Source organism: Aulonocara sp. 'chitande type north' Nkhata Bay, linkage group LG11 (assembly GCF_057382095.1).
Source record: "Aulonocara sp. 'chitande type north' Nkhata Bay isolate Kocher_YH1m ecotype deep benthic linkage group LG11, A_spYH_male_GT1.1, whole genome shotgun sequence".
In the NCBI taxonomy this organism is placed as follows: Eukaryota; Metazoa; Chordata; class Actinopteri; order Cichliformes; family Cichlidae; genus Aulonocara; species Aulonocara sp. 'chitande type north' Nkhata Bay.
In genome coordinates, this window is record NC_141354.1 from 36,245,303 (window position 1) to 36,363,701 (window position 118,399).

Sequence of the window (118,399 nt, forward strand, 5' to 3'; positions counted from 1 at the left end):
ACATGCCTGGAAAGTAACTGTAATATCAGCAGTTGTGAAGGATACAATACTTATATTTTGTTAAAGCTACACAATCATCCACCAGCACCTGTTTCCTCAATTAACTTCCTTTACTGATGGTGGTTTAAAAAACACTTTGATTAACTGTTTTGTTTTAAAGAGAAGCCAAATTGTCTCTAGGAAAATGACTTTTTATTCAATTTATGAGCACTCTGATAGGTCAACAGTTTGTCACCAGTTTCAAACCTTATTTAACACCATATTATGTTAATTTTTATAAATTATGCCCCCTTTTTTTTTTAATTGAATTATAAAGCAGAATGATTTAAAGTATGGCTTCAGAGTGGCTACCCTACGAGGTGTGGTGTCCTCCTTTTTTCAGTCAGATTCACCCGTTGCTCGTGATGTCTGGGGCAGGTTCAAACCTGAAGCTGGTATGCAAGTTTTGCTGTTGTTGACACTTTGATTTGCACCAAAGCAGGTGATGTGGAATCACTGCTATCCTTGAAGTGTAACTGACTTTGTATTGTGCTGTGATGTTCCCATGATTTGTTGAGCAGTGTAGATAAAACTCCAGCTGCAACATAAAAGTGTGATATACAGTGAATCAATAGTTAAGATCTTTAGGTACTTTGACAATATTTTGATGCTAAAGCTTTTGCACTTGAGTAGGAGTCTGACTTTAACAAAAACACAAAGACTCAAATTCCAGATCTAAAATCCCTGCAGCGAACCTGAGTGACCCAAACCTTCTCAACTCTGCAAATCTATCCAAGGCCTCTCTCAAACTAGGTCTCCATGTGCCATTCGTTCTCTTTCTTCCATCTCTTGTGTTCTTCTCTGTCCCAGGCCCAGTGCCCACCACTGACCGAGCACACAGAATAACCAATCCCCTGGCAGCAGAGCCAGTGCCACCCCAGCAGCAGGCGGCTGGCATCGGTGTTGGCCCATTTATTTTGCTGGGTAAGGGGGTTGGGAAACTTCGCTGACCCGAATCAATCCTCTTTCTGAGAGCTCATGAAGCTGTGAAGCTGCAGGGACTTTGGAGTGGAAGGACCGGGCTGCAGGGACAGGATGAACGGTTTAAACATACGCAAAACTTGTTAGATTTACCCCCCTTAGTTAAAAGCATCTGTAATCTGTGTGAGAAATGTCCATGCAGGGGTCTGTGCTCGCTTTGGGGAAATGTCTCGCCTGCTTGGAGTTTATGCGTAAGTAACTTCTCTGTGGTTGAAATCTACATGTGCGCCTATCGCCGCTTTCGTGCATTTGTTTCTGTTTGTTTATAGTTTAGCAGTATGCCTCATTGTTTCATACTGTCACTGTAAATGTTTCCCTCTCTGTCGGTGTTTCCGGAGCTCGTGTCCTCTGTTGTTGTCTCCCGACCGTGAAAACAAGGTTTCTTTTCTTCTCCACATCCAGCCCGAGGAGTGGGATTCCAACACTAGGGGATCCGGCAGTGTTTTTATTTTGTTAGTGCAGGAATGTGCAGAGGGAAAGGGAGACGAGTAGAGGAGGGGTCGTGTTTGATACAACAGGAACGAAACCGAATGGGGCATTTTGATGGAAATGGAAGTTTTTCTTTCCTGCCCCCAAAATGTTTCTTCTCTTGTTTTCACCGGAATCACCCAGGAGCGGACACACGAAGCTGGAGGGTTAGACCAGAGTGCTGCTCATAAGCTCGGCGACGATCTCTCCTCATAGCAGGGACTCCCGCCCGACTCGGTGCATCTCTTTCTAGGAACTGTGTAATGATTCTGTGCACCCACTCCCCTTCCTCCCGTAAAGTGAAACTGGAGGGTTTTCCTCGTAAGTCGCAACTCCTTTTTGCGGGGAGGAATCGTACAAATGTGCTGTGTAGCAATGTTCAGGCCATACACGTGTTTGCGCTGCGCATCCTGCATCAGGCTTTGTTTACGCGCGTTCGCGCCTGCGTGCTCTTGCTTAGCGTTTTTTATGTACTTACAATAATAACAGGAGAGTCTGTAAAGCTGCTTCTGATTAACAGTTTGCACAGTAACGCGATGCGTTTCTCATATGCACTCAAATGTGGTTTTAAGGTACTTTTACTTTTAGTATTTGTAATTTCAGGCAGTGAAAAAAGAAGCTATCACTACACCCGAGTTAAAATTACTTCACATTTTACATGTAAAACATGATCGTAAACCTTTAAGCAAAGATGCAACACATCATTAACATATTCATGAAAGTAAACTGTCCGGTTTTTGTGCTTATCAGCACTTTTTCCGTTACTTTTTATGCATTTGGCTGATAATCCTCTTATCTTGAATGGAGCACTTGTGTCATTTTTTTCATTGAATTCAAGTATCAGCAACTCATTAGTGATGTGCTTGATATCATTTGAATGATTACTGACAAAGTAAAACTAAACTAAATATTCTTAATGTTTTTCATTTTTAATGAATTATTTAATGCTAATGTTTGAGCCCTAAAATGTTCAAACTTGAACTTGAGACAATACCAAAGAGACAAACTTGATGATCTCATTCTGGGAGGAGGAACATGTGCAGCTGGGGGTCACTGCACATGTGCTGGAGAGTTTTATAACTAATGTTGCGTTAAAGGGGGCGGGGCCAACCCTTCAGTTTTTTGTCTTTCTTTCTTTCTTTCTGGTGAATATGCAAGGCTATTTTAAGAATGTATGGTAATGTGCTTTACAGATGGATTTGATGTGGGTGTTTTTCATTTGTTGGATATATTTTGACAAAACGTTACAGCAAAGGCAGTGTTTTTTTCAGCAGCCTTAAAATATCAATGACATATTTTGGCAAGTATGTCATTCATATGTAGTACTGAGCCCAGTTTCCAATTTGGAATTTAAAATTTTTAGCCAGTAATGATGCAGCAAAGAAATGTCTCAATGCTTCCTAATCTTTCAAACAGCTGCTTTGAATAGTGCAGTGAAATGAAGCGGTGCTGTCAGGAAGGCATGCGTGAAACTAAAATGTCCTTTGTGTTTAAAGTCACACAGTTCTGAGTTTGGATGAACTCAAACAGGGTGTACGATGGCAGTGAAACTGAATGTTTGTCTGGCGCTGAATAAAAGTGAGTCATGATCAGATGCTTTTTGTTATTTCATTTACCGAGGTAATGTGATGCTTAATTTCACGATAAAGGGGTTTTTTAACAAAAGAGAAAAAAAAGCAAATTGGCAGCTACAGTGTTGCTGAAATCTGTCAGATGTTTCTGCAGTCTTCTTGTGGAAACTCACTGAATACTAACCTGAACAGTAAACATGGGGCTAGTCCTGCAAGTCATATCTATAAGGGTAGTGAATAAGCCACAAGGGCAACAGAGATCTGAGCAGAGAGAGATCATGTATGTTTTAACAAGCTTTATTTAGGCTGCAAACATTTCACTACAATTCCATATTTTACTGTTAACAGCAAGACACCCATAGCTAATTGATATTTACTACCTGTTATCATCAAACTTCTTATCAATTCAGTTTTAGTGTTTCATGAAATGAGAGCTTAGAAGGAAAGTTATAGACCAATTATTACTCAGTAATTAGGTCAGTATCGCAGTGACTTATATGAAGTAGTTTTAAAATGATTTGCATTTTTTAATAACATCCCTAAGGAATTTTACAGTTGTAATAATCATTTATTAATCTATCTGTTTACAGGTTTTAGATGACCAGCTTTTCAACTTTGACCCCTTTCTGCTTGTGTTTTGTTCTATACTTACCACGCTATCTTTGGAGGCTAGTTAGGTGTAGAAGTTTCAGTCTGGACCATAGTGGTGGAGCACTGGCCTACTGACTGGTCTTGCACTTGATCCAAATTGTACATCTCCTTAAGAGCTGAGTCATAGTGTTACACTGCTGTGTAGGTCCAAAGGGTTGGGCAGCCCTGGAGCCAAAAACATCTCCAACATAAAGGAGGGAGAGTTAATACCAGGTATGTCAGTAATTATTGTTTGTGCCTGAGGCAACAGCCACTTCTGTGGCTTCATAACGCAGCACATACTGAGCTTAATATAAGCTTACACGAGTTTTAACGAAGTGGAAGTTGTTTTTTTTAAGCATTTATGGAAATGGCCAAAATTTAGATAATATTAGTCTTACTTAATATGATAAGCCCTCACAAAGCACTATATTTTGGACACAAAGTTTGAGAGAAAAGCCGTGCAGAGGACATGCAAGCTCCCCACAGAAACACTCAAACCCTCGCCCTGCGCCAACTGTGCTAAGTATAGCACCACCGTGCTGCTGGTTGTGTTTCATAGTATATATCCACAAATATAATCACTTATTAACTTTCATGTTAAAATACTGCACAATCATAAACATCAACAAATGCTTAAAAAGTACTACTTAACAAAAACCCCCAAAACTGCACTTATAAGTCAGTGGTTGAATAAATGTACTGTTTCTTTCCACCACTAGACCCACGTTACTGATTCACAGGACTTTACTCTTTCCCACGGTTACTATTTCCTCTTTACCGTCCTGCCTCCATTAGTTTCTACTTGACTTGACTGGTTTTCATTGAAAGCCATGCCCTAAAGGGTATTCTGCTTAATAGTCTCTTTTTACTGTAGATCATGTTGTATCAAATAATACTAAGAGAAGTGAATGAGGACATAAAATTATCAGTAAAGTTTTTATTGAGCTCATAAATAAAAGCCAACAGTTATTTATCTATGTCATAAACACATTTTTTTTCCACAGTTCCATTTATAAAACATATAAAACATATCAAATGTTTGCTAAAATGGTAAATTTTCAAAGTATTTACAATTTCAGGGGGGTGGCAACTAAAGGCTGAAAAATGAAGAGAAGTAAAAACAAGCAGGCTGAGGAACATTTTTCTCCTCATTAAATGGGAGTAGGTCGGTAACATGACTGCGTGTATAAAAAGAGCATCTTCGAAGGACAGAGTAGTAAAGATGGGCAGAATCTTCAAATTGTGGAACAATTTCAGACTGAGTAAAATTGTAAGGACTGATTATCTCATCGTCTGCAGTACAAAATGTCATTAAAAGACTAAGAATCTGGAGCCTGTCCCAGCTACCAGGGGTGAGAGGCAGGGTTCACACTGGACAGGTTGCTGTTCTGTCACAGAGACAGACAACCATTCACACTCACATTCACACCTGTGGGCAATTTACACTAACAAGTTAACCTAACCCCACTAACTGCATGTCTTTGGACTGTGGGAGGAAGCTGGAATACCCAGAGAGAAGTTTCAGTCCCCATGCATGTAAATACATTTAATATGGAAATTTTTGCTCCTACCTCTCTGGGTAAATATGAGTATATAGCCTCCCTATGTGTACATATACAAATATGTGCAGTAGGGAAACTACCAAATTTGCCATTTTGGGCGCGGTTTACACCAAACCATTGTCACTGTCCATTCAGCAGTAGCGCGCGCTCACAGGGTGGACACACATGGCTCGTGTTGTTGTTACTCCTGCGATCCACGTGAGCACGAAGCGGCGCTTCCTACTGGCTCGCGTGGGAGAAGAGAAAAGGAGGCTGTGTGGAGACCTTGCACAGTGAAGCCGAGGTACGGGAAAGTGAAGACACCCAGCCCTGGTTGTCGCCCACAGGAAGACTTCAGCGTTTTTACGCGGATTGAAGGAGAGGAATCCCTCCCCATGCCCGAGGGTCGCGGTACGTCTGCGCATTTAGAATATTTGTGTTACACACACACTAAGATTTCATTCTCTGCTTTTGGTCTCGCTGTCCGTCGCTGAAAGGTTGAAGTTTTGCAGCTGAGACTCTTTACAGCAGAGACTGTTGTTTGTCTGCAGCTGGAAGTCCAGCATCTAGACCGTTTTTCTTTTTCATCCAGCTTGTGTTAGGGTAGGAATTCTTGGAATGTCGCGTTTAGGAAATTGGGAAGAAAAAGAGGAGAAAACAGAGAACACACGTTGCTGAAGAACGGAGACAGTTATTATGAGAATTAGCTGCATGTGACCAACATGTTTTCCCGAACCGTTTCCCTGGAGATGTGTTCAGGCGAATACTCCTGCAGTGTTTTTCCAGCATGGATTTTTCCACATTGTAAGAACTTGCCAGAAGAGCGAAACTTTTTCCCCCCACGACGATTCAAAGAACTTATGTTTCTCGCCAAAAACAACTTAAAAAAAAGAAAAATAACATAATAGAAAAAGAATTAAATAAAGGTTTAAGTTTAAGCTTCACGAATGTTAGGAGTTGTGGCCTTCTGTGTTTTAATAAAAGAAAACCAGATTAAGCAAATGAATAAATAAATTTGATCAGAAAATATAAATGTTTCTAGAATAATTGTTGCCTATGTTTAAAAACAAACAAGTTATTTAGTTTTGGTTTTGGCATTGCTAGTCTTCCCTACAGTGGAAGATCAAAACATAAGTGTCTTTGACAAAATGATTGTTGCTTTTTTACTTTGTCTTGGAATTCTGCTGTCTTTTGGATTTAACAATAGTTTTTGTGCAGCAAAAGATGTGTGTGTTGCACAAAATGAGAAGTCTGACACCTGAGCAGGTATTTGCAGGCTTTTTCCCAGGTTAGTTGTTTAGTTTAGACATATTCATTGTTTTTGGCAGTTGCTGCCTTATCTCAGTTTGGAGTCAAGCCGGTTCTGTTTTCTTTTGTATCATGTCAGCTGGTTTCCATTTGATACTGCATTCCCTGGCTGACTCTTCTATTAGATTGTGCCAAGTATTCAGAACTGGGTAGTTCAATGGTCCACTTGAATCAATAATGCAATAGAAATGAAAGAACTGATAGTGATTTAGTGTTTTGATCTGGCACAGGAAGTCAAATCAACATGTTTCATAACAGTGCGCAGTCCTTATGTGGCATGTAATCTGTTACCAGAAAAGGCGTGATGAAGTAGGAACACCTAGGAGAAGCATTGCAGCGTGACTTCAACCAGAGGGAAGTTACAAAACATATCACATGATCGAGTGAGTGGACGTTCTGTCTGCAGGGTTATCCCATTATGTTTCAAAGTAACCTCAAATACTGAGTCAGGGTTGCGTAGTTCATATGTAACCGATAAACACAATCATTTTTTTATGTTTCAGTTTCTTGTTTTTTTCCACTTAAAGCATTTTTGGATTATTAACAAGAAGCCTGCTTACCTTGTATCTAAAAAGCATTTAAATCTGTCATAATCTTGAGTCACAGAGCAGACGCCCTCTGCCTTGGATGCTGATGGGGACATTAATGTTCTCCAGTCGTCTTGCAGGTGAGCATGAAGCTTTCAGGCATCAAGCATGATTGAAGCCACATATTTGGGCTCACTTTTCCACGTAATGTGCAGTACAGACTATAGTCAAGCTTCCAGGAATTAGTGCATTTTTTCTTTCCTCCATCGTGTCTTCAGCATTACATCATTATATGCTGGATGCTCGGAATCAAAAGCCAGTTCCAGTTCTGTTTTAGAGTCACATTCCTGAGAAATTATCACTTCCTTTTATGTTTTTTGGACAATTTCTTTTGCAAAGAATGATGTCAGAATTATTGCAGTAGAGCATCTCCCCACCTGTATAAATTTTATATTATCTTAGAAGACTACTTGTAAGCAGAATCAATAATGGCACTAAATAAGAGTACAGTCTTGTCAGCATCCATACTTATCACTGACACTCATGAGACACAGCTTGGTAGTGTTTGGTGCTATAAAAGCATCCACATTTAGTGTGTGGGTACTTAGTTTTGCTTGTGGTCATTCATTTTTCTATGAAAGTGGTGAAAGATGTCCAAGATAACGTCTTCAGATTGTTTCTTTTAATCCGATAGAAAGCCAAAAACCCTGACAGAGTGGAGAGACGACTTCCTCTGAACAGAATACCTCTGACAAATAAACTGAATAAGTTAGCTTAGGCTTTAAGAAATGTCACATATTCCAAAATAATATTTTATTGTGTTTTCTGGGGTGAATGCTTTTCTAATATATTATTTTCAAATCGTGGGTTCTATATGAACCAAAGCTGAAAACATTTAGCTCCTATACAAACCAAAGCTGAGGCTTTAGTTTGCTCTAAATCGTCCGTTTGAGGCAGTTTATGCCATGGCGAGGTGTCCGTCCACAATAGAGAAGAATTGTTCCCAGAGTATTGGCCAGATTTTTAGAGAAACATGCACCCAGACATCATTTATGGGTGTTCACGAAATTGCAGTCAAGGTCATATTTGCCAGTTTGCAGGCAGAAAGCCTGTGAATAGAGATGGATTGTGAGCTGAATGAGCTATTGTGTCATTGACATTCTGGTTTCTGCTCCCCAGTATGATCATCTCTGGCATACTGCTGTGGCTGTAAGCACAGAAGCCCCGCCCACCTGGTATTCGAACTTTAATTTTGAAGGTCCGCCAATGAGAAGAAAAGTTGGCTTAACAATAGCTTTTATCTGAGTGGGTGAGAGAATGATATGGAAACAAAAACTTTATGAATTGAACATGTTAAATATACTGTACAAAATGATGTATTTAAAATAAATGACATAGGTACAGATGTGGCACTAAATAAGAGCACTCTGACATAAAAGTGTGCTCTTATGACCAGTTAAATGTTTCAAGTGTTACAAAAGAACACAAGAAAATGCTAAACTGAATTCTTTGGTCTTTTCCAAATAAATAAGCTAGTCATTAATACAAAATCAGTTCTAAATAAAAAAGCCGTCTTCGCACTATATCGTTTATTTTGCGCAGATTCAAGCTGTCTTAATTCAAGTGGGCAGTCAGCCTCATATGGATCAGATGTGTGACTTGACCAACAATCAGATATGGTAGTGAAGCGTGACCCAGCTGTTCAGCTGTCTCTCTCCACTCCATGTATAGCTAGGAAAGTGCCGTCTGTGGAGTTGATAATGAGGGTCAATTACTTTAATGAGCCACTTAAAGTCGACATTTTCGACTCTGCTTTACTGGCATCGTGTCTTGCCACAGTATATCCTGCCTTTGTGGAAACTTCGATGCAGTGTGGAGTGCGGGCTGCTCAGCTTCTTTGCCAGGCTTCAAACAGCCAAAATATCTCCACACTGCTGAATTCCTCTGACCCTTCTTTTCAACACCTCAACTTTTGATCCTCGGGCTGTGTGAGTCAGAGCATCGTGTTTGGTGACACTGTCACTCCAGTTTTTATTTACACTTCCTGCTGTCATTTTGTCTTTTGTCTCGTTCGCACTCCTAACCTGCTGGTGTCTGCGGCTGCAGCAGCTCAAATATTAGCACAGGCGCTCCTCCTACGCTGTATGTGTCGGCCTAACCCGATGCGGCTTTACCGCTATCCCAACAACATGATCGTTCTGGCACAGCACAATTCTCAATGAGTTCAGTGAACTTCATAATGACAACATTGTCTCATATATCTATAAAATTATTTTAGGTTAAATATTTAGTTTTATCCAGCTCTAGTATACGGTAGATTAAGTGTTCTAGTGAAATTGAACCACTGATCTGTGAGCATGTAGCTTGATAAAAGACTTAAAACACTAAATCGATGTTTAAAATAGTTTTTGCGCATAATAAGCTTAGCGTGAAATTTGCTGTACACCAGTTTTTCTGCTGGGACCTAATGTGACACAATCAGACTTTGCATGTGCTGAGGAACAGTTGAGTTTTCCTAACTTGAAAAACTGGTTCCCTGCTCATTGTTAATTTTCTCAAGGGTCGAACGCAAACAGGCGGTTGTAGCCTGTGCGGGCCTGTCCTCTTGGGTGGATGCTTGGAGGATGAAAATCATCACAGCAGACTGCATTACTCATAAAATATGTAATTGTTAATATAAATGGGAATGGTTGATGGTGCAATAACCGACGGCAAGCCCTCTGAAATGTTTACTGCATGTGTTCTGTTGGGTTGTCGTCTTCTGTCCTGGACGTGTTTGAGCAGAGCCTGAAGATGCTGACAAACACTGTCACACGTGCAGCGCAGAGTGCACGTGCATAACTTTGTGGGAAATGTGCAGTCTGACACCTCAGGCCAATGAAAATGCCCGAGCAAGGTTTATCACAATTCACAGTTCTGGAAAGAAAGTGTGGGTGCCTTTAGCGCTCACAGACAAGCACATGTAAACACCTCGCGTGTCGTGGACAGGGTGACAGTTTGGGAGATATTCTTACTGATATTTTCACAGGATTTAAACCTTTTCTTTGTTCCCATCTGTGTTAATGAGGCTCAATGTTGTGTGTCCAACAAACAAATTTCTGTGTGCGTTTTGCCATCTGAACACATCCTTGCAGAGGGCTTCCCGAAAGGCTCAGTTAATCTGTCAAGGGAGCACGGCCTCAGGAAGAAGGGTGGGGTGAAGATGAGGCTCGAGTTTTGAGCCTGTCATGGAGCTGTAGTGTCTTTGGCACATTCATTACTAGATTACTTTTCCTCTTGTTTGGTTACATCCTCTAATCCAGGGGTGTCAAACTCAAATACACAGTGGGCCAAAATTCAAAACTGGAACAAGGTCGCGGGCTGACGTTAATATTTACTGGAAAAAAAAATCTAGATATAAAAATGAATCTTTTCTTATGGACTCAAACAAGTTTTGCTGAAAAACTGAATATGGAACAAGCAAATCTTAATACTAAACAATATATATAATAGCAGTAGGCCAGCTCTAATAGTAATTTGGTTTGGCTTCGCGGGCCAAATGTAATTAGGCTGTGGGCCAAATTTGGCCCGCGGGCCAGAGTTTGACACCTATGCTCTAATCCAAAGCTGTGTAGAAAAAAAGAAAAAGGTGGCACTCCCTCATTTGACTACTTATCAGCTTTTTCAGGCGCTGTTTGTTTATTGAATGCTCAACATGTTGTGCTGATTTGGCTCTGGTCCTGAGCTTCAGGCTACAGGTGGATGTTGCCTCTTGTGTTTGATGTTTGATGCTTTTCTTTGAGCCTGCACTGAATGTGAACTGGGAACCCATTCAAGCTTTCTGTTTCCTAAAATGGTTATCTCAGAAATGTTCTTTTAAATGCATTAAGTCAGTGTCTAACATGGAGGTGACTGAGCCTGTGTCCCACTGACAAAAGTATTGCAGTATTTGTACATTTGCATTATTGTGGACCTGATGTCTTTGGCGACATTCCAGAGAAAAAAGTGGATTTCTGTTCAAATATTTCTTTCTGTTGGAACTTCACATTAAAAGCATTTACCTGGCAAATGTTTAGTTCACTTTTATTATAAACTAGTAATAGTAAAGAGCTCAGGTCTTGGAGACACAAGACCTTTTGTCAGTTTTCAATATTCGATCAGCTTGTAGTATTGCTTGGAATAATTTAGCAGACATAGCAGGCAAAGGCGAGAGACAGACAGACGCAGTCTGGATTCAAACCCAGGACCTTCTAGCTGGTGCTAACCATCGCACCACCGTACCGCCCAGCCCCAAGTAACAGATGAACAGGAGAGTGAAACTCGAGTACTTTAAACTAAAGCGCAATCTTCTTTTAAGGTCTCTACCATGGAGCAGGATAATTTACGGTAGATATCCTGTCACATAACTCCATGAGAAATGCTTCCAAAAGGCACAAATGCAGGCTGGAAGCCTTATACTCTGCTGTGGATAAAGACACAGACACCTGGAGATGTGACGGCCAAGTTCTGTTGTTCTATTCTTGTTCTATTTCTCTGAAGTCTTCTTCCCTCTGCATAAGTGCCGCTGATGTGTTGTAGTGCAAAGTCTATGCAGACGAGTCCATACACTCACAAAAAAATCGCCATCCATGCGAACAACAGCACGGACCTTTGGACTCACACTCTATGATGAAATTTGCATCAATCGGACCGTAGTGGACTTCTGGATGCAGAACGTATAATCAGTGTGAAAAAATCCCAACCCATAAATTTGTTGGGAAGGAGGAAATTATCCACAGAGGCCAAAACTGTTTTGTGTACCAAGCTGTAAATATGCTTTTTAACTTTGTTAAACTTTAACATGAGAGTCCCAAGAAGAAGGCTGGGACTCTTCATATTTCATTTCACATTTAAACATTGACTGATCTGTCTAGAATTCAATATAAAAACATATATCTTTCACTTGTTTTGGTCCCCGAGGCTGAGTACAAAGAATTAACATTCGCAGCATTCACACACCTTCCAACAAAAACACACCTACATCTCACACTAAATGATTGGTGGCACACTGCCAATGATCTGAATCTAAATGAGCTTTTTTTCTAGGTGTGAACCTTGTGGCTGTCAGTAGCTTTTATTAACTCAAGCTCTGTGGTATTATAAGTTGTTTGTGTGCAGCTATGCTTTCCAGCCATAGTGAATGCAGGATTTGTGCCAGCGTGCTTGCATGCTAGTGCACCGAGCACTTGAGCAATGGTGGGACTCTGTTGTATGTGTGTGTGGGTGTGTTTGTGAGATGCCTCATTTCCATCCAGTGCAGCGTGTAACAGTCATCCTTTGGTCCCTGTACTCTCAAGGCTTTAGCCTCCACAAAGCGCACTTTGTCACTGTTAATAGGCCGGGGCCTGCAGCTGGGGTGCAGTAAGCAGTGGCCCCTTCTTGTTGCTCTCACCCTGCCAGAGGGGATGATGCTCAACTGGACTGAGATCTGGGGAATTTGGACACCTTGAACTCTTTTTCATGTTCTCCAAACTACTTAAAAAATTTGGAGTATGGTAACTGAGGCCAGAAATGCCCTAAACTAATTCAAGATTGAGCCTAATACTATTTCATATTTGCTGGGAGATATTTTAGTATTCTTAGAGTATATGCATAGTGGGATAGACTTGTAAGGTGCTAGCTTTACCGTTTGTCAGAACTTCTGTTTCAGTCACAATAGTCTTTGCTGTGCACGTTTAACCTGTTTGAACAGTAGCATCAAACCTCACCAGGCTACACAGGTTTTATCACTCCTGTGTTTGGCAGTTAAACGTGTTCTTCTTTCAGGTGCATTACTTCAACTTTCAGAAGGTGTTAGTGCAATACATATTACCAGACACGGGTAAAAACAAGGCAAAAGATACATTTTTGGAGAAGGAAATGGTTAGATGTTGTTAGATACAATGCAGTCATGAGCATCGGTAGGCTCCAGCTGACCGTCCTGGCCTTCCTATCTTGCTGCCATTACTTCCAAAGGTAAATAATGCTGCTATCTGTCCACAAATTGTTAAAGAAAATCAGTCTAATTCAGACTAGGCTGCCCTCTTCCACTGCCACATGATCCAGTTGCAATGCTCACACTCCTATTGTGAGCCAGTGGGCAGTGGTCAGCAAGGCTGTGGCTCACACAAACATGTTCTTATTACATTTTTGCATTTGGTCACAGGCCTCTGTAGCATGACAATGCCGGGCATTCTTTAAATCAGTGTCTGGGTAGGTCTCAAGAGCGACGACAATACGCGATTGTTCTCAGCGTCTGCTCCAGTCCACAGAGATGTCACACTCGAGGACTCTGTAATATAAACTTTAACGGTGGGGGCCATCAGATGAACCAGTTATCCGGTGTGGTGCATTTGTGCGAGTGGATTTCAGTGGATCAAAGTGATGACCAAAACAAAGCAGGTGGTCAGATTTAATGATGAGCACATCATCATTTCCTTCAGTGCCCTAAATTACAATTCACAATAGCTGTTAGCCACTTTCTGTCTTCAACCTTTTACTGGAATTTATTTTCTGAAAATAAAAATAAAAAATCTTGATGATGCATTGATGATGCTGCAAGAAGTGCATGATTTTATTTTATTTATTTGGGGGTGAAAGCTATGTCTTTTATCAGTTAATACTGTGCATTTAATTGGTTTTAAATTACAGGTTTTGCATGCAATCAGAGTAACACCAAGCAACCAGCAAATCTGATCATCACTTCATAAGTCATGTATAAATATTTTAACAATAAAGTCTCTGACACTTAATAATGCACAGGTGTATCACCAAACATCACTGTTGACTGATAGTAACCAAAATTGTATGGATAATCATAAAAAATATTCTTGTTTTTTATGGGGAGCCAGTGTGAGGAAGTCAAGGTTTTGGTCTTATCTTGGTGTCTGATTGTGTGCATGTCTTTGTGTCCCTGCAGTGTTTCCTGTGTGGCGTGGGATTGGGGCCAGTAGTGGCATTGGGTGGAGCCAGGGCTGGGCGCGCTGCTTGAAATGGGACCCGAACAGAACAGACCTAGCGGCAAGAATACCGGTGTTTGACTACCCCGTGTGGCTCGTCCTCTGCCGTGGGGGGCGAGCCAGGCTCAGGGAAGTTTGTCAAAGAGGGAGGGGTGCCATCAGGCTTCCCGCAGACATGCTTAGCTTCAAACTTCCTCAGCTCTTTGACATCCACCAAGTCCCCAAGGTAAGAAAGTAACCTGGTGTACCCAGGTCCAGTCTGTTAGGACCGTATAACTGATGGGAAAAGGTGGTGGGTTGGTTCTATTCCTTAGATGAAGGTATTCTTAAACTCTTAAGGACTAAGAGGTGAATGTAAATACATATGAGACGAATAATCAGCCCTCCACTCAAGTTTAAAGCATTTGTGGCATTACACAGCATTTCAGAAGGTTAATTGCAGAGAAGCTGCAGTGCTTTATTATTATTATTATTATTATTATTATTATTATTATTATTATTATTATTATTATTACTACTATAGACATCAGTTATTTGTAGAAGTCTTCAGAGAAATGATTTTGTCAATAGTCGTGTCTATAAAGCCAAGCATCCGTTCTTCTGTTTATGTAATGCATGTTTATTTTTTCTTACTGTCTTATGTAACACCAGGAAACGCTCAGGTTTGTCTGTCAGGATATGACCCGGCCTGACGAATGACTCGAGCCTCAAACAATAGCGATGCCAAGAGATATTTTTATGCTGTGTAGTCTTTCAGTTTGTTCCATGTAAATGAGCCTATGATGCGCTACAGATGAGTTTGCAACCTGTTTTTTTTTTTTTCTTATTTTTTTGCTGTTCTTGTAGGATGATAATTATTGTTTCATCAGGTTGCATCATTTAATCAATGCACAGGCACAGCAGAGAGTAATATGCTTTAAATAAAGTTGTTTTTTTCTGAAAGGAGGGGGAGAAAATTTATTAATTTGATCAAATAATCAGATTGGTTTGTTTTAGTTAGTTGTAACTAGTTTTAAAACTTTTGAAAGCTCCTAATTGCAATATTTTCACCACACATTTAAAAAAGGACCACAGTGTGCTACACAGTCTAAACTGTGTGGTAAATCCACAGACATTTAGGATTTTGTCTCACTTAACCTTAATGATAAATTGCATAATATTATTTTTATACCTCCGTGTTTGTATTTTTACTTCAAGGCTTTTATTTGCTTCCACGATCAGGATTTCATCGTGTGATTACCTCCGAACCCTGACCCACTGCACCTTGCAGCCTTGCAGACATAGAGCCAGTTTCACAGACGTGCATTAAGCCCAGTCATAGACATAAAGTAAAGAAATCTCAACTGAAAGAAGTTTAGTTTAAGATTAGGCTTAATCCATGTCTCAGAGACTGAGCCATAGTGTATTTGCACACAATGGTTCTGCCATATGAGTGTTAATCTTCACACTTCAGCAGAAAAAAAGTTTGGTAGCTGATTGTGGCTGTGAGCCTGTCAGCAGGAGCCAGAGCCCTGCAGTTCAAGCATCTGCTTTGGCTGCCGTCCTCCCTTCTGTAGTGACCTTATCTCATAAGTGACAAATAGTTTGCATGCAGCAGTTCTGCAGCATGGTTTCCAGCCATGAGTTCAGTGTGTAGACTAAAATTAGGCCCCTGGTTTTCTGTTATTGGAGTTTAAAAAGTTTTTTTTTTCACATATAAAAACATTAAAAACTGTTGCTGGGATCAGCAACATATACTCCAGTTATATTGTTCTACTTTATTTTTTGAGTTGTGTACAGTCCGGTAATACCTGTAAAAACCGACAGCCTTTAATATAAAGTTCGCTGGGAGCCTGGTGTGATGAATAAAGTAGATCTCAAAAACCCAATCATAACATTTAACGTGTTACCATCGACCTGAACTTTCCCTTCAACTCACTGTAGTCTGTGCTGTACTGTAATCTGTGTGAACTGGCAGTGATATTGGAGCCCTCCTGCTAAATATTTACATAGTTGTCATCTTTGTTTGTCTTAACATCTTTTCCTCTTACAACATCCAGATGGATCCGGTCATGGATGTTTTACCATAAAGAAACAAGTTTTCACTACATACTGTAGTGAAAACAGTGGTGGAACTATATGCAGACACTTTAAGGGGCTAGATAAAAAAATAATTACCACTAGTAAAGTTCTGCTACATATTTTTAACTTTTTTTCTGTAGTTTTTGGTGCAAACTTGGCTTTTGTGGAAATGATCATTGTTTTTGAACGTTTCTTCCACAACAGATCGATGAAAATATAAAAATATCAGCATTTTAATGATGACTATCAAAAGGATCTAATAAGGTTTTATGTTTAGAGGAAAGTGAAAATGAACATTTATTTAATTTAAATACTCATATTGGCCTCAGAAACCCAGCATCATTAGGACTGTAGTGTAACTAAACGATACAGTGGTTCTGCAAACTCTCTGCTTACTGATGAAGTTTGATGATCAGCTTTTCCTTTTCGAGGATTGGCTGAATTTCACACCTGTCACCTGGATTGTCTGCTTGCTCCGCAGGTGTTCAGGGAGGACGGCATCATCTCTGGATACCGTCACCCAAGGAGCTCAGCACTGGACTGTATCCTCAGCAGCTTCCAAATGAACAACGAGACGATCAACATCTGGACCCACTTCCTCCCAACATGGTGAGTTTTGTTTGGTGTCCTTTCATTCACACCAGACTTGAACAAGTCTAGTTATATTCATGATCAAAGCAAGAGGTAAAGTGAACATTTGTCAGCGTTCCAGCTGTGTAAACACGACAGAGTTTCTAAGGATCACTGAAAGTCAGAGATTTAATCTTGAAAATTCTCATAGTGCTGGAGAGAAAAACAGACAGGTGGGGAAATGTGGAGGCTACATCTGGAAAATTCACTAAGTCTGAATCAAAATACACGTAAAGTCAGAGAGCTTTGAAGCTCACAGGATGTCAGAGAGAAGCAGTGACATTGCTAATTAAGAAACACAGTCACAGAGTACTTCTCTGTAGTAAATCTACAACCTGGAAACAGATGCATGTGCCAACATATTACACGGTAGCATCAGTTACATGTACCTGTATGGGGTCACATTTTTGTATATATACATTTTTAATTTGTTAATAAATTTTTGTAGGTACTTTCTGTGGCGTTTCTGCGTTCTCTGCTCTACCCTGAACTTCCTGACTGACAGCTACACCTGGCCGCTGCTGGTGTACATGATGCTCATCTGCGTTTACCCCTTCACGTCCAGTTGTGCACACACCTTCAGCACCATGTCCGCAGAGTCCCGCCACATCTGCTACTTCTTTGACTACGGAGCTCTCAGCCTCTACAGCTTAGGTAAAGAAACCCCCGGTGGTGGAGGCCTAAAAGCATTTTTGATGTTATTGTACATTACCAAGAAACAGGACGATCTTGAAATCATAAAGAGGAGTCGGTAGCTCTTTTCACACTCCTCTGAGATCACTCTTTATGACATTCTATTTTGATTGTTTCCCTGAACAGTCCCAAGGGGACACAGTGTGTCATTTTTAAGAAGCATGCCAGCACCGCAGAATCAGAGGGATGTGAAGTCTAACACTACAGTGTCATCACTCTGTGATATTGGCTTTGCTTCTTATACAGACATCAGTTCAGCTCTGTTACCTCCCCGTCTGCCTTTGTTAGATAAAAACAGATGGCCAAGGTAAAAAAAAAACAACACTAGAGAAGACAACAAAAATGTATATATAAAATAAGTAACTACTTAGCAGATCTGTGTAAAAAGCAGAATGAAAATGTTAACTTTGAAGTAGTTGTGGATTATAAGAAGATTATTTTGTCCCAATTTTTTTTGTTTGTTTGTTTCTGGGAGACGTTCTGAGCTGTCGCATCCTTTTTACCCATCAGCTGTGAAAAGTTGATGGGGTATTGTCATCATCCTGCTTGGGTGGGAGGCGGGTGGTCAGTGTGGACACTCACCTTTGTGAACAGAAGAAGTTTGGTCAGAGGTCAAGTTTTCTGAAAATCTTGTGACTGTAATGACTCATCAAGGAAGTCACCTAGAATTGATACCAGATACTTGCTATAGCGAGCTATGGTCTTCATGAGTTATTTTTCAGCTTAGGGAGCAGCTACACGCAGCAAGAAATATCATGAGATTTCACTTTAGATTAATGTGTCACATGGGTTTGTGTCATCCTGTCTCAGTTTGAGTTGTCTGAGTTACAGTAAGCTAAAGCTACGTTACTTCTTGGGTCATGCCACCCGAGACAAAGTCTTCTTTCTGAGCAGAGAAGAAGCAGCAGGATGAGCATTTGGAGGTGAGCTCTATCCAGGCTGGTTGTAGGTAGTAAATCTTTGTGCACGGGGGGGGGGTTGAATGCAAAAGTCCTGATGCCACAGCGGTGTTTAATGTCTGGGGGTGTATTTTGTTTCTTTAGCGCGTGATAGCGTTACTAGGTAACCAAATATCAACGGAGGAAACAACGTAATGCTCAGAATTTCATCTCTTTATCTTTTCCATCTTTGAACTACGTGAAGGAAAGAGGTTTGTTTATAGACAGTCTCCTCAGTCTCTCCATCTCCTGGTAAATAAATAAATGGTTGTAGATTCCACCTTAAGAAAACAGTTTAAAATGTAACACACAGAATAATTTAGATTTAACGGGTAAAGGCCGAGGTGTTTGAAACACTCCAAACCACAGTAAAGTCAAACAGTTTGAGGTGGTTCTGTTTTATGAAACACATTTAACAGGCTGATCAACCATCATGCATCTCATTAAGGATGACTGCTCCTTTATTAAGGTCTATCCATAATAGTGCATGCGTCCTATACTAAGAGATGAAACGTTGCTTTCTTTCTCCTCTAAACTGTTTGCATGGTAAGTTCCGTTCCACAGTAATATTCAAAGCATTTTTGCTTGTGTTAGCCTTTGAGATTATATGGAAATCAGACATGCCTCACACTCAAAGCACATGGAAACAATGTTACTCTCCTTTCTGCCACTGTCCTGAAAGATGGATTGGGTTTTATGGCTCCAGTATTTGCTTGATTTCATAACCAGCTCTCCTATGAATAGTATTTCCCTCCCGCATGCACCTGCTTTTACAAGGAACTTCCACAAAGAGGGAACTGAACATTCCTGTTTTTTAAGGAAGGTTTGCTTGTTGCGCAGCTGTTCATTTGCAAACTCTTTCCCCACCGCCTGCCTGCATATTTGAGGGTGAGCACATACTAGAGCAGATCAAAAAATTATAATATTGTATTCTTCATGCATTAGTTGTAAATATATCAGGCGTTTGAGAGTATAAATGAACATCATTTTCAGAAGTTTAACATTTTCATTGGTCTTCGGAAATTTTATATGAATCTAAGATAATGAGAAACGATCCATTTACATAAAAATTAAAACTCAAAAGCATCAAATATTTCACCTTATTTTTAATAAATATATAGTATATTCAAATTAACTTAAAAAAATAATTTATGAAAAACCGTTCGATACAGTGCTTTCGGTTCGGTACGCATATGTATCGAACAATACAACATTTGTAATTTATTTTATCAATTTTCCTTCTGACGATGCTGTCTGTGTTGAGCGCTCAGTGAATCTGCGTTCGACTACTCCGCCTAGGCTGCACTGTCGAGCGCAGATCCACTGAGCGCTCAACACAGACAGCATAGTCAGAAGGAAGAGCGCAGGGCAAGCTCGCAAGACAGAAGTTAAGCTCTCCTTGCAACATGGACCTCCCCCACTCTCATTCAGATCTGGCGTTTGGAATTATTTTGGTTTTCATGTGAAGTATGACCCTGAAAGTAAGCGCGTCATGGACTAAAGTAAAACAGTATGTTGGATGTGCCATGCAATGCTCAATTACATTGGTGTGAACTAGTGTGTTAGCGCAGTTAGCTCGTTAACTGTTAGCTGTCTAGCCCCATGCACGGGCGATCGGCGGTAGCTGGTTAAAGGAGATTTGCCGTGTTGTGGCGTTAAGGTCATTTCAACGAGATTAACCTGAAAGCACTAGTGGGAACACAACGAATATGACTGCACATTTACGCCGACATCATCCTAGTGCAAAGACAAAAACAACAAGCATGCTACTAACTTTAGCTGAGTCATTTAGACAGCTGTTAGCACGTGATTCTCCTTATGCTGCTGAGAATATAGCCCAGAAGAAGCGGATAGTATAGCTTTTATTTTGAAAAGAGGCATTTCTCTGTAATAAACTCTCTTTTCCAAAGATGAGTGATTCCTCAATCAGATACAGGGGACGTCCTGGGGCTAGCGATTTTTTTTCAGACGGGCTACCCTGCCCGTCGGGCTATTGTAGGAAGGAAAAATATATGTCAATGCTTTTGCATTCTTTCGGAAATGTAGCTGGGTAATTATGTCATTGGCATCGGTTAGCCACTGCCAATATGTGACATATTGAAATCGCGTTTGAATTTGCGCTTGTTTTTTTGCTTTCACTTTGCAATCGCACGAACTGTGTATAGAGAGCGACAGCACTGATTGGTGAGTGATGATAATTTGCGCACCAATTCCTCTGACTTTGTCTCATCAATCGTTAGCTTACTATGCAAACATGACAAGTGAAATCTCCTGCAGCTTACACATGTGAGAGGTTGATCGCGCAGAGAATCGCTGAGCATTATGTGAGTGCGTGTGTAAAAGCAGCAGGATATATATTGTAGCGGATCAGGGCTGTTCGGGGTTCTGTTTGTACAGTTATGTTTTGTTTATGTTGCCATAGTGACGGGTGACGCCCTCTCGCTGCGACGGTGTGTCCTTCCGGGGTCAGAGGGCGCCCTGTGTGGTGTTGTTGTTGCTGTGCTGTTGCCGCACTGAGCAGTTAGCTAGCGGCAGTGTTCTTCTGCAGATGTCAATAAACGGCTGTGCTCCCTGGCTAGCTCACGGGACGCAAGACCAAACGATACCTCCGTCTCCTCCTTGTCTGAGCTCGCCACAATATTTTAGTTCTGCTGAGCCAAATAAGACAGGTCAGGGTGAAGAAGTGACAGCCAAAGAAAAACTTACCACAAAACGGAAAAGTTATGACAAATCAGACTATAAGGAAAAAAGAAAGTGCAGCTTTATGGTTTCATGGACAAAAGAATTTCTGTGGCTGCAATATGACAAGCGAAATAACCAGGGCTGCACATAAGTGGTCCGCAGGTGCGCATTCGCTGTCAAAATAAAAAACGGGCACAAGATAAGAAGTTGCAACGCGTGTTTGCATACATAAGATTTTCAGGAGGAGGACAGACATTTGTTTAGAACTCTAGAAGCTCCTTTAAGCAATTACTGTGATGTTCCTCCAATTCCAAAGAAATGTCAGGAGTCCGAACCACAAAAGAAGCGCGTATTCTCGGAAAAGTAGTTGCAGGAGGTGAGCTGGCTTCATACAAATGATGAACGCACAGAGATGTGGTGCGGAATGTGCCGTGAAAATTTAATAAATGACAAATTAAAAAGGCATGAACATTTTTTTTATATCGAAAAAATATCGAACCGTGACACCAAAGTATTGAACCGAACCGAACCGTGAATTTTGTGTATTGTTGCACCCCTAGTATATATGTGTGTGTGTGTGTGTGTGTATATGTATATATATATATATATATATATATATATATATATATATATATATATATATATATGTATATGTATATATGTATATGTATATATATATATATATATATATATATATATATATATATGTATATGTATATATATGTGTGTATATATATATATATATATATATATGTATATATATGTATATGTATATATATGTGTGTGTATATATATATATATGTATATATATATATATATATATATATATATATATATATATATATATGTGTGTATATATATATATATATATATATATATATATATATATATATATATATATATATATATATATATATATATATATATATATATATATATATATATATATGTGTGTGTGTGTGTATATGAGATCTCTGTATAGAATCCCACCAGCCAAACCAGCAGTTAAACATTAACTGAGGCCCTCTTAGAAGTCCTGGTTTTTTGGGGGGGGTTGGCCCATGGCTGGCTCACTAGTAATCTACCACAAAGCTTCTTAGGGCCAAGATTTACCCAGTTTAAAATGCTCAAAAGTCCATCTCAGGAATAAGATCAGCAGGCGGTGTCACTGCAGGACAAAAAGAACACAGCGCACACTCGGTGGTCGCAGGTAGAGCTTTGATTGTGGCGTTTCTCCAGAGAGAAACATCAGAGCTACTTATTTGGGTTACAAGTCCCACGTATATTATGCACTGTTTTTCTGCTTCATATAAGAGTCTTTGATTTTAGTTAACAGCCTCATTTAGTTTCAAAGATCTCTATGACATGCTTCCCTTTCTGCTTTGATCTTTTTTTTTAAGTAGAAGTCACCAGTGTAATATTAATTAATAAAAAAACTATTTGTAAAATGCTAATTTTCTTTCTTTGGTGACCCCCCCATTGTTTTTGTTTGTTTGTTTTTGTTTGTTTGTTTGTTTTTTAAGACACTGTAGCATAAAGTTGCAGCTTTCAGTTTTTTTGTGTGCTTTGAATCTATTCTTGAATTTTGGGGGGGGGAAACGTCACAGGTATTTTGAGGATTAATAACAACATATTTAAAATAAAAGTTTCACTGTCTCAGTTTCTGTAGCTGAAATTCTTTGTCTGACATTATTGTCCTGCAGTCAGAATGAAATATGTTTATTTATCAGCTGTTAGTTGTTCAGGCTTCTCTCGGGTCAGTTGATGTAATAAATATTTTTAATTTCCTGTTTTAAATCAGGATGTGCCATAAGCTACGGATACTACGTCATGCCAGAGTGTTGGGTAAACACTTGGCTTCATCAGCATTTTGTTCCCATTGCCATCGGAAACACGGTGTTCTGTACCAGCCTGTCCTGCTATTCCAGGTAAGAAGCTGATGTTTACATCCTCTCTGTCCTCAGGCTTGCTTAGAAAATTCAACTTTGAGCATCCTGCATCTTACAGTCGTGCACAAATCAAGGTAAATAAGCCTTGTGAGTTTAAAAACTTGGATGTCAGAGTTTGACTGAATGTAGCTCACTTCTGTGGAACAATAGATTTCCAAATAATTGTTTGCTCCTCCTGTAGCAGCCATTTTTTTTTGTGTGTTGTTACCTTATGTGTGCTGCTGAGGGTCACTTTTAGTGTTTTTACAGCATGGTGTGTTTATGGGACTGTATTTAAGCTAGACACATGTACTTAGCGTCAGGTGTTGTTGGTCGGAAGGATCAAACCGTTTGTGTGATTTTATGTAAAATGACGTTGGATACTAAGTACTGTTGAACAACAAATACAAACGATGGAATCCAATAAAGTTGTTAAATGGACAAGATAAGTACAGCTGGAGTTATTGGACTGTGACTATGGCGAACACCACAGTGGCTTCAAGCGTAGGCTTGCCCTCGACACCTTCCTTGCACCAACAGTTTGCCTTAACTCCGTTTTTTTTTCATGTGTAGTGTACTGGTATGTTTAAAGAAAGAGGTATTTCAGGAAATTCAGTGATCTATCCTGTGTACAGTAACAAAGCAAAATAGAAGTCGTCCATGCCTGCGGCCCAGCTAAGGAACCACCTGCAAAAGCCAAATATTTAGAATTCAGAATAGTTTATAGGACTTTTAAGGCTGGTACTCCTGCCAGCTCAACAGTGCGTGCTTGAAGGGAGAGCTCCCCCTTGGGCTTTCATCTTATGAGAAGAGTCTATAATGAGAATAGTTTAGTTTACTTAGGTTGTCTTCCTCTCATACTGACAAATACTGCATCTGCATGGAGTTTGCATTGGTTAAATACTACAAATATTTTAGTGAACCGTGTCCAAAACTCCTGAACTTTATCAGGACAAACTTCAGAAGGGTCACACTGAGCAAGTGACCCTCCCCCATTTTGCATCCTCAGCGCTTTGGTGTCTTTTAAGTCAAATGTAAACGGCCTGATCCTAATCTGCAACAGTATTTGATTTCTGTATTCTTTCAGTGTCGTGAACGCAGGGTGCACCAAAGCCAAGGAGTAATATGATCAGAGGGACTTACTCTTGCATAGCTGTAGGGCTTACATTAGCTTCTCGACAGGTTGGGCTGAGACGCGTTACTTTGAAAGGCAAGGAGATGACAAAGTGAAATGATCGCTGCCCTCTGCTGGCCTCCGCAGGTTCCTGGAGTTGCAGTTCCCAAAGAGAAGTAAAGCCCTTCGGACCATAGCATTTGTCGTCCCATTTATTTTTGACACCGTCCCTCTGGTTTACAGGGTAAGTCACGTTAAAGGAGACCGAAAAGTGAAGTGATGGTGCTCACACTCTCTCAGCTCACAGACTTTCACTGTTTCTGACTTTCTACAGCATTTCTGTGTTCAGATGTTTTATAAAATCAACAAATATATAGTCTTCTTTTACTCATCAGCTCAACTCGTACTCGGTTATACCATAGCACCATACACAAAGGTGATGATTCCTTTTATTAATTAATGATCGATATGAAAGGCTGGTCCTGTTCGCTCTGCTGGTCTGTGCTTTCCTCCTGTTTCATTTTTAGGCCTGGCACCAGTGAAAAAAGAGAGGGGGGAGGGGGGGGGGTTATATTGGAAGATTCTCATCTTTTTCATCTCGTGAAGGTTTTATTTTATTTCTTTGACACTACAAAGGAGCTGGAAATTGGAGGAAAACCACAGAGTGGGAGTTGCAGACTGTGTGATGTGTTTGTCGTTTCTGTATATATCTGGAGGCAGTAGATTCTTCTCTATATCAAGCTGCTGAGTAATTGAGTTCACAGAGTTTGCTCCGACATCTGAAAGGAAGAAAGTGGCGTATAATACACTTGCATAATTGCATTCTTCTCTTACTTAATTTGACCTTAATTTCCACTCTGAACAAGTATCTTTTTCAAAAGCCACAGCTTGTGTTGGTCTGTTTGTTTGTGTCATTACATAAACGCTGATAAGTGCCACTCTTTAATAATGTAATCGGACTTTGGCTCACTATCCCAGAATCTGATTTCCTTTTGTTTATCTAATACAAATGTTTGCCATCAGTTAATTCCCCTAATCACTACACTATTCCTCATTAGTTTGTGCATTATGCAAGTCACTTTTCTGTCTGGGTCAGTAATGCTCCGACAATCAGTGTTAATCTGTGTTTAATCCAATAATAGAATCGGTTTTTTTCCCCCTGTGTTTAGATTCTTCTGTGCTGCGGTGGAAGCTGCAGTCCAACCGGCGCCTTGTCCAATCACTGTTACCACCTCCTCTTCGCCTTCCTCACTTGTTTTCTGTTTACCGCCCACCTCCCGGAGAGACTGGCCCCGGGGTGCTTCGACTACTTCGGTACGTCCTTTGGTGGCGCTCAGTACAGCTTGGAACACACTTTCGAAACTTAATGCCAGTTAAAAGACGAAGAAAAATAACCAAATGAGTCTCATTCAAATTCAAGTGCACGTACAAAAGCTTTTGAAGTTTTAGAAGCCTCTGTTTTCATTGAGTTCGCTCCAAGATATGAATACATGTAAGTTTATGAACAATAGTTTGGGAAAGGCCTTTGGGAGGGTCAGCGTTATTCTCTAAGCACCGTGTTCTTTAGTTTGGCCTCCGTGTGGGACTGCAACGCTTACATTTGCCTTCTATTGTCTTTGCTTGTTTTTGAATGTTTTCCCTGCTGGTTGCTGCACAATTGCCGCTAAATAATGGCTCGATATCAAACAGGCTTTGGAATGATGGTGTGTAAACCTGCGCAAACCTTTCTTTGCTCGGTGGATTGTTTTGTTTTCTCTGGTGAGGTTTCACACAAGTGTCATTGTTTCAAACGCCTCTGAAGGAGGACAAAAAGCTGCTGCATTTGTTAATCTTTGAAAAGAAGAGATTTTTAAAGATTTGTTTATTAGGAAATGGTGCTTAGATATTTCTGTGAAGGTTCTCAGTCATCCAGGTCATCGTAGTCAAAGGAGCTTGCAAAGAAAAGCGTCTGGACTTCTTTAAGTTGCTTGAAGACGTTTCACCTCTCATCCGAGAAGCTTCTTCAGTTCTAAGGTCAAATGGTGGAGAGTCCCAGATATAAACCTAGTGGGAGTTTCCCCCCACAGAGGGACAATGTTCACATTTTGGACAGAGAGGACAGATGGTTTGAAAGAGGAGTGAAAGAAGCCATCTATGTCCACTGTGAGCGACCATCTTTGAACAGAGGCGGGGTTTACGACACCAACTCTCTGCCATCTATAATCCAGTTTTGAGATCCCTTCCCAGACGCCTTAACGCCCACTCACATCCTGGGCCATCTGACCTCAGGCCCATGATAAGGTGGGGCCAGGTTTCACAATGAACACACCCGAAACTCTGGCTGATTGGGACCCACGCCCAGTTTCCCACCTTGGCTCAGGCGATTAGAGGATCATCAGGGGGTCCTTTTGTCCCTCTGTGGGGGGTCACTCCCACTAGGTTTATATCTGGGACTCTCCACCATTTGACCTTAGAACTGAAGAAGCTTCTCGGATGAGAGGTGAAACGTCTTCAAGCAACTTAAAGAAGTCCAGACGCTTTTCTTTGCAAGCTCCTTTGAGTGCTTAGATATTAAAAAAGGGTCTTTCCCAACTTTTCGAATACAAAAAAAAGAAATTCCAGTTATTCCAGTCCATCATTCCTTTGTTGAAAGAAATATTTCCTGTAGAGCTCTATCAGCTGAGGGTGGTGCTGAATTTACTGGTTATACACTTTTTTACTGGCAGTCTAAGAAGTTTTGTATCTCTCCTCAGCTTCATGGCACGGAAGTGTTTTAGGTACAAACTCTTAAATGTCTTAAATGATATATTCAGTGTTTTGTGTGTTAAGCGTCTCCAAAACATAAGCTCCTGATGATCCACACCATCTCCAACACTTGGAGCGTGCATCCCTTTAGGACTCAACGACGAGTGAAATAAAGTATCAAATATTTCAACAATGTTCACAGCAGAGTTATTTAAGGACTATTGAAAATTGCACATTGCCTCCCGGTCCTCAGAGGATAGCCTTATTCCTGCTTCTTCTTTTCTCTAATATGTGGAGTGTTATCATTCCCAGCTTAGGACAGTGTATCATACAGCTTTATGATGGCTTTGTTGACAGGACTGTAACCCTATGAATCACGAGATGGTTTAGTCAAAGGTTCAAACGTCAAAGGAGCTTGCAAAGAAAAGTGTCTGGACTTCTTTAAGTTACTTGAAGACGTTTCACCTCTCATCTGAGAAGCTTCTTCAGTTCTAAGGTCAAATGGTGGAGAGTTTAAATCTGGGACTCTCCACCATTTGACCTTAGAACTGAAGAAGCTTCTCAAATGAGAGGTGAAACGTCTTCAAGTAACTTAAAGAATTCCAGACGCTTTTCTTTGCAAGCTCCTTTGAGTACGATGACCTGGATGACTGAGAACCTTCACAGACACAAAGCTTCAAACCACATCAAAAACCCAGTCTAAGCAAACGAGGATTACTTTAAACTGTGAATAATTCAAAGCTGCTCTGGATAGTAGCGACGCCATAGTTTTACTGTTGGACTCGCCCATTCAGTTCGGCGACTTGACTCGACTGTTTTTGTTTCATCTTTCCTTCCCAAAGGCCACAGCCACCAGCTCTTCCACGTCAGCGCTGTGGTGGGGTCCCACTTCCAGATGGAGGGTGTGATCGCAGACATGACATCGCGGAGGACGTGGCTCCTGAACCACGGAATGATGCCATCTTTTCTTGGGACCATCGGGGCACTCGCCATCAGCCTCGCCATCAACCTCGGAATAATCGGCATTTTCAGCGCCCCGCTGCTCTGGAAACCGTGCCGCAGCCCCAACCAGCCACACTCATCCACCTGCGGGTGCAAGGAGCAGTGAGGGCGGGGCGTTTTCCGCCTCATAAAAGCTGATTCGCTTTCCAAAGGAAAGGTTCAGCGGTTTGTCTGTCTCAGCAACTACAGTTGACAGTAGTGCTTGTTTAACACCTTTAGTTTCTCACTTTATATTCCATGTCCCGGCAGCGTTGCACGTCTGACGTGTTCGTGTGTTTACGCAGAAGCTGAGGACCCAGACACGGTTATCAAAGCCTTTTTCTGGTGTTAATGGAAGTGAGGCTGAAAACACATCTACCAATGATTGTTTGTTTTTATGCTTCTCATTGCTGACTTATATGAAAAAGGCTCTGGGTTGAAGGAAGCAAGCTGTGGTAACACGACACCTAAGTGCCTGTTTGCAGTGGATCACTACAAGCTTCAAACTGGAAACAATGTCACAATTTGCAGGGATTCTTTTTTTTAATTAACAGCGTCAGAAACTCTGTTTCTGTTATTCAGTGATTATTGAAATATTCTCTGTAACTGGACACATTGGTCAGTGAAGTTGTCCTGTGCGTTAAAGCAGCATGGACAACACATGTTCACCTCTTCATAACGTGATGCAGACTGGATTGCCGGCTCTTATATATCTACCTATTGATTCCACTCTGACTGGCATTGATTTGCAGACCAGTGTGGTTCTCTTTCTGATTGCCTGCCTTTATTATGAACCCTACAATCTGCCACAGGTTACAGTGCTGCGGTGATTAAAAGACAGGTACCATTTTTATAACCATTTGGTGTTCCCATGGCAACACTATAGTGGCCTCATGCCCCCTGAAGGTCTTCAACAATTTTATGTTCTGAGCAAATGGCACCATTTTACCTTTCCATCACGTCTCATAAGATCCACTCTGAACTATCAGGTAAAGTGGGGAAAAGCACTTAAAATTACAAGCAAAAAATAAATACATAAATAAAACCAGTTTGTAATATTTCGAATCTGGAGAAATTTCCAGCATGTGTGGTTTATAATAACTACTGGTTGAATTAAGAGGAATGGAGGGAGGAGAGATGTATAGTTAGCTAGCCATAGCCTGGGATGATATTAATGTGGGAGCTTTGTGTTGTTGCAGTATCTGGTGGACTTTGCAAACTATTAACCTTTCCTATACTTTAGGTATCTTGTGACCATTTACCACTCTTCTATTTATAGAATATTTATTGCTTGTTGTAGCTGCATTAACGGAAAGGAAGACAGTTTATTTTTTGTTTTGTTTTTGTATCAGATAGGTGAGCTAACAATAACACTGAAAAGAAGGCCCATCTTATCAAGTAGTTTTGACCATTATTGGGACTCTAAACTGCACTTTGCAGGACCATCTAGATTGGTTTTGTGTGAGCTTCGCAGTTTTGGCGATATCTGCTGAAAAGTTCTCTGCCTTGTCTTGATAAACTGACTTCATATTTGCCTCGTTGTGCTCAGAAATAACTCAGCTGTAATTGTCTCTTTCTAGAAATCACGCCCCTGCAAAACGTTTCACACAGGAACTATTTTCTTTCTGCTATTTTCTACATCTGGTGCTCGTTAACAGAGCTCAGCTGAGGGGTGAAGAGGTCGGTGTTTATACAGTATCACAAACGCACGCTTCCCATCATGGGTGTAGCTTGTAGCTGAAAGAAAGTAGTTCTTACTGTCCTGTAAAACTGGCCACGGCCGTTATTACTGACTAAAACGAGAAAAAAAGAACATTTATTTAACGTCATTTAAGCAATATTTAGTGATTGCAAAACTAAAAAGTCTCTCATTTTAGTCTTTAACAGTGAAATTTGTCACAGGTGTTTCAGTCTTTGGTGTTGACGTGTGTGAGTCAACAAAACCAACAAAAACCAAACTGAAAGCAGATCATCTCTGAAATCTAACTGAAACTGAAATGAAGTGAATTTAAAACTACAATTTCTCTATTTATTTGATTATGATTTGTAGAAAGAGACAGTGCTGCTCAGTTTTCAAAGTATATTTTTTGTGTAATTCAAGCACAAAGCGGCGAATGCCAGTTGGTTCCAGCAGATTTAAGAGAAGCTAATATCTCCAAAACTGGGCCTGACAAATGCAAATAAATTGTATTGCGGCCCCCTTTTTTTTTCTCTCTTTTGTTCCCAAATAATTTTCAGCCTTTTTTTGACAAAAGGGGGGGGGGGGGGAAGAAATGAGCTGCAGCTGTTGTTATTGTTGTTGTTTTTTTGTTTTTTTTAAAAAGGCTATTTTGGATATTTCTCACTTGTGTAAAGAGAAATTTACTCCCAATAATGCACAAAAAAACTTGATAAGATCCATTAATCCAACAAGTCATTAATCAACATATAAGGTCGCATAATACTGTTATATAATACAGGATTGAAGCTGGGTCTTACGTTACTAAACCTCTCAGTTGTAGCACTGATGCTCGTCGTGCTTGTACTGTATTAAACCCATTGTTGAGCATTTTTATGGGACAGATTTACATCATCATTACTTCATCATCGCCGTTTACACACGCATCTTTTAACACTCGTGGTGGAGAAGTTGATCAGAGGGCAAATGTATGTGATATTATAGGACTGAGGTGTGTTACAGGTCCATGTCGGACGCTGAAGTAGAAATGTCGGCGGCGAGTGTGTAGAATCACAAAGCGCACACACACATTTATATTAGAGCACTTGTTTTTAAGATGTGTTCGAGGTCAGTGTGCAGAGTATAAAGTCACATCTTCCTTTCCATGGCAGACACTGCCATCGGTGTTCCTTTGTTTTATCTCCTCCCCTGCCAGGCGTGGATCAATTTTATTTTCTCTACAGGCGTCATCTTACAGCATTCCTCTGTTTGAGCCTCTTGATTCTTGGAATTGCATCATTACCGACTTAATGCGATTCTACTAGACTTGTCTGGAAGCCTTTACTTCTGAGCTGGTGTTTGTCTGGGGGGAATTTTCGTGTCATCTTACTCATTCGCAGCCGTTTACTGTTTGCAGACGTGCCAGAGTTCTAAAACTCAGTCATGCTCACGTCATCGTTGTTTTTTTTGTTTTTTTCAATCTGCACTTATTTGACCAACGTATCAATGATTTCTCCAGACCAGATCACGGTTACCCTCAGGGCGATAACAGCCGGAAAAGTGAGCACTTGTGGCATTTTTCTAAACACTTTATGGATGGATGTTGAGTGATGAGAAGCGCAAAGACAAGAGTAGGAGGAACCATTGAATTTTAAAAAAGAGGGGCAAAGTTATTGGTGCCTTTTTTTTTTTAATGTTTTATACAAGTTTTTCTTTTGATACAAAACACAAACTACTCTTGAAATGTATAAATCCTTATTTGTTCTTTGCCGTGTGTAATTTGTAATTTGCTGCTTTGTTCTACTAGATTTGTGTAATAAATGAAACCTTTTATAAATGGAATTATTGTATGGAGTGATATCAAAAAGCAAACTTTCTTTTTTTTTTTTTTTTTTTTTCAGTAATCTGATTTCACTTAATGTAACAGTGGAAACTGTACACAAAAGGACTTCCCACATTACCCAGTAATCTGTTAAATATATGCAACTGGTCACTGTGTCTTTATTCACAATTTGTCTTTTCTCGATGAATGACTGCAGATCCTCACTTCAACGTTTGTTGGAACCAGAGCAGTGTGCCTGACTGGCCAGCAGAGGGCAGAACAGTACAGCAAACACATCCTGTTAAGTTTGAGGTGCTCGTCGCTGCTGAGCAGCCTTTATCTGTAAAGAAATGAACCGCAGGCTCAGAGGGAACATTTGTCTGCAGGAAAAACCAGCTGCTGGACGAGAAAATCTGCAGACTTCAAAATGTATTTTGAGTGTTGTTGTTGGAGTCTCAAACCCCCTCACAGAGGTGATGCGTTTGCTTTTAAAAGCCTTGAATTGAGGGTCAATAATAATAAGACCTTTTAAATGTGGGGATGTGAAATAGTTGTGCGTAGCCATTTGTAAGTGTGAATATTTTTAATCTGCAGATTATCTCACATTACTTCTTCTCAGGTTGTGCAGGTTTCTTCTGCTTTGGTTTGATTCACTAAATCATTTCTCTTCCTGTTCTCTAATCTCTCGCTGCAGGATGGACGGTAAAGCATGTTGAGTGGTTTATTATTAGCAGTAGACCAAAATGAATCGGCACCACCATTATCATGAAGAAATAATTACCATAAGAAATCAATATCCTGTATACATGCATTATATGACTAGGTGGAAGATTGAAAAGGAAAGTATCCTGCTGCAAAGCTCTAATAGGACTTCCATTTTAAAAATGGCCTCATTTCCAGCTTTTATTATACTCATATTCCACATCCAACCAAGGTGGAGCCTCGAGTGCTTATTAAAAAGGTTCATTCTGAAACCACAAATGGAGTCCTTAAGGATAACAGGGACAAGTACTACAGAGTGTACTAATCCTATCTCCCCAGAATCTGCTTGTAAGACACTACAAGAAACAATGAGCCAGACACAGGTCCAAGTGTTTTTCATCCCCCTCCCGGTACGCCAGAGGAGGTCGAGAGAAAGAAGGGGATGATAGCATTACTCACAATCCATTACCACTCCCCGGAGGCGCTCTGCATACGAAGTGATGGAGCGAGGGAGGGAGGGTGGTGGTGGTGATGAAGGAAGGGGGCAAGGCAGAGCGATGAAGAGAAAGAGAGAGAAAGAGAGAGTTGGGTTTTGGAGGGTGTTTGTTTGCTGGAGGGCCCGCGGTAAAGCAATATGAAACTTGATTATTCCTTTTCAATAACCGTCTGCTGAGCATCCCGTGGAGACGTCGCAGGTTGCTGATTAGTTCGTCAAAATAATAGAAGGCTCTTGAATAGCCTTGTTAAGATGTCTAACTTTAAGTACAGACAAGAGTCCAAATCATTGTTCAGTTCAGCATACGATAATGATGGATTGACTGATGCAGAGGGATGTTCCTGCGAACACTGCAGCCTCGTTTTTTTAATCAAGTTTGTTTATTTTTAAGGGCAGACAATATACAAAGTGCTGGAGTAACAATACATGAAGATATATATATATATATTTTGTTTTAGACATTAATACAGAGTATATACACTCAGTATGTACACTTAAAGGCATCGCAGGGGTTTACACACCCGGTCTTTCACCCTCTCAATGCCCCATTTGGTGGAATGACAAATGTTACGGTGGTGGGTTCACCTCCAGTTTCACTTTCAGTGCCATCTGTCCTTCTCCTCCTGGAGTCTCGCTTTAACCCATCTGTTACCTCTCGGGGTGTCACCTCCCCACCAGCTTGCCCCCTTACCAAATTTCACTGCAGCACTTTGATTCTGAAGGTCGTTACAGTAGCATGTTAAACATGGCTGATCTGTCCAAAATCCGCTCCTGAGCGAGTCCCAATAGCGGCCGCAGGCTGAAAAGTTGCTCTTTGGAAGTTCATATTTGACAGTAATTAAATGTAAACACAGTCGTTGATATACCAGGAAACGTTTTCACTGCTAACGTCTGACATCTTGTTCTTCTTTTTTTTTCTGAAAAATATTCATATGATACACTCAATCTGACACGTGAGAAACAAAGTTTGGCTGTGACTATCTTATATACATCAATGAAAGCTTTTTTTTCTTTGTTTTCTTAATAACCCTCTATATCAAAACTTATCCAAAATCAGTGACGGTACTATACAAATGACTATCTGCTGTACTAAGATCTGTAAAACGAGTTTTTGCTTTCTAAACCAACACAAGCACGTCAGCTAAAAGTCATTTAAAATGTGTCGCAGCTCAGCTGATGAAGGGACTCCAGACACCATGTGGCAGTAGATTCCCAGCAAGAGCCTATGCAGTTATTTTAGTTCTTATCCATGCACGCTCCTCCATCAGACTGATCCCACCTCAGATAAACATTAAACACTTTGGTAAACATGTGACAGGTTTCCAGAGAAGGACGGGGCAGTAACCAGTTAAGGGGTCAAAGTCGAGCTAGAATGAGGCAAAACTGCAGCCAAAAAGGTCAAAGCAGATGTTACTGCCCACGAAGCATCACAGCTGGAAAAGCAGAATGCAGTTGAACTTAAATGAGTAACAGACTAAAGTTTTATATCTCAAATCAAAAATCCAACCTCCCCAGCCTGGTTGGCCCTTGGCCCCTCTAGCCCAGGATATCCAGGTAAACCGGGGGGTTCTTGACCAGGGCCAGCAGACGGCTGTGGATGTCCTTCATGACCATCCTCTGCTGGGGCTCTCTCTGCCAGCAGCCCTGCATCAGCAAGTAGACCTCCTTCGGGCAGGTGCGTGGCCTCTCCAGTTCCCGTCCCTGTGTGATGCATTCAATGGCCTGTGGAACAGGAGGGAAAAATACATTTTTTAATGGCCAGAATAAAAGACGCATTCTTAATCTGTTCTCAGGGCTTCTGTTCACATCGTCTTATTAATGGGCTTTCTAATGGAGTTAGAGCCTACCAGTCCTTTATATCTGAGTCTGATCTAAAAGTTTCACATCAAAAATGAGCAAAACCTTTTTCTTCAGTCATTAATGTTGAGCAGGAAGCAAAGTCTGCAAATGAGAGAAGTTTGACTGCTATAAAGCCTGAAAGTTTTTTAAATACATGCTTACTGCTGTAAAAAGGATCACCTTTTTAAAAATGAACCAAAATGCAACTTAAAATGTAAAGTTTGTTAAATTTATTTCACACACTGAGTACAAGAAACCAGCTTCTGTATGTGAAGGTTCTGTGTTGCATTCACCCATCCAACACAAAGCACAACAATGTGATTGGTCCATTTGTTGTTGTCAGAAGAACAACACAGTGACGTCGCAGCATCATCATCTTTTAGCACCAGTAATTCACTCAGTGAGGGCAGTTTTCTTGTAAATCAGCACCGTGGATCCACTGGCTGCATCGACTCGCTTCCAGCATTGAACATGAAACAAGAAAGCTAACAAAAGCAGCCTGATCAGACATTACAGATCCCATTCAGAAGAAACGTGGGGTTAGAGAATTAATGAATAACATGCTATTAGAATAGTGAGGTGGGCAGGTGGTGGATGTTTGCAAAAGTCTACAGCTGTAAAGCAGGAGGGAGAAGTTGTTTACAGCAAAGTTTAGTTGTTGTTTCTTGTTTATTAGTTTCTATTTAAAAAGAAACAAGCGGTGATGACATGTACTGAGAAGTTTTTTTATACACATAAAAAATTAACCTGTCAACATTGTGAGGAGGGCAGAAGCTATAATATCTTTTTATATTTATCTGTCCAACGCTGATGCAGCTCTGGTCTTGGTTTTTATTTGTTAAACCAAGAAAATCTTTCTCTGACAGTCACGGCTTCACCTGAATACAGCTGAGGATAACAATTATCTGTATGGTGCTAAAAGCACTAAAAACATTTTAAACTCTAGCACTAAGTGTCCTTGGTACTCCCTCCAAACCTCGAGCATGCAAGCACACATTTAGTCTCTAAATGAAATGTTTATGCTGCTCGGTTTAAAGAAACTGATGGACATTATGGACAATGCTGGGCATCCTCTGCACACGGCCATAAACAACCAGAAGAGTCTGTTCAGTGACAGGTTGCTTCTCCCCAAGACAAGAACTAACAGACTTAAAAACTCCTTTGTCCCACACGCCATCAGACTGTTTAACTCCTCTCTGGAGGGGAGAGGGAGGGGAAACAGGAGGACAAAGGAGGGGGGAACAACTAAGCTGTAGTGCCTCTTCACCTCACTGTACAATACCTTGTGCAATACTTTTTGTAAATAGTCAACAGTGCAATAGACTCAATACTTGAAATGTGCAATTCACTTGTATTTTTATTTTTTATTCCTATTTATTCTATTTATCCCCTTTGTATATTTTATTTATATTTGTCTCTGTATTTATATATGTGTGTGTGTGTGTGTGTGTGTGTGTGTGTGTGTGTGTATATATATATATAACAGTTCTGTAACTGTAACTTTGGTCGTTGCTGTGCTTTTTTTGGAAGTCGAATTTCCCAGAGGAACCCACCCGAGGGATTAATAAAGTTCTATCTTATCTTATCTTTATTGCCCAGGATGACAAAGCATCGTTCCTGGAAAGACACGCTGTTTGTTTTTTTAAGTTTAGTACTTCAAAGATGCAAGGCCCTTCTGTAGAATTACTCCGTACTAATAAAAGTTGACCAGTGAGGGTCGTCAGGAATCTCTATGTTTGAAGTTATTATCTTTGTAAGGAGCTGTTAACAATATTAAACATGGCTGTTCATTGCCAGAGTCAAGTTAAATCCTATTTTCAGACCTTTATTTGGTCAGAATGTGAAAATAAGTTCGGATGTAAAACAAACAGAATGCAGCTTTAAATCAATGAAAGCTTATATTTAATTGAAGATACAACTGAAAGTGCAACTCGTATCAACTGCATCACCTCATAGTAAGCTTTTGTGAGCTGAGGAGATCAGTTTCTGTATTTCTGAAAGTTAAATGTGTTTGCTCTCTGTAGGATTTGAGCTGAAAGGAAAGCAGCCTTAAAGGATCCGTCTTGGTGTTTTAAACTTGCATTTGTGGGTGATGTGAAAAACTGTGTTCACCCACAAAGGTTTTCAGATATTTGCCATCTGAAGGTCATTTATTCAGCCTCATCACTTGCAGAGACTTCTCTGGATTCTCTGATGCTTTAATAATAACAAAAGACAGAGGCATGTCATTGTTAGGCTGTGAAACTATTTTTCCACACACGTCATTTACACAGCACTGAAACTCCAACTGATGGAGAAAAGGAAAGATTCTCCTCTGTGAGATGTATCCTTGCATTTTATTTTTTTTTAAAAACGTTACTGTCATCAGATTTAAATATTTAAATATGAGCACTGAATGCTTTGTAATATATAGAGTCGGGGGTTAGATGCTTTGGTAGTCAGTGATAATAACTGGAAAATAAATAAAGTAAAAATACCACAAAGTAGAAACTTACATTTGAATATAGTGAAAGGACCATAAAGAAAAAGACTATTATTCAGTATTACAGCATGGATGTGTACCTGCATGCTGCAGTTGGTAAAACTATTTTTAATAACTGTATACACTGCCTGAAAAATACAACAGCTGATAGACTGATGTTTATAAAAGTTAGTAATAGCAAAAACATTCAAACAAAAAAACCTTTGAAGAGTGAGATAAATGTAAACCTTATAAAGCAAACCTTAAAAGAGCATGCAATAGATTCATTCACGGAGACTTTCTGAACCACCAAATATCTATGTGCTGCACCAAGGACAATATGTTTTAATAAACAGCACAATAACCTCACTATCTACAGATTCACAAATATGTGTCAATTAGCCGTGACCTCGCAGTCAAATGAGAGCCACCGAAATATGAACAACCTCCAGCTCCGACACTAATCGCTGCAATGACTGATTCAGTTCACACGCTCTTGTTGCTTAGTGGATACATCACTGTCGAGGATAAGAGAGAGGATTTCACTGTGCTCTGCGACTCTCTTCTTCATTGTTAACCTCGGCCTGATCCGGTGATCACAAGAGGCCTGTCGCTGCTCAGCCACTTTGCACCAAAATGGCCTATCAATCAGAACGCAGACTCATGCTGTCCGCCGCCGTCACAGCCTGTCACGTCAGTATTTTGGGATGATTTATTTCCACCACTGACTTATTAGGCAACATGATAATTTTACCTGTCCTTCATTGGATGAGACGGATTAGGTTAACGAGGTTACGGCTCATTAGCCAGGGGCAAAAATGAAAGCCAATGAGATTAGAATTGAGTGCAAAGGAAAAGTGATCTACCCTTCTCTTGAAAGGAGAGAGGGCTACAGCCTGTAATAGCATCACTGTGGTCACAATGGAGTCCCACTTCTTGGTGCTTGAGCTGAAAAGGCTAGACTGGACCGCCCTTAATTACTATGAATTTATTGATTAGTTTAAGAGCACCGGGTAAAGTATCTGAGACTGTAGTGAAAATGTTTTGTTTTGCAAGTTTAAATTATGTGAAGGCACCAAAACATTTCAGGCTGCTATTTACAGAAGTATTTGCATTAGCGCATGTTCAAGAATGAAGTTACTTCAAGCTGACTTCATTTATTAAAAGAACAAAAGACTCAACAAATTATTTACAAACTCCACACAACAGTGAGAAAAGTTCTTTCTTATGCTCTGATTAAACTTTATATAAACATTGTCTGCCTTTTTTACATCTGCAAGTACGAACCACAACGCAAACTACAATTAGCTTGACTAGCTTGTTACCTTGTTGTTAGCTCGTTGACTAGCTTACCTCGTTTGCTTGTTAAAAAAAAGTGTAACAAAGGAAAAGTAGGCTGTCAAGTTGTGCATAAGTGAAATCTTTTTAAAGATTTCAGTTAACTATTTTTCTGTATCCTACTTAATGTTGCTTGCTAGTATATGCTATTAGCAGCACAGTCAGAATTTAAATTAAACATGTTTTCCACAACATGCCGACCACCACTCATGCAGTTTGTTTTAATTGTTTTGACATTATCTTAAGTTGCATCAAAATAAATAGTTGAAATCAAGAAATGTAAGCACAGTGTTGAACTCGAGGCTAAAAAAGTGAAATACTAAAGCCTGAACATGCAGCAAGGAAGCACTCTGCAGAAATCTGGACCTAGCAACTCTTTCTGGGCAAAGCTACATACATTTACACAAACCACATAAAAAGGATATCCAGTTTATGTCCAGCAGTCGTGCATAGTTCATAATCCTTAAAAATAAAGCAATCAGTGAATCCTTGAGGGGTAATAACTGCAGTGAGTGATTTTTCTTTGCTACAAAAACTTTCACATATCATTTTTGGAAACATTTTTAACATTTGGTAAAATTGCTCATTTGAAATCCGACGGAAAATTAGAATGGAGGAGTGATATGATGTGCATGTCTGCATATAAAACATAACGTTCAGAAAAAACCACTGTGAACTGGACGAGACTGCCCAGCATTCATAGCTGTAACTACCGGTAGCTCTAAGGTTACCAAAGTCTGGACCTCAGTAATTAAAAGTAAGTAAATACTGTATGTTGTTATAAATCATGACGTGAGATGGCTTTTATGCATGACTCAGTGAAATGATAACTGGTTGTTGTAAGTATAAGGAGTGAATCAGAGACACAGGAGAGTCAGGGCCGGTAGCCTTCTCCTTTGTGCCATTTTAATTATTTATTTATTTTTAATTTCATGGTTTTATATTGTTTATAAAACAATTGTCTCTTTTACAGAGGTCTGTAAAAGAGACAAGCTGTATAAAATCAAGTCCTCCGTGTTTAAAATTTATGGTTTTGATTGTATTGCAACTCTAGGACCTTCTAGCACAGGTGCTAACCCTAAAATATTAAACATTACAAGAAAAACAAAATGTGGACCTCTCTAATTTCTAAAGCCTGGTTACACCCATGGCCACACTGTGAATGGTTTTCCTCCTTTCTAGCCAACCAGTGGGACTAAACTAAACTAGTTATTTGCTCCAGCTTCATGTGATTTTCCAATAAATAAGTGCTGTCAGTCTTGTCATCTAAAGAAACTATCAAACCTAACATGTTTGGTCCAGACTTACTTTTCAGTCTGACATAAACTAACACTTCAAAATGTGAAACCTCTCCTTGACCTGGGTCCAGACCAAACAACCAAAGTCTTGGAGGGACTTTAGTCCAGATCCAACTGAAACTTGGTTTTTACACTACTACACCAGCGGTCTCCAACCTTTTTTGCGCCACGGACCGGTTTATGCCCGACAATATTTTCACGGACCGGCCTTTAAGGTGTCGCGGATAAATACAACAAAATAAAACTAGTACCGGTACCGAAAAAAGAAGATTTATTCATAACACACGTGAAAAGACCCAGGAAAACCGAGTTAACGATAAAAACGATAACAAAATAACGCTGAAAACCGATAAAAACCCTGAAAACCATACATTTCACACCTGAGCCTCAACTCTCGCGGACCGGTACCAAACGACTCACAGACCGGGACCGGTACCAAACGACTCACGGACCGGGACCGGGACCGGTACCGGTCTGAGGCACAGCTCACAGGTGTTTATGGCTGAGTGAGAGAATGCCATCATATAAAGAGGAAGGACTGGCGCTCTATGATAACCCCACAGATGGAGGTTGTCCCACCCTTGACCCCAAATGAACCAATTAATATTCATGTTGTTGCACTGCGCATTTGCACATTAGACTAGTTTTAACAGTGAAGTTGCAAACATCTACTACTTCTTGTTAATTTAATAAATATTTATTTGGTTTATTGTATCCATAACACGAACCAATATGGAATCTGTTCAGTATTTTCAGAAATTAAGCTTTTTTGGTTATGGTATTTTAGGACACAGTCACCACACTTTCTGAAGCTTTTTCAATTAAATTTGAAGGTCATTTTTATATCCAGGTGACCAATTAAAATTCCATTCATTTAGATTAAAAACTATGTGCTGATTGAAGGCTAACTGGTGCCATCAGGCACATGCCCATCATCAGAACAGTCAGTGTGAAGTACAGAGAGCGCACAACCCATGTAGGTAGAGACAGCAGGATGAAGGTACGTTGCTTTAAGTTCTTCACTGCACTGCGGTGTGAAAGCAAAGCTAGCTGGAACAAAACTTTGATAGCACTTTCTATTAAAGCTTAGTAATAAAGTGGTAATAGTAGGGTAAAAAGGCAGAAACAAGAATGATATAATTAATAATAATTTGGTAATTTCTAAGTTATTACGACTCAATTACAAAGTAATAATCAGTTAATAGCCACAGTTATGGGCCCTTATTATCTCATTACATAATGTTAGTGGAATATTACTGTAACCACTGTTGCTACTATGATATTACTTTAATATCAACTGGTCTTACTTTGTAATTGAGGTGTAATAACTTTTACCGCATTATTACACTCTTGTTTCTGCCTTGTTACCCTGCTATTACCACATTATTACATGATTGTATGTGCCTTGTTACCACGCTATTACCACATTATTACCAAGCTGTAATAGAAAGGGCTACCGAAATTTTGCAACGCAATTTTATAATGTTTTTTTCCACTGCAACCCACCTCGCTATTGGACAGCTGATACCATGGCTGTTTCCCATAGGTGAAGATCTCCCAGAGGACCACGCCAAAGCTCCAGATGTCGCTCTCCGTCGTGAACTTCCTGTACATGATGCTCTCAGGGGGCATCCAGCGGATTGGGAGCATTGTACGTCCACCCACCTGAAGATAAAGAACCGAATACTAAGTGAACTTTAATTATGGAAACCTTAATTAGCTTTGTTGATGAGATTAAATCTTAAATAGATTTTCCTTTCCACTCATCTTGAGCTGCTTATTACAAGCTGGGAGACCAGCTTGAAATCAAAAATAGGCAGACTGTTTAAAAATTATTACAGTAGTTTCATGCAAAATAAAAAAAGGAAAAGAAATTAACCGCCACAAAAATAATATTAGACAGTCTCTTAGGTTGTAATTTTTATTGCATTTATGAGATCTCAACATGCTGTTAATGAGTAAAACCCTTTCACTGGCACGTGAAAACAGGAATGAACCTTTCTCACTTCTGAAAAAAAAAACCCTGCTGTAACAGATTTGAGCGATTTTCAAATTCTCAAATCCCACCAAGGGGAAGCAACATGAAAAAGTCCAGTGCTATTATTCAGCCGGTTTGACTGTAGTTTTTAAAAGTACACACTCCACAGTCTCTCAAAGGTTATGCTGCGATTTACAGATCCAAAATGCACGACATACTCTGCTCCTGCAGTTTAAATCGCTTCAGGAGAAGACAAAGCACATGTGCTTCTTATCTTAGTGTATTTTTCAGAATATGTATTATGTAGCTTAATCATAATAACCCATTAGTCATTTTTAACAGAATTACAGTTGATTAGGGCATGGTTTTTCTTCTTAGACAACATCATGTTTTCACCCTCACACAAGAAAAATTGAAATATCTCTTCTTACGAGACTAGAGAAGTTCAATATTAGTATTTGATCTATAATACTTCAAAGTACAAATCCAAAACACTGAGTTCAATAAGAGAAGGAGTGGGCCTATTATACCTATTCATTCTCCTCTCTGAGTTTCAGACAGTTTTTTCTACTCCCGGTTTGTTATGATGCAGCAGAGAGCAGGTGTTCCAAATAGCGGTCATCTCATGAAAAAAGCTCTGGCCGTGAACACAGAAGCCCGAATTACCTGTTCCTGCTCAAATATTTGATTTGGGTGAAGCAGCCAAGCGAGCTCAAACAGTTGCTTTCAGGTAGTGGACGAACTGGTATAAGATAAAAAATGATTATTTTGAACTCTGAATTGTGTTAAGCTGCTTTAACAGACCCAAGGATAAATGTATGAAGATGAAAATGAGGGTAATAAAAGTAAAATAAAACAGTACAGCTGTGTTTACACATGCACTGCAGCCCTCACTTTTCAGAGAAACACAAGACAGAAAGGAAACAATCTTTAACCTGCAGCCTCAGTGTGATGTCAGATTGGGAATTCACAGCTTGTGAGTGGTTGCACTGTTTCCAGATTAAGTATTTCCAGTACCGAGAGCAGATCAGAACCCCTGCTGTGTGTTACATGTGATAAAGGAACAGCGCACCTTGATTTGTTTCAAATACATTCACACAGCAGCAGGATAACAGCAGTCTTCAGTTGGGTTTTTAAAAATATACCTAACTATTATTTTTATTGTTTCATATACTGAATTAGAGCTTTTCACACTCACATATTTCACAAGATTATAGTCAAATACTCAGAGTGACAACAAGGGTTTTGCATCTTTAAACTTTTGGCTGGAAGAATATAAGAATATCTTTTGGCTGTATATAAATGATGGCCATGATGGCGCCCGTTGTTTCAAGTCAAGTCCTGTTTCTAACAGTTCAAGCTGAACATTTGCTCATCACCATCGAAGCTTTTGTAAATCACTCTTGATGAGTTGATTGCTAGCGCTACCATCGTTTATTGTCATTTTTCACTTTAATGGTGACCATCATCTACAAAATTAATATCCTTATATTCATTAATGGCTGAAAATAGCAACATAATAAATAAAGATATCAGGAAAATGTTCACTGAGGCCACAACGTGAGAAATAGTTTCACTTTCTCACAGACTTCTTTACAGTTTAACTTCTCTCAAATCTGCTGGCCATTAAAGAATGTAGCATTAATGAACTTCCACACTGGAACTTCCAGTTCTTGCTAACCAGTTAACAGAACTACAGTCTAACACATGCAGGTTTGTGGGGGTATGTACGAGGGAAAAAAGACCCCCAAAAACACAGATGAATTATGTATCATGTAAAATGTATCAAATGAAATCTCTGGGATTCTAAAGAAGTGGAAATCTGGTTTCACTTGTGGAACCAGAATATTATTTGCATGATGTGTCCTCCTGTTGCGACCCAGACTGCAACAAAGAGGGATTAGCCTGGAAACCAACAATGGAGTAATTGCAGTTTGATTGCATGTATTCATGATACGGTTTACATACTTCAAACTTCCTGTTGTTGAAACGTATTAGATCGGCGTCAAACAGTGTTGTTTGCAGTAAACTGAAATAGCTGAAATCTTGCTTTTAATGACAAATACGTCAGAGCAGATAAAACAGAAACAAATGGCAAGGTAGTAGTGAAGTAAAGGAGTAATATTTCTGTCTTGTTTAAATTTACAGTCCCATTAAGAATAACAGTCAAGTATTCCTTTTATGTTTCAGCTGTTTACCCGATAGTAATCTGTGCTGTAGATGTCTCTGGACATGCCGAAGTCTCCGATTTTGACCACCAGACCCTCTCCAACCAGACAGTTGCGAGTTGCCAGGTCACGGTGAACGAAGTGCAGCGATGCGAGGTAGACCATGCCTGAGGCAATCTGAGCAGCGATGTGCAGCATCTGAGGGAGAGTGAGTTCACCCAGCGGGGGCATCTTGGACTCGTCCAGGATGTGAGCGTCAGGGCCGTGAGCTCTACAGGGGGCACAAAAAGGACACACAGCTGCTTTAATCCACATCTGTTGGTCTGAATTTATTTTAATATTTTAGCTTCATCAAAATGTAGGAAGATCGCAAGGTGAAAGTAAAAATACCACAGTTTCAAAATCTATTTAAAAGAGTTAGCTGCACAGTGTACCTAATGCATCCAAAGCAAATGTTTTGGTGTGTGTTACACTGCTTTATGTGGCATTATTAGACCGTCGATACAGATGCACAAGTGTATAAGCAGCAGTTTATTGTAGCTGGATGAGACAGAGGTGGATTCAGCTTCTTAGTACACAAATAATTAAGTTCTAAGATATTGGGGGTGGGTTTGAGTGCTTTTCAAAACAGTCACAGAATGAGGCTGAGCAGTCGTGAGACGATTAATGCCATCGGTTCCAAGGAAACACAAAGTTCTGCATTCACTGTGTGGACTTTTCTCTTACTTATATAAAAGATTCTGAGAAGTTTAGAGAGGAAAAGAGTGCACATCTGAAAAGCACTACTCTTTGCAGAAGGTCACACGGAAATAGGTTGGGGGCACTGATATAATCTTTAACAATGTGCTGCACAGTTTTAAAAGTGTCTTTAATGTCAAATCTGAATCTGAAAAGTAATTACTGCTGTCAAAGTAGAGGGGAAAAGTAGAGACAATTTAGTAAAAAGAGTATGAAGTGGATTTACACAACTTGGGTATTTTCAAATAAAGAGTGTATTTCGTTATTTTCCAGACTAAGAGAACAACAGAAAAAAAGTCATATTTTTAAAAAACAAAACTGACTAAAGTTGTCAAGCAGCACAGGCACAGGATGACCCAACTTGTTTGAAGGTTGTCTAGTCTTCAAAAGACTTTATATTGAAGTAAGCAGGATAATAATATTTACATGAAGTGAAAAGGTACATTATTGATACCTTCAGACAAATTTATTCTCTGCATTTGATCTGTTTCAGCAGTAAGTCTGTGCTTTACTGTCACGTAAAGAGCGACTTCAGGTGTCATGCTGCAAATGAGACACCCTAATGAGACTCCTCTTTGTTTATAGTGTACAATACTGTAAGTCATTTCTGCTCATTAACTATTTGATGACCTATTTTCCTTTTCTCTTGAAATGAATACTTTATTAAATGCACTTTTTCTGCATTAGATGGGAACTTCTGACCACTGTGGACCGTAAACTGAATGAACTCGACATGCTGTGATATTCTTCTCTGTTGCTGGTGGCTGTGCAGGTTATCAAACACTTGAATGAGCAATTCAGGCTTTTGTATTTTTTTGCTGTAACTATGGCACCAACCTTGGGTGACCTGAAGGACGATGACCTCAGCACGTAATCTGCAGATTGAACATTTGTGACATATACGAGCTCTCTAGAACTCCCCAGACATGGTGAGCACGACCACACCATAATAAAGCCATTTAACAGTGATGCTTAATCAAAAACACAAGGCTTATAATACGCCTACAATTGATTTGCAATAATGCAATTCAGAGATGCAGAGTGCATTAACTCTTCATGGTTTTCGTGGACCATAAACACCCACTCTCACGTCCAACTCCTGCCTAAATGAGCAAATCACAGCTGATGTGTCTCCATCCATCCTAATATCTCTCCTCTCCACTTTGTCCCCTCCTTACAAAGGAAGTTGTCTATACAATCACTATTAGTTTAAAAGGCAGGTGGCAGGGTGGGAAAGCAGCTGCATTGTGGGGTCTCTCGGACATCTCACCCATGCTGTCTGCTGAAAATGCGATTTCCATCCCTTCGTGAACATATATCTCGGGAAAAGTCTGTTCGCGCGCCTCTCTGTGTGTTTTCATTTCCAATCTGCCTCCTGTGGAGGACACCTGGCAGACAGCATCAGCGCCGTCTGCTCTAATCGTAGCGTCAGATGGTTGCCCAGGTGCCAAGTGAGCGCTATTCAGCACTGACCCTTCTCCTCCAGCTCCCCCCAGAGGTTTGCAAAGGTTTTTTAAATGATTGAAAAACAGATTTTGAAGCTCTTCTGTCACCATGTTATGCAACAATTCAAGTGTTATCATTTGTTATCATTACCTAATTTGCCACATAACCCCTTCTCCAGATAAAAAAATCAGTTCATTGCACAGTTCAAGGAATCTTCTCTATTTCTATCCAAGTGCTAAAACACTTGGATAGTTGAAATTCACTCTCATTTAAGATTATTGATGCGAGGACTTCTTATAAATAATAAAAACTGACCCATGCCTTGACATGTTGTGAGTTATCCAGGAGATTCAGCTTTTACATTTCTCTCTCTTTGTCTCTCCTTCAGTGTCTTCGGTTACTTTTCTTGTGATGGTATGAATGTTTGGCTTGAGTTCTTGTATGTCTGTGTTTTTCACTCATCTGTGAGTCACTCTTTGCCTCCCTGGGTAATAATTTGCATCTCTTTATCCATACTGTAAATTTACAATGCTGTTTTTACTGGTGGGTTGCTATCACTTGTAAGGCACCAGTGGCTCACCTAAGGGCCCTGGGAATGGTTTATATACACAGTGTTTTATGTATAGTATGCAATTTTAATCAGAAAACATTTCTTCTTCTACAACACGCACAATCCCCCACCCGTCACGTACACAGTAACAATTATTTTCTTGTCAGCAGTCACTCAAATGAATTATGTGGCTCTCAGTTGTTTTTGCATCACATTTGATAAAAACCACAGTGTTTTTTCACATTATTGTTCGAGCTGGTAAAAATCGAACCATGCAGCAACATCTGTGCGTGAAGAAATGAAGGCACCGCCAGAGCGGCAGAGAAACTGCAGTTCCTCTGATGGACACTTGTCATGTCCTCATGTGACATTGGTGCTTTTCAGGGCATTTTAAATGCAATGATCACACATAAGTTTGCTCACTTTGTGGTTAATTCTATTAATAGACCATCCATGAAGTCTTTGCTCTTGTTTTGGTGAGTTAAACTCGAGTACTGTATTTTCTGTGTTACGTAGAATTAATTAGGCAGGTATCCTTGTTCAAATAAGTCATACTATTTTTTTTCTTTTGCTGATAAAGCTGAAATCTTTGCTACATTCCTCTTTTATGCAGACATTTTTGGATCCAATACCAAGCTGCACATGCAGGATTTGAATGGAAAAGGCAAACAGGCTAAAAGTACTGAGCTAATTTAGTCAGTTTCCTGCCACTGAGGTAAACAGAAACCAAATTACAAGGAACCTGACTAGACAGGAGTGTATTATTGCTTTCAGTTCTTTTGGTCGGTCTGCATTTTCTGTAAAGGCTGTGAAACACTGTACGCATCAACATCAGAGAGCAGAATACAAATTTCAAACATCAGTTTTATCAGCATTGATTTGGTTTGATTCTCCTGTTTCCACCTTGCTTTCCTTTTGTATGAGTTTTCTGTTATGTTTTTTTCTTCTTTCTAACTTTTATTTGTTTCTATAATGTTGATGTTATATATTGTTTTGTTTTTAGGTTGCTTTTAAGATCTAGTTGGGGACTACAGATGAAAACTAGCCCATGGCTAACTCTGGTGCATTTACAGAAATGCTTATTGATGAGTTTTGTCCATAAATGTAAATAAATAAATAAATAAAACACCAATCTTTATCTAGCAAACCAGTGGAGGTGTTTTCTGCGGTACGCATCTAAACAATAATGTGGCTAAAATGTTATTTCAGGACTACAAAATTAGGCCATCCCCTTATTCACCCCATCCTCCCCTCCCAGGTCTCCCTGCTGGATGTGTGGACATATTTAGCTTCACAAACCTCTCAAACAACATTTACATGTGTGACTAAGGAGATGCACACCAGCTTACAAGTCTCTAGCTTCCTCCTCACAGTGCCAACTGTTAACTGCGTGAATGACATACAGGTGAAGGTTTTAGCTTGCTGACAAAGAAAATTATGACAAAGAATACAAAGCACCTTTTATATCTAATGAAATGAAAACAAGACTACAATACATCTACCTGGCATGGAAATTAACAGACTAAAATGCTTTTGGTGTAATATCTGGTTCTTGTTGTTTGTCAGCTGCTTTGGTTCGAGTGTTTTAATATGTGAATAAAGTTTGGTCAGTTTTTCTTAGAGCAGATGGGTCCAGTGTTGGTGAGTTTCAACACTGGAATGAAATGAATTTCTTCCTGTTTCAAATTCAGCAAACTGGTCCATACATTTACCGACACATTAGGTTCACAGAATCGTAAAAGGAAGGGAATGGAAGAGAAATTATGATGTAAAATAATTAATAGATGATGTTAAAGGTGAGCTGGTAATTCATGTGAAATGTTTGACTTGAAAAGAAACACACGCCAAATTTCAGAGAGATTTAAAACCACCCTGGCTATTTCTGGGTCTCCAAATCATCTAAACACCGTTCAAACAGGACCTCGGAAACCTTACAGTGTGGAGAGAGAGGAAACGCAGCCGCCTCAAAAATATCAAATATAATAGTCTGTGAAGTCGAGCACAAACACTTCCACGGCTGTCCTCATGACTCCTTGTGGCATTTCTACTTAAACACACAAAATCCACCGATACGCCGAGTGACCGGCGGAACCGCACATGCTGCACTGAGGTCAGCTGAGTGGGTTTAACTTTTAAACACACATCAAGTTTGAGTGATAAAAGCAGTGCAGCTCACAGATGGCAGCTTTTAAAGAGCTGCAGTCATTTATCTGTGTGAGCGAGTCCCATTTTCAACATCTGAAGCACATCTAAAAGCAGTATATGATCATTTAACAAATTACATATTATGATGTTGTTGTAAACAGATTCAAGTGTTGGTACTTGTGTAAGTGGAGGTTGGCGCACAAAAAGATAACGTATGACAACACTGTAAAACAGTTACATGATGTAAAATACGTCTAACTGCTAACAGAGACTCTACATTAAATTAATAAACAGGTTTAAATAGCTTTTAACTACATTTATAGTTTAAAAAATGTGAAATGTTTGCAGAGCGCTTATAAACCAGGTGGTTCTGACCTGCAGGGGCTTAATGGATATAACCAGCAGGGGGGAAGTGAGGGCTGAGACAATGGGAAACACAGTTTTTAATTCTTTGGTCTTAAAAAGCAGGTAATGAAAAATGAAAAACACCTGAGGTCCAGACTCAAATATTTAAAACTAGGATATTCAGTACTAGAGATGGACCGATCCGATATTACGTATCGGTATCGGTCTGATACTGACATAATTACTGGATCGGATATCGGAGAGAAATTAAAAATTTAATCCGATCCATTAAATATCAAAAAAGCACCTCACAAAACTTGCAACAGGGCGTAACTCTCCTCATAACCGTAGCACGTCGGAGCCGTGTGCTCACCTGATCAGCTGTGTGTATTTGTAGCCTTGCTACCAAACCGGCATTTCATCTCCGAGAAAGTTATCCCAGAGAGAAGTAAAGCAAGTGTGTAAGTTCATCTCTGAATGTTTATAAAGCATTCCCACGTTAAGCTTAACAACCGATATATGGAGCGACTGCCTCTCTCTCCCTCCCTCTGCTGCTGCTACTTCAATCATGAAACTGATCAATGATCAGCTGATCGGCTTTTCTGTCGCGAGTCCGTGTCTCTTCTTTGTTTTTGGCCCACTTTGCACCAGAAAGAGGAAACCAGCGGCTGAACAACAGCACCACGTTTAAGCTTGATAAGCTGTTGTTAGAATTTATTTAATATTACTTTCTACACCAGGATCTTTTTCTACGTAGCTGACGGCTGGTAACTGTGCAGGGGCGGATCTAGCAAAGTTTAGCCTGGGGGGCCGATAGGGCATGAACAGGGAAAAGAGGGCACAAAGACATGCATTTCTTTCTTATTCTCATTTAAAATGTCTCGCTTTTAATAAATAATTATCTGAATCTTACACCCAAAGTTTTAATCTTATGTAAAATGTATAGAAGTCCATTACTGTATATAGTAACTATTAAGTTTAATATACCTAGTAATATCTAGTAAGCTATAGTACTTTTTCCTTTGGGAAGGTACCATCTGTGCATTCTGCAGTTCTGTTGAAGAAAGATGTTGAATCTATTTAATTATTCTTGAAAAATTATTTATTTCTGTGCATTTTTTTTCACACTGCATCAAATTAAAGTTGATCACGTCAATTAAGCATCGAGGGAGTTTGCAACCCTATTAGTTAGGTTGCTTAATATTTCTGCTAAGTACTCTTTAAAATACCAGAATAGGGAGGATGGTGTAGGTTTAAGTTTATTAAATTGATCAGTTTTGCTGAACTATGAATTATTTTGGGTGCAGTGTATTTTTTACATGCAGGTATAACAGAATAGCTTTAGTGTTGTTGTTTATTTAAACTTTAGTATGAACGTATACAAAATGCAGCAAGATATTAAAAAACAGTTTTATTGATTAAAAAACACTATATGGGATTCATATCGGTATCGGCAGATATCCAAATTTATGATATCGGTATCGAACATAAAAAAGTGGTATCGTGCCATCTCTATTCAGTACATTAACAAATGTTCTTCAGAACATTTTAACTTTTCCCAACCCCCTGAGCCACAGGGCTGAGGTTTTCCCAACCACAGGGCCACAGGGCGACCGTGGCTCAGGGGGTTGGGAATCGCATCTGTAACCGGAAGGTCGCCGGTTCGATCCCTGGGCTCTCTGTCCTGGTCGTTGTGTCCTTGGGCAAGACACTTCACCTACCGCCTACTGGTGGTAGGTGAAGGGCCGATGGCGCGATATGGCAGCCTCGCTTCTGTCAGTCTGCCCCAGGGCAGCTGTGGCTACAACTGTAGCTGCCTCCACCAGTGTGTGAATGAATAGTGGCATTGTAAAGCGCTTTGGGTGCCTAGAAAAGCGCTATATAAATCCAATCCATTATTATTATTTTCCACATTTTTTATATCCTGAAAATTATAAAGTTCATTTCTTTCTTGTGAGTCTCCACATGACCATAACAGGCAGCGCCAGGTGAAAGTCGGTGTTACTACTTTGGACTCAAACACAGCATTTAGAGAAATATTCAGACGTTTTGTTATGATACTCAAAACTGAGTGTGGTGCATCCTGCTTCTATCAGTGTTCCTACTTGCACAACTTTACTCCACCTGTGCTTGACTGAATTTAATGGGCATAATTAGGAAAAGAACAGATGCTGTAAGGTTTCAAACTGCAGCCCCCAAAAAACAGGATATTCCTTAAGTGATTCTCAAATGGAGGAAGTTTGGAGGACGTTTCTCTTTTTGGAGATGGAATGAGCCAGAGTGCAGTACTCCTCTACTCCCCGCTTTATGGTAGAGATGGCCATACGGAAGCCCTTCCTCACTAAAAGACAATTGACAGTCTGCTGGGAGTTTCCTAAAAGGCACCTAAAAGACTTCCAGACCACAAAAAACAAGTCCTCCGGTCTGATCAAACAAAGACTGAACCACTTGGCCACATTTCCCATCAGCACATGCGGAGGAAGTCAAAAGCTGAGCTCAATAACACTATCCCTATAGTCAAACAGTGAAAGCAGCTTAACAGTGTTTCTGTCTGCACCAAGACCAGGATAATATAAGTATTCATACCTATTCAGCCCACACAAGATAAAGGTAAAGATGGAAAAACAGAGAGTAATCTCGAATGAAAACTCTCAGGCTGAGGGGAAGATTTACATTTCCCCAAAGCAGTCAGAAAAACACAGAAGTAGTTTTGTGTGCCGGAAGCATCTTGTGCATCTCTGCTCAAAAACTCACTGAGCTGCCTGGCAAAGCTTGGACAATTCTCCCAAAAAGGAAAGCAGGAACCTCCAAAACGTTGTGCCAAATTTGTAGAATTGTTCAAAGAAGGCTTCAGTTTTTACCGCATGTTGGGAGGGTCTCGATATATGTGAAGGCCTGAAAATAAAAAACTAGTCCCAGTGAAACCGTTGGGACAGTGATGACCTCTGCCTGCTAATGTTTCTGGGTGTTTTGGCTTTATGATGTGCAGCATCAGCACAGTGCAGACAGTGTGTACACATAAAGTCTTTCCTTATCTGGAGAGACAATGTGAGAGAGCTTACGAAACTCTGGGGGAGTAGAGTTTTCTTTGATATCAAGTGAAATTAGTAAAAAAACTAATAAATGTATCAATATTTCATACTATTCACCTCAATGATTCTTACACAAGGGCAAATCTGATCTCCTGATGAATTCAATGACAAACTGCTTTATCCAAGTACTAATGGGAGGGTATGAGTACTCTCTTAGTCTTTTATGAAGTTTAGATGAAATAATTGTAAAAGCTGAATCAAGCATCAAATGAGTCTGAAACATAGCAACATGTGAAAAAACCTACAAACCTTCCAAATGCAGTAAATCAGCCGAACAAATCAGCAAACATTCACATGTCACAGCCAGAAACAGTTTTTCTTTTAGCACTTGCTCTTTAAAAATACTTCAGCTTGTAAATGGCAGCAATTAATCAAGGATAAAACATTTACTTAATCAAATAATTGATTAATCAGCTATTCATCTTAGCTTTAGTGATGACTGAATCATATTTATCTGCTTCCGTTTGTGTTGCTGCTGTAACACTGTCACACTTTGATGGCTCGCTGAGACACTTTCTTACTGAGATTTTCGGGGCTTCTGACGAGTCTGCTGTGAAAAAAGGCAATGAGGTGTTTGTAATAACTTCTTTTGTTGCCGCCTCTGCTGCCTTTCATCCAGTACTTTTTCTGAGCCACACAGACGAGGAACATATTCAAAGGCTAATATTTGTTGGGAAAATCTACAACACACTTTATGATCACAGAAAGGATCAGCATTTTGTTCAGCAGGCATGGTCTGATGTGGAGTTTGTACTGTTACATACCGAAGAAAGCGGTTCAGGTCTCCGTGCCTCATGTATTCAAACACCATGGCCAGCGGCTCTCCGTCGGTACAGACGCCGTAGAACCGCACAATGTGCTGGTGTTGGAGCACCGTCAGCAGCTCCGCCTCCCGCTGGAAGTCCTGCCGGGTGGACTCATTTGCGTCCTTCAGAGTCTGTGAATACGTGCAGATTGTACTTTTCCAATAACACTAGAAGCTATATTGTAGTAAACAATTGACCAGGCACTCAGCTGCAGCTCTGGTCCTTATTTACTGCTTTTTTGGGGGGTCAAAAATGAACAACACTGTATTCAAATTCAGTCTTCTTTACTGTGATGTTACAGCTGCCTCCTTATCACACAGCTAAGGAAATAATATTAGTTACTTACTTATGTGACAAACAACTGAATGTATTCATTTGCTATGACATAATAATGAGGCTTTACTTAAATGTAATTATTATTGTTTTTATTTTTGTTTGTAAATTATTTTATAAAGACAATATGACAATACAACAACACTCTCTCGCTCTTTCCCCCCCTCTCTCTCTACACATATATATGTAGAGAGAGAGAGAGAGAATATGAAGACTTAATATTTTGAAAATTTGTGAAACTGTCGTGTGATATAATTTTGGCACCAAAATCTCTGAAGGAAAAATGTGAAAAAAAGATGAGGATGTTCAGTCTGTCTGGCATTATAAAAATGCATTTTTAGATTTAATTTTTAACTTATTGAACTGTAATAAATATCTGAATAATACTTCTGCACATAAAGAAAAATAAGTAAATGTCGGGTTGAGAGAGTAAAACGTTAACTCATTATTTAAAATGACCCCTTTATGGTTTTCCTCATTTTTTGGTCAAACATATCAGACTTGAGGCAGTTTTTTCTGTTCTTGGCTCTGTGTGATGTCATGAGTGGATCCCTCAGACCAGCAGCTCCGGCTGTGAGCAGAGCAGCTGATCTGATATTTTGTTTGCAAGGAGCAAAAAACAAAGAAAGTAAAGTTAATGTTCCCAGACATATGTTAGTTTTGCTATTCTTGTTGGCTAAAGTCGTCTCTGCTTCTGTCATTCCGACACCTGCCACAGCCTGTCAGGGACTGCGTTTGAGCTTTTAGACAGGGGTAAAGAAAAGCATTAAAAAAGAATAAATAAATAAAAAGCAGAGTGTTGGATTTATAGCAAAACACACAAATACAAATGACTTTGAACTGTGACAGTTAGTGTCACAGTTCAAAGCTAGTGCAGGTGAAAAATAAAAATGTAAATTTTTCCTTTTAAAATTTCAAAAGTTCCAAAATCAACAGACAGTGTGGAGCATAAAAGGAGACTGTGTGGTTCATACATTTTAAAAACAGTTTCATTCTTTGTCTGGGCCTTGACTTTCCCTCCTCAGCTCATTGACGATGTGTTATAAAAGCATACGTCTGATTAATGGGATGATAAATCTGAGCTGAGCCATATAATCGCGTTTTTTAATCCGCTGCGGTTTGCATTAACCTGTTGTAACATGAGCCGCGTAGTACATCAGCTGACTGTTCTTAAACAAAAACAACTCTCTGAAACCGCAGGATGTAATTTCAGCATGTGAGTATTAACTGTAAGTGCCCTGTAGCGTCATGTTTGTTAGTGCTGAGAGCCTTAATGAGGACTTTAGGGTTTTTGTTTTTTTTAACATAGCGTAGGATAAAAAGCAGACTGACTCTCAGATATTGTCCTAAAGTCTCAAACTGCAAACCAGTGATATGAGAACAGTGAATTTTACTGTTTGCATAGAAAAAAAAAGGAACTTGATGTTTCGCTCAATTGTATTAAATAAGCTAGTCATGTGTAAAAGCACCAGGATGAGGTTTAAAAGCCAAATGCTGCAGTAATAATCTTTTTTGTGCGTTGTAGTTTTGTCAATCACTTCAACATGCTCTGCTCTGCTGCTCAGACCTCATGCTAACTGCTGACATTTTCACTACCGATGCCAATGAACAAAGGGGTAAAGAAAAGCATTAAACCGGATTAATGGTTAAATTACCTTTTAAAAACGGCGGAGAGGATTTTTTTTTTTTTTTGGCAGCTACTCACCTTGATGGCTACGAGCATCTTGTCGTTGTCGGGGCTGAGGTTTGCACACTCTGCCAGGTAGACTTTGCCAAACGCTCCTTCCCCCAGCTCCCACTTCAAAACAATATCCTGCCTTTTAATATGCTGGACACCTGAGATCATAAAAACACAAATGACTTAAAAGAATTCTGGGGAAAGATTATCCACCTCAAGCATATCATACAATATTTTCATAAATCCTCCTTTTTTGAGAGACAGGATGAAATTTAAATGCAATTTGTAATAATCCGAAATCCTGAAAACTTTCACAAAGACATTTTAAGTCTGAGTAAACCACAAAGCCCTTTGTTAGTCTCAACATTGTCTGACACCAAATAATCCAGCATAATCACCAGGAAAATTAAGGCTCGCTGGTGCAGCCGATGGAAGGCAGTGAAATAAATGTAGAAGGGTGAGAGTGGCAGAAACTGAAAGCAAAACAAAGTAGAGAGCATGCACTCGAAAGAGAAGTGACACTGAGTTAGATTTATTTCAGAATCTGCACAATTCTGTCAGGTGTGTTAAAATGAAAAGTGGTCCGTGTCTTTGGGTTGGTAGTGGAGGGACTCCATTAAACTATAATGCAGATAGTGTGACGTATCCACCAGCTGGTTTTTACCAAGCCTGGTCTTAACTTCAAAGTTGGCCTTTGTTAAGACTGGTCTTTAAATTGGACTTCACATAAGCCCCTCGAACAAATTTAAGCCCGGTCTGAACTACAGCCAGTCTTAGCAATGTACAATCACGTCAATGCAAAATACACATGGTGTGATTTTGGAATTTCATTTTCAAAACTGCATAAATGCACAAACAACACAAACAACTCGCCTCCTCAGACGTACACATATTTGAGATCATTGACAGAATGCAGTGGCTGCTGTCCAGACATTAAAGGGTTAAGCTTAAAGGCGAAACTGCTGTAGCTACTCATGTCGTATGTTACTGCCTTTAAGTACAAGACGTGTTTAGAGCCAAACGGTATCCAGAGAATTGTAGGTCAGGCTAAGCAATCAAACAAAAGTGGTTATCAACTCAATAGGTCAACCCAGAGTTTCCCAACATGTGAGTTCACATGAAAGGGTTGGTGTTGGAAGCATCGCACCAGTGTGACTGATGGACTGGAAGCAGAGCAGCAGATTTTAAAAAGAAAGATAAAACTATGATATTAAAAATAAACAAAGAAGAGTCGTGGTGATCTTTAAGGGTCTAAAAGTAAGAATAATTACATAATTTCCTTAAGGAATGAATAAATAAAAACAGATTTAAATTTTTTTAGATATGTAATATCTATTGAACATAACCTGCTCTGGACTAAGTTATATTCAGGCCTATATATATATATATATATATATATATATATATATATATATATATATGTATATATATATATATCAGCTTGTTAGTGTCGGTAAAAGGGGCAGTACCCTCCATGGAGAAGGAGGCTAGAGGGCAAGATCAAAGTAGCACGGAGAGAGGTTAGCCAACTAACGGAGTTGCAGAAAGGTGCGACGAATAAGGTGCCTAAGAAATACAGCAAGCTGTCCATACCTGAGGCCTTGGAAACTGCCAAGCAAAGACTCACAGCCTTGGCCAGCCGCTTGAGGAGGTACACCAGAGAGATAGAAGGCAGGAGAATAAACCAGCTGTTCTCCACAGAACCAGCAAAGGTGTACTCTCAGTGGCAAGGGAACAATAAGAGAACAGCACCACCAAGGCTGGAGACGGAGCAATACTGGAAGAGCATATGGGAGAAGGATGCAACCCATAACGGCAATGCTCAGTGGCTAGAGGATCTGAGGGCAGACCACAGCGACCTCCCTGAACAGGGTCCAGTAACCATCACAGTGGCAGATATCCAAGAAAGGGTCTCCAGTATGAAGAGTTGGACAGCACCAGGGCCCGACATGGTTCACGCCTACTGGCTGAAGAAGCTAACTGCACTCCACGAGCGTCTGGCAGCACAAATGAACCAGCTGCTAGTTAACGAGAGACACCCGGAATGGCTAACTGAAGGCCGGACGGTCCTGATCCCCAAGGACCCCAAGAAGGGACCGGTCCCCTCCAACTACCGACCAATAACCTGCCTCAGTACTACATGGAAGCTCCTGTCAGGCATCATATCGGCTAAGATGAACAGGCACATGGGTCAATACATGAGCGGGACACAGAAAGGAATTGGCAAGAATACCAGAGGCGCAAAACACCAGCTACTGGTAGACAGAACAATCAGCCGAGACTGCAAGACCAGACTGACCAACCTGTGCACTGCCTGGATTGATTACAAGAAGGCCTATGACTCAATGCCCCACAGCTGGATACTGGAATGCCTAGAATTGTACAAGATCAATGGGACCCTAAGAGCCTTCATCAGGAACTCAATGGAGATGTGGCGTACAACACTAGAGGCCAACTCCAAGCCCATAGCACAAGTCACCATCAAGTGCGGGATCTACCAAGGAGATGCTCTGTCCCCACTGCTGTTCTGCATAGGCCTGAACCCCCTCAGTGAGATCATTAACAAGACTGGCTACGGATACCGACTACGGAACGGAGCAGTTGTCAGCCACCTCCTGTACATGGATGACATCAAGCTGTATGCCAAGAGTGAACGAGACATCGATTCACTGATCCACACCACCAGGCTATACAGCAATGACATTGGAATGTCGTTCGGACTGGAGAAGTGTAGTCGGATGGTATCAAAGAGAGGGAAGGTAGTCAGAACTGAGGGGATTGAACTACCAGAAGGCAACATTGCAGACGTAGAGGACAGTTACAAGTACTTGGGGATCCCACAGGCGAATGGGAACCATGAAGAGGCCGCTAGAAAAGCTGCAACCACCAAGTACCTGCAGAGGGTCAGGCAAGTCCTGAGGAGTCAGCTGAATGGTAAGAACAAGATCCGGGCCATCAACACGTACGCCCTGCCCGTGATCAGGTACCCTGCTGGGGTAATAGGCTGGCCAAAGGAGGAGATAGAAGCCACTGACATAAAGACAAGAAAGCTCCTTACCATGCATGGAGGGTTTCACCCCAAATCCAGCACCCTGAGGCTGTACGCTAAGCGGAAGGAAGGGGGCCGGGGACTGGTGAGTGTCAGCACCACAGTCCAGGATGAGACAACGAACATCCAAGAATACATTGGGAAGATGGCCCCAACTGACCGAGTGCTCAGTGAATACCTCAGGCAGCAGAAACCCAAGAAAGAGGAGGGAGACGAGGAACCATCATGGAAGGACAGGCCCCTGCACGGTATGTACCACCGGCAGATAGAGGAGGTGGCTGATATCCAGAAATCCTACCAGTGGCTGGACAAAGCTGGACTGAAAGACAGCACAGAAGCACTAATCATGGCAGCACAAGAACAAGCTCTGAGCACAAGATCCATAGAGGCTGGGGTCTATCACACCAGGCAAGACCCCAGGTGCAGGCTGTGTAAAGATGCCCCAGAGACAATCCAGCACATAACAGCAGGGTGCAAGATGCTAGCAGGCAAGGCATACATGGAACGCCATAACCAAGTGGCCGGCATAGTGTACAGGAACATCTGTGCCGAGTATAACCTGGAAGTCCCGAGGTCAAAATGGGAGATGCCCCCAAGGGTGGTGGAGAATGACCGAGCTAAGATCCTCTGGGACTTCCAGATACAGACGGACAAAATGGTGGTGGCTAACCAACCGGACATAGTGGTGGTAGACAAACAGAAGAAGACGGCCGTAGTGATCGATGTAGCGGTTCCGAATGACAGCAATATCAGGAAGAAGGAACACGAGAAGCTGGAGAAATACCAAGGGCTCAGAGAAGAGCTCGAGAGGATGTGGAGGGTGAAGGTAACGGTGGTCCCCGTGGTAATCGGAGCACTAGGTGCGGTGACTCCCAAGCTAGGCGAGTGGCTCCAGCAGATCCCGGGAACAACATCGGAGATCTCTGTCCAGAAGAGCGCAGTCCTGGGAACAGCTAAGATACTGCGCAGGACCCTCAAGCTCCCAGGCCTCTGGTAGAGGACCCGAGCTTGAAGGATAAACCGCCCGCAGGGGCGTGCTGGGTGTTTTATGTATACGTATACATATATGTGTGTATATATGTGTGTATATATATATATATATATATATATGTGTGTATATATATATATATATATATATATATATATATATATATATATATATGTATGGGGTGCTGGAGAATATATATACGGACATGGACAAAATGGTGGTGGCTAACCAACCACACATAGTGGTGTTAGACTAACAACACGTAGCCGTTCCCAATGACTGCAACATCATAAAGAAGGAACATGAGAAGCTCGTGCATGTATTTTTTTAGTCTTATGTTGGTTATGATGTTCTTAAAAAATATCTAATATAAAATATGATTCATCAGAAAAAAGCCTCTATGTCCTGCTCGCAGTAAAACTACACTTCAACAATTCTGTTTACTTTTCTGTGACATTCAAATAAAACATTACAGAAGTTCATCAGCAAGCACTCACACATGTCTTTGTCTTTGATTATGCTGCAGAAGTACTGTGGATTCTCTACGAAGCTAGACAAGCCAGAGTCTTCATCGGAGGAAGGCGGGCTGGTACCAAAGTTCATGAAGCGCAGTGACACGGCCAGGTCATCCTCCTTCCCCAGAACTGATGATCCTAATGAAACGGAGCAAAGCCAATAAAAATGAGAGAAATGAGACCTAATCAGTCTCCAACCATCTGTGATTGCAGCAGCCATCAAAAGAAGCAATTCAGAACCCATTTTTCCTTTCGAGGAACTGGCATTCACTATTACTAACTTGGATGCACATTTGTTGGTACCATGGTGACAGATGATGACAAGCTCTAATAATCACCATCATCAACCATGCAGCAATCAGGGCACACTGAAGTGAAAAAAATATGACCATACAGGAAGCCTGGGCGGTTAGCAACCCCCGACTATAGTGCGTATTAAAAGCCAAACAAGTGGGGTCCAAATTGTAAAACCTCACTTAGGAAGGCAAACCACAGAACCCCCAGAGTCCAACATGGTAGAAAATGGAACAACAATAAGAGAGCACAGAAGCGATGGAAGGAAGGAAAGAGGGAGCAGGGTCCACTTAGGCAATCAGGGCCACTTAGGCATTCTGAGAGTGAGAAGGGTGTGTGTGTGTGTGTGTGTGTGTGTGTGTTCCTGCATTCATCCATCCAGCCATCCATCCAGCCATCCTCTTTAATGGCCCTCACCCCGTGGCGGTGGCCAGGGGAGGTTTCTGCCGCCGTTCTCGTGCAATAATTAAGGCACTTTAGCCGACACAGTGGCTGCCTGCGAGCAAAGTTACAGCTCAGTGGAAATCCTATATTAGTCCGTCTCTCCTGTGCATTACCTTTTAAGAGACTGACAGAACCATCTGTGATTTGAAACAGTTACTTGGCAGAACATTTGACTTATTCCATATACATTCTTCAGAGGCGCGCATAGAAAAATCATGTAAAGCCTTAGATTCCGTTCACTCTAATACATCTATATTACTTTTAAAATCTTCACAATTTTCTCCCGTTACAACTGAACAAAGTGTTTGGTTGGGGATCCAGGTGTGTTTTGATGGAAGCAATGAATGCAATCTTCATAGATGCAAATATATATATAAAACAGAGCTACTGTTGTCCATTATAGAAAAACCATGTGATTAAAGCCTGTGCTTCATGTGACCACAATCCGTTTGTGTAATGTTTGTGGTCACTTTTTCTTGATGGATGTCTGACAGCATGCCAACAAGGCATAAACCTACCTCCTTCCATAATTCATTTATTTTCTAGCACGTCAGTGTTTTCCTACCAAAGCTTTTACTTTCATTTCTCCCTTCGACTCTAAAAGTTCGAGTATGAAAACATGTTTCTGCAATAAGTAAAAAAAAACATAATAACCTTTTAGCACATTGTTACTGAAAGAAATACAAGTCTTGCAACACATCTGGGAAAAGTTTTCAACCTTTAGAAACCAAATTATAGGTGACTGAAGTGGCAGGAAGGAGTCTAATTCTGAGCGGAAATGAATATCACTGACTTGTCATAAGGCACATGTGTAAGTCTGCCGCTAACCTCAGGCAGATGAGCGGCAGGCAGCTGCAGAGGTGCAGCTCACTCAGTCCTCTCAAACTCCTTTTAATACAAAAGTTGTCCCAGTCATATCATTTATTGACATTTGTCATTCATGCGCGATACAGTCACAATAGGTGAGAAGCCTGATATCGCTCTTATATCCTGGGGTTAGATGCCCAGTTTCTCGGGCAGGTTAGGGAATAACTAAAACCATAACTAGTCCTTTTTCACCTTTCTCCAGTCACGATGAAGCAACAGACTTAATATACAATAAGTAGTGAACATTAAAAGCCCCATTAAGTTATTTTTTTAAATCTTTTGACAGAGCTAAGATTCTTATTATGGAAATAGCCGTTAGACTAATTAGAGCTAATTACTGTCTGTGACTGCAGTTCCAATTAAAAGACGAGTGTCATCAGGCTTCTCCTTTAACTTTCGTGCCTAATTTCAAGCTTGCAGTCAAACTTAAATAACTTACTGTGAATTCCAAACTTGGAATGATGGCCACATTTGTAGACAACCAAAACCATGATGAGCAGAAGTTTGCAAGCAAACACACCGAGACCCACGGCCACATACACCTGTCAAACAAACATTGTATTTTCAGTCACTAACACTCATTAGCTGCTGCTTTTGCATTGGGATTGAGAAGCGTTGGCACAGACGCACCAAATACATCCGACTCTCCGGGTTTTCTGTGACGTCCATGTCTGATTTGTTTGTAGGACCTGCGGGGCAGGAGTGAGAGCAACAAATAAAATGACACGTAGATCTCCATTCAGTGTTCAAAGGACATGCTGAGATATTTTATAGACTCAAAATCAACTGAACACTTACTTTGACCCACGACGTCTTGCATGTGGGAAAAGCACAAAACACATTTATGAGCAAACAGCACAGAGTACCATGATGCAACATGCGCTTCTCACGGTGCATTCACTCTTTTTAGTTTGGCTATTTCTACATATCAAGCACTGATATGTAGAAATAGGTCGACACCTTTCAGTTTACAGTTAAAACTTTGCATTTTAACTGTAAATGTGGAAAATGTCAAGGCTAGCAGAATCCAACTTGGCACACAGCTGTCATTTCATAGTAAAAGCATCACTTTTCAAAGGTCGACACCTTTCAGTTCACGACATAGAAAGAATCCCCAGAACTAGTATGACGATCAATTAGTTTTAAGTGACACTTAGATTATTGTCTCTGTCAGATATCTAATGTGCTCCCTCTTCACTCCTCATCACTTTAACACTGAAGGGCAATAACACACCTTGAGCACTGCTATGAATTCCCGGCACATAACTTGGTACTATCATCGTACAGTTTATATAATTCACTCACACTTAAGTCCAGATGATACCTTTGCTCTTTATCAACACTTCATATCATTTTCTCCATTCTGTTTTCATTAAGCTCTTCATTTGTTGCATTGTTAGTTATGTATATATATATTTTTTCTCTATCGATATAGATATAGATATAGATATAAAGACTATAAAGTCGCTTCCGCTTATCCTTTTCAGGGTCGCGGGGGCGCTGGAGCCTATCCCAGCTGTGTGGAGTTTGCATGTTCTCCCCGTGTTTGCGTGGGTTCCCTCCGGGTACTCTGGCTTCCTCCCACCGTCCAAAGACATGCAACTTGTGGGGATAGGTTAATTGGATAATCCAAATTGCCACTAGGTGTGAATGTGCGAGTGAATGTGAGTGCGAATGGTTGTCTGTCCCTATGTGTTAGCCCTGCGACAGACTGGCGACCTGTCCAGGGTGTACCCTGCCTCTCACCCTATGACAGCTGGGAGCCGCGACCCTGAAAAGGATAAGCGGTAGCGAATGGATGGATGGTTGGATTATTTCTATTATTATTTCTTATATATTATATATTTTCATCACCCTCCTGTGAATGCAATGTTGCGTTCTCCATTTGGATTTGACGTCTCACATTCAGCGTATGAAATGCCACCGGCCTCGTGGCTGTCGCTCAACTGTGATCTGTGCAGCCGATGCTGATAATCATAGTAAAGACGTAGGTAGATGTAGATTTTTGCACATGTAAGCTTCCTGGGGCTTCCATGTGTAGTTTGTGGTGATTCTATACAGTTTTCTATGTCCCAGCGACCAACCGTCCAAATAACTGACTGAAGGCTTTTCCAGTATGGTTGCCAGTGGACTTTCCTCCAACCTTGTTGTTAAACCCCATCAACGGGCAGCCAAGACACAATATAAAAGGCATCCATCTCCCTTGCCCTCAGCAGCCACAAGAACCACAGATAATATATGTTGTATTTATTGATCACAGAGCCACAAAAGCGGGAGTTTAAATTAATGTCAGGGTAGGCCAAGGCCAAAACAATAAATTAAATGATAGCAGGTTACCTCCATAAATAACATAACTGCTCAAAATAAAAGGCATGCCCTTCTTCTTCCTTCAAACTTAAACCAAAGACACAAAGCTGCATATGTGACAGGTTGGCACCAGGAAAGAGTAGATGCCTCCTCTCTAGATGATGGTGGTCATCTTGGTTCCCTATCTAGGAATCAGGCTGGTAATCAGTGGTTTCCACTGCAGTGCACGGGCACATACGCTGTTCACTTGATTGATTTTTAAAGTGACTTATAATGCAAAGAAAACCTGGAGAAGAATTAAAGATATTTATTCTACACGTGATGATTAAGATGTCTGCAAATTCTTTCATCTCTGGTAGGTAATGGATTTAATGTGATTTCCATAGGGAAACCCAGCAGCTATAGTTGATATTACAGGATGATGAACAACTTCTAATGACTTTAATTAATAACATTTAAGTGATTACAAAGATAGCAGAATTAGAACCTTTTACAATTTTGGTATAATATCAGCAAACTTTTAAAGTAGCATTTATCATTAATAAAACATATAATTCTACACATCCAGGTTTTATGTCCCGGCTCATTTGGATAAGGCCTCAAAATAACTGGCCAAATAATGTGCTCAGAGTTGGCTTTCAAGATGTTTCAAGATGGCGCCAAGTGAGACATGACTCTAGGAGATAATTAGTAATCAGTGAGTAGTTTAGTTTAGAGTAGCAAAACAGGAACTCACATGGAATTACCCCCTCAAAATTGTCAAAGGGGTTGTGCATGAAAAACCCAAGTGCGGTGGCCTCATCTCTTCCCAGTTTGTTCTCCACAATCAGAGTGTAGTTGCCATTGTTGACGTGGGTTGGCTTGTCAAGGAAGAGACATCCGTGCTTCTCCGATCCATCGCCTGAATCTACGATGGGCTGCGTGTATATGTATCTGGTCTCGTTTAATTTCTTGCCGTTGTAAAGCCAGGTGATGTTCGGTTCGGGATTGCCGTCCACGGCAAACGGAAAACACCAGTGGTGCTGCGGCACAGCATTATTCAGGAAGATTATTCTGACTGGAACTGCGAGGAGACACAGAGTTTTGAGTTGTGAAGTAGCAGAGCACAGACATAAATGAGTTTCTAAAGAAAAGATGAGCTCAAAAACTGTCTATGGTGTCCTGGTGATTTGATTTAATGTATTTTTAGATGGAAAAAATCAACTGAGAAAGTAAAAAAGGTAGTCTGGGAAATAAATCTTTGGCAAGAGTTCAATGAGAATATTGACTCAATCCTCATGTTTGTGTAGTGCAGACAGTTAGCTTAGCTCAGTTCTACTGCATCTGACTAGTTGGTTCCACCCGTTTCCAGTCTTTCAGCTAAGCACTTAATATTATATACAACATAGTCATAATATAATATAATACATCTATAAAGACTCTGTGGTTTTGCGTCTGACTTAAAACACTCAGTCATAGGCAAAACAATCAATCAGAGAAAGATTAACCAATGAAATTACCTCATTGGGAACTTCTCTGGATGAAAGTCAGGAAGTCAGATTTTGTAGGCTACAGCTCACTTAAATTATGACCCAAATTAACATTTTACTGACAAGTTTAAGGTCTCAATCATTTGTTTCAAGTCTTATTATTGCAACCAACATATCAATCAAAGTTATCAAAGCCAACCCTGACTTAAAAAATAACAAGACACTCGACCTGTGGTCATGTCCATCTTTTGTATACAGTCTATGCTTGCAACTTTGCCCATACTAAAAAAGTTCTCCCACGAAATACACATAGATACACTTACAGTCAAATAATAATTATATATGCTCAGCCCTGATTTTATGCTGAATGTGCATTTTACTCACACATAACAAAGCAGGTCAGTACTCTATAGGTTGCCTCTGAGTTTCCAAGAATCAATGCTCTCCATCTGCACTGCAAACCTGCGCTGACCTGCTATGAATAATGAAATCCTGGTCGTTGTCGTGCCCCTGACCACAAATGCTACCTGGAAGCTCTCCTGGACGTGAAGTTACAGGAAATGGCTTTGTTTAGATCGAACACAACTCTCGACTGCAGAAACCCCTGATGTGCACGAGTCATTCTGCTGCTCTTAACCCGTGACCCAACCCCAGAAAGTGCTGCGCTAAGGAGATACCAAGGCATTCGTCTCTTTACCGAGGGCTCGCTAAAGTCTGTTACACAGATTGAAAATTAGTGCTATTTATCACATTTAACTAATCATCCATTAGCGACCTCTGCTAATCTTACACAAGCAATTTCACTGCAGGGGTGAAAAGGAAGGCTAGAATTATGTTTAATGAGCCTGCCAGTTCTCAGACTTCATTGCAGAATTATACAATGAACATTGTGAAACATGGCAAACACAATAAATGATTTCTGGCCCCAGTCCAGGTAGAGTCGGTGCTAACTGGATGCTTTGCAGGCAAGACACCATCTTTTGGGACAGTAGATGTTGACAAAAATGATGATTTGCTTTCACCTTTTCAGACTTAAAGTTAAAAAAAAAGCACAATTTAGAAAAGCTCTTTTATATGAAAGGGAAGCCACACGAGTACCATGAATCAATGGCACAGAGAGCCACTCAGCAGTAAACACCCACTGTTCTGGGAGGTAATTAAGAATAATTAAAGGGCTAGCGGTTAACGAGTGTCCGTCCACCAGGGGGGCCGATGTTGATAGATTAGCTGCACTAACGCATTTACAGACTGCCAATCACTGCGGATGAAGCGGTTTTCCGGTGTAGGAGGGAAAAGTCCATTAGCACAGGCTCAAATCAGATCTTAGCACGGGTTATCAGCCTCATTTTCCTGATGCTCATTATCTGTCCCTTGATGCTTGTGCATTTGGCCTCAGCTGATTGGCGCCCCTGCTCTTTTTGGCTTTATTTTCTAATGAGTGTCACTGAGTTGGTGATATATGATATTGTTTGGGTAGTATTGTCAGTAATGTATCACTAATGCATCTGACTCTGTCTTCAGTGGGACCGCTGGGTGCTGTCATTCCTCATTGTTCAACTTCCAGATGCACTAATGCATCCGAAAGGAGAAAACAACAGTAAACCTCCAGGGTCAAGCTGCAAGTGTAATTTAAAAGTACATGAGGTGAAGGAGTTCTTTAAGAGCAAGGTGAGGTGAGTTCACTTTCTTTTGTCCTCTCATTGTATCCCTGCATTAAAAAGCAAGCCATACCCGCTGCACTTCACTTATACTATTTTAACACTACTCACCAGTCGGCAGAGTGAGTGGCAGGTGACAGAGAGCTCCATTAGAAGCATGGTGGGTACATACTCGTATTTGTAGAAGGGGCATTTAGAAGAAATCAGTGCAGTGCGTTTTTCCCTTTCTCTGGCTGTCCACCCTGCCTGCACTAGAAAATGGCCCCAGTGTGCTCTCGCCCTAACCTCCATTAAGCCCGACGATTTGTATTGAGCCTGTGAGCTTTCAAGAGCTCGGTTTTATTTTGCAGGCACTTACACTCAATGTCCAATTGCACCATCCTCTCCCCTGGCCCAGCTTGGTTCTCGGCCTCGCAAGTCAGGTTGTGTAGGTTGTCCTTGGAGGAAACGTTGGTGAGGTAAAGGACCAGCTCCAGCGCAGAGTCTCTGCTCTCCTGCAGCTACCGCCGGCACACACAGACAAGGTGTTTAACTACAAATACATCGCTTGGAGGTATACGTGTTACAACGATGAAATGAGACCCAATTTACTCTAGTACGGATCAATAGATTAGAGAGCCGCATTTGAAGGTGATTTATGTCACTTTAGGCTCAATGTAGCTGATCTAAAGAGCTTTACAGCAGATCAGAAATGGAACCACAATGTAAAAACCCTGACTACAATGATACAGCAATTACCTCAAGGTAGACCGTACAGAGAAAAACCCAACAATCAGATGACCCCCTATGAGCAAGCACTTTGGCAACAGTGGGAAGGATAAACTCCCTTTTAACAGGAAGAAACCTCTGGCAGAACCAGGCTCAGGGAGGGGCGGGGCCATCTGTCGCATCTGGTTGGGGAGAGAGACTAAATTTAAAAATTTCTTTTTAAATTTAATAAAAAAAACTAATAGAAAGTCAATTTTCATAACACAGAGCTCTGATCTGAGCATCATCCAGTCCATCGGGGATCATAGGAAGAGGAAAAACTATGACATCTTAAAAAAACAAAGAAAAACTAATTTTGTATTTGTTGAGCACATGCTGAAAATTCTCAGCTACCTTGGTAAAAAAGTGAGAGTGGAGGGCCTCGGTCTGCCATCTCACGGTGAGAGTGGGACTTCCTTCCACCTCACATACGAATGTAAGGTTGCCTCCTTCCAGAATCTTATCCTGTGAGGCGGTAATCTTCACCTCAGGCAGGCCTGAGAGTGCAGGACAGACAGCATGAGAGTACATAGCAATAAACACAGGTTGCTGTTGTGATGGTGCAACTAAGTATAGAGTTGAACTCCTCCTCTTTTTTTTCAAAGCTCTTTAGAAAAACAGCACAGGGACAAAATCTCTCATATGTTTCCTGGCAACAAGAAGTTCCTGCTGTATGTGATTAGAGCAACAATGTTGAGCCAATTTCTTCCCCACATTTTGGTGTACCTGCTTTTTTGCAGCCTTTTATATCCTGAACAGGAACAAAAACATATTATTTTTCAAGACAATTTGAAGTAGATGCATTATTTCAAATACTGCTTACAAAACATGATTAAAAAATTATATAGCACTTTTCGGGGCCCTCAAAGCGCTGTACAATTCCACTATTCATTCACTCTCACATTCACACACTGGTGGAGGCAGCTACAGTTGTAGCCACAGCTGCCCTGGGGCAGGCTGACAGAAGCGAGGCTGTAATATCGCGCCATCGGCCCCTCTGGCCATCACCAGTAGGCGGTAGGTGAAGTGTCTTGCCCAAGGACACAACGACCGAGACTGTCCAAGCCGGGGCTCGAACCGGCAACTTTCCGGTTACAAGATGAACTGCCAACTCTTTGAGCCATGATCGCCCCGATCTGATGAACTTTACAAAATAAATCTCCACCACATGTGGTTTAACAAATACAAATGAAACAAGTTCTTACATTTTCAACTTCTGCCCTAAAGAAAAACCCATAAGTCGTGTTACAGGCTGCGCATTTCCAGCTCTGCAACTTTTAAGGGGCTCCACTTGAGCCTCGCGTTATTCACATATTTAAAACATGCTTTTTATCTTGTGTCATTTTCACACATGAATTGTGGAGAATTTCTGAAGAATCAGGTTGGAGAAGAGTTGACCTTTCTCACATGTAGTCCACAGGAGAGACGCTCTCTAAGAAACATTCTCACTTCTCAGAAATACTGGATTAGGCAAAGGTGCTTCTTACTCGCTCTAAAAGGCTACCCTATTATACTGGCACAATGAGACAGTACACTTTTACTAGTAAGCGTGCAGTTAAAGACTGTTTTATGTGTGATCTTACTCTGTTGGCTCTCACATACAGCACATCTCGACTGGTGTTCAACCTCATAAAAAGTCCAATTTCTTCTGACTGGCTGCTCCTCGCCTGGCTTCCTCCTCATCTCACACACAGCACAAGAAGCAAAATTTGGGGCTCAAGTGCCAAGAAGTGCAGTTCCTCGAGTGGCCACTTGAGACTGGCTCCAAAATCTAGACCATAGGTGTCAAACTCTGGCCCGCGGGCCAAATTTGGCCCGCAGACTAATTACATTTGGCCCGCGAAGCCATACCAAATTACTATTAGAGCTGGCCTACTGGTATTATACAGCTAATATATATATTGTTTAGTATTAAGTTTTGCTTGTTCGATATTCAGTTTTTCAGCAAAACGTGTTTGAGTCCATAAGAAAAGATTCATTCTTATATCTGGAGGAATAAATATATTACAATAAATATTAACGTTAGCCTGCGACTTTGTTCCAGTTTTGAATTTTGGCCCACTGTGTATTTGAGTTTGACACCCCTGATCTAGACGATCACTATAGACTCCCATAGTTAGAAACCCCAAATCATAGCACTAATAAAGATTTTTAGGCAAACCACAAACAGTTATTTAAGTCTACATTTTTAATAACTGACCCATTTGACTAAGTAGAGGCTTACCGTTATCAGCCTGAGTGCTCTGATTCTCACAGGCAGTCTTATGCTCTACTTATTTATGTAATTACCAATGAATAGTGACTGGTAATAGTGATGTACAGACTATCCAATAAGATTAGGATTAAGGGTCTATATTTGTCATGGTAGTAAGGTGACTCCCAACCTCCCAACTGGGAAGGAATAAAAGTAGCTTTTTAAAAAGGATATAAAACATAAATACATGCAAGCATCTCCTTGTTTTTATGGCAGCGAGTCTGATTTTTTAAGCTTGTGTTTCAGCTTTATTGAAATAAGTCTTAATAGTTACTGTTACTTAGCAGGACTGTGTAGCTGTGCAATGTGCTCATAAAGTCTATATAACTTCATCCTCTTGTGCAAATATGGTGACTTGTGACGGCCATAAAGTTAAGTGGATGCTTCAAAATGCAGAGTTTAGAAGCCACTGGGTGACATCACTGTGGCTAAGTCCATCTTTTATTTAAAATCTATGGCAGAGCCAGAGCATACAAGGAAATCAGTGCTGAGTCGTGTGAGCTCAGGCAGAAGGACGGAGAAAAATATTGAAAATCGAACATTTACAACAATCTGAAGCCTGAGGTTCGCTTTGGCAAACAGGGTTTAACTGCGCATGAGGTGAGAACATTATTTTTTTTAAAAACAAAAACCCAAACCTTTGACCAGATCTCACGTGTGCAACCAGCACACGTGTAGCATGACTTGCCAATAAACTACTGGTAATGTCATAAAACCTGTTGGCTTGTGTTAAATCATAACAGCTGACTGGTGTCAAACCTTTTACAGCTTTCTCAACAAGAAACAATGAAACGCATACTCACTGCAGTTTTCTATCATCAAATTGAAAAGGGACATTTTCTCGCCATCGGACAAGCAAGACAACATTTGGTTATCCAGGTCACCGCGTTCTTGCCACTGCTTCAGCCAGTAGAGCTCACATGAGCAAATGAGAGGGTTGTCTCTCAAAACGCTGAAAAGAGAAACCAACAAACAATGACTTGAAATTATTAGACATGAATCAAAAACACGTTCAGTCCTCATGCAAACAGTTTTAACTCACTGTTATATACAAATACCCTCCAAGTGTTTCATTTGAAAGCTTCTAATACAAGTGCATGACAAGGAATGTATAAAATAATTGATATAAATCCTTGAAGAATTATCTTTAATTAGAAAATAACCGTACAGACAAGCTTCTATACTTTCAGGAACCTTACAAACTACATGCTGAAAGAGGACAATCAACTCAGAAAAGAAGCAGTTAACTTTACAATATCTAAATATGTTCACCTCTGAATTGAATCAACAATTAAGGACGTGTAGTTATAGATGTAGCACAAAGACTGTTTCCCAGGTTAGTTTAGTTTCATGCTGAATAACACCTCTGTCCTTGGGCTAGAAAAAGCTAACGGCAAAAGTATAACTGACCAAAGTTCTCATCAGAAACAGAAACAGCAGGAACAGCACTGGGCCATGAGGTCACTGTGGCCTGACATGCTGGTCACATGACCATATTATACTGGGCAGTTGCTAGTTCAGGAGTGACCAGCTCACTTGCAGCCCAACTTTAAGTAAAGTGGGTGAAATCCACAAATGAACTCATTTTACACCTGTATGCCCTCCAAAAATAAGAAATAATAATTTAAAGGGCTAAAACTAACACTGAAACTAAATAAAAACTAAACTAAAACTATTTTCAAATTATAAAAACTAAGTGAAATAAGAATATCTAGTCTAGAAACTAAATGAATTTAAACTAATGAGACAAAATGAAATTGTCTTGATGCAAACATGATGTGAAGAAGTCACTTGGATTAGTTATGAAACGTTTAACCCACTGAAAACTCTACGTCCAGATGAACAGAATCAACAGCCTGCAATTGGAAAAATGTTTCCAATTGCAGGCTGGTGTTGAAGAGGAACCAGCGTAGAACAGCCATCCAGCTGCAGGTTCTTGCGCCTGGTGCAGTCAAGTTTTCTTCCAAATGCACTCTATTTTTATCCAGAAAATTCAACTTGGGTAACTTAAAGCTTGTAGAGCAATTCTGTGAAGGTAATGTGACCAACTGACTGTATGCACACTGTGTGGATGGAGAGCTGAGGTCAACTATGAGGGTAACCACAAAGCTCTGTCATGTGTTGGCACTAATGGCCATATTTTTTCATGCGGTCTCCTGCTGCAGAACAGTTGCTTACCCAAGTTGTACCTTTGAAAATTATTACATTTTTATTACCACGCTAGCTAACACAAATTTAAAATGGTTTAGATGACAGAGAGTATTCTTACTCCAAATTCTAAATAGACTCACAGGTTAAGCAGAGGCAGAAAATGAAACACCTTCCAGCTGATGTGCTCCAGAGAGTTTGATGCCAAGTTTCTGTCAAACAAAAAGAGAAGACAGGTGACATTGTGAACACTTCTTAATTCTCCTTTGTTGCATTTTCCATTGATATGCAGCCATTATATCATTTAACCTTAAGCTTTTACATGTGACATCTTTGCTGTGTCTGGATTTTACCTTTCCAGCAGCACAGACAGACAATAGTTGTCTTATTGTGCTGTCTGTTCAAATGTTGCTTTGTGAAGGAGCGCGGTTCCAAAAACAAACCAAAACAAAGCTATTACGAGTCGAAATAAAGGAAAGATTCGAGTAAATATGTTATTTTTCTTTGTAGTAATCTGGTCCTGTTCTGCAGTTGAGTCACGCTGTGATTTGATTGCTCGCTTTCAGAACAATGTGTACCTGCCTTGAATTACACTCAGTGGAAAACGTTAATGCATCCAAATGGGTCCTGATCAATTACCTTGGCACGTATTTCACACCAGCCGAGAAGCCACATTCACAAGCACCCCCGGCACATCTCTCAGTGTTTGCTTAGAGTTCAGTACATTAGGTGATTAGTTCAGTTCGCAAACACTTCTGGGGCGAGGGACAGGGCCCAGCAGTAATTCTTTGGAGTCAAATACGCTAAAGAAATACATATCGAGAAAAAAAGTTTCACATGTATCGAAGAAATGTCTGAAAAATGTCTATGAAAACCGCCGAGACATCTGGGTTTTTACTGGCCAAACGGCTGTAGCAAAGGCAGCGAATGAGTCAATGAGAATGAGTCACAGACTCTTTCTTTATCTTAACTTGTATGTCTCACGTCTCTTAAACATCTGGATGAACTGCTGCTAAATTTGGAGCAGACATTTATGCTCCTTTAAATGTCATCAATTCTGCGTTTCTGATCATTTAGAAGGTCAACTGTGTTTTGAGAAAGTTTTAATAGGTTACAATTTGTTTTAAACAAACACAAAATTACTTGCATCCCTACCAGCCTTAGCTGTAACAGTGAACATGCTAATATTGTTAACATGCTAAATTAAGATGATTAAGAAAATAAAGATTACAATGACATAATCTCTCTTTTTAAATGGGACATATTTTGCTCTGATCCTTCCTTTTTTCATCCAGTGCAGCCTTTCCATTCGACAGCTGTCTTTAACAAGCCTGTCCTATTCCCTTGGGGCTATCCTCCCTTTAAGCTAACTTTCTGACTGGCTGCACCCCTGCTGTGTGGCTGAGATTTCTATATTTAGAATATCTGCTCTTACTGACATCAGACGGAGCCAAGAACAAACACAACAGTGTCAAATCAAGCATTCAGAGCATTCTAAAGCCTTATGTGTACATGTGTTTGATGTAAAATAAAAGTATAAGAAGGCCAATTTAACTTCAGTACATCAGCAATATCATCATGAACATCTTTGCATGGGGCACACATCATTGTGCCTCACGCCGCGGAGACATCACATTGGTGTTAGCTGTCTACAGCATCATCAATATCTACTATTACCACTACAATTTAGCTCAAATTTCAATACGCCAGACCTCAAATGTAGGAACGGGAGTCTTTTTCATTTTACCTACCAACCCAAACACACTCCTTATTCTGTTTCCTCGTTAAGATTTCAAAACATTTCAAATATGGTGATGAATCAAATCATACCGTATATGCCGACTTACAATAATAACACTGTAATCGAATGCTACATATCCTTTAGTCAATCCTCTCAGGCCACTTGAATATCACCACAAATGATCCTCAGACTTCCCAGGAATCAGCCTGTAAATAAACCTCCCTCTGAAGATGACAGAAAGCCACACTGGGGAGCGTCCAAATGGAAACCAATACATAATCACTCTGACAGGACCAAGGGTTCAATTATTTGTTTTCCTTGCCCCCAAAAGTTCATGTCAGATGGGTTAGCCATTGGGGCTTATCCATTACCAGACTCGATTCTTCCCCCGGTCCACAGGGGCAGAGCAGAGGCACGAACAGCAGCTCGTTTCTCTTTTTCTCTTTTTGCAATTTATATGAGCATTTTTTACAAAATGCATTTTTGCTGTTCGTACAACAATGAGAGCAGGAAGAGAGAAAAGAGGGGTTGGAGTCGACTGAGCTTCCCTGCTCAGTGCTTAGTTTGGCTGCAATCAGTCAGCCTTAATCTCAGAAACACATCTGTCACACAGAAAGCCCTACACTCCACCCAAACCCAGCCGCCCTCTCCCTCCACAGTGAAATATTGATTAAGTGATAATGGACCCTTAGTGGAGTGTATTTATTATGCATCAGTTGTCGATAATCCGCCAAAGTGAGCGAGTAAAAGGTGACTGGTGGATGTCTTCTCCAATTTCTTGAGCTCACCCTGCCTGCCTCACCACCACCACCACCCCTCCATCTATGGTCCTCGAAACCCGGCTGTCTTTCAGATAAACAACACTGGACATGTTGCACACGCTCAGTAAAATGATGAGGACAAGATGGTGGCGATAAGGGTCGCTGGCTGATGAATAGACAGATTTGATGGTTTCGGTCGATAAGGCTTCCTGGTATTATTTATTGCTGGGAATGGACTGTGAAGCTACAATGTTTGGAAAAATAAAGACTGAAAAAATAATTTCATGCAACACAATGTAGAGGCTGTAATTAACAATGAGGCTTCTTGCTAATTAGCTTTTTGGTGGTTATAACTGGATCAAATTTTATAATTGCAGATATTTTATCAGTAATAACTGACTTTAGGACTGCAGCTATGAACCATTTTCACTATTGATCCATGTAATATTCAATTTCTTGCTAATCAATGATCATAAATCCACATAATATGGAAAGCTGAAGCTATATATTAATTGTGTTTTGCACAGGCAGACAACTGAATTAAAAGTACCATATAATATAATCAGCCATGAAAGTATAAACTAATATGTATTTAATAAAATGCAAAAAAAAAAGTCATTCATGGTTTAATGTGCATCCAAAATGATTTTCCAGATTGGAGGACACAGCTGTCTGAATCTCATGTGACATGTGCAAATAGCCGGCTGACTGACAGCGACAAACAGGATGACCGGCCCACAGGTCAAAACACGACACGGGGAACACAATCCTTCGGTATCAACAAGGACACTTACACATACTGAAGCTTGAGGTTGTTTTGGAAGGCGTAGGCAGAGATGAACCTCAGCTTGCAAAATGTGACCGTGCTGCAGAGGATGATAAAGCACAATGAACATGAAAAATCAAGAAGCAAAAAAACACTTGGAATATAATCAAGTTTTTCTTTGTTGGAAAGAAAACAACTTTAATCCTTGTCGTTTAATCATTTTGAACACAGTGTATCTGACTTTTAGTTCATCCTTTCATTCTTAACCATTTATTCAATTTAGAGTGGCATGGTGGTGCTGGAGCCGATCCCAACTATCATTTGTTGAGAGGTGGGGTAAACATTGGAGCAGCCCATCACATTCACGCCTGCAGCCAATTTAGAATCACCAGTTAAACTAGCAAAGATGTCATGCATGCAACATCATAGTCCTTTGAGTATCAGGAGAGTACCCATGCAGGCATGCAAAAATCCTCATAGAGGTCTCAGTCAGCCAGCGGATTCAAACCTATGACCTTCTTGCTAACCACTGCATCACCACACAACCTCAACGTTTGTCTATTTCTGCACAAACTCAGAAGTAAGAAGATCATTTCACTTTCAGATACACAGTCTGGGAAGTATGCGAACATACTTTTGAGGCTGGAGCTTAATTTTGTTCCCAAAAATAAGCTTTGACTGTTTTATCCTAGCTTTGAGCTTTCTTTCTGTCTCGTAATAGAGTAAACACTAAATGGAGCAAATCCTGCAAACTAGTTCAGGCACATGCCTCACTTTCTTCAGGGGTAATAAACCAATCCTGCTTTTGTGAGTCTATTTAAACTAAAAATGTCCCATCTATCCCTCTGATATGTGAGTGTTGCTGCCCTTCATCACTCCCTTTTGGTTCAACCCCTCCTCTGCCTAAGCATCCACCTGTAGGCTTTGAGCAAGATAATCATATCTGCGGGAAGTAATGTGCTCAGAGCCTAGACTCCAGTCTACCTCTATTCTCCTGCTGTAGGAAAATCATTTCAAACATCAGTTTTCTGACTGAAGTATAGTGTGAGAATAGAAAACTTGACACACACAACAATGATAAGAGGACAGATCAGTCAGTTGTATAGGTTGACAAACTCAAAATAAGTTGAGAGAAAAGAATGACTTACAGGTTTTTCAGCTCTCTGTAGAAGATAAGGTCGACTTCTGTTATGTTCTCCAGGCTGGCTTGGTTTTCTATGTAACTAGTTAATAAAGAAAGGATGACAGAAAGTGATGGAGAGAGAGTTAGATGAAGGTATTGTGTTGTGACCTTCAGTCTTTTGTTATGTAGACATTCATATACTGTAAGCTCATACTGAATAGGAAATATGCAAAAGAAAAAAAGACTAATAAAAGGATTGATTGAACTTGATTCAGACCAGAAAAGAAGTCGTTTTCTTTGGGGGAATTCCAACAGTGGAAAGATGCAGGAATAACAGCAACAAGGAGAAATAACTACATTTAAAAAAACAGGTGCTTTGTACTCAAACCCCCAAGAAACACGATGAAAAGACATAAAGTTTCTAAATTAAACAAAAAGAAGCTAAAGCAGGATTTATATTTCAGATTTGATTTTATCCTCTGATTGGTAACAATTATTTTATGCATAGTCAATATAAGATTGCAGCAACTGAACAATCAAAACAACAGTAACAAAAACATCACACGAAACATTGTCCAGAAATAAACCTGGAAGCCACTGAAGTCAGCATCATGACACTGAGGAAGAGGATCCCAGCCACCTTTGTAACTATGGCCTTTTGAAGAGCAATGGCAGCTACTTGATGTGACGTGAACAGCATCATGGAAACCAGTTTCATCCCAGTGGTTCTTCACTCGGGTCAGTATGTCAGACATGTATCAGATCTACCTCACATGAGAGTTATCTTAAACAGATATGAAAATATACTATCCGGTCAAAAGATTGGAAGTCACACATGAGCAAAAGCTAAAACACTTTTTCTGCACTCTTAGCAAACTGACCTGCAGTATGTCAACGTTATACAAATACCAGCTTCTTAGTTAAAAGGCAACAATTATACTTTAATGTTCTCTCATATGTATGCTGTTACAAAGATCAAACTAAATTTCAAGTGATGAGATCAGCTCATATCAACCAAAAGCTCAAACTTTCAGTGAGAGCAGATATTCTTAGTATGGTCACCTCAGGCGCGCACTCTGACTTTGAGCACAGAAAATAAAGTTGTCTTAATCGGAGTGGAAAGCGAGCTACAATAGGTTGTTTCAGATGTGCACAAAGGTCCAGTGTAATATAATTAAGGTTTTTTTTTAATGAAGGTTATATCAAAAAGCATCAGTAACAACAGTTTGGGACATGCAACCCTGGAACTTGAACACCCACAAAACAGACTAAGAGCAGATGACAAACCCTGGCAAGAAGTCCAGGGACGCACAAATGGCAAAGCCTAATAAAAGCGAATGTGCCACTCATGTGGGGGGAAAAATAATGCCCTAAGATGTGCCAGGCGAACGGGAAATTCTTCTCAATGAGTCACTTTCCACTTTTCCAGACAGAGCCTACCTCAGAATAACTAGTGAGCCGCAGATCGATGTAGCACTCGATGGAAGGACAGCCAGCTCTTTTCAGGAGATATCTGAATAGATGGCCCGTTTAGACCTTCCAAGGATCTCACTGGAGATCTGTCCACCTCATTCTGTGCCCTTCTCCAACTCTCCAGTCCCTGCTAGGCTCCATATAAATGTTGCTCATTTTGCTCAGGAGGACACTTACTTAATGGGCTTTTAAAAAGATGTGTAGATACAAAAATTGAAGGATTTTATTTATGTGAGTGTTTTTAGCCCTTTGTTGAATGCATTATAATATCCTTCAGAAAGTGTAAAATGAACCAAATGGCCAGAATCAATAGAAAATATAAAAATAATGCCCTTTTCTGGAGACTGCCTTGAGGCAAGCACAATAGAGAAGAATATGAAAAATAGAAAGGGAATGTTTAAACAACCACAAGTTTTTTGTTACAAATAATAAGAAAGATGGGTTCTCTGCAGTATTAACGCACTTCTATCGTACATAGATGAAACAATATGCAGAAATGTAAAAAACAAACTGTCACTATGAAAAATAACAGTAACAGAATACTGAGAGCAATAACACCAGTAAACAACATTGCTTTTGCAAAACTCGCCTCACCTCTGCATTTCGAAGTTTCAATTTTAGCATTTTGGCACCCGCCATGTTGGTTATTCAAAGCCAGAGGTTTACTTTAGGCACCAGTCACACCAGCATGGAAGCCAGTCAGTGACCAACTGGCTACCACCGGTCTCGAGGAAAAATGTGCATTCTTCGACGACTTGCGAGTTGTTGCTGGCGTTGATGCTTTTTAATGCTGAGCTCTAAGGGAACTGACTTGCTTTTGACAACTTGAATAACTGCTGTTTTTGCCACTTGTGCATTGGATCCATTTTTCACCCCATGGTTCCTGTTGAGGCTATAATTGGTTTAGTTGGTCTGATGAGCACATAGTCAAGATATGATTACTGTGCTGAACACTCCATTGAAGACAATACCAGCTGACCGCTTCTTCTCTAAATAGCTCTTGCATAGTTTGGAGCTGTGCTTTGTGCCACTGTCCTGTTGGCTCAAACCAATTAACATCCATAAGATATTGCACGGTCTTGTACAATGAAGTGATTTATCCTGTACAAATCTCCCACTTTACCACCACCAACACCCCCCAAAATATCATGTTCTGTGTCATTAGTGGGAACATCTTTAAACATTAGAATCTGTCCATAACACCCTTCCCCATCATCATCATCTGCCCACTGCCTGTGTTTTTTGCCCATTTCTATCTGTTCTCTTTAGTCTTTAATCTCACATGTACCTTTTTCTGCCTAGAAGCCAATATCCTGGAGTTGGCCCTTCACTGTTGAGACTGATGTTTTGAGAGTAATGAAGCTGCCAGTTGAAGACCTATGAGGCATCTGTTTCTCAGACTCTGATGTGCTCTTGCTCAGCGGTGCACTGTGGCCTCTTACTTCTCTTTCTATTCTGTTTAGAGCCGGTTTGCCCTGCTCTCTGATGGGAGTAGTACACACTGTTTTATGAAATCTTCCATTTTCGGGGGCAATTTTCCACATGGAATAGCCTTCATTTCTTAGACCAGGAATACTCTGACAAATTTCAAAAGAAAGTAATTTCTCATAAAACCCACAAAAAGCTCCAGAGGCTCGACTAGCCAAACTGCTTCCTTAATCAGCACAGGACTTTTAGGCTGTGCTAACACAACCAGAAAATGTTTTCTTTCAGTGATCAATTAGTATTTTGATACGATGAAGTTGCATTAGATAAACCTGTTGTATATCTAAATAGAAAATAAATATCTATGATCACTAGTTGGATTAATGACAGTCAGTTATGGCCTTTCTGATCAAACATTTGAGTGGTTATGTACCTATGAAACAATGCCACTGAATGATAATCAAATATCTTAACCCCTTAATGCCTAGTGTGCCATATTTGATAAGTTTTAGTGAGTTTTTGAATTCTAAATCATCAGTGTGATCTTTTTTTCTCCAACACATTTTAGGCAATAAAAAAGCAATACTTACAAAGAATAAAAACACTGAAAATATCATGTTTTCAAAATAAAATATTTTTCACTGAGGTAAAAGAGTATTTTTGATTAATGCAATTACTAAAAACATTCAGCAATGATTACGTAGCTGCAAATTATTCAGAAGAGTTCAGCTGTTGAAATTTCAATCCAAGCCGCTAAAAAAAAAATTCACAAATACAACCTTTACCTAAAATGGGAAACGATATTTTGAGAAAAGCTTCGTGCTAACTAACAAACCATTTTCCTCCAACAAAACCTGTGACATGAGCTGAAAGGGCTATGTGAGGACGTGTAGAACGACCCTGAAGGTGAGATCCTACATATGATTCAAAAGCTGATGAATGCTGTTTGCTTGAAGGGGACCTATAATGCTTTTCTTTACTTTCTGTCATGCATCCTTGTGATGGATGCTCACGCTGACGATAGCCAAAGTTTAAGCTAAGAGGACAGATTATCTACAAGCAATCCCTGAGAGCAAGGATATCGGATATCACTGCTCTAAACATCAAACAACATTTACATTTTTGCTTAATTAACTTTTCTGCTGAAATGACATTAGCTGTGACATAGACCAGCAGTCCCCAACCCCCGGGCCATGGACTGGTACTGGTCCGTGAGTCGTTCGGTACTGGGCTGTGAGAGTTGGGGCTTGGGTGTGAAATTTGTGGTTTTCAGGGTTTTTATCGTTAACTCGGTTTCCCTGGGTCTTTTCCCGTGTTGTAGTTGTTTTTGTTATTTTGAAAAAAATATCTAGGCATTACCATAGCAACCAGAGAGCATTAAGGGGCAGAGAGGAGGATGTTACTCTCAACGTTGTTGGTGCATCTCAGGAGGACGCTGCTAATAAAGTTACACAATTACACTGTGAATTCTCATTTATTATTATATTTTAAAAATACCACAGGTTTTGTCTTGGTCATATCATTTTATTTTGTTGTATTTATCTGCGACACCTAAAGGCCGGTCTGTGAAAATATTGTCTAACATTGAACTGGTCCGTGGCGAATAAAAGGGGACTGCTGCCATAGACGGTATATAAAAGATGGATGTAGGCACGGGGGTTTCTAGACTCCACAATTTGGTTTCTGCTCCACTCCAGTTTTCTTAATAAAGGTTTGATGTTGAATTTATTTGTTGGGGTTGGATTAGCTTCTCTGTTGGAAAAATTAAAGTGCCTTAAATGTGCATTTTATCTGAAACGACAATAAAACTTTGGTCCAATAAAAGTCTGACTTCACACCGGTAAACACTTTCCTGATAAGTTTTTTGGCCCAGTCACTCATTTCCGGTCACTCTAAATAAAACATAGAAGTCTACTTAGTAAATCTTGGTGATACTATGTTTCAAAACGAAAGGAAATGCTCATCTCCAGGCTTCATAATGGGATGCCAGAAACCAATAGGTGACGTCACAGTAACTACAGTCACCTTTTGATAACCCTGGACAGGTCACCAGCCTTCCCTAACTGTCAAATCCACAGAAAAAGTCAATCTAGAATCACCAGCTAACCTAACATGCATCGATGGATTGTGGGAAGAAACAGGAGAACCCGAAAAGACCCACAAAGGCAAAAGATGAGCATGCAAACACCAAATAGAAAGGTCAGCTCTCGATAATTTATGGTTATGCTACAGCTTATGATTCACAGATTTGAAAAATGTGTCATTTTGTAGCAAAAGTGGAGGTTATGCAATCAAAAAATGAATAAGAAAGAAAGAAAGAGAAGACTGGACCTATGCCATAAACATACCTGTGCTAATTTCCAGTGTTGGGAAGGTTACTTTTAAAATGTATTCCATTACAGAATACAGAATACATGCCCCAAAATGTATTCTGTAACGTATTCCGTTACGTTACTCAATGACAGTAACGTATTCTGAATACTTTGGATTACTTAATATATTGTGGCGAGTTCAGACAAGGAGACGGAGGTATCGTTTGGTCTTGCTTCCCGTGAGCTAGCCAGGGAGCACAGCCGTTTATTACATTTGCAGAAGAACACACTGCCACTAGCTAACTGCTCAGCGCGGCAACCACAACACACATAGGGCGCCCTCTGACCCCGGAAGGACACACCGTCGCAGCGAGAGGGCGTCACCCGTCACCATGGCAACATACACAAAACATAACTGTACAAGCAGAACCCCGAACAGCCCTGACCCGCTACAATATTATCATGCTTTTTACAACAACGTGAATGTACTATTGCTGTGTGATTTATTACTATTACTGAAGGTCCGCGACTCCGAACTGTAGTAAAGGGACCTCTGACTAATGCTGGGCTCACACTGTGCGGTTTTTGGCCCATTTTGAGCCGATTTTTGAGTCGTGCGATCGTTTTGGCGATCGGCCCGATTTTGGCCTTCATCGTGCGTCGTGCATCGTGTAGTATACGTGGGGTAACGAGAAGCGATTGACACCTCACGACCAGCTCCCCGATCATCAATCGCTTGGTCGTGAGGGTGTCACCCCAGTTTGCCACACTGCGCACGCGCAAACACAAATGTCAGCGAAAAGGACGGCGTAGCACGGCAGTGCAGCGTGTGATCTGGACACAAGCGATGGAGGCACAACCTGTAGAACCATCCGAGCCCTTTCGATGTGGCCTCACAAAATTATCACGACCACAACAACCTTGAAAATAGTTGGATCGACACTGCTGCTCAATCACAGCTGCCTGACCAATGTTTTTCATTAGCAATTTAGCAAAGTTGATGGTGGTGGTGTGTCTGTGTGAGTGAAAGGAGAGGGAGAGCGAGCGACAGAATTTCTGTTATAACCTTCATTTTTATGGACGCACAGTGTGAGCACTCAGGTCGCATCAGAGCATCGGGCCGTATAGTGTGAGGCCCTGCATCGTGACCTAAGAACTTCTAACCCCTGCGAGTCAATCGTACAGTTTGAGCAGGAGCTCAATCGCGCGACTGAAAAAATCGCACAGTGTAAGCCCAGCATAATACGGCGGGGTCCCTGTCGGCGGCTGGTAGCCGAAAAATAGCTCTACTTTGTTGTGTGGGTCAACTTTTCTTGCGACAGACAGAGAGAGGCGTTGAAAGGCTGCTCCAACGGAACTTGTTGTTTTCGGAGGAAAACACGAACACAGTGTACAGTCGAGTCTTAATACCTTACTTACAACTGGGCTCGTCAGGCACTCTTCTTGGCTGCAGTGGTTATTATTATATTTACATGCTTCCAGCTCCCGTTTTTGCTCGATGACTGCTCGTACCTTTCCACTCCCCCTTTTCTCCCTCCTCGCGCTCACAGACCCATAACGTGTATGGCAGTCCATTCTCCCTGCAGCACGGACTACACTGAACATGATGCTACATTCTTTAGAGCTATGCTTGTAGCATTCTGCCTGTTAGCTTAGCACAACAACAACAACGAAAAGGCGCTCTCTCACCCAGGAAACACACAGTCGCAGAGAGAGAGAGCGTCGCCCTGTAACCATGGCAACCGTAACGCTGCCGCCTGGAACAAAAGAACGTAGCTGTCAAACAAAACCAAACAGTCCTGACCCGCGACAAAATGAAACAGGAAAGTACCGCCGTGTAATCCATTTATTTCAACAAAGTAACTGTATTCTGAATACCACCTTTTTAAACGGTAACTGTAACGGAATACAGTTACTCATATTTTGTATTCTAAATACGTAACGGCGGTACATGTATTCCGTTACTCCCCAACACTGCTAATTTCTAATTAATGATGGTCACTTTCAGCGTGTGCTGTTGTTTCAACTTCCCAGTTTGCTGTATGTCAGCTGCAACACACAAACCTTTTTATTCATGTCTGATTGACCCACACAGCAATAATATGATTACAGGGCAGGTGGGCCCAGGATCACCCATCGCCCTTACTTATTGGATTGAGCCAAGTGGGTTGTATATCATCTATTGTTCCCGGGTGGGGGCACTGACTGGCAATTCACAAAATTGAATTTATAACTCAGCTTATGATGAATTTCAGCCTGTGTTCCACAGTTAATGGCCCCTTGTTTGTTCCACATATCGGCTGTATTCCCTTGCACCGCCAATACAGAGAAGTGTTGTTGTTTGCTGCCATGTAGAGCACCACGCTAAACAGAAGCCCACTCGCTTATTGATTTCAGAGAGAATGTCAAGCCTCAACCTGAGCCCTACCAAGCATGTTCAGCTGCAGATACGAGGAAACACCTGGTGTGATAGAGGGGCTATAGTACAGTGGAAAAAAGAAGGGGAGTATAGGTGAATAGAAGTAGAAAGTGGCAGTGGATTGACTTTCTCCAACGAAATAGCATTTCAGAAGTTTAGTTCCTTAACAGGTGCTAATTGCTCAGATCCGGGAACTGGAACAAAGAGAGAACAGCGTGGCGGTGCGGAGAGTGACATTTAGTTTTCCATGTTGGAGCTGATGGCGGGTTGCATAATAATACAGCAGCTTTCTTTGAATCACAGGTGGTCAGTTTTCTATTTCTTTTTCAGTGCAAAGTTTTAAAAAGCCAATTTTAAATAACAGTCATCTGCTGCAGACATGCTGTCGCAGACTGAGAAATCTCAATTCATCTCAGTTATTCATGAGTTTTGTTCAAGCACATTCCCCAGGGCCTGCCTGTCAATCAGCTGGGTGATTATTTTTTTTAAAGCGTGATGTCTGGTTGTGAAGAACTAACTAACCAAAAAATAAATAAATAAAAAATCAACAGATCAGCCATCTTCCATTTCATATTTTACCAACATACTGAAGCCCACTAAAGAAAGACGTACTCGGTCAGACCAACCTTAGCGGGTCAGACAATCATTCAAGAATGGAATTTATATTAGAGCCACAAAAATTAAGAAATACTTTCTACACATGGTTTGTATAGTCTAGTATGTGTTTTTAACTATGACACATCAAGTAAATATTTTTTCCACCTAAACTTTATAATGCACCTTTACAACTTCTTTTTCCTTCCCCTAAATATAACTAACAAGAAATCATCACATAGTTTATGTGATGCGATAAATTTGTATTATTCTGAAAACTTTGCACTCAAACCTGAGATATCATCAGCAAAAAGAGGTCAAACTTTGAAACTGCCAAAAGTAGAGCGAGGAGATCCACTGAAGATCTTGAGGGACACAGACACAGACTGGCTGGAAGACATCAGTTTCCATCACTCTGTGGCAGTTACTGTCAGCTCCAGATCCAATATTGATTGCCAATAGCCAAAGTGTCTAAATTACTGACATTCTAATGCATCTCAGATAGCAGAAGCTTTATTTTACCTCAAGAGGAACCTAAATTTGGCTAGCAATGACATCATTCTCTGGAGATGAGAAATTATGGAAGATGTTGTGAGGCACAACCAGACATCACCAGCGTTGTGACAGACCACTTTACCACAGTACAAGCTGTATCTGACTTTTTAATATGAAAATAATGAAAAACTAAAGTACATGTGCATTTGAACTTCAGAAACTTATAACACATTAGCATTAAAAGAAGAATAAAGTCAATGTGTCTTACTGAACTCTGTCTATGGGCTACTTCTGCTTCCATCTCACGCATATGCACAACCTTAGCTATGACTGTAGAGCTAAACACCCAGAGCAGACATATAAACTCTCTTAAACTGAAAAAAGCCCACAAATTATTTACAAATGTGGCCCTAATGTGAGAATTCACATCAGATGTGAAGGCTTTGGAAAATTGCCCCATTAAAACCAAAACTCTGGCACTGAAACAAGTTTTAGTGACAACATAAGGTGAACACAAACTGAGAAAATCAAGCTTGGCTGACAACCAACATCAAGGCATGTGAGCACATCTGACACACTCATGCTCATTCAGAGGAACATGCAGAGCAGGTGCACATCGTACTCACATCTCTGTCACGTTCTCGCTCTCTTGCAAAGCAAGCGGCGGGATGCTGGTTATGCCATTGGGTTCCAGGCACTGCAGCATGGCAAAAGAGCACCGGCAAGCCGATGGGCATCCGCCCAGGGTGGGAGTTGGTGCCGGGCTCAGCAGGATGAGCACCAGGGGCAGCAGAAGTGCCAGGGCCCGAGGTGCCATAGCCATCTCAAAAAAGGATTTCCTCAGCTCCACCAGTAGCCTTGGCAGTTGTAGTTAGAGTCAGTGTAATTCAGCTAATGCAGAGTGAATAAGAGTGTTGAAGAGCTTTCACACAATCCTCCTCTTGACTCTGGAAGGGTTGAGATCCCAGCTGGTCAGGGTCTGGTACTGAGCCACAGCTGTACTGAGCAGCAGGAGGGGCAGGCAGGCAAAGCAAGCAAAGGGGCCCTTGGGACATGGTAGTAGTGGGCTGCAGCCTCTTTTTCTCTCCTCCACGATGAAGGGAGGAGCAATATACCACGGGCCAGAGTCACCAGACACCTCAGAAAAGGGGGAGAGGGAGGGGTGGAGGTGAAGGGTGTGTGTTGATGATAATGAGCAGAGGAGATGGGGATATGGTCGGTGGTGAACTCATCTCCTACTCCTCCTCCCCCATTCCCGGGTGAGAAGTCTGCTGTCCCGCCAGCCAAGCCAAGAAGTCAGGGCTCTTGGGTGCTTGGATGTATACAGCAGCGGACTCACGCTCTCCCCACTGCAGCAACATCCGGCTGCAGTGATGGATCTCTATGCCCCGGGAGTGACAGCGCTCTGGGAGTGACTGTGTCCCAATTGCTGGCAGGTTCATGACTGTTGACACTTAGGAGGTCAGTGATGACTAAGTAGCTGTGGAGGCGCGTGTTCTATTTACAGTAAGCTGTTTTTCCAAAAACTCCCAACAGGATTCAATAATAGGAAGCAAAAGCAGAGGAATGTGGGTCTTTAGAGTTTGTTTTTCCATCAATGGATCATTTAAAGTGTCGTTAGCCCCACATCATTAGCTCACAGTCATTTTAAAAAAGTGACTTCTAGTTCATGTTGACAAATGAGTATCAACTTGATTTATATGGAGTCCATCTAAACTAGTAGCCACTGAACATTCTGCCAAATGTTATAGTACAGCCTTTATTAAGACATAACATCTGTTTAATCAGATGTTTCAAAAACTATTGCTCACTATAGACTTGAGAGTCCTTTTTCCCACAAATTGCATACAACCCAATAAAAAAATTAAATAAAATGCTACTCTCTATGAGTGGCATGATTATGTTGCATACAAGTCAGGAAAAAAAGGACTGTGCTGCCAAAGAAGCTGAAATAGAATATTAAGTAAAATAAAAGAATCCAATTAGAATTAAAGGAAGCTTATTATACAACAAAATAAGAAGCAGCCCTTATTAAACCAGGAAGGTTTAAACCAGTTTCACCTCATTAACAGCTATACTGAGAATAAACAAAGACAAGCCAATAATTCCTGAATTAATGAGAGCTTTAAAATATTCTATACACTAAATCGTAGAGCCTAGAGATCGATACGGGTGTAGGTGGGTTTGTGGATCATTCGTGTATCACAGTTATCAAAGCCTCTTGGTATCCCCATCTCCATGCTGGAAATGGATAACCCATTCTCTGCAATTCAGCCGGGGAAATGTCGTGGAGAACACGGAGAAACAAGGAGAAAATTTATAACCTACTGATAGAGGTATTTAACAACCCATTTGTGGACTCCAGACTCCCTGAATGAGTGTACAGAGCCAATATGTATAAGTATTATCCAAGATACTGGCTTTCAGGGGAGAGAAGGTTCTAACTTCAATAAAAGATGAGGTAAGATTAATTAGGGCTTGAATCCTATAACATAACAAAAGACGCCTACTCTATATCATTCATTATCTCAGCACCCATAAAAAGTTAGGTGCTGCTGTTTCCACTGAGGCTGAAAAAGTCAGTAGAACTGAATGGGAAGATATGTGTCTGCTATCTGCTCCCTTCAAAATAAAAAGAGGCACAGCTGATTAGGAGCCTTAGCATTGGCTAAATCCAGATATTCAAGAAATAACAGTGGGTAACAAACAATAACATTTTATTGTACGCCGATGACATTGTTCTGACATTAACAAATGATTCTCACTAATTAGCAGCGTTAACTGAATGTGTTGAAGAAATCAGGCTAATATGTAGGTAGAAAGTAATTTGGCAATAATTATCCTAAATAGTGGAAGAAATAATGAACCAGCCTGAATTCAGCCTTGCTGCTTGGTACCGTCGGGGTTTGTAGCATGAGCTGTTTGTAAATCTAAACATGACAACATTAGAACCACCAAAATATCGTAAAATAACGCATTCATTTTAAGATTCTGCTTCTCATTTTTAATTTTCTTCTGCACATCACCATTCCTTCCCTTCTGAGAGCCTCCTGCTCTGTTACTCCTATCATACCATCTGCTCGTCTGACCACCATGAGCTTTCAGCCGAGTAGCCCCTCATCCTTGGAACCTGAAAGAGCTCTCACACATTGTGAAAAACAACCATGTGATAACTTATGCATTATGGGCCTGGAGGAAACAAAAATATTTATAATATTCATCCTCTTTATCGTATAACAACACTGACAGATAATCTTGCAAAGTTTACACTTTGACAAAGAACTGGCATTGTTAGAATCTTTGACCTCTTTGAGAATGGGGAATTTAGGACATTTGACTCACTGGAAGCTCGATATAATATATCAAATATATTAAGACTTCTACAAATATTTATAGACCAGAACCTTTGTATACAAGAGGAACAACTCACTAGAAATTCCAGATGACTCACATCCGTTAGATACGATTTTTTCTTAAGTACAAGCAGCAGAAACACAAATTTTATTCTGACATGTTTTGCTTGAATCTGGATAAACTTTCATGACTAATGATGTCCTGGAGTATTATCACCAAATCTGTAATAGATAATGATGTGTGGGACAAATTTCTTTGAATACCTTGCAGAATTTCAATTTGCAGGTCTAAAGAATTACAATTTCATATTTTGCACCATATCTACGTACCGTAAACCACTCAATCAATCGGTTACAGATACTTCTGATTAATTGAGCTTTATTTATAGAGCTCCAAATCACAACAACCGTTGTCTCACAGTATTTTATAGTAAAGACTCTAATAGTATAAAACCCATTCCAACCTCTGCACCACCAAAAGCTGTCAAAGAACATCACTGACAACACCGTAGATCTGCATTATGTTACTTATTTCACAACCTCTGCTGTTTTTCTGCATAAACTGCAACATATTCAAACCATCTTCTACATGAAAGAGGTATGAGCTAAAAAGCAAAGTGAGACCATGCTGATAGGCGAGTTCACTGACGGTGTGATTTATCCTGCAGCTGCAAACATTAACCTGCTGCAGAGACCCGTTACTGTCCATCACTCATATATTCTTTAGATGAGTGCAGCCAATTTTCATCAGTGGGCCATGCACTGTGCCCCACCCCCATTTCTCTTGGTCACTCTGCACATGAGTAAGGTCAAAATGTCCTGACCACAGTTACTGGCCATAAGCTAAATAGCTATTTTTTGCTGCTGTCATCAGGATTATCTGGTGGCTTAATTGCACTTCCTTTTGCTTGGCCTTAGCTCAGCAAAAGCATTCATTTACACGATAAAGTGTCTGAAAGCTTAGACGTAGCAGATGAAGATGATACATTTCTTTGAGGTTTATGTAATGCAAGCAGGTTGTAATGTGTGCTCGTTTAAAAAAAATTAAAAACATATTTACATTCTTATTAAAAAATTTCTATAATTTCCAAGCTCTGTTTGACACAAGGATATCCTGGTGGCAAGGTGGTTAGCACCACTGCTGCATCGCAAGAAGGCCCAGGCTCTGAATCCAGGCCGAGGCCTTTCTGTGTGGAGTCGCTTGTTCTTCCCGTATCTGCATATCTGCATAGGTGCACTTAGTTGGGGCTCTACTAAAATAGCTGTTGGAGAAACAGCTTTATAATTTTCCCTGTAGTACCAAGGGCCCAGGATTTAAAGGTAGAATAATGTCTCAGCATCTCTTTAATTGTACTTCAATGTTTCTCCTACAGGCCTCCAGATGGAGTGAGCTGCAAAATAACTGTGCAGAACCCACGAAGGGAGAAAGAGAGCAAATTGCAACAGAGAGTCAGAGAGACATACAGAGAGAGAGAGAGAGAGAGAGAGAGAGAGAGAGAGAGAGAGAGAGAGAGAGAGAGAGATAAAAGTTACACCACGCAGACCAACATAGACCCACGTGTATCTACGTTGTATCTACGTTGTATATGTGTCAAAAGAATAAAGACTGTATGTCAGTCTTTATTCTTTTTAACTGGCTCCACTGCTTTGACCAAAGTGCAGCATTATACAAGTTTCTTCTTATTTTCTTTCCCCTGAGTGTTGGTTATTGTTGTGCTGATGATTTGCTCCTTTTGTAAAGCACCTTCTTTTTGTGTTTGTTTATGCTTTTATGATACGTTTATAAATAACAGATTTTGGTAGATTGCACTGTAGCTGTAATTTTTACATAGTACTACAGATGCAGACTTTAAATCTCCTTTACTTATTAAACCCCTCTTGCTTTTGCTACTATCATTATTTGCTGCCCTGTTGTTGTTTCTCTTGAATTCCCCGCAGTGATGCAGCCAGTTTTACATCCAAATGAAAGCTAAGTAGAGGGACAAAGAATTTAGCGACCCTCGGTTCAGGCTGGATACAATATAATTCCTGATAAAACAATAACCAATCAAGCAATTTACATTTACTGCCCACACACATCATCAGCTTCCTCCAGAGTTTCTAGTTAATTTCCAAAAGTTGAAAATTACAACAAAACATCTTTTGAAATTTCCCTGCTCAAAACAAAAGAAGAATATGAGAACAATCAACTACTCTTATAATAATGAACAACAATAAATCAAAAATACTCCTCTTGTCATAACATAGTGGACATTCATTCTGCTTTTTACGTTTTAGCTGAGCAGCGATTTAGAGGAGAAAAACTTCACACATTTCCCTGATCTGTCTTTTGATTTCCAAGTGATGGAGCTGGTTTAAACGTGTATCCTGCTTATTTCTGCACCCCTCCCCACAAAAATCCACACAATTCATTTAAAAACAATCTAATTTCCCCACAAGCCGTAAGACAGTTTTTCAAACTCATGTCATTTGGAAACGGTCAACTTTTGACAGATAATAACGGCCTCATTTCTCTCTGGCTGTTTAATTAGATTACTGTTTTTATGCATTATGGTGATTGATGGTCACAGAAGGGGTTAATTGTGACACTTGGCTTTTTCAACCTCCCCCGTCATGTCAAAGACAAATACAGCAGTTAGGACACCACTCATGGGGACGAGACACAGACGTTTTTGTATCCTGTTTGAGAGACTTGACTATGCACATGCACACACACAGAAACATGCATAATACAATCAGCAGCACTGAAAACAGCCTCAATAAATCAGTCATTACACGCAGATTTAAAGATAAGCTAAGTAACATTCTATACTTTCTTGCTGTCAACAAATCCAATGAAAAATATCTGTATTGTTCCACTGTGGAGCTCCATTGTTGCTGAAAAACTATTAAAAATGCATTAGTGAGCTACACTGCTGCGATGAGTGGCATGTTCCTTCTTTTTTGTTTTGATTTAATCTCACATGCATGTTGCATTAAGTACCCACTGGAGCTCCAAACGTGTATAAAAATCCTACCAAATGACATGTTATTCCCCTTTGAGAACTACAGCACAGAAAGGTTTTTTGCCTTTTTAGCCACAGTCGCCGTTCGACTCTGTGGATTTAGCTGCCTTTCTGTCGGCTAGTGCTCTACCACTTTGGTCCACACAAACATTTCTTAACTGTGTTTATAAAATTCTGTGTTACACATTCAGTACGTAAAGATTTTCATGGTCCCCAGAAGGCAAACATCATATTTGTGTTTTTGACATGGGGGCTGTTATTCATCAACCCAGTCTCTTGGCAACTAAGAAAACTGAGCTTTAAAATAAGTTACGCAAACCTTATCGAGCAGCTTTTATTGTCTAAACCTATCATTTGGTTGGGCAGCAATACTGCCCAACCAAATACCTTTTTCTAATTAATAACTTATTTTGAATCAATAATATATTCATACAGTATTTAAAACAATACAAAAGAAGTGTTAAAAAGAAATCTTGTCCTATTAAGAAGTGAAAAATGTCTCAAGCCAGCAGCTTCCTGTTTTTTCATCATTCAAAAGAGGACCTTATGTGTAATTATGGGAGTAAAATAAGGGTTGGAAATCCACATCTAGAAACACAGGCGCATTAAGCAAAGCAAAACAGTCAGATAAGTCAAACTTTCTTGCTTCCTCCACTTCCGTAACATTGATTCATTAATGCTAAATTCTCTCGCAGCTGCTCTATTCCCATGTTCTTGCAGTATATTAATGACTAACCTCATATTGTGGATGGATTATCCCAGTTGTTCTCCTGACTGAAGTCTGATCCCTTAACTGCATCCTGCCATGCGATCGCATTTGTCCCTAACCACCGGGAACCCTCACGGAAACTTTTATCGAGTGGAAAAAAGTTAGTGTTCATCATCCAACTTCACTGTGTTTATGTTATGCTAATATAGTTGTGTAGCACATCATTATATACCAGCTAGTACAACTTCAGTAACCCTACAAAAGTCACTGCTGTTTAGTTTTCTGTCTTCATTTATGTTGGAAGTGATAACAGAGCTGTATGTTTTCTCAGAGATTTCTCTGAGATTTCTCAGAAATCTCAGTCAGAACAAGCTGTATCATGTTTAGGTGGAAACTAGCGAGCTGACTTCCTGCTAACTTCTAACTCCGTTAAATTTAATAAATTCTGTTTTCATGGATGCCTGGATGTTAAACTTAATTGTTACACCTGGTAAAGCAGCAACACTGATCATTTTATTAAAGATGAAAGAATTTAGACAGTTTGTAACTCTCAGTGATGCCGCAGTGTTTGTTTGACTTTGTGACCTGAAAGGCGGAGTTTAGGACCTAGATTATTCCACGAGGCTCCTGACTACGGCAGCCGTAATGCTCCGACAATCCATCAAGCGGGACGACTTCGTAGCTTACCAAAGTCATACTAAAACATTGTTTGACAGATGGAGTGCCATGTACCTCATAAAATCGATTCGAGGTCAGTAAGCACAACCAGCATTCATACATAAGGTGCACCGGATTATAAGCCCCACTGTCGATTTCTGAGAAAATTAAAGGATTTTAAGTGTCCCTTATAGTCCAAAAAATACGGTACTTATCTTTTTGGTCAACATATTGTACAAAAAGTAAAGCTGAAAGGAAAACATAAAGTATAGAGGTAAGTGCTAGTGGGGGATATTTGTGAATCAGGGATGTAGCAACATCAGAAAACTGAATGTGTTTGTCTTACCTATTACCGTTGTCTTAAGACAACAATTATGCTGAAGCATAGAAAATATATATACAGTGTTGGGGGTGGATTCAAAAAGTCTGGGGAATGTAGGAGAACATACCTACATCATGCAATGATTAAAAATATAATAATAATAATAATAATAATAATAATAATAATAATAATAATAAAGCCCATCAAAACACACTTTCTGTTTTGTGAATGTGTAATATGTCCCACACATCTGAGCGCGTGTAAGGTTAAACACATGTGGATGGGAAGAGTGAAAGAGAGGCAGCGCTTCTGCCAGAACCTTAAACAATAATCAATCTGTTTCACATTTAAGTCCAGCAATGGAGGAAGAGAGAGAGTGAAGAACGGAGAGGGAGCGTAATGAGAGAACGAGCGGGTGAGTAAAAGCTCTTTTGGATCAAGTACAAGGAAAGTCTTTTACACTTGAAGTGGTAAATGCACAAAGCAGCCATGTTTGTATGTACCCTGACGCTCACTCGCTCTGCATTGACTCGTGTATGCGAGAGTGATCCGATGGATCATGTTACCTGCTGTATGCTCGAAACAACAACCAGAAAAATCTAATTATCCAATGATTCATTGCTCCGATAAATAATTCTCCTAAACAAGATGATCACCAATCTTTTTCACATTGAAAAATAAATCAATTTTTGTCCCCCAATCCATCAAGACTATTTTTTCTCAGTTGATATTCCTGATATTATTTCATTTATTATCTTTATTTATTTATTACTGTGAAATTTGAAAAGGAGGGCTTCTTCGATTTCCCGGGAGTGTGAGCCAGCAACCTCCCAGAACCACTCACCAACCAGTTGGAGAATCGTTTCCCCTGTGGCCGGTGGTTGCTCCCCAGTCCCCAGCGCTGTGTGATTGAAGCCTTGGATGGACTCTATGGCTGTAGCAGGTAGAGGTTTTAAAATTCTCAGTGTGGCCTTGAAATGAGCTTTGATAATAATAATAATAATAATAATAATAATAATAATAATAATAATAATAATAATAATAATTTTAAAAAAAATCCTGATTATGTCAAGCATCCAGTATTTATAGAAACCGACACATACTAGTGATTTGATCAACTCTTTGTCACATGTGAGTCCCCCAGTTGTTTTGGAAGTAAAAACTGAATCACAGGAATACCTCTCTACTACAACCCACTTCTTGTTTTGCAAGTTTGAAAGCACGTCCCCCTTTATTCTTAGGACATGTGGAAGCCTTGGGCAATTAAACAGAAGGTTAAATTTGTCATTTCTACTAAATCGTAATATAATTCCAAACGAATGACCCTGTTTCAGATGGTATTGAAGGTTTTTCCCTTTTAAAAAAAAGTTTTTGTTGTATTGAAGTGGTCTGCAGCCCTGCAACGGAGTACTTAATTCTGAAGATGTTCATTTTTCCTTCAAATATTTGTTTCAGTTTGTCTTTTAAAGTTTTTAAACTTTGCAAACCACAAAGTGAAATTAACTACTTCAACTGTACATTTAATGGTATAGATCCATTCTGTATGTATACATCATTAAAAAGCACAACGCTTTTCAATTCAAAGGCTATAATCCATTTTAGTATTAGAGGAACAACAATAGTTTCTTCCTTTGTAATAAACAGCGGTTCCTGATATTAAAGGGACTTTTTAAATCGCTGTCCTGCCTTCACACTATTTTCTCAGCAAGATACTAACGAACAAAATGCTTCGACGCTTTTAGCTTTTTGGAGGTAAATGTTGAAGAGTTAATTCAACCTCTTACCTCGATTGTTATTTATGAAACCAAGGAGTTTATCAAGCACTTTCAAAAATACAATATTCAAAATTAAATTTTATTCTGAATGAGGCCTATATATATATATATATATATATATATATATATATATATATATATATATATATATATATATATATATATATATATATATATATATATATATATATATATACATACATACATGTGTGTCATTTTGCTTGAGCAAGTTAAACTACAGTTAACAGAACTTCACTGCTTCACTGTTTCACACAGGACGAACAGGAACTAGCTGACGTACCCGATTGTCCACTAACACAGAGGTGGCAGGAACGGAAAACATTAAAAAGCCTGAAGCTCCAACATCACTTGTGGTATGAAGAAAAACTTTATTACCTGACCACGGCATTTTTTGAAATGTAAAGAAACAGTGAAATGTGTTAAGGTTCATTTCTGTTTGAACTTAAATGCAGACGTAAGAAAGTAAATAAATCAATAGATAAAAATGTAAACCAATGCAAAAACATACAAAAATAACAAAGCACATGACCAGGAGTATTAAAAACTCACACACGTCAAAACTTGTAGTAACAACAGACAATCAAAGACAACCAGATTATTTATACACAGGGTTGATTGCGAAGAACGAACAAAAGGGGAATGAGGCACAGGTAAAAGTAATCAAGACAATCGACTGACAGGACATAAAACCCAATGCAGTGGTCCCTCGCTATAACGCAGTTCACCTTTTGCAGATTTTTTTGTGCAATTTTGCATGCTTTTTTGGTTTTTTTGTTTGTTTGTTTTTACAGCGCATTGTGTTCTGCATCCTGATTGGCTGTAGACCATTGTCAATTGATCCCCTCCGTGCTGTGTCTCCTGTACAGCAGCGGTCCCCAACCTTTTTTGTGCCACGGACCGTTTTAATGCCAGACAATATTTTCACGGACTGGCCTTTAATGTGTCGCGGATAAATACAACAAAATAAAATGATACGACCCAGACAAAAACTGTGGTATTTTGTAAATATAATAATAAAACCAAATTCACAGTGTAATTGTGTAACTTTATTAGCAGCGTCCTCCTGAAAATGCACCAACAACATTGAGAGTAACATCCTCCTCTCTGCCCCTTAATGCTCTCTGGTCGCTATGGTAACGTGCAAACATTTCTTTCAAAATAAGACACAACTACAACACGGGAAAAGACCCAGGAAAACAGAGTTAACGATAAAAACCCTGAAAACCATAAATTTCACACCCAAGCCTCAACTCTTGCGGCCCGGTACCAAATGACACGGACCAGTTCCGGTCCGTGGCCCGGGGGTTGGGGACCGCTGCTGTACAGTACAGATTGCGTCAAATTTACATAAATCTTCGATCGCTAGAAGTGCGACTCTGAAGTGCTGTACTGTATGTTTCCCCCAGCAAACACAACAATGTCGACAAAACGTTTTGCACCCTCAAAGGCACCTGCGGTAGCACCCAAAAGGCAGAGGAAGATGCTAACCATCGCACAAAAAGTTGGACTTCTGGACATGCTGGGAATGTAGAAGTTACCGTATTTTTCGGACCATAAGTGCATTAACCAAAACAAAAGAGTCAGATAAGTCAAACTTTACTCACTCATTCTTCTTGCTTCCTCTGCTTCCGTACCATTGACTCATTAATGTTGCATTCTCTGGCAGCTGCTCTATTCTCATGTTCTGGACCTGAAAACAGGGTTTGATCTTTCATTTCGTTTCATTCTATAATGCTGGACTGATTTTTCAACGAAACTTTGAACTTTGAGAGTGTTTGAACAAGAGTGACAGTTCATGCCTGTCTGAGAAAAGTGTATAAAGTGTGTAGTGAGGGGTTTTACAGCCTTAAAACATCTATAAAAATTGTAAAAAATAAAGCTGGCTACTTCGCAGATTTCACCTATCGTGGGTCATTTTTAGAACGTTTCTCCCGCAATAAACGAGGGACCACTGTAAAACAGACAAAAAAAAAATTCACACTAAACATGAAGACATAAATGAGGGAACACAGAAGGATGAGCTGTCATGTTTCAAAGTAGTGATACTGAGATCTTAGCGTGATTAGATGAACCATAACCAGATCCCCAGTCCCCGTCCATAAACAACGTATACTAGGGAGCATATGTCCTCTGCGTCTTATCAGATCAGTACAAGCTGATGGAACAAGATACAGAGAGGGGACACTTTGTAAGCAAGCATCCTATGCATAGTCTTTATCTAAAGATCTGGACATCACAGCCGCGGCCTCTCTACACACAAAATCCTCTCCTCCCCGATCAATACACCACCAAGCAAAACAACACTATTGGGTGAAGTCGTCTCAAATTCTTCATCATTTTTTTAATGTCACCCAACCCCCTTATTTTCATCTGTGGCTGGGTCATCAACACCCAACCAGTAATGCCCAGAACAGTGTGCATGCATCTGTGTGTGTAGATCACAGGGGTAAACCCAGAATCAATGTGCTGGAGCAGGCCATGGAAGAAGGTTTATGTGTGAGTGTGTGTATGGGCTGTGTGTGGGTGCATGTGTAACCAGATAAGCCTGTCTCAGCCCCTCATTAGTACCCGGGCTATGGACACCAGAGGCCTCTGAGAGGCTCATGCAGATGAGCAGAAATCTGAGGAGCTGTGGTAGGAGCTGGGGGGGTAGGGAGTAATGAATAACAGGGTCTCTTTTCTCTTTTCATTCTTTTGCTATCTATCTACACCCATCCCTCTTCACTTTAATTTGTTCTTTAGCACCAGTTCACAACTGCTTCGTGACAGTACAGAAAAGAGGTCTCTAGCAAATCTGGAGGCCCAGCATTGGACAGTTTAAGCTTTATCAAAAAAGAAAGCTTTAGGCCTGATCTTAAAGTAGAGAGGGTCCCAGTCTCCTGAAACTAAACTGGGAGCTGGTTCATGCCTCCCATTTCACTTTTAGAAATTTTAGGAACTGCAAGTAAGTCAGACGTCTAAGAGCAGAGTGCTCTGTTGTGAGGTCTTTAACATCTCCTAATTGTTCAGGACTTTTTACACGAGGACATAAATTCAATTCTAAATTTAACAGGAAGCCAGTGAGGAAAAGACAATGGAAGAGAAAGGTCATCTCTCTTCCTATTCACAGTCTGCACTCTCACTGAATTTGGACCAATTGAATGCTTCTCAGGGAACTTTAAGGACATCCTGACAATAAGGGATTAGACTATTCCAGTAAACAAAAGGACTGGACTCGGTTTTTAGGCTTAAAGCCTTTATGCACCATGCAAAATTCAAGTCAGCAGTCTTCTCCATGATTGTGTAGCCTACAGAAGTAGACTGAGTGACCATTTAAAGGCCTTTGCAGGTGTTTTGAGTTAACTAGCTGATTAGAGTGTGGCACCAGGTCTCTTTAATATTGAACCTTTTCACAATATTCTAATTTTCTGAGATACTGAATTGGGGTTTTCATTAGTTGTCAGTTATTATCATCAAAATGAAAAGAAATCAACACTTAAAATGCATCCGTCTGTGTGGGATGAATGTATAAATTATACAAGTTTCACTTTTTGAATGGAATTAACGAAATAAATCAACTTTTTTATGATATTTTAATGATATGACCAACACCAGTCATGCTCAAGCAATTTTGAGCTGGTGAAAGAAGGAAACAGAGATTCTGGGTTCATTCAATTCTCAAGAGAAAGTAGCAGCAGGAAGCATTTCATGGTTTGATCCAGGAGCTGAAGCTTTATGACGCTCGCTTTCATTGTTTTTCTGTGAGTGAACTGATTTTCATTCATTATAAACTAACTTTGAGATACATAGAGCATGTGACTTAAGCCTTTGCTCCACTGACGAGAAATATTTGTGGTTTGGTTTCCAGTTCTTCTCCAGACTGAAGAGCTGCTGCTACCAGCTGTTTATCTCGATCTTAACATCCCCGGTGAACCCTATTGTCTTCCTTATTTTTCACATACAGCAGTCTTATATTCAGCGTTGTCTGCCTCCAGTGTCAATTACTCCTTCTCATCATAGTTTTCAATACAGGTCAAGAGCAGCAGACCTGGCAGGCAACGGCAAGAGATGCATCAACTACACAGATGAATTAGTAAAGGGGAAATCAATGAGTTTACAGCAGGCCCATAAAACAACCTGTAACATCACGTCCATAAGCAGCACACAGCACTCTCTATCTAAAATAATTTAAATTATTACTTAAATTATTTTTTAACCGTTTTACCTTTCAAGATCGATAACATGAACGAATAAAGTGACTATTTATTTCAAAAACATGCTTCTGTGAAAAAAATAAGACTGAAACCTTTATGAAAAGATTTTAAAAATATTTAGTTTCGTACTTGTTATCAGTGGGATAGTACTCACTCATATTTTATGATTGTAAACAATATCAGATAATGTCTAGACTCATGTCAAACCCGAACTTACTTTCAGACAACCCAAAACTGAAAAAATCCCTGCTTCCTGTGGTACTCTGTTACCAAATTATCCCCAGAAATATGTTTCTGTATTTGTTCCATCACATTATATTATTATGTATCACACTGGCTCTAAACAAGGTGACACATTTTTGCTTGCTACAACACAGTTTTTATATTAATAAGCATTTGGGCAGATTCATTTTTTATAAACTCTATTCCAAGGACGAGATAAATTAAAAGACAAAAATAACTTGAGAAGAATAAAAAGATGGCAGATTTCCTCTTTGTTTACCATTGCTGTCCTGCTCTGCCCCCCTCTCCCTCCCTGCAGCTCATATCCATGTTTATAAAGAGCTGCTCTCCATTATCCTAATTGAAAAATGAGGGTAAAGTGCCACTTTATTCACAATACGTGGCCATAACCCATCTATTCATCTCATTCATGAAGGTTCACCCAGGGGCAGCAACGACAAATCCCTATTACTCCAAAGCAATGACAAAGTAAATAATAAAAACTGTTTATATGTTTCCGTCTTACAAATATCACATCCATATTTATGCTTTTTAAATCATTTACAGTTTATAATATTTTACAGTTTGCTGAGAAGCAAACAACACACACACACGTACATTTATTTTTTCCAGCTCCACTCTGGCTTCTGTTTTACTTCAGAGTGCAATTTAAGATTCTTTTACCGACTAGCTCTTCACGTACAGGCACCAGGTTATATCAGAGGGCTTCTGTACCCATATGTGCCTGGATGGTCCCTGACGTCCTGTGACCAGGGCCTGCTGATGGTGCCCCAAACTAAGCTGAAAACAAAAGGAGGCTCTGTCTTCTGTTCAGTTGCCCCCAAACTCTGGAACTCCATTTGAGGTCGGTGGACTCTGTGGTCTCTGTTAAAAGCCAGTTAAAAACATATCTCTTTAAATCTGCTTTCTATTAATTTCTTTTTGATCCATTACTGGCTGTGATTTTATATCTTAAAAGGTGCTATATAAATAAAGTTTTACTTACTTATATGTACAAAAAGGCTTCCAGAAAACCTATGTAGAGCAAGAAAAACACACACACAACACAAGTACGCACAAAGTGATGATTCATCGGATGAATTATTTTTATGACTGGCCTCTCAGGACACACACAAACTTCCCAGAATCACTAGAATTGTTCATAGCATTAACTGCGAGCATATTCTGACTCATCCAGTAAAAGTAAAAGCTGTATGTCCAAAGACGCTCATGGAATGAGCTTCTGCAGCTCTTGGAAAAGTCAGTAATGTAGAAAAATACATAGCAGGGACGTTATAATCACAAACCACTCTCATTCTGTGATGCCGCCAGTTATTAGTGGAAAATAAATTACAAGTACGGCGTAACAGCCAGCACAGCGGACCCAACTGATGGAGAAAAATAACAGCCACCTGAGGTGACAGACAGCAGCTCTCCATTCTTAAACCATCATATTCTATGAAATATTTGTTTTTTCATGGACGGTATGTTCAGAATAACAAGAAAAAGCCCAGTAATCTGTGATTAGATTCATCAAGCAGTTAGTTTTAATAGATGGTTAATTTCACTGTTAGTCGCTGTTTTCATTATTCACACAGGAATGAGTTCACCAACACAAAACAAGCTTTCACAGCTCTAATTGTCGAGTCTGATTTTTCCTTCCTGATGAATCAGTTCCTTTCTACACATGCAGCCTTAGCTGAGAAGTTGAGCAGGTGACCACTTGCTGCAAAACTCGGGTTTAACTCTGACCTGAAACAAAGCCCCAAAAAGTAATTAATTCCTTTGTAAAACAAACATCATTTTCAGTTTAATGTCATTTATATCGCCTGAAGTCTCAGGAGATGCTTGAAGGCTGGTCCACTGCCAAAGTCCTCTCAGAAGACTGTGCACAGCTTTGGCAGACGATGCTGGCTTTACCTGGCGCACCTGTAGTTTTACACTGGAATTCTTTTTTTATTGTTTTGTTTGTTTTTTTAAGAGTTCCAGACAAAACTTTCTGATATATATCATCAACTTTACATGTTTGTCCTGTTTCTCCTGCACAGTAAGAATTCATATTAGAGACCTATACATGCTTTTCCACTCCAATTAGTAGTCAAGATAATGCTCCACAATGAGTGGACGCTGCATTATCTTCCATTTTTTGCATGGTCAAAGTTTTTGCTTCTTGTTTTTGGGCTAATCAGCCCAAATATTAGTCGAACCAGTTGCCCAAAAAAAAAAAATTTCCCCTCTGGTTTATTATTATTAATACTGACAACTGAATCTTGTTTTTGTGCCATTTACAAAAAAATAATGACAATATTACAAAGTGCCAGATGAAATCAAGTCTGCACAAAACAACACACATTTTGTTCATTTGTACTCAATTAAAGGAACAAATGCATCTAAGCAGATTCTCTGCATTTCATTCTGCCACATGTTGGTTGAACGTTTGTGAGAACAAGAAGCTGCTGGGAGACCACTGAGGAAGGATTGGCTGCTACTCTGTGAGCAGAATGGCAGATCAGCTGTTACAGCGCCAGGAGGAGTCAGAGCAGCTCTTTCCAAGTTGTGCAGCACCCTGCAGAGTGAAACACAAAGGACCTGTGTGTGTGTGTGTGTGTGTGTGTGTGTGTGTGTGTGTGTGTGTGTGTGTGTGTATAAGGAGGAAGAAAGGGAAATCCCTCTAATGTTGTTTAAGTTACTTGAAAAAAGTAATTAGTTACTTATTACCGATTACTTATTTTCAAAAAGTAATTATTTACTTAGTTACTTTTTATAAACATGATACCCAACCTGAATAAAGCAATAGACATTTCAGCCTAACTCAATTTTTTTCTGCATAATCCATCATATAAAATTGAATCAAATGGAAAAATCTCTTTTTAAAAATTGTTTTATTGGTTTTAATCTTTTAATTTTATGCACATTACATTAAGCAAAAAGTAAATTATATGCAGTCTTTGACTTGAAGAAATTTCTTTAACATTTAAACCTATTTTCTGCATATTCCAGCATATCAAATGAAATCATTTTTTGTGTTTACACTCACTCTTTCAAATAGATGCAAGTAAACACAACAGGGAAAAAAAAATCAAAGATTCAGCTGCACTAAGTCCTGTCACTCTTAAATCTATTTTCACCTGTTTAGCAGGAGTGGAGCAGTTGGAGATGTGCCCGGTGCCGCAGTGGTCATGTCAGAGGAGGGATCTAGGGGTTTCTCTGTGAACGTCACATTCCCATAGCAGCGTGCTCGGTGCTCGCTCAGATCTGAAGTTTAATTTTTCGCTGTAGAAAGAAGTTTTCTTCCCACACAGAGTGCACAGCAGACGCTAATGTTTTTGTAATGCAAGTGTACTTCCACGCTTTTAACGCTGCATCGTCATACTCATACGTCATACAGCATCATCAAGGACCACAGCCACCCAGCACATCAGCTGTTCTCCTTGTTACCATCTGGCAGACGTTACAGGAGTCTGTCTGTTCGGACTACAAGACTTAAAAACAGTTTTTACCACCAAGCCATACGACACCTCAACCACAACACTTAAACACACACAACACTGCACTCAGAAGCTACCCTGCAGCTTCACAAGTACTCTGTTTAATCTGCACTGGTCACTTCACTTTATTGTTATCGATATTTATATTTAAAAGTGCAATACTGTAATTTTCTGCTGCTCATTCCTGTGCAATATCCCATCTGCCCTCCCGTCATATTTCTTTTAAAGATTTTCTTATTTAATCACTAGTGTACATATATTTATATTTATAGATACATATATATTTAGTCATCTTTTCTCTTTTACCATGTCTCTCTAATATTTTGCTCCTTACTATTTTTCTATTTTTTTTATTATTTTATTTTATTTTATTTTCTCCTACTGTATCATGCTGCTGAGTGACTGCTGCTCGTCAAACACATTTCATTGCAATGTTGACCCTGGGCTAACTTGCATATGACAAATAAAACTGAAAACTGAAACTCTCTCCTGCACTCCATATTACCCATTGTTGATCTACACACGTCTGTTGCTGCCACGGATGTCGCACACGCTTACGTCATTGTCATGAGACACTCGCACAAACAAAATCACGGTTTAGTAACACAGTGCTTACAGGAAAGCAACAGTAATCTAATTACTTTTTTGCAATAGTAATCCTTGCATTACTCATTACTTGAAAAAGTAATCGGATTACAGTATCGCTTTACTTGTAACGTTACTTGTAACACGTTACTGCCCATCTCTGAATGCCTCTATATCTGCATGTGTGCATCTTTTGTGGCTGAGTCTATGTCAGCATATTTCATCTGCAAGTCATTTGGAAGGTTTGAATGACTGACACAGTGGGCCATAAACAGCTGTAGGACTATATTAACTATATTACAGTGTAGCCACCTGAGCAATCACCAGTTAAAAAGTTGGGTAAGACAGTGCATCTACATTGTTGCATAAACTGACAGGTTTAGGACTGAAATTGTACCAAAGAAGGATTCTTTTATTCTTCTGATAATACAATGTGCCACGGTTCTGGGTCAGTTTGACCCAGTATTTTGAGTTGTGTTTTGGTGTGTTTTCGCATTTTGGATTCTTTTCTTATTGTGGTGCTTTTGATGACGATGACGATGATGATGATGACGATGATGATGACGTTGATGATGTTTCAGTTATTTTTGTTTAGGGATTAGTTCTTAGGTTTTGTGTTCTCATGTCTATTGCAGGTTTAGTTCAGCGTCTACTCTGTCTCTCAGTGTCGTGTCTGCGTCTTTGCTTAGTGGTTTCTTGTTTCCTGTTCTATTGTGAAAGTCTATGTCTTATGTTAGTGTGTGCAGCTTCGCTCCCCCTGTCTCGTTAGTCCAATCCCTCCCAGCTGTGTCTCCCTCCTGTTGCCCATTCCTGATTACCACCCTGTGTAAATAAGCCCTGTGTTTTCCTGTGCTCTGTGTTGCGTCGTACCCTCAGATTATGCCTGTGTGTTTTTGGTTTCAGTGTTCAGTCTCCAATTCATGTTTTGTTTCCATGCCAGCAATAAAGCTGAGGTTTTTGGAGTTGTAAATCCGTGTCAGAGTCCTGCATTTGGATCTTCATCTCCGCCTGCCCGCACACAGAGCCTTGACACAATGCTGATGTGGATGATTATTAAAAGGTTAAAATTAATTATTGAAATTAATTTAATTACTTACATGAGCAACTAACTGAAGAGTAGTTACCGTTTCAATCAATCGAGATGTTCATTAGTTACCTGCTGCCAATACAATTTTAATGGAATTTATCAACTGAGAATCAGAAGTCTGCACACAGGTTTAGAGCAGCCCATCCAGTGCAGAGATGTTTGAGCTGTACCATCAGACTTACACTAACATTTCAAACTGGCTTCATATGTTTAAAAAAAATTGGGAAGAGGAAATCAAACTGAAAGAAAACTTGAACAACAGACTTCAGCAATAAACATTTTAAGAAAGACGGGACAACAGAGTTTTCAAAGAATTCTTATTATCGAATAATTAGTCGTAACCACACTAGGGTAAGAAGTACGACAGACCATGGCAGTATAAATGATTCAATAATGATTTCATTGTCCCGGCCAAGAACATGACCAACAACCCTTGGGCAACATATTCATTTCTCAGCCAGATGTATGTTTGCACCCTGTTCCGGCAGAGACTTGCCCCATCCCATTGGCCAACTGAAGACAGTCCTGAAAGAGGCTATAAAACTGCCATTTTGGCAGGATGGATGGGAATCAGTCACTGGCCTGTGAGAGGTGGTTCACCAGAAGTCTGGCAGTAATCACAGTCAATTGATTTTGAATAGTTTTTATGTCAAAGCTGCACAATAGCCACATAACATGAGTGTGTACGGGATCGGGTACATAGACGCATGCAGTAAAAGTACATACACTTGTCTTAAGGTGAAGGTACTGTGGATTTTGGGCTCTGAGCCAAACCATGTGAGCATCAATCAGCAAAGTGGTGCAAGGTGCTTTAGAGTGGTTTGGACTGAGGCCAACAACAAGAGTCTGCATTCAACCTGGAGTGTCCCTCTCTTATGTATGTCACACATACTGTACATTTCTACTCTCTAAAACTTTCTGTGAATCTTCTCTCATGTATGCAATGTTTTGCAGTGTATGCAGTGCATGTAAAGGTCTGAAATGTGTCAGATATTAAGTGAACAGTCAGTTTTCACAGTCAGTGTGTTGGATGAAGGAAAACTGAGCTTCAGGAAAGGTCAAGTAGTTCCCCATGGGCAAGGATTTGGTGAGAGTGGGGAGAAGGAACTCCCTTTTAATATAAGGACCTCTGGCATAACCACCTGCAGGGCTCTCTGGTGGGATGAAGAACAGACCATGTTGTGTTACGCTTATGTTGGCACAATCATAACCAGCAATTAGTTTCCAAAATTCCAGCCTCCTAGTTGGCCACTCAGTTTGTTCCTTCTACACCGGGGGTGGCTGTAGCTCAGGAGGTAGAGTGGGTCAACTTCTAATTGGAAGGTTGGTGATTTCCTTGGGCACGATACTGAACCCATAGTTGCATTTATGAGTGTAAATGTGTGTGAATGGGTAAAAGAGAGTGCTCAGTAGATATGCATGTTAGGGGAACTGGTGCCTGTAAAAGCTGGATTAGGATTCTGGCTCATGGAACTCCCCAAAACGTCCCGAAAGATGCATCATTACATCTTCAAGTTCAAGTTCAAGGTTCTTTATTTGTCACATGCATAGTTATACAAGTATAACACACAGTGAAATGTAGCCTGACACGCTCCTCGACATGTGCAAAAAAATGGGGGGGGGGGGGGGGTGTAGAGGAAGAACATACATATATACATATATATATATATGTAGTATATACATTGGGTGAATGTGCAGTAGTAGCAGCAAGCAGGTGAATTCTGTACATTAATATGAATAGACATCTGACTATTTTACAGGATAGACAATATAGACATATTTAAAATTAAAGGAATTACCAGTTGTTGTGTGTTCATATGGTCTCCTGACAAGATATATATGACATACTCACTGAAATCAGTCCTTAATGCTGAACTAAAAAAAACTTTAAGGATTCAGAAGGAAGACATTCCCAGGTTATCCCATCCACCTGATCCTTTTATATCCAGAGACTGCAGTATTCCCGCCTTAGAAAGAGCTGTGTCACGTCCTTTTAGAGTAATTTAACTGTATACAACCAAACCACTGGCCACGGGAACGGTCATATAATTCCCAACATTGGTGAAAATGCATGCAAACAGAGGTCACAAGCAACCTTTGAAAAAACTTAAGGCCACTGAAAAATTAGAAAAAAGTTCAACCAGGCATTCATTATACAAAGTCCACAAAACAGCAAACACTTCATGCACAGACTCTGTCATGACTTTGTTGCTTTCATCGCACACTTCTGTAGTATATAAAAGAGTTTTTAGGACACTGGGGTTAGTTGTGAATCATTTGAGCCTGAAACCTTAATTATGTCCAAACTACATAAATTGGGCTTCAAGTGGCTCTGGTCCGATCCTGTAAAAAAATTATACTGATTGGTGCTATTATCAATGCCCAGATGACAGGCGCACTAAGTTTCTTCCTGCTGTTATGCTTAAATAGAATGAAAAGATGGAAGAAATACACAAAATGTTAAAAAGAAAAAAACAAAGCAGTGAATGATGATTTCAGGGCTCCGTCCACTTCTCCTCACACTGTTGTTCTAAAATATCCCCTTTTATTGCTTTTTTTCAGTCCTACTTATGTGAATGATTAGTACAAGTAGCAATTTGCAAGACTTTTACAGTCTAAATAATTCTCAACTAGTGGCTTAATTGAAAAAAAAAAACAAAACAACATTGATATTTACTTTGATTTCACTGTTTATCAGCACACCCTGCATACTTGTGAGAAAAGATGAAAGAAATTATAGTATGATCGCAACATTTGAGCAAATTGTCTGTGAAGGTTCTCAGTCATCCAGGTCATCGTAGTCTAAGGAGCTTGGAAAGGAAAGCGTCTGGACTTCTTTAAGTTACTTGAAGACGTTTCACCTCTCATCCGAGAAGCTTCTTCAGTTCTAAGGTCAAATGGTGGAGAGTCCCAGATTTAAACCTAGTGGGAGTTTCCCCCCAAAGAGGGACAAAAGGACCCCCTGATGATCCTCTAATTGCCTGAGCCAAGGTGTGAAACTGGGTGTGGGCCCCAATCAGCCAGAGTTTCGGGTGTGTTCATAGTGAAACCTGGCCCCACCTTATCATGTGAATTCCTGAGGTCAGATGGCCCAGGATGTGAGTGGGCGTTAAGGCGTCTGGGGAGGAAACTCAAAACTGGATTATAGATGGCAGAGAGTTGGTGTCGTAAACCCCGCCTCTGTTCAAAGATGGTCGCTCACAGTGGACATAGATGCTTCTTTCACTCCTCTTTCAAACCATCTGTCCTCTCTGTCCAAAATGTGAACGTTGGCATCCTCGAAAGAGTGTCCTTTATCCTTAAGATGCAGATGGACTGCTGAGTCTTGTCCTGTGGAGGTGGCTCTTCTGTGTTGTGCCATGCGCTTATGAAGTGGCTGTTTGTCTCTCCAATGTAGAGGTCTGGGCATTCCTCGCTGCACTGTACAGCATACACCACATTGTTAAGTCTGTGTTTTGAACAAATTATTATTGTATTCACAACGTTTAGCACATTTATGCATAGGGATCGCTACCGGCACCGGTTCTGACATAAACGGTAGTAACCAGACCGAAAAGCAGCGCACATTTCGGTGCTTTATTTTGGTGCTTTATTTTCCTGAGATGTCATACGCTTTGGATTCTAGCCAATCATTTTACCTTTCCAAGGATAGTAGGCGGGCCCAGGTACGTACGTTCTTTTAGAGCAGAGCTACAGATTAAAAATGCCCAAGGCGAAGCGGTCAAAAGTCTGGCTGTACTTCACAGCAAAAGATGCAAACTCAGCAGCCTGCAACAAGTGCTTTAAGTTGATACTGTGCAAAGGAGGTAACACCTCGAATCTGATGAAACACCTGGCGACGCATAGCGGGGTTTTTTTTTAAGTCGAGAAATGCACCGTATTTGATAGCTTGCTGCCGGTTCCAAACAAAGGAGGTATGTTGTATCAACAGAAAAGGCTAACTTGGTTATCATTTTGCAGGAAAAAAGAGACTGCTAAAAATAAAAACATAAGAGGTTTTTGGACAAAGTTTGTGTTCTCCATTCCTTAAGCACCGGTTCGAGCACCGTTTAAGTACCAGCACCGTTTCAAAAGTACTGGTTTGGCACCGGTATCGGATAAAACCTAAACGATACCCATCCAGAGTCACAGTCATGAGTCAGAGTTCACTGAGAAGCAACAAATGCTGAAAACTATTTTTCACTCCTAATTCTGTTTTTCTTTTGATATTATATCAGTACTGTTCAATGCATCTGTAGCCCAATAACGTGTAGCTGGTCCTTGGGTTCCCAATCTGTTATTTTTCTAAATCACCACTATCCAATCCACCTGGCTGCCTGACAGCTTTGTGGGCAGTCGGGAAATCACACTTAAGGAACAGAGATGAGATTTAGTCACTCTCCCAGGAAGTACACCAATGAGAAATTATGCTCAGCATACAGAGGAGATTATTACCTAGACCACTCCTGTAAACATTTCGTTCGGTTTATTGATCTAGAACACCAAATCAATGGGTTGATGCTGATCAGCTTTGTATAAAAAGCAGAAATTTGGCTGCCTGTAGACGCTGCGAGAAAAATTTACTTCAAAACTAAAAAGAAATGATAAAATTGCAAAAAATCCTTGAAATGGCCTCCCCATTTTCAGGCGTGCTTTGTTTCATCTGATGCATATCAACCGACCTCTGGCAGTATCAGTCAAAACTGTGACCATGACCTTTGTCGTCTTGCAGCCCTCTGAGGGTCAGAACAGAACTAGCCAAGTCCCAGGGCCTCAAACCAGATTGCTCAAATACACGATCAGGTCACCATCGATCACAGGACGAAGACAGCATGAGGAGTTATTTGTGTAAAGGCTGCATCCATGACCAGCAAATATGTCTCCATAATGTGTAAATGTGCAGCAAGTAAGGCTTTTAGTGTCCTAGTTGATGATAAGATTTGTACAGGGGTTTTGTGAGATGGACGATCAATACCAGTGAGTCAGTAGCCGCCAAAACCTCCTTTCTCACCTCTGAACAAAACCTTCTTACCGACATGTACCATTTCGGCTCAGTCTCCCGATTTTTTTCTCAAAAGAGCATGCTGTCTTTAAAAGCAAATCCATTTCTCCACCACAAAAGAAAAGTGAGGGGTATGCAACACAAACAGCTGGCACTCAAATATTATGCTGTGAGGGTTGAGCTAATGGGACTGCCGTCTACTCATTTGTGAGTCACATCAAATGAATACCATACGGCAGGGATTTCCAAAATCTGACGTGCGCCCATTCCGCTCTCCCATAAACACCATGCAGTTGTTATCACTTCTATATCATCAACTTAACCTCAGTAAATATGCATAAATGTCTGTTATAATCATTGGTTTGGGCCTCTCCTTACCTAGAACAAAGAGCAGCTGCAGCCAGTCAAATGAAAACCCGAAAAACTCGAGGTTCATTATGTTGCCATCATTTGGTTAAGCTCCTGTAGTTTCAGGTTCTGATGTTCTTAGTGTGAGAATCTGGTTGATTTTTCTATTTCAAGCGACTGCTGCTGCTGCAAAAGCTGACCACGGGCCGAATCGGGAAAACAGAGTTCAATAGTTAACTTCCTGTTCTTTTCAAAACACTGACGCTTCCCTCTGCAGTCCAAAGTGAACCTCTTAGAACTATATTTCCTTATTTAAGTTATCTGCAGCCACGGGTTTAAGAGGGCTGAAATGATCAAGAATGGCATCCCAACACTTGTGACTTTTCAGTCACACACACGTTCATGCAGACAGTGAGAGAGCTGCGGTTGCTGAAGGGATGTGAGCAGAAGCTCAGTAACTGTTCTGAAATGTACTTCACTCTCAGACATGGATTATGACCTAACAAAGAGAGGACAAGACAGGACAGGAAGACCAGAAATCACTTTGGGAGATGAGGACTGCTTAGGTTAATGAAACTTGATTACACTTAAACCTTATTCTGTTCTAGAAAAGTTAAATTTTGTATAATTATTTTGAGATTATGATGGTCTTTATACTAACATTATAGTGGCTAGGAGTTGGAAAGGCTAATGTAACTTGATGTATACACTGCAGTGAGACTATCTGAGAATTTCTTAGTTTTACTATACAAAGCCAGAGTACATACAGTTTACAGTAAATGCAGTTTAATAAATAAAATAATCATTTAGAAAGGGGAAAAAAACTTACCAAACCGACCTGGGCTTGTGTGATGAGGTAATTGCTCCCTTTTTAAACTCCAGCTAACCACATATTTTCAAAAACAACATTACATCTCATTAATCACACCCAGGCCTGATAACTACCAGCCCAGTCAAACTTTTAAAAATCACTTAAATAGAACCTGTCAGTCGACGTGAAGTAGGATAGAAGATTCCAGAAAGCAGCACATCATGTTATGATCTAAAGAAACAGCTGAGAAACAAACTCCTTAACGTCTGGAAAGAGTTACAAAGCCATTTGGAACTCCAGTGAACCACTGGGCCAGCCATTCTACATCAATGGAAAACTTTGGGACAGTGGTGAACTGGTAGGAGTGGGCAGCCTATCAAAATTACTCCATTGACATCTCATCCAGGAGGTCACAGAAGAACCCAGAACAACATCTGACGAACCGCAGGCTCAGTTAAGGTCAGTATTCGCGACTCAACAATAAGAAAGAGTCGAGCCAAAAATGTTACCCATGAGAGATTTCAAAGGAGAAAACCACTGCTGACCAAAAGAACACAAAGGCTCGTCTCATATTCTCAAAAAACACTTTGATGATCTCCACGACTTTTGGGGAAATATTTTGTGGACTGACGACACAAAAGTTCAACCTTTTTGACATGTTTACATCCCGTTACATCTGGTATAAAACTAACACAGCATTTCATAAAAAGATGTAATTAATGCAACCTTAATTCAGCTTTTTACTACAAAATCTTCAAGCTCGGGAGCACTCGGCTTATGGCCCAGTCAAAGTCCAGACTTTAATCTGATTGAGATGCTTTGACCTTAAACAGGCCGTTCATGGTCAAAACCTCCTCAGTGTGGCTGAATTTTCATGAAAGATATTGCAAAGAAGAGCGAGCCAAAATTCCTCCACAGTGATGTGAAACATTTGCTGCCAGTTAACACAAACGTTTGATTAGAGTTCTTGCTGCCAACGGTGGCACAACAGTTATTAGGTTTTCAGGACAATTACTCTTTCACGCAGGGCCAGGTAGGTTTGGATAACCTTTCTCCTTTAATAAATGAAATCATCACTTAACAAGTGTAATTTGTATTAACTCCGGTTATCTTTGCCTGATCTTAAAATTTGTTAATCTGATCCATGCAAGTGTGAGAAATAATTGAAAAAGCAAGATATCAGAAAACAGGAAGTGGGAAAACACTTTTTTACAGCAGAATATAAACTTTGGAGCCAAACCACACAGCCAGTCCACAAAGACAGACCTGTTGGAGCTCGCAGTATAAATCAATTTGGAAGTTATTTTAAGGGATCTCAATTTTTTTCGCCCCTTGCTGCACTGCCACACCACATTTTAAGGTTCCTGCAGCTGCCACAATCGACTTTGACCGCTGTCTACAGCCTACTGTATGGTCATAACATATCAAATCAAAGACTGTATTTTCTGAAGAGTGAAAATTCATCCCCATTTTCATCAGGGGGCATCAGACTCACTGTACTGCAGTCTACGGGAAATCAGCCCTCGGCGTTGATACTCTGTGACCTCAGTAAAAGCTCTCCTGACGAGTTCATGGTCACAGTGCCTAGTTTGAAAACAATATGATGTTTAACTTGTGAATTAAGCTCTCCATTGCAGGTAAAAATAAAAACGCAATAAATTTAACCTTACAGTACTATTCTACTTATTTCATTGTATATGTATTATGACAATAAAGGGCCAAGTAAGTAAGTAAACAGATGAGGATTTGTTTCACTGTGTGTGTGTTTTGAGAGTTCATATAAGTGCAAACATGCTGACTAATTCTCTGAATTTACTTGGAGGACTAAAAGAGACCAAGTGTAGTAAACACCTTTAGAAACTTTGTAATCTGTGCTTTATTTAAAGTGTTGTGTGATATCTTATACATTAGCGTAGAATAATTTGGAAGGATATTAGACCCAAAAATTACAATATTTATTTCTGTGTAGCCTTTCATACACAGAAATTGACATAAAAATACACCTGCAGACAGCACCACGTTTTGAGCTTCCTTCCTGAGCCGGCACTGAACCCGATGCTATATTATTGTACAGATGACGTGCTGATAAGTGGTTTTCTGACACAGAAATGGTTGTAAAATGAAATGATCTTTTGAGATCTTGATAAATGTGGCTGCAAGTCCCTGGCCTTTCATTTTGTTGTCGTGTGAGGCTCACTATGAGCTTTAGGGAGTTGTGAAGAACCACGAGTAGGAGTATGAGTATAAAGACAGAGCTGTGGGAGAGCAGAGAGCATGAGGAGATTATGATGAAGGGCATTAAGAAGAAAAGATGGGTGCTAACAAGAGAGAAGGCTGAAAAGAAAAAAGGGAACAGAGAATGGGGGACTGCGGTGTGAGTGAAAGAACAAGAGAGGGAGGAAAAAAATGGAAGAGGCAGGATAGAAAGAAAGACCAGAGTCCAACGAGAGAGACAGTGGGAGTGAGAGCATAGGAGAGATGATGATTTGTGGCTCTCTCCAGTGTGCTAGCGTTACAGGAATGGCCCTCCAGGGCAGCATGAAAAGCCTCTTGATTGTTAGGAGTGGTAACCGGAGCCCCCAGCTCCTTGCCCTGATAGATTTATTTACATTTCAGCGCCTGGACCCTGCTCAGAAAAAAATGATGCGAGGCAGCCAGGGCATCAATATTTGGTAGTAGCGATGATCCTTTTCTCTCCAGCCCCCAGCGCTTTTTGTTTCATGACGATGACTTAATACTGCTGGCGATGCTGCATGCTGGACCAGTTAGTCATCGGCTAGATGACTGGGCACAAGTGGTTTACATGCAATTAGACCCACTGTCTACATTTCCAACGATATACATCAGTGACTGAGAAAAATACTTTAATTTTTTAGCGGCCGAGCAGATTCCATCGTGAGTCCGAGAGCCCTTTTGTCTGTAATTAACTTTAACTAACACTTAATCAATTACTATTCCATGGACGTGATTGCATTAGCGCATTTGACTGAGCACACTACCGCACTTCTCTGTTGTTGTACCACTGTTGATTACTTTCAAGTCGTTCCAAATGGTGCAGCCATCACTTCATTTTGAAAAGGCTTAAAAACATTTGTGCCGACCCCCCTGCTGTGCCAAATATTAGGCCAAAAGTGCAATCTAAAATTATAAATGGCCCTCAAGGTTTTAATTTGCGCCTACTATGTAATTATTACAAATCAGCCAGCAAATGCCACATTTTCCCCTCAGCGTTTACGCGTCATCTCTGACTGCTTATTTTCTCCTTTTACACTTTAGTTTTTAGTGTTGCTTCCAGAGTTGCCTTGCCTTAAAAGAACCTACAGTAAGTGGGAAAAGATCAATGCTCACTTACTCATATTTTCCAGACAGCCAGGAGAAACTCTGCACACAGTCCCGACCTTTCAAACCTCTGACCTCCCGTCTGTATGGAGGTAAGCGGCAGGCATCGACCACGGGCTGATCGGCACGTGGAGAACGAAGAGTAAATTGACTGGTTGTCGCAACAGAACAGTCTGCAATGTAATGACAGCAACATAAATGTGAGGATTTACTGCTGTGCAATCTCAGTTTTTAGTAAAGCATTTGCTATTTAGCACACGCTCATAGCAATGGAAGAGTCTTAATTGTTTTTTGTTTTATTTTTTGTATAGTATTTAGATTTTAGTTTGGTTTGCAGTTTCAACGATTAACCAGGTGAGATTACTGTAAGTGTCTGCACAAAATATTCCAGTTTGGACCAAAACACTATATTTAAATCAGATCTATGGAATCAAATGAAGTCCAAAAACTAACAGCAAATTGTTTTCTGTGGAAAAAAGGAAACATAAAAGCCACAAATCCAGACATCCCGCTGAATTATGATGCCAAACCACTACCTGCTTATTTACTCTTTACCAATAAGAGCAGCTACTAAATGCCAGCAACTGACATTTATTATCCTGATTTTATTTTATAAACAAATAATCAGCAAGAGGTTTTAAGGTTAAAGCACATTTTTCATCCTCTGATTTTTCCTGGGTTTAACAGCACAGCGCTCTCATATATGACAGTCCATATATTCAGCTGGGCAAGATTATCCAATGGGAAGGTAGACAGGTCGCAAATTGCAGACAAGCTCTGGCATTTTGTGACATATTTAACTTCATAGCCGACGCACACTTGAGGTCCATCAAAGAGACAAATGGATAAAAATGAAAACACCAGAATTTTATTCTTGTAAACTTGAGATCTTGAAAGCATACGATCAGATCATTGATTTATGTTTTTTATCAGATTAAAATAAAAGCATTGGTAGAATACAGTAGTTACATTTCACCTGCTCCTCTCCTCCCTACACTTGTAAGACCAGGACTTTCTCCCAAACACAAACATCACTTCCAAAATGAATGAAAAAGAGTGGTTTGTTTAGCACAGCTTTTATTAAAACTGTCTCTTCTTTTCAACCAATTCAGGATGAAAACATTTGCATTTTAAAGCTGTTGAGACAACCTTCAGTAAGATGCCAAGCGAGCTACTCCAGAGGTTAGTTATAACAGCAATCACAATCACAGTGAATTTATGACTTGAAAGTGTGGCTGGACAGCTGTCACCATCAGTGGAGGGCCTGCTGCACCTCACAACCCAAGAAGCAAGTACGCAGGGAGAGTACACTCCCTCGTGAGATCTATTGGTCGGTTCTCTCATTAATGATGGAGAAGTTTCATGAGGAAGAACATAAATTCACCCTCCACAGGGAGCATTTCTGCACTGCCTGCATTATTTATTTATTTTTAAGAAGGAAAGAAATGTCTTTGCCTTTTCTAACTGGACATACTCCAAACATGTGCACAATCACAAGAAAAACTCTCCGGGAGCAGGACTGTGAATAAGTGCAACATACAGAGGGAGAGAAGTGATATTTGCAGGCGTTCAGAGGAATAAAAGGAGGAGATTGTCAGGCAGACAAAGAGAGAAAAAAGGAGACAAGAATAGATTTATCTGTGTATGATATTCAGCCAATATTAAGGTATAAATTTGAGGGATATCAAATGTGTTTATGTACACATTTATTTGAAAACTATACTGTACCTTTATTTGTAGTAGTATCTTCAATTGTTGTGATTAAGAGTAGTTAGAGTAGTTCAGGGTTCTATTGGCTCGACTAAGCACGACTCATCTGCATCTACTTGAGGCAATAAATGTGTCACCCTGATTAACAGAAGTGTATGCATTTTTCTGGTTGTTGATTAAAAAAGTATTTATTTCTAATAGTTTTTAAAACCTCAAAAAAAATTGCACAGTGCTCAGGATTTTCCTTCAGAGTAAGGTCGAATACGCTTGGGGTTTTTTCAAGTTATTGAGCCTTAATAACGTCATAAATACAGAAAACAGCTACATGAAAATTTCAGGGCTAGCAAAAAAAAAAACCCAAATCAAATAAATCTAAAGCCAAAATCATGTGAATTTGTGCATTGATGTGATGGTATTTATCATAGCTTTAACAGCAAAACTGCAACAATTTCCTATTAATGATTTATAGCAACAGAAACAAAGACTCATACCAAGCATTGTTTGTTTTTTTAAATCCACTACTTTTTAACAGAGCTTCAATGTGTTTTTGAAAATGTAATGTTTTAACTCCTGTCCTGTTCTTACGAGGGATCAAAAATCCTCAAAAACTAAGGCAAATTAAAAGGGGATCATTTTGACCAACTCAATGAATTTCAAAGGCTAGTCACTCAGAAAATCTTCAAAGCATGAAGGTAGAATACCGCATGCCTTCATTAAATATATTTTGCATGTTAAAATTAGCACATTTTGAGGGCATCATGTTGGGAACTTTTTTGATTTAAATCATTTTAAACAAAATAAACCAATCAAAAAAAGAACCACACATTCAAACGACCTCAACCGCAAGAACGCTTTTTCAAATCATTAGTATCCTGTGAGATATGAATAAAAAATTCATCTTTGTTTCTAAAGATGTGGAGTCACTCTTTGCGCCTTGAGTGATTTTCCAAAATAGGAACAAACAGAAATGGACGGCTGCAGCAGAAGCTCTGTGCAACCAGCAGATATCCACAAGCAGACGGCTTTCAGTCTTAAGTGGAAGGGCAGCAGCCTCTCTCCCATTTAGGATAGTGGGCTATTTAGCCTGACAGCCATTAAATATGAATTAAAAACCACACAGGCCTCTTTGCCTTCGAAAATGTCATTACATATCTTTATGGCAGCCGATTGTTGAATAAGCAGTTTGCAGGGCTCCCCTGGGGGCAAGGCTGGGGATGGGAGTGGAGCGAAGTGAAGTGGATGGATGGAGGGGAGAGGGAGGAAGAAACTGGGGTGGTCAGATGTGGAGTGGAGAGATAGCAGGATGGGATGGGGGGCAGATGGGTGGAGGACTAAGGAGGAATGAGAGGATGAGTTGAGGGATGGCAGCACCAAAGCAGAAAGCAGGAAGGGGTGGTGGTGGTGGGGGGGGGGGGGGGGGGGGGGGGGGTCGGATGGATGCATGTGGAGGATGGAGAGAGTAGTGGAGGAATAACGAACAGGCAGGTCTGCTAAAACGGATGAGGCCTAATAGCAGCTGAAATGGAATCTACATTACAGGTCCTAACTGAGTACTTCAGGGGCCGGGCCTCGAAAGGAGCAAATAATAGCGCTGGCTTGAAGTGGTGCTTCAGTTTCTCTCCAGTAGATGAGGGAGATGTGTGGGGGGAAATGAGATTGAGGGGGGAAGGGGAGTACGTCAGAGAGACACTGGCCTTCTTAGTATTTTCAGGGTTTTTAAAAATATCACAAAAGGTCAGCATGTGCCTGGCAACTCATTTTTATGGCATGGCCAGGAAGCCCAAAGCTCCAGGCTGTAATTATCCAAGCTGCACCTCCAAATTGTGATGCTATTGTTCACGAAATAAAGACATTACCATCAGTCTTGTTGTGTTCTTGAATAAATCCTTTGTTGCCTTAATACAGCTAATTTCACTTAAATATATTTTTAAATATGCGCCCAGACAATGTGCATTTAATGCTGTTATTTTCACTGATGCACTTCTGTTTAACCTACAGGATAATGCTTCAACAAGATCACAGAATGAGAGGGGAAAAATGTACCATAATGTATCTTTATACGTCGCATTATCATTAAATTCAAGCCAGTCAAACGCGTCCTGCCAAACTGCACTTGTCTGATTTGGCTGTGACAAAATAACAGTACAAAGTACAGTACAGTGGCAATTTTATATTCCTCAGAAGACTAATGCTGTTTTAGAGACCTCGCTGTAATTTGACTTCATTTTGCTGCTGAACTCAGGTTTTCACATGTAATTTAATGAGGAAAATCACACATTTCTGCTCCATAATCACACGTGAAGAGAAGAAAAAAAATTCTGAATTCTGCCCAAAAAGAAACAGATTTTTACATTCACCCCATGTGTGTTAGATGAAGAATTTGGAAACTTTTAAGCTCATTTCCAGCTTTGTATTTTCAATTGTTCCTCAAGTTTGCACGATTCAAAGCTGAAAATAATCTCTACTGGTGCAGACCCCCAATTTATCCACTACCTAAATAATCTAACCAAATAATAATAATTATAGTAATAATAACCAAAAACAATCTTTTTAGCTCCCATCCACATTCTCTTAACACACCTTTCTTCTGATTGGCAGTTCCTCGTAACCGGAAGATTTGAAGTGAGGGTGGGTGGGGCCCCTGTGCTCACAGCTACAGCTGCATGTTAGAGTATTATTATGGATATCCTGTCTCAATTATTAATAATACAGAACATAGACCACCATTTTAACTGGAAATAATGTACACACACAGTCTGGATACTTTATACAGTACACCTTGCTTGTACTGGGTTGGACCCCTTGTGCCTTCGGAGAAGCCTTAATTCTTAATGGCACAGATTCAAGAATGTGCTGGAAACATTTATCAGAGATTTTGATCCATAAAGCATCAAAGATTTACTGCCGATTTGTCAGCTGCACGTCCATGATGTCAATCTCCTGCTCCACAACATCCCAAAGGTGACTGCTGGATGAAGATCTGGTGACTGTGGAGGCCATTTGAGTGCAGTGAACTCATTGTTTTTTGAGAACCAGAATTGAGGTTGGTGACATGGTGGAAGCAGCCATGAGACAGCCACTGAGACTCATCAGAATCTTCACATCTTCTATTGTCCAATTCTGGCAAGCCTGTGTGAAATGTAGCCTCAGCATTTTGTTCTCAGCTGACAGATTTGCACCTGGTGTGGTCTTCTGCTGCTGTAGACCATCTCCTTCACAGTTCAGCTTGTTGTGCATTCAAAGATCCTCTTCCACATACTTTCATTATTTGCCTTAC

At 40.2% G+C, this 118,399-nt stretch overlaps 2 protein-coding genes across 7 annotated transcripts; one reads left to right on the plus strand and one right to left on the minus strand.

Annotated features, from left to right (window-relative positions):
* Positions 1-908: 908 nt before the first annotated feature.
* paqr6 (progestin and adipoQ receptor family member VI) lies at positions 909-31,430 on the plus strand. Of its 2 annotated transcripts, none has more exons than XM_086312395.1 (8): positions 909-1,211; positions 13,985-14,250; positions 16,567-16,694; positions 17,164-17,369; positions 22,830-22,956; positions 24,218-24,314; positions 25,240-25,384; positions 27,637-31,430. In XM_086312395.1, exons 1-8 carry the CDS (start codon positions 1,151-1,153, stop codon positions 27,900-27,902), a joined length of 1,296 nt encoding a protein of 431 aa, XP_086168521.1. In that variant the 5' UTR covers positions 909-1,150; the 3' UTR covers positions 27,903-31,430. The 2 variants fall into 2 exon arrangements, with proteins under 2 accessions (XP_086168521.1, XP_086168522.1); XM_086312396.1 differs by lacking the exon at positions 909-1,211 and adding an exon at positions 5,489-5,644.
* A 1,418-nt stretch (positions 31,431-32,848) lies between these two features.
* On the minus strand, positions 32,849-82,434 carry ntrk1 (neurotrophic tyrosine kinase, receptor, type 1). Of its 5 annotated transcripts, XM_086312392.1 has the most exons (17): positions 82,428-82,434; positions 75,824-75,898; positions 74,704-74,775; positions 71,551-71,619; positions 70,063-70,211; positions 67,360-67,502; positions 66,617-66,758; positions 63,868-64,194; positions 61,623-61,637; positions 61,455-61,513; positions 61,264-61,366; positions 59,202-59,357; positions 54,695-54,825; positions 52,615-52,787; positions 43,565-43,805; positions 40,895-41,053; positions 32,849-34,174 (listed from the first exon to the last, which is right to left on the minus strand). In XM_086312392.1, the coding sequence occupies exons 5-17, from the start codon at positions 70,124-70,126 to the stop codon at positions 33,989-33,991; spliced, it is 1,899 nt and encodes a 632-aa protein (XP_086168518.1). In that variant the 5' UTR covers positions 70,127-70,211; positions 71,551-71,619; positions 74,704-74,775; positions 75,824-75,898; positions 82,428-82,434; the 3' UTR covers positions 32,849-33,988. The 5 variants fall into 5 exon arrangements, with proteins under 5 accessions (XP_086168518.1, XP_086168519.1, XP_086168515.1 ...); XM_086312393.1 differs by lacking the exon at positions 61,623-61,637; XM_086312389.1 differs by lacking the exons at positions 74,704-74,775; positions 75,824-75,898; positions 82,428-82,434 and having other exon boundaries at positions 32,849-33,369; positions 33,960-34,174; positions 71,551-71,613.
* Between the last annotated feature and the right edge of the window lie 35,965 nt (positions 82,435-118,399).

Bases quoted from the DNA above. Each gene is read 5' to 3' on its own strand.
- ntrk1 (XM_086312392.1), bottom strand. From the start codon at position 70,126: ATGTTGTCTTGCTTGTCCGATGGCGAGAAAATGTCCCTTTTCAATTTG. The intron at 52,788-54,694 runs GTGAGTAGCTGC...ACGTATTCACAG, and splicing joins AGATGCTCGTAGCCATCAAG to ACTCTGAAGGACGCAAATGA. The intron at 41,054-43,564 runs GTAAACAGCTGA...CTTTATCTTCAG, and splicing joins ACAGCACAGATTACTATCGG to GTGGGTGGACGTACAATGCT.
- paqr6 (XM_086312395.1), top strand. From the start codon at position 1,151: ATGTCCATGCAGGGGTCTGTGCTCGCTTTGGGGAAATGTCTCGCCTGC. The intron at 24,315-25,239 runs GTAAGTCACGTT...CCCTGTGTTTAG, and splicing joins CCGTCCCTCTGGTTTACAGG to ATTCTTCTGTGCTGCGGTGG. The intron at 25,385-27,636 runs GTACGTCCTTTG...TCCTTCCCAAAG, and splicing joins GGGGTGCTTCGACTACTTCG to GCCACAGCCACCAGCTCTTC.